The sequence below is a fragment of the Dermacentor silvarum genome, chromosome 6 (genome assembly GCF_013339745.2).
Source record: "Dermacentor silvarum isolate Dsil-2018 chromosome 6, BIME_Dsil_1.4, whole genome shotgun sequence".
Lineage (NCBI taxonomy): Eukaryota > Metazoa > Arthropoda > Arachnida > Ixodida > Ixodidae > Dermacentor > Dermacentor silvarum.
The window spans coordinates 80279272-80393804 of NC_051159.1; the positions used below are offsets into that span (position 1 = coordinate 80279272).

The 114533-nt window shown below is 46.2% G+C and overlaps 2 protein-coding genes across 3 annotated transcripts; both read right to left on the reverse strand.

The window, feature by feature from the left end:
- Positions 1-12774: 12774 nt before the first annotated feature.
- Positions 12775-66885, reverse strand: LOC119455655 (probable mitochondrial glutathione transporter SLC25A40). 2 transcript variants are annotated; one of them, XM_049668929.1, is made up of 9 exons: positions 66592-66885; positions 62984-63212; positions 60897-60964; positions 59779-59906; positions 56984-57058; positions 50570-50668; positions 34290-34387; positions 29913-29994; positions 12775-13130 (listed from the first exon to the last, which is right to left on the reverse strand). In XM_049668929.1, the coding sequence occupies exons 1-9, from the start codon at positions 66756-66758 to the stop codon at positions 12928-12930; spliced, it is 1149 nt and encodes a 382-aa protein (XP_049524886.1). In that variant the 5' UTR covers positions 66759-66885; the 3' UTR covers positions 12775-12927. The 2 variants fall into 2 exon arrangements, with proteins under 2 accessions (XP_049524886.1, XP_037572999.1); XM_037717071.2 differs by having other exon boundaries at positions 62984-63186; positions 66592-66884.
- Positions 66886-91619: 24734 nt separating this feature from the next.
- LOC119456748 (uncharacterized) lies at positions 91620-100922 on the reverse strand. Its single transcript, XM_037718571.2, has 3 exons — positions 100895-100922; positions 100089-100258; positions 91620-92375 (listed from the first exon to the last, which is right to left on the reverse strand). The coding sequence occupies exons 1-3, from the start codon at positions 100920-100922 to the stop codon at positions 91824-91826; spliced, it is 750 nt and encodes a 249-aa protein (XP_037574499.1). The 3' UTR covers positions 91620-91823.
- Positions 100923-114533: the final 13611 nt, after the last annotated feature.

The window sequence follows — 114533 nt, forward strand, 5'->3', positions numbered from 1 at the left end:
CATCTGCCATCCATGAGGCGTGTGGCTTTCGGCAAACTGGAGACGTGACTTCTTGTTCGAAGCAGTGACGACTGGCTTTCGTGCAGCTACAGAATTTCGCAGTCCAGCAATTCGGAAATTCGGAGGCGTCGCCGGACCGTAGCAAGAGAAGCGTCCACATCTAGCTGCTCTCGCACTTGCCTCGCGGACTGGAACGGGTTCTCGACGACAGCAGCTACCATAAGCGCGTCTTCATCCTCCGTCGTTGCCTTTGGTCGACGCCTGTGTGGGGCATCACAGAGTCGGCCTTCCTTGCTGAATGCCTGAATAATCCTGTTGACGGTCTTTAGCGGCCTGTGCACGAGAGCACCGATGGAGCGCTGTGAATATCCCTTGAGCGAATATTGTACGATTTTCCACCTCTCTTCTTCGGGAACGCGGGCCATGCTGAAATTCAATTGCTGCTCTGACAGATGCGGTAACGTGCAAGAATATATATACGCTCCTCAAAGACGGAAGCCGCTTTTTAATACGCCCACAAGTGTCATGAGCATGCGTGGCCTGGCTACAGATCAGCAATGATCTTGAGAACGCCCACAAAACATTACATATATTTTCAAGTTTATTGATGCATCGTGGGGAGCGTAATCAGAAGTTCAACATCGTCACCAATCCCGAACCGTACGGCTACCTTATTGCGGTACGCGCGCAGCAGACGACACGCACTTGCTTGCGTGACGCAATGCGTGCGGCGGGAGAATTCGCGCACGCCGGACACACTGCGCATGAGCAATGCTTCTCGTTGCCGCCGCTGAACCGCGCTGTGAGCTCAGAAGGCCACGCGTTCCCGTGTTCACCCTCAAAAAGATTGCGACTGTACATTCTCGAATACAAGCGAGAGCAACCGAAAGATCAGGAACGCAGCTACTCTTCAGAGAGCACTTTGTGGACGCTTTTGAGTGCTCCTAAGTCGCCCAATGGAATGCGCCATAAGTCAAGCGAAGTGGATGCACGGTCACGCTCCGCTCAATCGGCTCGGTGGTGGAGCCATGAGCCCCGTTCTGCCTTCCGTGCACACTAGTGTAGCGTTCCTGCTGAGCTGCTGAGTGTAGGCACTGGCCTGTGCGGAACGGACAGTAGCGTCAAGCTATAGCGTTATCTAATATAGTAATATTTCACTGAGCGCTGACAAACGTCGAAGGTTTTCCGTCGGTCTCATCTCGCGCACCAGATACTACACCTGCAAAGCCAGTGGCGGCGTTCCTCGTCCCGTCGGCATAAGGTCACTAGATAAAAACTTGTTTTATCTAGGGACCTTACGCCAGCGTAGGTGACGATGGTGATGATTTATTGGCATCCCTTTTGAAACGGGACGGTGACAAATAGTCCCCTAGCCTGCTTGAGCTAATCAGGTATGTTATACATGCTTATCGTTCTAGCATATTGCCTATAAATCTCCGTAGTCTCCTCAAATCTATCCACCTTAAAAGGGCCCTGAACCACTTTTTATCGAAGCAGAGAAAGGCATCTCAAGTGAAAATAGGCTACTTCAGAAATGTTCTGTCGCAAAAAGTACTTCAATGCGTTCAGCAGAAGCGGAGTTATTGGCAGTCAAACACGGTATCCGCTGTGTTCCCGTTCCTTCTTCAACGCCTTGCACTGCGAAGGATACGACGGAGTGGGGCGTGGCCACAACGCTCCACCTTCTAGAGGTCACCAGTGGCGCGCAGTTCAAATTTCATTTTGGATGTTAACGTAGACGCCACGACTTACCGATTTTGGTGCCTACGACGCGCTCAACTACAGTGGCTAAGCGTAAACCAAGCGCGGTTATTATCAGCGAGCCGCAGTGCGCTTAGCCAGTGGACTCGTGGCGGCACCCCACGGCGGCCGCTGGTATCTACGCTGAGAAGCCGACCGCAGTTACCAATAGCAGCCGCGTAGGAATCCGCTTTATTACGAGCTCTGAGAGCAGCAGCCAACCTACGCAAGAGGGAACTCTGTGCGAGTGTCCCGCCAGACCCAGACCCAGTTCCCGCCGGTCTTCCCAGGTCGGGGTAGGGGCTGTTACATAGGCTCCGTTCCGGCTTCGTCCTCACACCGGACGTGCTGGAGCGGTGGCGGCAGTACCGGCCACGCCGGGAGAGACGCCCTCCTTTCCCGTCCCCTGACTCCCTTCCGTCGCAGGAACCTGTCCCTCGACAGCCTCCGACTGACCAATGAGCACCCCAGGAGCCGCACAGGTGCCCCGACTGTGGCGTGGCCATGCGACCATCCGCAGCCCATCTGTTTTGGGAGTGCCAGCGCCACGCTAAGCAGCGGGACCGCCACCTGAGGACGGTGCGGGTGCCGTCCTACGAGGAGTGGATTAGGCGAGCAACTGGATCAGCGGATTCCGACGGGGCCATTCTGGACTCGCTCTTGGTTTCCGCCAAGGCCGCGCAGCTCCTAGGACGGCTCTGAATACTTCTCCCCCTCCCCTTCCTATTCCACATAATAGGCCTTGGAGACATCCCTCAATAAATACATTTTATCATCATCATTTTATCACCTCAGGACTTTCATTAAAATTTTGCATACATCGATTCATCATCATCATTACGAAATATAGCGTCCAGAAAAGAGTGAGGATCATGGCTTTTGTTGAAAAGAGAGCGTTTAAGAGAAAGGTGACTTCGCGCTTCGCTTGCGAGCAGCACGCACCGCGTACGACAGCAAAACATGGCTGAGATGTTCACATCAGCATATGCTACCCGCGGACTATGTTATTTCACCAAACCCGAGGGGTGGTTCAGGGCCGTTTTAAAACTTATACCGGGTGTTTCTACGAAGACTTTAAATAATATTTATAAATAGCCGTCTGGAAATAAAATGGCGGTTCCTTCTGAGATATGCCGTCAGTGGTGGTGACCGCGGGGTGACGGGTGCAACGGGGGAATTAGTCGTTAATTAACAAAAATCAATTCATTAACTGTTAAACTTTTAGTTTCAGCGGGCTCATCGTAATTGGGAAATTGAAGAGAGCTCTCCGTACAAGCCATATCAACTTTTGGATTTTAAAAAATGCGATTACCCACGGAACTGTGGCACGACGAATTTCGGCTATCAGAGCGTGCGCAACCGAAACGGGGAGGCTGCAGCGAGCCCAAAGACGCGCCCCTCAAGGCGACGTTCATCTTACGTCACTCAGCAGCCGGTAGCCAGCCCACTGCGACTTCGTGCTTCTCGCTGTCGCAGCGCTAGGGTACAGTGTACTAGAATACATTCTAGTTCACTGTAGCTAGGGTGTCTAGGTCTAGCCATCCTAGCAGCGTGCTGGCTGCCCGCTTTCCCAATTTCGATGAGCCCCTGAAAAAAAAAAGTTAAGAGGTATTTAACTGACACAGACGTTGCTCGCTGCTGCTGCCACGCCGAGCAGCGTCTGTGTGTTGTCTTGTGTAGGGAGCCTACATGCAACGCGTTGCATGTAGGCTCCCTAGTCTTGTGGTGCAATTGTAGATGCGGTAGTTGCTGACGGCGCCGAGCAGCGTCTGTGTCCTTTCCCAAAGCAAGCAAGACCGTGCAATCGCTCGACAAACTTGGTTTAACCGCGTTCAACCACGGTACATTTTTTTGACTCAATACCATCAAATGGCCCATTGAGCGAAAAAGCCGCCGTCTGCAGCAGCGAAACGGCACCTAAATTTCCATTGGCTGCGACGCCACGTCACGTGCGGGACTCGACGGATCAGAGCGAGCGAAAGAGTACGCCTGCTGCCGCGCTAGGTGTTGCGTGAGGGGACACGGCATCGCCGCCACGCCAAGTCACCCTCGCTCTTGCTCTCGGATGCCTGTGTTATCCGCGAGTTCCTTGACTGCGCAAGCTCTCGCCTGCGTTTTAACTTCGCCTCGGTAATCGCTATAAAGAAATTAACGTATAAAACATTCACCGACGATTACGATATTCCCTAATGCGAATTTTGAGCGCAGCAGTATACGTGTTTTCATTTCGCGATATATTGGCTAGCGTGGGCAATCTGTCTCGTGCGGCACATTGCGAACGGAGCGAAGTATGGCGCGACGGCCTCGCTAATCTGGAGATGTCCAAAGCCAGCGTGTGGGTGATGCGTGGGCGCAATTCACAGCAACCGCCGCCGACAAACCTCCCAGAGGACGCGCGCTACTCTGGAGCTATCTCGTAACTATCGTCGCCACACTACGCTTTTCTTCTCACGCTTTCGCCATACCCTCTTCCGCTTTCCGCCTCATGGTTCCGCTGCACCCTCCTCTCCTGTTTCCTCCTCGCGCCTCGTCGCTCTCGCCGCTTTTTTTCACGCCCCGCTGCGCTCCGCGTTCGCTCTCATCTTTCGCTGTGCTCGTTCGTTCGGTTACGAGGTAGGACGCCGACGCTCGCCGCAGGAACGTCTTCCTAGGGTTTTACGTGCCAAAGCCAGTTCTGATTATGAAGCACGCCGTAGTGAAGGGCTCCGGATTAATTTTGACCGACTGTGGTTCTTTAACGTGCAATACAACGCAAGCGCACGGGCGTTTTTGCATTTCGCCTCCACCGAAATGCGGCCGCCGCGGCCGGGATTCGATCCCGCGATCTCGTGCTCAGCAGCGCAACGCCTTAGCTGACAAAGCCACCGCGGCGGATTTCGGCGCAGGAACGGCGCCTAACATCTGCACTCTAAAAACAGAATAAATTCGAAAGGAGAAACGTTGGCGGTAGTGAGATTCGAAGCTACGACCCCACGCTCAGAAGCCGAGTGTCTTGCCCACTGGGCTAAACAGCAGGCCTGTGCACTCTGCTTTATGACATCATGCTGCTTGGACTGAAATTTCCATTGCCGGAGCCGGCATGACTAAAGCGGTGACGTCAAAATCACTGCGGCTTACTCGGGAACATCTCCATTAGATTCTATGACAGTCGGGCAAGGTACCGTGACGTCACGGATCGAAGTGCCAAGCGTCTCAACGCGCTCCCTTGCCCGCGAGGAACTCATTACTCGAAGGACCGCTCAGCGGCGTTCAATTGGACATTAATGCTTTCGCATTCAGAGTTCATAAGAAGTGCTTAAGTGTGCTCGGTTCTCTTCTGTAAAGGACTGGCAAACACAGGAGGGCCTGAAAAGTGATTTCGCTCCAGAAACGTAGATGCATCATCGGCTATGTCGAGTTGTTACGTCAGACTCACTGTAAATAGCTATCGAAGGATATATTGTGTGCATACAGTCTAATCTCCAAGAACAAACGCATGTAACGTCCCTTCTCGGATGGAAGAGGAGAAACCGCAGTTTCCTACAATTATTTTAGGACTATGGGATTAATGACGACGGCGGCAGCTGAAGAAACATTTCCATACCAAGTAGGGTGGTCACGTCAGCTTGGAGCACTCTATGCCACAAGAAGGAAGGGAAGTTTTAGTTCCTCCATGATCATTAAACCTTTCTTGTCTCTCCAGAGGCAAACGAACAGTAGCTGCGAAGAAGTGCTTCACGAGTTTGTCACATGCCGTACGCTGGCGCTACGCGCGAAAATTTTAAGGGGGTGGTCAGGACACCTGGTCATCCCCTCCTGGATACGCGCATGCGTAAGCCCAACATTTTCTGCCTTCATTATCTTAAATTGATGTGACACTGCAAGATGGGAACTACGGAGCCTGCTCTCGCGTTCTAGATTGTGCAAGAAATTTAGTAGATGGCGGACTGATCTGGTGAGGCTCGTGCATTTGCACGTTATCACTCCTTATTGGCTGACGCCAGCTGTAGAATCCGTTATCGTATAAGTGCGGAATGAAAAATGTAATAAAAATGTGGTTGATCCCTCTTATATAGGAATCGGTATAGAACACGAAAGTGAAACGTGTCTTCACAGAAGTAGTGTAATGTTTATTGCACATTGATATATAATGTCTATTGGTGTTTTGTGGCTAAAGCGCCCTTAGGCGTTGATGCACCCACGCTGACGCCTGGTGGCACGTCTCCTCCATCACGACTACCAACGTCGATGACCATGAGCAACCATCGTGCATATGGAAGCTGCACTACGCTGCACACGCTAGCACAACGCGAAAGACGAAGCACGTAACTGACACACTAATACAACGCGCAAGACAAAGCACGTAACTGAATCGTCACCGAGTCAAATCAGCGCGTACAGCGCGTCGTAATTGCAGCCTCCGCGATCAACTTCAGAAACATTTTCAGAGCTAATTGCGGAGGCCACGCTCCGCTGTGCTGAGTACGGTGAACGCCACCTAGGTGGCGTTGGTAGTGCTTCTTGATGCCAGCGTCCCTTCGAATGCTGGCATCGAGGCGTCGTAGTGCTGAGACCACCGAAGCGTTCACTGTCGGTGCGCGTTAGTGTCATAATGCAGTACTTCTCTTTTCTGCTCGTAGGCGGCGGCACCGCCCCGAGCAAGAGCGCGGGTACACGGAGGAGTGTTAGATATATAAGGCGCGTCTGTGTAGCTCTCTGCAAATGCGTTTGTGGCGCAATGGGTTAAACGCTCGGCGATCTATCGTCGCGGACCGAGAGGTCGTGGGTTTGATTTCCAAATTTTGCATGTTTGTGGAACTTTTTCTTCTGGTTTCTTTCTTTGTATTATGTTCGTGTGACGTATTTCCGTGACGGAAATACGTCAGTGAAGTCTTGGTGGACCCCGGCATAAAACACTTTCGTGTTAAAAATCACCACCCCTTCCACTCCGTGAAGATGGTCGAACAGCGAAGCTGTGTTAGTTGCACCGGGTGTTACATGTGCATGTGTTGCACGTCATGCAATTGCGTAAACACAGATCTACAACAGGAAGTTATATTGAAACGTTGCGAGGCGAGAAGAGGCAGCGACTTCCGACGCTGCTCGACGAGTGTCCAGTTGTCTGGTAGAAACCTGCCGAGCCGCCGCCAGAGGCATCGGCTGCAGTTACAGACACCGCGCGCGTTCAGCGCGAACGGCATCGGCAGCAGCTCTGCGCGTTCGTCAACCGAAAGGGCGCGCCACGCAGACACACCTTTTCTTATACCCATCGCCCCTCCCCCGGCGCTGCTCTCATCCTCTCCTGGTCACGTGACCTGCGTGACACCGGATAGACGGCGGAGGTATGGGGCTTCTGCGTTGCCCAGGGGGCGCTGCAAAAATGGTGCTAAAAAGCGCCCTCAATCCGAAACTGGGCAGTACCAAGCTCGGTCGTCTGCTTCGGAAAGCACATTTACAATATGGACCCGCCACTTTCGGTTGTGTTGTACCATGGCTTGCAGCGAATATCGGGCGCCGAAGATTTTTTCAGGGGTGACACGCTGCGTAAAGGGAAGAAAATATGCAACGCCGAATACATGTACGCCGTTCCAGAAATAAGCGGCGAAGTTTTAGCGCGGTGTCAATCGCAAGTGAGGCGAGTCACGTACGAAGTTGAACTTCAGGTAAGGTTTGCACGCTGCTAGATTCAGGCGCAGAAACGCGAGGAAATGCTTGTTATAAATGAATTCACAGCAGCGATAAGCAGAATTAAATCATGTGTTCGGAACTGCTCGAGCGCACGACGGTACGCGCCGCGACGGCAGCGGTCTTTCAGCTTGCCGCGATGTAGTACGTACTGCTCGAGCGCACGATCGTACGCGCCGCGACGGCACCGCTCCTTCAGCATGCCGCGAAACGGCGGGCCTCCTGCAATATTTGTTGACTGCATGCCGCTAAACAAGTAGTCATGCCTGCGCTGTAGTAACGGCCATCTGTCCCTTTAGCAACTGATAAATAACTGATGCAATGCATACGAGCTCGCAGTAACTTACTACGTGCGAATCGCGCTGCAGCGCGATCGAGCTCGTGCGTTGCTCGCTTGATGTAGCTTTTAATGACAGCGCTCGAACATCGATGTGCTGCAATCAATACTTCCTTGCTGCGCTGCCTCAAAGTGCTGGCTTGAGGTCAAGGATGAGCACATTAAACCCTCAAACCTGTGCTGCTCATAGTGGGGTAATGAAGTTATCCAGCGCGCCCGACGCTCCGGTTCGTGAGGCCTTGAAAGAAAACGGTAGAATCTGATGTTTGGTTTCAGGCCTTCTTGATCGTAGCAGCTCACGACGCAGCAGTAACGACGGTGACGCTTTTTCGCGGCTGAGCTAGGTCTCTCCGGATCGGCGTCGCCGATTCCTTCTGCTTCCAGCAATACGTGCCACGGCACACGGAGAGTCCGTTTTCGTTAAACTAGGCTGCGGCCAGCTTGCAGCGTGGTCTCTGAGAAGTGACAAGCCTTTTCGCACTCGCAACAGGGCCGAAAAAAGTGCGAATCGACGTAAAACTCGGGCTAGAAACGTGCTTCGCCACAGCCAGGGCTCAATAGTACCCAAGCTGGTACTACCCAGATATAACTTCTCTCGCCGCCACCAGGCGCCGCTACTATACCTCAAACTCCAGCGCAAGACGCCCATGGTGGCTGAAAGGAGGAGGCGAGAGAAACGCGGCGGGCGCCGGTTGAAGCAGTAGTTCATGCTAGCGACAGGTGGCGCGCGGGTGGCAACTTAGATGCCTTTTCTCAGCCAGCAGCACTACAAAGAGTGGAAGAATCTTGGTCGTGTGAGTTGTGTCAGCTTGTTCAGAGACGTGTTCTAGGATATCTGCCGTCAGTGTTCTCGAGCGGACTAACGTTTAATTGTCGTCATGACATAAGCGATGATGGTTAAGCCTCTAAAGCGCCAAACACATTGCTTTGCAGCTGGGTGTACGAGCGGGTATGTTTCTGCCAGGAAGAAAGGCAAAATAGCATCAGTTTTCACTGTACCAGACGATGAAGAAAGGTTCAGGGCTTGGCAGCGGAACATTCCACATGCGGACAAGCCTCTTGAGAAAATGTCAATGCTGTCTGAGTTGCACTTTGAGCCAAAATTCATCAAGCGAGATTATACCCATGTTGCATGACAATGTGAAGACTGTTCAAAAGCCCTGCTGTTACCTGCTGGATGTGAGGCACCTAATGAGGCCTGCCTCACAAAGGAAATCGACAAGGTGGACTTCTTTAGCCCTCTGAAGACCTCCAGGCCTTTGTCGCAAAGATTGAAGACGCGTTTACGTTTTGTTTTCGCCACAACAGGCTTGAAACAAATAGTTACCTGCACTTGATCTTGTGCCTCACACGAAACAGCATAAACTGTTGGCTGCTCCCAGCACAGACAAGACGTCACAAACAATCTGATAAAGTATTACAAGTTGACGAGACTGCACTTCCTTGTGAAAGCTCAGAATCGGGCAATGCAGGCAAGGAGGCAGAGGATGCACTTAATGAAGATGCGTCGTGTCACTTAAGCTTTTCATATTACTGCTTATGTGAAAATTCCGCACACGTTTTGCCTCATGGGTGCAGAACTGGAATAAACACCAATTGTTTTCAGCCTGAATGCCATGTGTATTTATTTTTTACCATAAATCTTGGAAGACATAACCTGATGACCATTGCCCTCGATTACTGAGTAGAATCTGCCACCCTACCAGGCAAAGGTTGGCCGTAGTAAGCATGTGCCAAAAGACAGCTAACAGCTTAGTCACATGTTCGATAGAACGATAATTCCGCATTACTCTAGCACGTCTGATCAAAGTAGGCGAATCTGTCGTGGTGAATCAGCGGCTTTGGCGTTCGGCTGCGCATACCAAGGTCGCGAGTTCGATTCAGACCGCCGTGGCCGTGTTTTGGCGCAGACGAAATGCAAGAACGCCCATGTGCTGCGCGATGTCGGCGCACGTTAAGAAACCACAGGTGGTCTAAATTAATGTGGAGTCCTTCACTATGCGGCGTCCCTCAAAGCCCAAAGGTCGCTTCAGGACGTTAAACTGCTCAATTTACAAAGATTGGTGCATGGATATTTTTTAGCAAGTCATGGTCAGCCGCCAGTTCGAACCTTCTGAAGAAATACTCGGCTAAATATGACATATACGCGGTTAAGTTCGCCAATCGTGTCTGCAACCGGAAACTTTACTTCTAATATGAAGTAAAAGTGACGCAGATAAAAATATTGCGGCTTTCGCTGCAAAAACGCAATTTACCAACTGCGACCATGACAGCACTTATAGCAGCCGCGCCGGCGAAGCGATCTAAACGACGATAGCAGCGCCACCGCTGTTAGCATGACTGCCTACTTCGCTCCGCGGCAGCCGATGCTCTCACCTCCCTCCTTGTAGCCACCATAGCGAAGGCTCCAACGAAGAAGACCTCCGCTGTTAAAACTCCATTGTGGGACCTCTCCGATAACGCGCAAGCATTATTTCCAGTCGCTCATAGTGCACTCATGCTACGAATGATTGAGCGTAAGGATGATTGAGAGTAATAAGGATGTTGCATTGTGCTGCAAGCACCTATTTGGTGAACTTAATTAGCCAGAATACAATCGTAATTGATCTTAATTAGGACTAAATTATATTAATTACCCTAATTAATATGCATTACCCTTTATTGAAATTAGGCTTAATCTTAAGCACCCTAATTACTCTTGCCTACGCTAACAAATTATGAGCCTTGTTTACGCTTAATTTCATCGCAATTAATCTTGTTTTATTACTCTTACTCTTAATACCTCTTCAGTACTCACTATATATAGTCAAAATCATAACAGTGGTCATAAGTCATTACTAGAGGCTGGATCTTTAGGCATTAAAAAAGCACATTTTAGGCGCCAAAAATTGGCAGGCAAAACAACGTTTTAGGCCTCCAACATCGTAAATATAGGCACAATAAATTTTTACATAAATGCAAATAATTTCAAACGAAGACGTACTCCACCTATATCTACGATAGGAAAACAAGAAATGTTATTGTCTGTGATGGCACAAAGGCGCCAACAGTTGAACATAGCCGTGCAATTGCCCCATAACACTGCTGTACGAATGACGATCAATTGGCTTAATTCAACAAGCACACTGCTCATATTCATGTTCAACGGCCACTGTACTCGAGCATCACATGTAGTGAAACAGGCATGAAAAAGAATACTTGAAAGTGGGGAATACTGATTAAAAAAAGCACTACTTTATGTCTGCCTGATGCAATTAAAACACAACAAGAAGAGATAAATAATAAATGCAAGAGAGACTACGATTCATTAAGAAATTAACATGTTCTTACTTGAGGACTGTTTGGTACAACTCTGGCAATTTTCTCATATACATTGACAATATCCGAATCGTACAGGCAAAACGTTCCAACACTGCCAAATACACTTACGCCCATTTGAAGTGCACACGTTTGAAGAAATCTGTTTAGAGGGCACGCGGAACGTAGTCTAAGAATCACTGTAAAGATTGTGGAAACAATAGTAAACTACCACCATCTCCAGATTTTTGGATTCAAAGTTGTGTCTCTTGTCACTGAGAATGATCTTGTACGCTTGATGGCTGTGAACACTGTAAAAAGTAAATTACAAACAAAACAAAAGCCGCATGCGCATCACATTTTCTTCCTTCTTTTGCTCTTCACTCTCCTTTCCCCTGACGGCTCTCCGCCGTTTCGCATTAGCCAACCGCTTGCGCCATGTCAGCACGGTGGCATATGCTGGCTGACGCCTCCCATTTCACTGCTGCTAGCGGTTGTTTTCCAGGAGTTGGTTGAACTAGAGGACTAGGTTAAACCCCATAGAGTTCCGAACAGTCAATGTTGCCCAGTGACATGAATAACTGTCTCTAACTGCACTCGAAAGCGAAACTTGAGGGTAAATAGTGTTTATATAGGCACCGATATTGAAAATAGGCATTTATAGGCATTTAGGCACAAATGACAAAATAGGCATTTATAGGCACTATAAAAGCCCTTCTTAACCTCTAATTCATGCTCATATATCAAAGTGGTGCGATAGGAGCGCAAGTAACAAAAAAGCAATTGCCTAAAATCCGGTCTCTAGTCATTACCGTGTATACCCCCACAGGAACTCCATGTGTACCTATGGTGCACATCGTGTCACACGTTACTGATGGACAGATTTTCGAGGGAACTAGCCCTACAATGCATATGCATTAAAAGAGAGTTGTAGCATATAGTATTCCGGTAAACGTGAGCGGACTGGGCGTTCTGCCGGATGGACGGGTACGTAAACGTGAGCTGCCGGAGCGGTGCCAGCCGCCTGATGGAGCAGAGCTCAACCAGACATACACAGAGCTGCTGGTGTAAATTTTCGGCAGCGGTGTAATTGTGAACGTGTTGCCTTTTTAAACGGTTAAAGTGTTTTGCACTTGGTTACTGCAATATAAGCTCAGTATTTATCTGGTTGAGCTTTGCACCACCACTCCGGTAGCTCACATTTACGTTCCCGCCTGTTCGCCCGAATACCGTAGTCTCTAAAACTCTCCAATGGTATCGTACGACTCCATTTATTACAATAAACAGATTTCCTTCTAAATGTTGAAAAAATCATACTTACTGTTGACTGCTCTCATGACACATACTTTACAGAAAAAAAAACAAAAAAAAAACATAGCCACGAAAACATGCACAGCAAGAAAACTAGAACCGGGAACATTCAGAAAAATATTGCATTACATTTTAAATTATAAACTGTTTAACATAAACAGTCCAGAGGATACTGCAATAAACAAATGGAACAAAAGTGATGCTGTGCATTACAGTAAAACAGCCCCAGGAAAATACTTATTTGTCATACAAGCCATTTCACTTATTTTATCGACACTGTGTAAAGAGAAGATGGATCCACAGAATCGCAATGCAACAGTAGTGATAAGAAAAAAATGCCTGTAACAATGAAATCAGTGGTTTTTTTTCCAGGTGCTTCAAGAACTCCCAAGAGGCTATAAACTTGAACCAAACAGAAAGACAAGTATAAAAAGCAGCTTCTTTAATTCACCGAGTAGCCCTGCATGCAGAGCTGCCTTGACAATGCCTCTGGACACACCATAAAGTGCATGCTCTGATAGTACTATGTACACCGTGAGCTCAGCTCAGGACAGAGTGAAGCTCACAAGAATTATCACCTACAGACTCGAGCCAGCACCACCTACGCGGGCTGCATTCTTCTGTCGGAAGAACTTCTTGCCGAACTCGTATGTGCTAATCATTATGGCACATGCAGGGGCCACCTTTGATACACGTGGCACGATACCAGCGAACAGACTGCGTAAGCCCTGGGTTTGATAAAGTTCTCTCATCACAGCCAGTGTGCTTGAAGGCTTCTTATCTGAAGACACAAAAAAGAAGACATCGTACTTATTAGAATTAGTTTTAAAGTAAAAGATGCATGCTTATGTTTGAAAGAGATGTTGCAGTGATCACGAAACAGTATGTATACCTTCGCTACTAATTTTGCGTACTGTGAACTGTTACTCCACACTCCCATTGGCACGACATTATTGTTATTGTCTTTCTTAGTTTGTGCTGGCATGCAGGTTTAGGTTTTGGCACTTGTTTTAAAACAACTTTCCGTGCACAAACACACACACAAAAAAAAAGCAATTTCAATAAGCTTAGCTTTCGCAACACACTCCAGATTAGATATGGAATATTGTGCCTCGAAACACTTTCTCTGCAACCAGTGGGTACCTGTGATTTGCATCCGACAGACAGCAGCAAGGTGTAGCACTCCACTGAAGTGTGAGGTGCAACTCATTTTGCAGATGCTACATCTCAATCCAAAAGGAAGTCACTGGGTCACAGAAGCTAACACAAATAGAAGCAGCACTCTATCTATAGGTTGGAGTTGTCCAAAGTCATTTTGGTGCAATTTCTGGAGCAGGACAACATGCATTTTGGAGCAGTTTGGAGCAGATAAAATAGCATTTTTTAGCAGCTCGGAGCAGACTAAATTTCATTTTGGAGCAATTTGGAGCAGATAAAATTTCATTTTGAACAGTTTTGGGCAGGCCAATCTGAATTTTGGTGGAATAATGGAATACGGCAGTGCACTTCGAATCCATGACGAAACACAGAATAAACCAACTGGAAGCTCATAGTAGAAGCGCACTTCATAGTTATAGCGTAGTTGAATGTGGAAGAGTGGGTTGAGCGGTAGCTCGGCGCAAGCTTTCCTGTAAAGCCGGAAACATTGCTTGGACAACAATCAAACTATATATTCCTGTGCCTACACTCATGACGACAGTGGAAAATGTTCTCGAATTATGTGGTCCAATCGATGCTGTAACATAATTTCTGGGTCACCATATATCACCACAGACCAAGAGAGCTGCAATCATGCAACCCCGGGCTGGTATAATGTAAAACTATTCGAATTTGTTTTTATTATTGCAATAGCAATTATATGAACACTCCAGGCGCATTTTTGGCGTCGCCGTTGTTGTGATGTTCCATACAAAGTCCAGGGGCGATAACATAGTCGCCGGGCGCCGTATACTGTATGTGCGAGTGAAAGCATGAGGATGAACCGGTGAAGGTGAGCCGACGCTGGCGGCTCAATCTTGCGTGCGCAAGGGAGGAAAGCAGGGACGAAGCTCATTGCCTCATGAGAATGCAGGACAACCTCATACTATATATACAATCCAGCTGAGGCTAACTTAGTGATCACATCAAGACTTCATTTTCCAATGTTCCCCAGAAAGGTCTTCGTGCCACCAACACCATGCATAAGACGTCTCCGTACCACCCTCAGACAAAAGGTCTTACTGAAAGCTTCCACAAAAATCTCTCAAACATTTTCTACATATTATACTTACAGAATGAAATGTGACAAGAAAATTTTGAAGAGAACATCAACTAAGCAATTGCTCGAGAGGGCGATGTCACATCAATATGCATCCAATCACTAAATGTGGTAGAAACTCTCATTAAGTGCAAGAGCCAAAATTAAGACAAGCTCGAGAAGACAGAAATAAAGGTATGCACATTTGTTAGCGCTAAATTGATGCATTTCACTGTGCAAGAGTAGCACATAAGCCCCGACTACACTAAACGGGATGTCATTCCTCCCTTCATCACTATCGCTTAAACATTATAATATTGCAGTTCAACGCATCACTGGTTATATTCCGTCCTTTATCTGTGGCAGTGCTCCTTCATCCACCTTTGACACCACCTACCTTACCATTCCCACGCCTCCGACTGCCTGATCTTCCACATCAGTTTGCTTCACGAGTAACCTACTCTCACAAACAAGCTCGGGCCAATAATAATTCAGTACAGGCCTTGATGCTACTATTATGAAGAAAACCGCATTGTTTCATTATGACCTGGTGACCATGTCTATGAACCCCAGCTCACTCCCATGGCTCGTGTGAAAAATGTCTTCCTCGATTTATTCGTCCATATGCTATCGATGACCCAACTTCTCCCATAAACTATCATGTTGCCCCACACTAGCTGCAGCTAAGCCTTCATACTGGCTAAAAAATTTCCAAAAGTGATGCAACATCACCACAGTCATTAGACTGTGCACATACGAGGGCCCCCCAAAAAGGTCTCCCATTTTTGGGGGCATAGAGAAACTGTTAATACGGTTGTTGGCCACACTGTTGTGAGTGGCGCTTCCTCTACTCCCAAATAAGCATGTGTGTGCTTCGCTCATATGCTCAGTCTTGGTTTGGCAGCCATTCAAAACGAAGCTCCTGTTGAACGCTACTGCCAAGTGCGAAGTTGGCGCAGTATTCAACTTTTGAACGCAAAAGGTCGTAAATCAGTTCAAATTCATCGCCAATTAACGGAAGTGCATGGATGTCGAGAATGTTTGCAAGTGGTGCAGAGAGTTTACAGCTGTCGTACCTAAAAATGCAACAAAGAAAGAAGCGGTAGGCCGTCAATTTCCGACGAGACAGTCGCGAAGGTAGAGAAAATCATGCATGAAGATCGGATGATCACTCTGGATGCTCTCTGCGTTTTGGCTCCTGCGGTTTCCCGAATCACCATCCACAGAATTTTAGTTGTAAAGTTGCAATATCAGAAGGTGTGTGCAAGATGGGTACCGCTATACTGACGGAAGACCACAAACGGCAACGAGTTGCTTCTTCCCGCGAATTTCTTCGCCACTATGCAGACAAAAAGGACAACTTCTTGCACTTTATTGCCACGGGTGATGAAACTTGGGCCTTACACTTTACACTTGAGACAAAACCTGAGACAAAATAACCAATTAAGATCTTCCATTTTTATGTAAACCTGAGAGTCAGTCGGGTGTGGTGACGCCTATGTAGAAATGCGCAGTGTAGAGTACATAGAAATTAGCATTAAATCTATTTCTGGTAGTGAGCTAGTAACTTCTTCGAAACTAGCACTGAAGATGTGCTGTCTCTCTTGCCTGAAGGCCTAGTCCATAACCTACAACAAAGCCTACTCTTCTAACAAGGAGGCTTCTGCCTTTACAGCCTATACAGATACCGTATATACTTGTGTAAGGGCTGCACCCTCAACTTGGCAGCCCAAAATTTGGAGAAAAAAAAATTTCCAGCGAAGAAGCAATCGCGTCCGGTGCCCCGATGCTGCGCACACAACGGCATACTTTTGTACGCTGCGTACTTCCGCGTGCCGCTACTAGATGGGTGAGCCATCTAGTAGTGGCATCTAGAGAATGGGTTCTCAAAGTGAGTTCCCTGGTTTTCAGGGAACTCACTTTGAGAACTGGTTCCGCGCTCGCCAAGTGGCTAAAACGGCGAACACGAGGCGAACCTTCATTACCCATGCCCGAGTGTCAAAAAGCAATAGCAACGTGCGAACTGCACAATAAATCCGCAACCAGTTTGTAGCCATCCAACCTCCGAAAAAGGGCAGCGCGCCTAAGCTTTTGCACTTCAATCGCGAAGGCTGCAATTTACCACCATGTGCCTTTCTCCCGTTTGTAGATAGGGTAGGTGCCGACAGTGTGTGCACTGACTTTTGCGTCGGAGGAATAAAAAAAATAAAAAAATAAATGTGCGCAGCACCACCAGTGCGTGCCAAAGAAGAGCAAAAACGGCGCTAGTGTCCAATTGAAACAAAGCGGCGCAATCCGCGTTGCCATGGTCCTCAGCGGCAATCGTATGCGATACGTGACTGACGGCAACGCCGGAACGCTTCATGCCTAATTGTGCCCTTAAAGCCTTTGTTATTGCATTAATCGCCGAGCGTAACACCGCGCTGGCGGCTAGCCATGTGCCTTCATAAGTGCGTAGTCGCCATCCATGATTGCGTCGATAGCGACAGCAGTTTCGTCCGCACTTGTTGCAGCAAACAGTAGTTTCATGTTGACTTGGTACATGCGTCGGCCGCCTGCCTTCTAAACCGCAAGGTCGCCATCCATGATCGCGTCAATAGCGGCTGCGGCTTTGTTCGCAGCGTTTGCGGCAAGCAGCAGTTTCTCTTTGACTCGGTGCAAAGCTGTCGAAGATGAAGAGCTCCGGCTACACAATGATGGACAGACAATCTGTTGGCGACCAGCTCACTGGCAAAAAAATAATCGGAATGTGCGCGCGGTAGTGAACAGCACGTCTCAAATGAAGATGCGCATCGTGGCTGCGCTGTGAAGGTGTCGCGAGGCCTTCGCCGCTGCTAGCGCTAATTCATGAGATAATGAGAATTTCAGCTTCTGCACTGCTCTCTTGCATAAACAAGATTTGCCAATTCATTCAGTAAATAAAAGCATGCTGACATTATAGTACGCATTTGTTTGTTTTCTTGATACACCCTCGATAATTCGACATTTGGTTAGTTATGACATTTTAATTCAGTTAATTGTTGGGGGGGGGGGGGGGGGGCTCCTTCGCACTTCAGGGAGCTTAGCACGGTTCCTGGAACGAACGTGCTTGAGAACCCCTGATTTAGAGCCATCTAGCAGCGGCCCTTGCACGGGATCAAACCGAAAGGTTCAGTCCTGTGTAAGAGCAGCACCTTGCCAAATTGTGAAGAAAGGTGCGGCCCTTACACGAGTGTATACGGTAAGCATTAAAAATGCATGGAGGTGTGGTGGCGGCCTCAGCAAAATAGCAGTCAGTGGTGAGCGCAGCTGTATGACATACAGTGCAGTCCACTTATAACGATACCACATATAACAATATATAGGTTATAACGATGAGTCGACTCAAGAGCATCAACTTATGCATTAGGGCTATGAGAAAAAAAAAACATATAATATATTATTCACCGCATATCGGATATAACGATTGAAATTTTGTTTGTGGGCGGTGTTTTTCATGCAGAATAATCGTGAAATTTGCGTTCCTACGTTGCCCTTAACCGAGACAGGGTGAAAAGTTTGCCTACGCAAGTTCATATCTGCCGCTATTACCGCGCAGCGTATCCTGCCTGCGCGCGTGCCGATTGCGAAAGCCATGGAGAGCATCGCAAGTTGGTGCAGCATGCACAAGATGGCACCAGCTGCTTAGCGCCCGCGTCGCCCACGGTCGTGCGAGACGAGACGGTCATTGGAGGATCGTGCAAGCGTCCGTACATAGCCTCCTATATAGGAGGCTATGGTCCATACAAGAGGAAGGGGCGAAGGGGGTAGAAGAAAGCGATAAGCGAGGGGCGCCTGTGCTCCCTCCCGCTCCCTCTCTCAACGAGCGCAGAAATGCGCCGTGGAAAGAGCGGGAGGTGCGCCGCTTGAGACGGAACTGCAAATTTTGCAAGACTCGAAGAAGTACAGTGCAGTCCACTTATAACAATATCGAGAAAAAGTAAAAATATGATTGTTATAACTGATGATCGCTATATCTGGACTGCTGTCATATAAAAAAAAAGTGCTGAACGTACCTTTGCAGCTACGGACTCTACGGAATTCGCCGCTTGCTCTAAAGAATAGATGATGTAGGAAGTAGGCTGTGAAAAACAAACTTTCTTGCTAGCGCCAATGATCGTGTCAAGCGTTAGGCGCGCCAAAATAGTACGAAATTTGCACTTGTTTTTGTGGCAGCTTCAGCTTGACAACCGCGGTGTGCATGGATTCCAGCTGCTGCGCGAACACTGGCGGTAATCCTTTAGCATGCATAAAATCAATTAAGGAGTCAATCGACGACAGTGCACTTTGCTTGGACATCGAGGTCGGGGTCAAGGAGCCACTGTCAATCTCGTTGTCACTGTCACTGCTTCCATTGCCACCGTCGCACAACTTTGCCGTCTGTCGAGACAGCACATCTTCGGCAATCGCCTTGTCGGTGATCTCATCGCAGAACGAGGCAGCACTGTCTGCAGTCAAAAAGTCCTCCATCGACGCACCACCTGTGTCACCAGTAGGAACGAGCTCCCAGAGCTCGGTTATTTCAGCGTCTTCCACCGTGTTCGTCTCACTATCAGTGGGTTGGGGAAGTTCGTTCTGACGCACAAAGCCCGTCTTTTTGAAGCAGTTGTATATAGTTGACCGCTTTACTTCATACCACGCACCATAAACGAAGCGCACGGCTTTCAAAAGGCTGATCTTCAGGTCAGGGGGCCCGTCTGCATGACCCGACGTGCCAGGAGCTGCGCGGTCAATTACCAAGATTAGCCACTCCAGCATGCGCCGCCGATACAGGGCTTTAAAGTTGGCGATCACGCTGGCGTCCAATGGCTGCAGGCCTGCCGTAGTATTCGGAGGCAGAAACATCAATTCGACAGATGTTAGCTTCGGGCTAACGCTGTGTGCGCTACAGTTGTCCAGTAGCAACACTACTTTTCTTCCTTGGCCTTCAATGATACTGTCGAACTCGAGCAGCCATTCTTCGAATATGTCGCGGGTCATCCACGCCTCCTTATTACTGCGATAGCGGACTGGGATGTGCTGATTCTTAAAGCACGTTGGCTTTTTTGATCGCCCGATCATGAAAGGCTTGAGGCGATGGCTCCCGTCCATGCTAATGCACAGCAGCACGGTCACCCTAAGTTTCGAATGCTTCCCGCCGGGGCATCGATCTCCTTTAAGAGCGTAAGTCTTCGACGGCAACATTTGAAAAAACAGAGCAGTTTCATCGCAATTATATATGTCTTTCTCCGCGTAGCGCTCCAGCACGCCGGGCAGCTTTGTCTGTAGCCACTGCTGTTTTGCCTGTGTGTCCAAAGACGCCGCTTCCCCTACTACGTTTTTGTAAACGATTCCGTGCCGCTCTTTAAAGCGCTGGATCCAGCCTCCCCCTGGCTCAAAATTTGGGTGGCCCAGAAGAAAAGCGAAGTTTTTTTCTTTGGTGGCAAGTATTGGTCCACTAATCGGCACATTATGCGTGCGGGTTGTTATAAACCACTGGTAAAGCGCCTCTTCAACATCGGTGTACAAAGGGTCTCTAACCCTTTTCCGCTGATCAGCATGGCTGCTAATAGCACCTGCCTTCACAATCGCGGTGCTTCCGGTTTTCAAAATGGTTGACACGTATACATGTTTATCTTTCGCCGATGGCCGCTTTCCACCGGCGAACAAATGTTAAACGTTATCGCTCGGCGCAGGACACGCCTGTATCGGAAGTTTCTAGAACGTTATCGATGCTTCTTTCCGTTGCCTGTTTTCACCGACGCTTATGTTATCTGATTGTATGAGTGACGCGAATTGTCTAGAACTTTCTGGAAGACACGCGCATACCAGGGATTATTCTGGAACATTCGATGACTCAGGTATAAAAGCCGACGCGTTTTGCCGCTGATCGGATTTTCGCCGATCACCGACTGTGTTCGCCGCTATCGTTGTGCTTTGAGTGTACCTTGCTTTCGTGGGCACAGGTTCGCCCAATAAACAACCAGTTTCGTCATACACAGTTTTACTACTGTTTACTTCAGCGTCACTACTACGTGACAATATTGTCGACTGGGCGAGCTGATACTTCCTCATGAGGGCACTCATCTTGAAGCCACGTCGAGAATCCTGCAAAATATCCATCTTCGTGTCAAGCGACACAGCTTTGCGCTTTGTCAGCGCCATCTTCGAACTGGGTTGTCCGCTGGTTCCGTGGCTTCAGCGGCGAAGCTGCTATTGGGCGTGCTGAGAGAAAGAGACTGAGTGGGGGACGGGCGCCACTGCGCCGCTTTGCTTGTCGCTTTTTTTTTTTCATACTCTCTCTCTTTCGGAGCGATTGTGGCCAATGCGCGTACGCGCGCGACGCAGCTAGCGCCATTTTGTGGCGCGCTGTGCCAACTCAGGTCAATGCCTCCTTTACTAGATGCCTGCCACGTGGTCTGGTAGACCCGGTTCCATGCCTTCTCCCTTTTCGCGGCGCTTGCAACGAGCAAGCGCAACGAGCAAGGCAACGAGCGCCGCTTGCAGCGCACGTCTGCAACCTAGATCACGTGCTGCGGCCTCTGAGATTACCGTAGCATCTGTTACCATCTCGGAGTCGGCAGGCGCTATCGAAGCGCCAGTGGAAATCTTCGACCACCGCTGCCGCCTGCCGTTCGAAGTTGAAAAGGCAACGAGCGCCGCCTCACGGAATTTATGCTGAACTAAGGGAACTGCCGCCCCAATGGGAAAGGGAGCAACTCGGCGGGCATCTAGTAAAGGAGGCATTGCTCAGTACACTCCGGTACGTGGGCGGGGCGGGCCGCGCGGCGCGGTAATGGCGGCAGATTCGAACTTGCGGAGGTAAACATCGCCCTGTCTCGACATAGTTCGTTTCAGGGAACTAAGCAACGCAAATGTTACGATTATTTGGCACGGAAGAAGCCATCCAGAGGGCAAAATTTTGATCGTTATATCCAATATGCGGTGAATAACCTATCGTTATAGATGTATTTTTTTCTCATAGACCTAATGCATAAAATGACTCTCATGTCGACCCATCGTTATAAGCGATATATCGTTATATGTGGTATTGTTATAAGTGGACTGCACTGTACGAGCTTGTGCAGTCGATTATATCAACGATTATGAAAACCGGGAGCTCCACGATCATGAAGGCTAGAAGCAGTGGCCATGCCGATCAAAGGAAAAGGCGGGCTTTGTGCGCCAAGACTGAAACCCCTATGAGTGAAACTAACATGGTGGAAGCTGCTCACATTAAGATTAAGTTTTAGATTAGGGGGCCCCAATGCTTGCGTCCCCCTAATCTAAAACTACAGTGGAATCTCGATGATACGATCACGGCTAATACGAATTTCCGGATGATACAAATTTTTCTGTGGTCCCGGCCGAGCCCCATTACGTTGCAACGTGTTAGAGAACGGTTGTTACGAATCGATTTTCGACCCGTGTCGGTTGATACGAATAAATGCCGCCCCACCGACGGCCGCGAAAGAGAATAGCGCACAGTCAGGCGCTTTCTCCCTTTCTCTTTTGGTGCGGAGGCCGCGACTGGGCGCGAAGAGTTTGAAGCGGTGGTGCTTTTGTTGCTTATGTGCTTTTCCTCCTTTTCCGCGTGCCATCGGACGGAGTGGCTGCTGTGCTTTGGGCCGCGTTCTTTGTGTTTGTGCCATTTTGCCTAGTCGCAGCGAGCTATTTCTACCGACATATTATCACGGCTGATTCGCGTGGCCGTACGCCGAGGCGCGTGAGCCTCCATTGACGCATCTTCCGTTGACAGCGCTATCGGTGCCGATGGCACAGGGCGATTGTCGGTTTCGCTCCTGGAGTCACACGGTGCAAGATGGCGTGGCACGTAATCTACGGTGCAAGGTAGCGCAGCACGTTCAGTCGGGAGCTCCTCTGCTTCTCCCGCTAATCACCGTATTTTTCTTGCCGTAGGAGGCTTGCGCGTCCATATTTCCGAAGGCGTGCTTCGTCCAAAATTTCTTCTCCAACCAGCAAAGATCCATCACTAACCTGGGAGCTCTCAGTAATCCGAATTCTGTGTGTCAAGTGAAGATGCCGGCATGGTTTACGAAGTAGACAACTGCGGTTGGCATCTTGCCCCTGCCACAGCAGCAACCAATGGAGAGACGCCTTTCAGCACGGCAGCCAATCGGAGGCCCGCTTTCATCGGAGGGCCCGTGCGACTACCTATAGCAGAACTGCGCTTCTTTTGTGTTTGTGCGTTTGTTATAAGATGGCGACGATGTACAAATTGAGAAGCAGAACGGCGAAACTTTTTGAGCTTTCGAATGATAACAAGATGGTGGTGCTCGGTGGCGGGAAATACGAGATATGTCTTCGTGAACTGCGGTGATTTTGCGTGATTTAAAGCTGTTTTCTTGCCCTGCGCACTGACGAATTAATCTTTTTCGGGAAACTTTTAGTGCGTGTTCAGCCAAACCATTTTGATACAGCGTAGATTAGGCATTGCAGATACCGAAACGCGTGGATTTCAAAAATCAATTTTTCTAGTGATTATTGCGATCTGATCCCCGCGTCCTCCCTTAATTTAGCTAGTTTTAATTGTGTTTTGATGATACAAATTTCAGCTAATACGAATATTTTGCGTGACCCCGTGAGATTCGTATCATTGAGATTCCACTGTACCTACAGTTAAACCTGCTTATAACGAACCTCCATATAACGAATTCCTGGATATAACGAAATTTATTTATTCCCCGCCATTACTCCATAGAAGCACATGTATTTGAGACCTCTCCGTAACGAAGTGGCAGCGGGAGACCCTCTCGATATAACGAATTTTCGCCGCCAACAACCTAGAGATTTCGTCCCAAATATTGTCATTTTTGCGCGAGCAGCAACCGGAAGCACCTTCTCCGCCGCGACGGAATGCGATGCGAGAGCACGTATGCGTGTGTGCGAGCGTGTGTGAGGCGGGCCTGCATCCCTCAACCCGGCGATCTTGCCGCCGCAGGCGTGACCTTTCCCCCTCTCTTCATTCAAACCTGATCCTGCCGCTTGCTGCAGCTGGCCTAGCCTGCCAAGCCGGTACTCTCCTTTTCTAGTTGATGTTGCCGACGTGCTGGCAGACGCTGTAACACGTCACACTCGATGAGGGCGGACACGCGCTGTCAAACGCAGGCGGCGTGTGGAAACGCCGCTGCAGAAGCGAGTGAAGTGACCTTCGTGCTGTTTATCGCTTCAACGCAAACTGAGCGCCGAGAACACACAGCACGCACAAAGCTACGAGCTGCCGACGCACCTACTACCTAGACTCTGCCCCAACGCAGATCGCTTTCAAGATATGGCTCGCGCGAACGCGCGCCGCCGCGCAGTACGCAGTTGATGCCAGAGTACAGTACATCGCCGCCCGCTATCCCTCCCCCCTCGCTGGTGCCTCGAGCGCAATGGTAGGAAGGCGCGCTTCCTCCCTGCTTTTCTTTCGTGTGCGTGCGAGATTTAGACGTGGTCGTCGGCTCCCCTCGCACGTTTTCACTCGCACTTACAGCATACGACGCGCGGTGACTGCGTTATCGCCCTTGGACTTTATACGGAACATGTATGAGCCAAAACCAATTTTAGGGCCACAACGCGTCATAGACACCATCTTTAGATAGCAAATACGGATCTCAAGGGCCATACTTCTGCTGGTGGAAACCGAAAATATGTCATAGTTGTCGCCCCCGGCACTTTGGGCGGCCAATGCTATCGTCAAGTCACCAAGCCAAGCGACATGAAAAGCCAAAATGGCTGCTCGGGCCGGCGTGGGGTGGCAGTTCGCAACGTACGATGCGGGAACGGTCCCACAGTTGCGACGCAACAGCGGGTTTACCCGTTGGGGTTACCGATGCATTGGGTTCTATGGGAGCTACGCCGGGACCGGCCGAAAACAATGTAACAGCTCGGAAAACGCAGCACCCGGGAACGTAACAACGGGGTTCTACTGTAACACTATACGACACTACCGACGCCATCGTGACGCTCGCTCTTCGTTTCCGATGCCTCGTGCTTGAACAAAATGACACACGTCCACGCATCCAGTATTTTGTAGCGATGCCTTTAAAGTAATAATGCCTTTTCGCGATTATCGCGCTTTGTCAGTGGTCGGAGCGACGGTCCGCTCGCGTTATCAACGGGATCCGCCGGCCGTGAGCGGTGGATGATAAGACTAGAGTAGACTAAGTCATAATGCCTCGCTACAAAATCGCGGCCCTGGTGTGAGATTCCAAGGATGAGTGCTTCGACGAAAACGGAAAACGGGTGCGCGTTACAATCGAGAGCGCGTTAGAATCGAGTAAATACAGTAAGCGTTTCTTTTTCGAATTTTCGGGCCGAACCTCCATATAACGAAATCCTCTTTATCACGAAGTTTTTTGAGAATTTGTCAATTTCGTTATATCCAGGTTTAAGGGGGGATGATACACTTCAAAAATTTTTTTTTATTTTTTATCCAATTGGGATGAAATTTGCACAGTTAATGTATTTTTACCAGCTGATTCTAAAAATGCAATTATTTTTTCCTTAACATAAATATGTCTCATGATATCCAAAACAGTATGTTCTTCATTTAAACCTTAATTAGCTAATTAACAGCAACTTGCATGGTAAAGTACAGCACACAGAATCGATTCTAAATGTTCATAGTGTGTCGTAAGCCATAAGCCGTTGTTTTAGGCCATTTGGAAGCGAAGTTACAGGTTGTCAAACTTGGTCATAAGAAATGCCCACATTGACACTAGAACAAAAGGTTCATTTCAAAAATTTCCTCGAAAAAGTATTGTAATAAAATTTACTTCTCGACACACCACATCTATCTATCTTACTAGGACAAAAGAAATTATAAGGATAGCCCAAGTAGAACAAAAGATATCACTCCTGTAAACAGGAAGGAGATGAAAATTGTTGTTTTGAGAAATCAAGGAAAAACGTTTCAGCACATCTTTACTGCAGGAAAAACAACTAGACTTCATCAAAATGCACCAGAAGCGTAGTCTGGGTGCATCCTGGTCTCATGCTTCTTCTTTACCAGTTTCCCGAGTTCCAGTGAAGCTGCCCGTTTCTTGCTGGAGCTGATGCTGCGGCGGTGGTCTTTTTCTTGTGCTCTCTTGGAGCCAGTGCCTGTGACAGACATGTCCATCTCCCCCAAGATTGCTGTTGCGGAATGAAGATTTCCAGTGTTAAAGCGCAGTACTGCTTCTCCTACAGCCGCTTCCACTGCAAAGAGCGATGCATGTTTTACTTTTGAGGCCAAACTCCAAATAACTGAATGCAAGCTCTCATTGGAGTTCTGCGTTTTGCCTCGTTGGCACCTTTCAAGCAAAGCTCTTTCCGACAAGCGGGTATAAACAGGCAGCAGTGCTTCCGCGACATCTTTTGGAAGATTGTAGGCATGTCTTGGGTCAGGCTCGCCCTTGGCTTTTGCAGCATTATGCCGGCACCATGAACTTTCACCAGTTGGGCACAAGCTGTGGTCCGGGTATTCAGCCGTGGATGTGACGTGGCGGTAGGTGGCCATCACAGCTCTTTGCATACCTGCCACGTCACTTTCATGAGACTTCAATGCCCGGCCATAGTATGTGCTCAGCCTGGTTATCAGTTCACCTGTCAGCCTGCCTCTTCCACCAAGGCCCCGCTTATTCTCGCACCTGTGCTTCTGCACCAGGTTTCGCAAAGCCGTCCCCATACGTTTTTGCACATGATTTGTGCAATCCTCTTTCTTTACTTCAATGTAGCCATAGACTCTTGCTTCTTGGATGGCAGAAAAAGTTTTGCTGTCACCATCACAAAGCATAGTTGTGTAGCGTAGGCCATGGCGTTCAAATGATCTCTGAAAAAGGATCAGAGCCGCCTCCACTTCCATTTGGCCAGCTTTGCTGTCCGTGTTTTTTTGGCATTTCCCTTTATGGTTTGTACTCCATTCCTCGTAGCCGTCGGTACCAGGTTTTGGGCCCACCTCACATCCTAAGCAAAAGTTCGATAAAACCACGTAATCGATCACATACCCAGTGAATAGTTCTATCACTGTTCCAACGCCGATGTGGGAAGAGTGGCCTCGCGTCATCCACGTGCCGTCGTAGCTAACGGCAATATTGGCTCTGTAGCCGAAACATAGGTCTTCGTAAAGACTTGCGACTTTCGTTGCACATTCGCTCATAGCGGCATCCGCTGCTCGGGCAGAAGCGGGTGCCAACGTGTTTTTCAAATGCCGTTGGTACGTCTTGTGGTGCATGCCGCGATGTGAAATTCCCATTGCTGCAAAAATATCGTTCATTTTCGTCTGCCCGTTGCCAGTTGCCACCATCGCTCTCGCGGCAAGAAGGTTCACCTCGAACGGGTTGCACGTTTTCGTGCTCTGTACCCGGGGCGATGTCCAGTTACTTGCGATCTCGCCGCATGTTTCGCATTTCACTGACAGCTTGACGGCAAGCCCATAATCATGGTCCCCTCTGACGACTGATGCAGGTCCGAGACACACTCGACAGCGTAAAACGCCGAGGAGCTCGTTCAAAACATCGAGATGCACTATTACATACGGAGCGGCGCGGTGCTCCGAGTCGGGTGCTGATGCCTCGCTGGAAGTCTTGAAGGGCTCTATTTTCCGCGCTGTTGCCGGCGTCGACGAAAGCCGCTCGAGCGTCACTTTTTCACGGGCACACTTTTCCTTCACTTCAGCGTCCGTCAACACTCTGGCGTCAATTCTTACACGGCCGGAGTTCACTTCACTGCTGTTTCCGCCGTTATCGCTGCCGGAGGGAACGCGATCAGTCGGCGCCGACGACAGCCGCTCGAGCGTCACCTTTTCGCAGGCACACTTTTCCTTCACTTTGGCGTCAATTCTTGGACGGCCGGAGTTAGCTTCAGTACTGTTGCCGCCGTCATCGCTGCCCGAGGGAGCGTTATCAGTCGCAAAGCTATCGCACAGTCGCGGTGCATCGGCGCTTCGTTCCGGAGAGTCGATCAAGGGCTGTGATAACCGCTCCGGCTTCCTCCCGCGACCTTTCCGTTTTTTTCGACCGAAAGCATGCAGAGTACGATACTTCTTCGTGGTTCCTGGCATGGTAACAAAACGCTTTGCCGAGACGTAGTGCGTACTGCACGTAAGCCTTCCAAAATGGCGCCGGGTAGTACCGATTCCTCCAGACAGCTGCTCCCAGCCAACCGGGAGGCGCCATTTTGGTCACGCACGTCGGCTAGCCAATGGCAGTGAGCGCTGCTCTTCGTCTCTGAGGCCCTGTCTTTCGTCCAGAGAAGACGCTCGGTGTTGCTTACCGAAAAAAAGAAAAAGCTGAAAGCGCGCTCTTTCGAACGACACCAAAATGGCGCTGATCGAGCGCGTAGCTTTCGCGTAATGAAGAACCGAAATCCTCGGTTATTTGTCCTCAATTTAAAGAGCTGCGCGGTCGGTTTTCGTTTTTTAAACTCGGATAACGATGGAAGTTGGTGGTATTTGGCTACGAAAATTTGTAAACAGATGCGAAAAGAAGTTGGGAACATAGATACAAGGTCAGCGAAAATCGGTTTTTTTTGGTCGGTTTTCGGTCCCGAAGTGCCGCGTCCCCCCTTAACTGTATTATTGAACTCTGGGAGCACGTCGCTACTGACGATGAAATAGGTGGTGCTTAGATGGAGGAGTTTGAGTGCAGATAGTGCTGCCTCGTTCTGCGAACAAACAGATCTCCGACGGGGCGATCGTTGTCGCAACAGACGGAGGCGTTGTGCGACGGAGGCGACGACAGCAGCAGCAGTGACAACGCGATTGACAATGGCCGTCTTTGACACTGACCCAGATGTTTACCCAAAGTGCAACATCGTTGATCGAGTCGCTCATTAAATTCATGCACGCTAAATTATAGCCGCCAGTGTTTGCGCAGCAGATAGACGTGATGCACACGGCAGTTGTGAATCTGTAACTTCCGCGAAAGCAAGCGCAGAGTATTTCAGCGCGCCTAATGATTGAGACGCTATTTAGAGGTATAAATAAAAGATTTATTTTTTACAGCCTACTTTCTACAACGTCGATTTTTTAATCGCAAATGGCAGTTTCGTAACTCAAAACAGCCTACTTTCTACAACGTCGATCGTAATCGCAAATGGCAGTTTCGGTTTTGGGACTGCAAAGGTATATTCAGCATTTTTTTTTTCAGCAGTCCAGATATAGCGATGATCTGTTATAACGATCGGATTTCTTGTTTTTCTCGATATCGTTATAAGTGGACTGCACTGTATCACTGCCAACCCTATTGTGATAAGCATCTTCGCTTGTTTGCCTGGCAGTGTGTGTGTGGTGTAGTTCTTAGCAAGTGTTGGAAGTGTACAGATCGGGACCAATCCAAGAGTGCATGGGCTTACAGAAATGAAAGCAGCGCCCCTTTCCTGCATTGGCTCAACAAGCTATGAGCTACATTTGTGTTACTGCATGCATGGGAAAGAGTGGCGTGGGTACAAAGACCGCTAACTGCACAAATGCTTGCATGAAACGCAGGTGCAGTCAGTCGGCAAACACACGCGTACAGCAACTGCGCCGGCAAAAGGAGACCGTACGCTTATTACATGATGTGCACACAAGCTACACAGGATGATTGGCATCGCTAGGCAGTGGGTAACCCATTCGAAGAAGGTGTGCCAGTTCTCGTCGCCCAGTAGGCTGTCATATAAATATGCCTACATAATGGATAAAAATCTCGTATATAATGTGCATTGGGAAAAGCTCGACAAGTTGACACATTGTCCGCCCTGCCACTGTTCTCCCTACGGAAGTTTCGAAATGCTTGTCACCTGACCTCTGTTCACCTCTGGGAAAGAGCTGGAATTGTTTTACACAGCTTAGGAAGAACAAGACCTCCTAGTGAGAATTTTACACAATGTTTACTGTGGCGTTGCATTATTTTTTTGGGGTGCTGTGGCACACAGTTTTGGCATCGACACACGCAAAGACAAGCAAATTGGTACTCGCCAGTTAGTGCATTTAGTACCTAGTTATGTTACATTCCTGCAAGGTATGCAACAAGATGGTTCTACTTCAAGGAAGGAATGAAATATCAGATCTAAATAAATTAACTTGCGTAAAAGTAAAGTAAATATGGTATTCATGTGAAGAAATGACGACAGTGCATCTACTTGATTTTCAAAATTAAACAAATGAACTTTTTCAATGATTACTCTAGGGCAGATGCTGCAACTAAAGAATTTAAGACTATCACTGCTTAAGGCATGCCTGTTTAGTAGAAATCATGAGACTAGCACAAGTTTTTAGAGATTTTCCTCCAAACTGCACTATGAAATACATTGGCATTCCAGACAGTTTTGTTCAGCTATACAAGAAAAGCTTAAGGAGAAGCTCACCTTTCAATATTTCCATTTCACCAAGCTCTATCTGCCTGTGAGTCTTGACAACATCAAATGGTAAGGTGACTACAGCAGCAGCCTGGAGGAAATGAGAGGAGGAAGAAGAGAGGTAAGTTGGAATAAAAAATATGTTATTGTACACAATGAGTTTGACCCCACAAGTCGCTTCCCTATGTGCTGGGCTGTTTTATTACTGCAAATAATACAGTTAAATTCTTCCAATTTCCAATAACCAAAGTAAATCTGCAGAGAACCAAAAAGAAATACTGATACAGGAGGCAGCAGGATTTTAACACATCTCTCCTTAACAAAAGTTGCTTACAAGCAATGTCTGTTTAATATTTTCAAGCAGAGCGAAAACATTTAATGTCCATACTCACAAATACAGTTCGAGCCAAGTATGACAAATTCACAAAATTGCAGAACGGGTCAACACAAAAATAAATTCATATACAAATACAAATGCTTATAACATAACCGCTTATAGTCCAAGACCGGATATAATACGGTCTTTTAAGACTTCTGTTAATTTTCCCATAGGACTCTATACATACGTGTATCGCTTACAGTGCAGTTGGGGGAGGCGAAATACCGGTTACAGTGCGGCTGCCTGGAAGTTCGGCAGTCAACCAAGACGGCGAACACTAACGACACGACGCAACCGACGTGTCTGGCGCCGTCGAGCGCATTCCAATGCTGCTGGCGCGTGATTAGACAGCTTTAGTAACGTGTTTGCAACAACTCTGCGCACGTAGGAAACCCGCGGAAGCCACAGTGCACATGCACAGTACGCAGGAGCACGTACGGTATCTTGCGTACGCCCACAGCTTTTCAAAAGCTGCACAGCGTCCGCTGCAGGCTGCGGGCATTGCGGGACGCTTTCGCGTGTCCACGAGAGTGCGGTTTTCGATATTGCTCCGGCCTTGATTGCATTGCAATTCTCAAAACGTGCGACTCAACGAGATTTTCGTGGCAGATAGGCAATCGTGGCTTCACTTGCTTGTGGTTTGATTTCGTGGTGGCTGATGTTGGCTACACAGTTTCAGAAGCTGGCGTATGGTGGCCCTGAGTAGCACACCGTGCAAGCCAGCCCCCCCAATCATACTATAAAATCTCCGATTGATTATGCCACCCTTAACGATTCCTTCGCTGACGTCTGTGACTGGTCCTAACTCATGGGAAATGAATATCAACTTTTCCAAGACCGTCATCATGTCATTTTCCCGACGTTCATGTCCCTTGTCCTTTGACCATGCTTTTAACAATGTTACGTTACACCGAGTGTTTGAATTAAAATATCTTGGTATCCTTGTAACACACAATTTGTCATGGACCAAACACATTGATCTCACTTGTAACAAGGCCCTAAAAGACTAGGTTATTTACATCGTATGCTCCATCTTGCTCCTCAAGAAACCAAACTTCTTGCTTATAAAACTCTCATTCGTCCCATTCTGGAATATGGTTGCATTTTTTGGAACCCCTATAAAAAAAGCTATATTAAAAAACTAGAGTCCGTTCAAAAAAGGGCAGTGCGCTTTGTCTGCAGAAGATATGACAAGAATTTTTCACCGGCCAGTTTTCTTCCCCAGCTTGGTTCACTACACTTGCAATGCGTCGCCATCTTGAATGCCTGAAATTCCTTTACACTTTAATCAATTCTCCCCAATTCGATACTCTAGATAACTATATTACTTTTTCCAGATCTTTATCTACGAGGAGCAACCACACCCTTAACATTTCAACCTTTTTCGCTCGCACCGACCTCTTCAAATATAGCTTTTTTCCGTTAGCGATTGAAGCCTGGAACTCGTTGCCGGGAAGCATCCGTTCACTACCATTCAAAGAATTCTTGGATGCCTGTCCGCGTTCATGAATGTTCATATGTTTGTTCATCCCACTTCTGTATGTATCCCACGATGTATGTATAAATATAAGAAAATAAAAAAATAAAAATCCACTTCTGAACTATTGCGTCCAGCCAACTATTGCCGTTTCGAGTACGCGTACTTCGCTACGTTCACACGACCTTGGGCGCTGTGTACATGGGTGGTTGCGGACGGCCCAAATAAAACTATCTGATAGCTCCGTTACTATTTTTCGCCCACCGCGCCAGCCACGCATCTCAGCATTTCTCGCGTGGATCGGACACAATGATGCAATGATGGGAGCACGCGAAAGTGCCTTCGCCGTGGCGGCTCTCTGTGCATTAACAAGCATGGTTACACGCGTGCACAAGCAAACATGAACACATCTTACTCGATGACCGCAGAAACTTGCTGTCAAAACACTGTAGTGAGGAAGCGTGGCAGCAGAAACGAGTGAATTGACCTTCATGCTGCATCTTGCATCAACGCGAACTAAGCCGCGTAAAAATACAGCGCACGGCAGATTGTGCCCCCATTGCAGATGGCTTTCAAGATACAGCAGAAGCCCAGGAGCCTTGCACGCGACAAAAGACGGCGCGCATCTTTTCCGCTTTCCTCCCTTGCGTGCGTGAGATTGAGCTGCAATCGCTGGCTCACCCCCGGACGCTTTCACTCACACATACAGCATACATCGCACAGCAACGGCAGAAATGCGCCTGGAACGTCCATATAATTGATATCACAATAAAATTGTCGTTTTGGTTATAATGTGGTACCACTTATAGGGCGTATATTTGCGACTCCGGCGGCTTACGTTATAAGCGGTCTACACTGTACAGTAAAATCCTGCATATCATGCGACGGTTCTTTCCTGATTTTTGTAACGTCAGACTTGTACCTCATACTATATTTGTTTAGCCATGTCGCTTACGGAACTTATCGTTTGAAGATGCTTTCATAATCAGGCTGAAAGCGAAGTATCACAGTTGTCATGCTATGCATGGACTCACTCTGTCGCCATCAACAGTCACCATCTTGTTTTGGCAATGGTGATGACCCTGGCTTGGCAGGCTCTGACAGTAGGCTGTTGCAAGTGCAATTTTGGTTGTGTACTGAATTGCACCATGCAAGCAATTTTTCTGACTCATCTTAGTGGAAAAAAAGGCACTTGCATAAATTGGGTAAATACTGCAATACAGTTGAACCTGTTTATGACGAACTTGATGGTTCGCAAAAAAATGGTCGCTGTATCAGTAGTTTATTATATATGGACTCACCCTTAAAATGATAAAAAAATTAACTGCCCTGAAGCTGGCATCAGCAGTTACAATTCGGCGGCATTTTAGTCCGAAAACTAGACTTTCAGTCTCATTTTTGTTCCTGGTACGTTCCTGCGCCTAGCTGCAAATTTCAGTTAAAAACATAAATCTAAAAAACGAAATGTGGTGTCGTATAGCTGTTTGAAAATGACGCCCAGTTCCGATCACCCGTAATTTTGGAACTCTAAGCACAGCAGCCATTTTTTTATTTAAGAGCTTGTGATGTATTTTACTACGATATATTTTCATCATGGGTTTAGACACCTCAGGGATGTCACAGTTGTGTCGTGCGATAGTAAAATGATCTTTCTTGGTACTTGTGAGGTGGCTTCGCTCGTGAATTTCTTCACACTTTTTTTAGTCTTCTTCGTTTCTGTTCTTAACATGCATCCTCATATCGCATCACATCATGCCACTCGCTGCACCTGCACTAAGCTGCCGCTCCTGCCGAAGCTCAGCAGTGGCACCCAGTGGAGGTTACAAGCCCCAGTGTCCCCTTTAATATTGGACCATAGTTACATGTGAGAGCCCCCTCAACCGACTGCACGACGTGGATAAATATTTTCCTTGCGAAAATGTTAAATAAATTAGCACATGAAAGCAAACAAGCAAGACTTACTTGACTCTGCAAACAACAGCTGTGGTGCATGCTTGTCTTGTCTCTTTTTTGAACGACATGCCCAGAAATATGTTGAATATTATGGGCGGGCGTTGGCCATTCGTGTTTTCTAGGCTGTTCTGGCACCGAATGGCAGGCTTGTGCGGACAAATGCACAGGAGACAATCTCGCAGCTCTTACTTCCGTACACAGCATGCTTACACAACCGCACTACCTGGCGACTTTTTAATTTGTTCTCACAAGTGGCGCTGCTCAGCAGTGTCCGTAGCGCCACCATGTATAGGTTGGGAAGTCCATAATAAAGTATCTACTTATGATGCATCGGTCACCAGAATGTGCCTGCTTTTGACACTTGTGCTACTGTGAATGTTTAAAAAAGGTACGAAAGAGTTCATCCACACATAAGAGCTTTGCATCTGACTATGCAGCCTACTGTCAACACCATTTTTTAGACGTGCCAAAGTCCCTTTGGTGTACACAAGTTGTGTCAACTATTTCTACAACTGTTTACTGTTGCAGACAGTTGACAAAGAACTGAATGAAGCTGTGGGAAATGTGGAATACTCACAGTCCCTGCAGCCGCACCAGCTGTGAAGCTAAACAAGAAGGTTGGCTCCTCCTGGTTGCATCGCAGCTTCAAGTTCTCATAGCAGGTCCAGTAGAAACCTAGCACAAAAGGCACAACAGGCTGTGAGCATATCATCATAAGCAGGTGGCAAAAGAATTGCCCGATTGTTCAGGACCATAAAATTGCACTTAAGCACAAAACCTGCACAATATCTCCAACAGGAATCAACCGAAGTTCTGCCCCTTCTGTAATAATCTCTCTACATGAAGAAGGGGCTCACTTCATCTTGTTTCATACTTGCAACAATGACAGGAAAATAAAAAAAACCTGCAGTAGACTGTTGTTACATCAACTCCAGCTAATTCAATTTTTAGGTTAATTTGATCCTTACTGGAGGTCCTGCATGTGGCACATAAATGTTTCTATGGGGCTTTCAAGCAAGGATGGCAGCTCACAATACATTAGTACTGTATTTAGCCATTTCTAATGCTCACATTGATGATGGACAATGATCAGTGACAATGGAAGAGCAAACAAATTTCCATTTTGTGAAGGTAAACGTTGCTCGTAAATTTTTTTTTTTTTTTGTTTTGGCAGAACTGTAGGCTTGCTAAATTATTTTTGTGAATAAATTGGGTTGAAGAGAGAGAGAGAAAGAAAGGGAAAGAAAGACAAGGAGGTTAGCCAGTCTAAATACCGGCTTGCTACCCTGTACTGGGGAAAGGGGTGAAGGGAATAAAAGGTGATAGAAGAAACAAATAAAAAAAATTGAAGTAAGAAAATTCGCGCAACAACGCCACCCTACGCGCTACAACGTTCAAAGCCGGTCGCACAATTCACAAGCCCATAAGAACTTCAGCAAAGCCCTTAAGGCCTTGAGTGCCGAAGCCCGTCTAGACCAGTGTCCTAAAACTTTTTCCTCTGTGAGGGGGCGATTGTCCAGTTTTTCAAGCGCAGTTGCGAGCACTTTTCTTGCCACATTGTAGCGGGGACAGTCACAGAGGAGGTGCTTGATTATCTCCTTGCAGCCACAGTTGTCGCAAGCAGGGCTGTCAGCCATTCCAATGCGGAAGGAATAGGTGTTCGTGAATGCCACGCCAAGCCACAGGCGGCACAGAAGTGCTGCTTCAGCTCGTGGTAACCCTGGTGGAAGACGGAGTTGCAGACGTGGATCCAATCTGTGGAGGCGTGCGTTGCTGAAATCACTGGTGTTCCACAGTCTGCGTAAACTCGCGTGCGAGGGAACGAAGTTTTGTGGCTGCGTCTGTTCTCGACAGTGGTATCGATACAATAGGGGCACCATCGTGGGCCGATCGGGCAGCGTCATCAGCACTGTGATTTTCCGAAATTCCGCAGTGACCCGGTGTCCACTGGTAGATGATGTTATGCTCCTTGTCGGTTGCGTGAAGGTGAAGTAGTCGGATGTCTGTGACTAATTGTGCGTTAGGTCCGTAGTTTTTACTGTGTTTAGGAGCTCTGATGTCATTTCTATGTTATTTTTCAACATTGAACACGTGAAAACTGAATTCGTGTCAGATTTGGGGGAATGTTAGGATTGGGCAAGTGCTACCAAATTATGCAACGGTGTGTTGGAGTGTTTTTCTTTTTGCCTCTTCATGAATTCAATTATTCGCTGGATAAGAATTGGAATTATAATTTCGTCATTCCTATTACGGTCAAATTAAATGAAGCACCGGCACCTACCCGGAGTTGGAGAGGGCACTGCTGATTTGTAGGGATGGGCAAATATTCAGTATTGTCGAATATTTGATCGAATAATTCTATATTCGTTATTCACTTCAATTCAAATTCAGGTATTCAATATTGTCGAATTATTCGGCACTCCTGAATAGGCAGCCAGAAGCCACAGACGGCCGGTACACATCTCGAAGGCTATGCTTCACGTCATGGTTGCCATACATCAATCATAAATCTTGGAAGGCTATACATTTTTGCATTAAAGAGCTGGAAATGTGGAACGCAAAAGAGCAGAAACGGCGCTAGCGTACAACCGAAACGAAGCGGCAGAGTCCGCATCACCATAGTCTTCAGCGGAAATCGTACGTGAGTGATAGCAACGACGGAACCCTTCGCGCCTATTTGCGCCTTTATTGCGTTTACCACCACACATAACAATGCGTTGGCCGCGGGATTTCATAGTCGCCACCCATGATCGCGTCAATAGCTGCCGCAGTTTCTTCCGCAGCGGTTCTGGCAAAAAGTAGTTTCGTTTTGACTCAATACGCACGTCGACCGCGTGCCTAAAAAGCTGCGTAGTGGCCATCCATGATCGCATAGATAGTGACCGTGATTTCGTCTGCAGTTGTTGCAGCGAACGGTAGTTTCGTTCTGACTCGGTGCGTGTGTCGGCCACGTGCCTTAAACACCACAAAGTCGCCGTTCATAATCGCGTCGATAGCGGCCGCGGTTGCGACAAACAGTTGTTTCGGTTTGGCTCGGCGCAAAGATGTCAAGAATGAAGAGCACCGGCTACATCGCGATGGACGTGCTATCTGTTGGCGGTCAGCTTACTGGCGAAAAAATCGGGATGTGCGCGCGGTAGTGCAAAGCATGTCGCAAATGATGGCGCGCCGCGGCTGTGCTGCGAAGGAAGTCGTGAGGCCTCGATTGCCGCTGCGAGAGCCAATCAGTCACGAGATGACGAGAATTGCAGCTTCCGCACTGCTTTTGTGCAAAATAGCAAAAAGATTTGCTCATCCATTACACTAATAAAATCGTGCTGACGTAGTAAGCATTTGCTTATTGTTTTCTGGATAGCCTGATAATTCGGCATTCGGTTAACTCGGACAATTTTTTTTTCGGTCCGTGAAATTCGAATTAACTATGTTTTACTGTAATATGCGATATATAGTATTCGAACTATTCGATTCGAAATTATTCGACCAAATCACTATTCGCCCATCCCTACTGAGTTAGATCAAAGAAGCTCGAAATAACAAACTTCCTCTCAGTGATGAGGTCGTTGCGGTGAAAGCCTTATCGCTTGCAGCAATGTTGGTATCAACGACTTCGCTTCTTCGGATGGATGGCTGACTGCTTCAAACATCACATGACCTGATTTTCAAGAGCGTGTGTGGAGAAAAGGCATTAGTCAACCAGGAAACATGCGCGGCAGGGAAAGCTGAAAAGCTTCGCAAGTACCTAAGCGAATATCAGCCAGTAGACATCTTTAACGCAGATGAGACTGCGCTTTTTTTACCGGCTGCTACCAGACAAAACCCTGACATTCAAAGACTGTGCTGGAAGCAAGCGGAGTAAAGAAAGGGTGTCAGTTCTGATCGCGGCAAACATGACTGGCACCGAACGATGTCGCCTCTTTGTGATCGGGAAGGCCGCAAAGCCTAGGTGTTTTAAAGGCGTGAAGAAGCTTCTTGTGGACTATGCCTCAAACAGGAAGGCATGGATGACGTGCGTCATTTTAAGAGATTGAGTGCCAAACTTGATCGCAAGTTCGCGTCATTGAACTGCAAGGTGTTGTTCCTTGTAGACCAATGCAGTGCCCACATGAACATAGCAACCTTCAATTCTATCCGGCTTGCATACTTGCCTGCAAACACGATGTCGGTGTTGCAGCCGATGGACCAAGGCATAACAAAAAAATGTAAAGTTCCTGTACAGGCAGCATCTCGTCGAGCGCATCATTTTGTGCATGGATAACTCCTCCAAATACAAAGTAAGTTTACTTAGTGCCATCCACATGCTAGTGCGAGCTTGGGGCCGCGTGAAAGATGAAGCCATCGCCAACTGCTTTCGGGCTTGTCATTTATTTTTATTTATTTATTTACAAATTACTGCAGGCCCAAGCTAGGGCCCATGCAGGAGGGGTATCAAAAGGTTTACACAAGCAAAAAACATCAAGCAGAATTCAATGCAGATCATGAAGAGTAGAAAAAATATATATATATACATAAACGTTACACACCAATGAGCACCCTATGGCCGTGAAAACAATTATAAACATTGCAACTTTAGGGAAAACAGTCCTAGGGTTCACGACAAGAAAGAAAAAGTTAAAAAAAAGCAAGAAGAAAACAAAAGGAAAGCGCTTCACATTATGACGTTAATGCGTCGAATAAGTCACTGTTCTGTAACATACATAGCGGCAAAGCGTTCCAGTCTGTAATTGTTTGCGGAAAAAAATGAAAACTTGAATGTGTTAGTACGTGTTCTAAATGGTGTTAGCGATTCAGCATGATGATTTCAAGTCAGTCGTGAAATCAGAGGTTGCATGTACGGAGCAGGGTCTATTGCGAGATGGTTGTTTTTCAAGTGAAAAATAAACTTTAATCTTAGAATTTTGCAACGGAGCTTAAGTTGCTGGATATTATTTTGTTGCATCGTAAGAGTTGGAAACTTCATCTCGTGGAAACTTCAGGGAATGCTTCTTGTCCACCGGGGGAAGGGCAAATAAGTGAGCTCGACAACGGCAGCTTTGGCGTCTCTCTCGGTGACATTTGTTTTGAAGAGTATGTCACCCTGGACAGCACTGTGGAAACATGCGCTCTCCTGACAGACAGCCAAATTGTGCAGATCGTTCGGCCCCATGAATGCATTCATGAAAGCGACGTTGACACTGACGACGACATCAAAAACGAGCCACAACCAAGAGCTGCCAATGTAGCTGCGGGTCTTGCTCTCGCGCAGCAATTTTTTGTTGGAGAAAAAAACGCCGAAGAAGCACTTTGACACGTCTACTGCTTGCAAGATATGTGTGCCGCAGCTAGATTCGGCAAGCAGACAAAGATGAAAGACTATCCTAAAACACTTTCGGCTGAAATTAATAAAGGTGCCATTTTTGTGCTTTTTTAAAATTGGAAGTTAGTTTTTTCGAAGTTTTTTGCGGTTCCCGTGAACTTCGTATTAGCGGGAGTCAACTGTAAAAGGATTGTACACGCGAAGTTCTGAAGAACTGAAGTGCGACCGACTGGGTGCATAGCAGCATGCCCGCCACTCCAGTCCAACAGTGACGAAGATACGACCGCTGAGATAAGTAAGCTCCGCGCGTGGATTTCAGAAGTCATGAGGAAAGTCGCTCACTTTTGACCATGCTAGGGTAACCATGCTTTCTAGGCACATCTCTAGCGTGCTTCAGGGCGGTAAGGTGTTGTAAGCCACGATGGCGGCTCTCTAGTTAGTGCGCAGATCTCTGCGCAACACCATGTGCACTACGCTATTTGGACAATTTGAACCAATTTGGACTAATGGCCGCTCAAATGTTACTCTGGATATTTACATGACATGACAAGCCCAGACGCACTACTGCCACACAAAGTTGCAAATAGTCGGCAGTTACGGTCGGCTGATGCTACATTTACGTTGTGGTGTTTACGTTGTGGCATTTACGTAGCGTTCGTTTAGGTTGCGTTCCCTTCGAACTTCGTACTTTTTCTGCCGAAGCGACATAAAAAACGTAACTCCACGGCTCTCGGTGCGCATGCGGCCAATGCTGCAGCCGTAATAGCCGAACATTTGCAAAATGCAGACATGCCATAGTAGTTTCTGCTTCGAGCTAACTAGTACGCTTCGCTAACGTATGTAGAATCCACTTATGTCCCACTAGTAATAAGATATATCACAAGCTCTCGAAAAAGAATGGCAGTGGATGCACTCGTAGTTTCGAAATGGCAGGTGATCAGAACCTGCCAGGCTCTGTTTTGAAAGAGCTGCGATGCCGCATTTCGTTCTTTAGATGATGTCTTTAATGGAAACTTGCAGTTACGTGTGGGAAAGTGCACGGAACAAAAATGAAGGTACTAAAAATCCAATTTTTGGAACAAAGTGACGTCGAATCACCAACTGCTGACACAAGCTTCAGTGTCGTTAATTTTTGCACCTTTTGAAGGGTGAGTTCACATAAAATGGATTACTTATACAACAACCACTTTTCACGGAACTATCGAGTTCATTATAACAGGTTCGACTGTAAATGCAACTTTTTTCCTTCTTTATGTTGTTTGCAGTTTTCTTGATCGCCACTGTCTCAATAGATGGCAGCATTGCACTTTGTGCAGCAAAGTACAGTAAACTCCCCTAAACTTGAAGCTGTAGAAAGAGGATCAAATTTCTAGACAAGTGGAATTTCGAGAGAAACGAAAACACAAAAATAGAAACCCACTGGCCGTACATAGACCACATTTGTCAAAATGCCGCCAGTAATATTCTAGGTCACTTTCACATGCGTCGGTTTCTACGGGCAACGACGTTATAGCACGGCACTGTGCCAAGACAGCGTGCTTGGCACAGAATCAAGCCAATTGACCCTAATGTAATATTTGAAGCTCGTCATGCGAGCATAACCAGTTTCAGTCATCTAAAAAGCCAAAGCTGTTAATTTCTGCATCATAATGACTTGCAGACAACTTCCCTTCAAAAACTGAAACTGAACTGCAGAAGAGTGGAATTGTCATGCCTTAAGCAGACGTGACGCATTTACGCTTCACTGTTGTATCTCGCTGAAACACTTTGGGCTCGCGATGTTGATTACTGTCAACACATTGGGATGGCCCTTACTTTCATCAAGGCATAAATATCTCAGATTATGTCTCTTCTATAACATATTACACGACAAAACGGGGATCAATAAAGATAATTACATAAAGTCACCTAGCTACATTTCATCACGAAGGGACCATCCTTTGAAAGTACGCGAATATATGTGCTGAACAAACGCTTTTGGAAATGCATTTTTCGCTAGAACAATACATGAGTGGAATAGCCTTCCGGGGTGGATTGTTACGTCCCCACTAACTGTCTTTCCTGAACTTTTAAAAGAGCATGTGTTGACATAGTGTTTTTTTTTTTCTCGCTGTTTTCTGGTAGGGGTGTGCAAATACCGAATAATAGATTTCAAATTAAATATAGAATATCAGAAAATGTTTCACAAAACTTAATGCTTACAAATTATGATCAAGGATACAGTGCGGCAGATGCTCGGGAGTCTCCTAGCATTGCACAAGAATGTAGCAACCTATCAGGAACTTTACTTAGGTACAGGTCGGCCCACTGTTAGCGTGAACACGCGAGCGCATGGCTCATACCTACCCAGCGCAGCGCCAGGCACAGGAAGTGGTGAAAAGCGAGTGCATGTGCGAAACGCTGGAAAGGCGGCGCATCCATGCGCTGTCTATTATCGAACCACCCTTCGCACTGCTCATGCGATCGCCCGGTCGTGCACACGTTTATCATGTGTGACTTATAGGGAAATCATTTTATTTCGCGCACTTCCACCCATGAGACGTAGAAAACATATAAGAACACTTACTTCTATGACTGTGGTGTAGAGTGCAAAAAACAGCAACAAAACAATTTTTTACGCTATTTTCTTTTCTTATTATCAGTGGCAGCTTTACACAACAGATAAGTCATTTAACTGACAGACCCCGACATAGCCATGCGTCACCAATCATGCCACGCATGACAGAGCCAAAAACAAGCCGGTCGTGGTACGACTCAATGGTGGTGGGTTGTGAGATGCTCCATTCGCAAAATGAATGCATTTTGGTCTATTGTGCCATAATGCCTGAATGCAAAGCTTGCATCAAATAATGAGAGCTTGATGTGGCCAAGACTGTTCTAGAAACTCATTCCTTTCCATGTTCATAGTGTCCAGATGATGGGTGGCTAGTAAAGCGCAATATTCCCTCTCTAAATCACGCTCATCTCAAAAGCAGCACATGATGTGCGCGGGCGAAGCCACGGGGTGGTTCGGTAGTAGAGGACACTCGGAATGCACTGCCTTTTCAGCGTTCTGCGCACGCGCAGGTTTTTGCGGCTACTTGCATCTGATACTGCACTGAGCATGAGCTACGGGCTCGCATGTTCCTGCTAACAGTAGACGCACCTGTACATATAAATCAAGATATACAGTATGGTCTACTCTCAGTAAAGGTAACACCAAATTAGTATGCCAGCACTGATTACAGCTCGGTTCTAGTATACGAAGGTCTGGAAAATCTTCTTATCAATAGAATTTTTGTTCAATAAATCAAGTGCTTTTCTTCCTCTGAAACTAATGAATCAGTGAAATTCCGTTGTATTGAATAACAATGAGGTTCTGTTTTATAAGTGAACCTTTGTTTTACAAAGTCCGCTGCCGCATCAGCCAAGGCAGCCCTTCCATGGCACACTCTACACTCGTTCTGTGCCAAGAACAAAGTGAAACGCTCGCTTGGGCAGCATCGAGCACGAGGGAGTCCGTGGCGCTTGCAACATGTGGAACTGCACGGGTCTCTATACAAAAATATTGACTATTCGAAAAATCGAATACAGTCGAGCCTACTTATAACAGGGTTCGTACAGGTTTCCAAGGCAAAAATTCAATAATATTCCAGGACTTTCCAAGACCTGCCTCAGGTTTTTCAAGGACTCAAAGCGGCATTCAAAGTAGGATTTCTTTACTCTAACATTTCCAAAGATGACTAGCTTTATTGCACTTACAATAAATAAATGTATATCATAATTAGAATAAAAATGTCTAGCCTTGATAACTTCTCAAGATCACAACACAAAATAAACGCTTACAATAGCAACTGAAATTTCTCCAGTATAGGCTGGGTAAAGTTTACCAAAAATATTCAGAACATTCAGCATAGGGCTATTGCACTAAAACAAAAAGAAATAAATGTACCATAAAAACCCGCGTATAATACGAGGTTTTTTTCCAAATTTTACCATGTAAAATTTCTGCCTCGTATTATATGCGGATCCCAATGTCTTCAGCGTAAAATTTGCAGTTTCGGGTTCGTTTTTGCTCACTACTATCATCATCAAGACTCGTAGCGGAGTATGCGTCATCTTGCAGTGGCGTCGGTAGGCTGCTGCTGCTTTCAATGGGCGCCATTTTGACCACGCTAAGAATCGGCACGTTCGGTAGTCTATCTCGCACAATGTCGGGACCGCGAAAGTAGTATCCAGCAGCCTTTAAAAGGAAAGTTATTTTAGCTGCCGAGGCCATTGGAAATTGCGCCGCAGGGCGCCACTTCGGCGTCACCGGGGGCAGCGTTCACGGCTGGGATGACATCCCAGTTGCAATGCCGTCGCTTCGGTGGCAGTGGCTCCGCTCGCCATCCCTCTCAACTCCCTCGTAGCTCCCCCCACTTTCGACTGGCTCCGTGCGCGCCCGCCGCCACTCCCGTCGGCGCGGCGCCAACTTAGCCCTTTCCCTGAAGTTTCGTTTTCTGCCGTTGTCAGGAGGTTGGCCGAGACGTCGGCTCGTACAAGCGTGTTCCGGCGCGACGGTGAAACGGCGACCTTGCTATTTGAGAGTGAAATTGCCGCCGCGCTTTTTTTTTTTTTTCGTTTTCTTTTTCTCCGCGTGGCGTTGAGGGCATCCAACGCTGTTGCTCTATGGCGGTGTCGGAGCAATGCCGGTCGGAGGCGCCGCCGCGTGATTTGGAGCGCTGCTGAGGGCATTGTCGGTGCGCCGTATGTTCGAATTAACCGTCGCAAATGCTTTCGCGTTCGAATTACCGGGCGTTTTCGCCCATAGCAATACATATAACTTTGATGGGACCACAGCGTCAGCTCGAATTCAGCGTGTTCGAGTTAACGAGATTAGATTCTCAATGCTTTCTGTGGGTTTTCCTCGCTCGCATTATATGCAGGTGAAAACTTTTTTTTTCATTGCTATCCCCAAATAACACCTCGTATTATATGCGGGTCCGTATTATACGCGGGTTTTTACGGTATATCCCAATGATGCTAATAATGTCTTGCCTTGATAACTTTGCAAGTTCACAACAATACCGAAAAAAAAAAAAGTTCACAAAACACAATGAGTGCTCCCAACAGCTACTCTGACTTCACCAGTATTAACTGGGCAAGTTTACTCAACATTTCGAAACCATTCAGTGTAGTCTTGATACACACCCATTATCAGTAGAACCCCGCTGTTACGTTCCCGGGTACTGCGTTCTCTCGGCTATTACGCCGTTTTCTGCCAGTCCCGGTATAGCTCCCATAGGACCCAATGCATTGGACTCCGCTGTTGTGTCGCAACTGTGGGACCGTTCCCGCATCATGCGTTGCGCACTGCCGGCCCGATCGGCCATGTTGACTTTTCATGTCGCTTGGCTGGGTGGCTTAACGATAGGACTGGCCGCCCAAAGTGGCTGGGACGACACCTATGACGTATTTTCGGTTTCCGCCAGTAAAAGCATGGCCTTTGAGATCCGTATTTGATATCTAAGGATGGCGTCTATGACGCGTTGAGGCGCCAAAATTAGTTTTGGCGCATAAATGTTGCATATAAACATCAAAATTGAGAGCTGGGCCAGTTGATGTGGTGCCATCTTAAGAAGAAACTAGTGCAAAAAAAAATGTGGACGAGCAAGAAACAACAAACAGTGCCCGTGTTCGTCGTTTCTTGCTCGTCCCCGTTTTTTTCACGCTAGTTTTCCGTAGTAAGTCCAAGGGCGATAACGCCGTCGCCGCGCGCCGTATGTGCGAGTCAAAGCGTGTGAGGGAAGCCGACGACCGCGGCTAAATCTCGTGCACACAAGAAAGAAAAGCAAGGGAGGAAGCGCACCTTCTTCTGTCGCGCTCTAGGCACTGGGGGGAGGGGGAGGGAGGGATTGCGGGCAGCGTTGTACTTTGGCATCAACTGCGTACTGCGAGCCGGCACGCGGTCGTGCGGGTCGTATCTTGAAAGCGATCTGCGTTGGGGGCAGACTCTACGCAGTGTAGGTGCGTCGGCGACTCGTAGCTTTGCGCGTGCTGTGTGTTCTCAACACTCCGTTTGCGTTGAAGTGACACACAGTACGCAGATCACATCGCTCCTGCCAGCGTTTCGACAGAGAGTGCCAGCGCTCATCGAGTGTGATGTGTTCATGCGTGCCTTTGCACTCTGACACCGTGCTTGTTTACAAGTTTACACGGACGATAAAACTACTATCCTTACTTCGTATAGTTGTCTACTAATTTGCTATCGCAATCGATGCTTCGGCTTTCGGGCGAAACTGCGACTTTTTTTCAAATGTAAGAATTAAAATAAAATTGTGTGCAGTTCACCACTACTCTCATTTTGCAATTTTTCCGATTTCTCAGGTCTTGCGTTTCCCGGCTCTTCCGTTTATTTTTACGGTCCCGTGAAAAACGTATCAGCGGGGTTCTACTGTATTCTAACAAATAGATGTATATTGCAATTTTGTAAAACATGTCTTGACATTTCTCAAGTCCACAATATTAAAAGTTAACACAACGAACACTCACAACAGCTTCTCAGGCTTCTGCTGTATTAGGTGGGTTGGTTCATCAAACATTTCCAAAACATTCAGCATAATGTTATTGCACTTATACCATATTATCATAAGTAATATTATAACAAACCTCCACCCAAAGGCACAACGGCACTGAGCATCAGTGGTAAAGTTGCTCCACTATAGCTCTCTTTAGCTTCACCTCACACGCAGGAGGGAAAGTGGGACATGGCAGACCGACGGGCGAGGAGTGAAACGAACAATAGGGTGAGGAAAGCAGCGTAAACACTGCCAGCCGAGCCAGCACTGAAGCGCGGCACGGGTCTCTCGCTCCATTCGCGGTTTGATGCGGTGAAGCCTTTTATTTTTTCCGCGCAGTTCTGCAAAACGAAGCCATGTGTGCTCGCGCCGGCATATTGTTTCTGAAATGGGGAGTTTGTCAGATTGACGCTGATCTACCACAGAAAGGAGGTCGCAATACCGATATCAGAGTGCATTGCTCACGAAATTCAAGGATTTTCAAGGAAGGAAAAAAAATTCCAGGACTTTCAAGGGCCTTCAAAATGCACTTTTCAATTTCAAGGATTTTCAAGGATTTCAAGGAGACCCGCCGTGGTTGCTCAGTGGCTATGGTGTTGGGCTGCTGAGCACGAGGTCGCGGGATCGAATCCCGGCCACGGCGGCTGCATTTCGATGGGGGCGAAATGCGAAAACACCCGTGTACTTAGATTTAGGTGCACGTTAAAGAACCCCAGGTGGTCCAAATTTCCGGAGTCCCCCACTACGGCGTGCCTCATAATCAGAACTGGTTTTGGCACGTAAAACCCCATAATTTAATTTTTTTTTTAAGGATTTCAAGGACCTTTACGCACCACCCCGTTATAATGATCCCAGATATAACGATCCATCGGTTATAATGACCACATTCCAGTGCATTTACGGTTTTCCGACCCTTCCTATGGAAACTGCTTCCAGATATAACAAATGTTTTTTAAGTCACTGTACTGCTACAACGAAGGGGCAGCACGCGCCCCACGCCAGTCCGATCGCAACAATGATACCACCTTTGAGATGAGCGAGCGAACGCCTCGTGCGGCCTTGTGCGCCTCGTGCGGCCTCGTGCGCCTCCTCCCTGTACGCCTCCAGGGAGGAGGCGTACAGCATAAACAGCATGGCGCGGGGCGTGCACAGGCCCGTGTGCCGGTGCGATACTGGATGCCACGATGGTGTCACTCTCCATTTTGCGCAATTGTCTGTGCGGCACCATGTGAATTACGCCTGTTTCAACGATTTCGAACGACAATCTATGTCTTTCCACCATGGGAACAATGGCCGCTCAAGCGTTCCTGTCGACGGGACCCGACTCAACGCTGTACCATGCAATGTTGCAAAGGGTCGGCAGTTACTATGCCGTTATCAGGAGATCACGGTTTGGCGGCGCTTCTTTACGAGTTGCCGATTGCTCGTAACGGTTCGCAGTGATCTTTCACCTTTCGATCATCGGATTTTTTTTCACCCAAAGCGACATAGATAACGTAATTTTACGGCTCTTGTGTGGTTCAAGCCCAGTTGTAATGCCGAGACCATGATCATGTCCAAGACTTTCGCAGAATGGTGGCATGCCGCAGTAGTTTCCGAAGTTTACGCTTCCGGCCTACTAGAATGCTTCGCTCTAGTGTGCAGAATACAGTGCAGTCCACTTATAACGATATCGAGAAAAACGAGAAATCCGATCGTTATAACCGATCATCGCTATATCTGGACTGCCGAAAAAAAAAAATGACGAATATACCTTTGCAGCCCCGAAACCGAAACTGCAACTTGCGATAAAAAAATCGACGTTAAAGGAAGTAGGCCGTGAAAAATTAAGCTTTTATTTATACCTCTAAATAGCATCTCAATCGTTAGGCAGGCTGAAATAGAAATCTGCGCTTGCTTTCGCGGAAGTTTCGGATTCACAACCGCCTTGTGCATCGCGTCCATCTGCTGCGCGAACACTGGCGGCTATAATTTAGCGTGCATGATTTCAATGAGCGATTCGATCGACGACGCTGCACTTTGGTTGAACTTCGGGGTCGCTGTCAAAGACGGGCCATTGTCAATCTCGTTGTCACTGCTGCTGCTGTTGTCGCCTCCGTCGCACAACGCCGCCGTCTGTCGTGACAAAGATCGCCCCGTCGGAGTTCTTTTCGCAGAACGAAGCAGCACTATTTGCACTCAGAAGCTCCTCCATCGAAGCACCACCTATTACATCGTCAGTAGCGACGTGCTCCCAGAGTTCGGCCACCACCGTGTTTGTTTCGCCCATGGGGGTTTTGTCGTGGCGCACGAAGCCTGCCTTTTCCGTTGATCGGCATGGACACTGCTTTTAGCCTTCATGATCGTGGCGCTCCCGGTTTTCATAATCGTCGATATCATCCACTGCGCGAGCTCATACTTCGAGTCTTACAAAATTTGCAGCTTCGTCTCGAGAGATGCATTTGTCGGCGCACCTCCCGCTGCTTCCACGGTGCATTTCCCCGCTCGCTGAGAAGGAGATTGTAAAGGGACTACTAAGTGGTTCGTTTGGAAAAGGAAAGGTTGGTGCTATCTTCTGCAGCCCTTGAGGGAGCACGGCTCAGTGCCAAGTAAAGGGAGCGTAGGCAGCGCAGGCGCCGCTTGCTTATCGCTTTCTCCCCCCTCTTGCAAAATCAGTTTCGTGGCGCACCTGCCGCTGCTTCCGTTGAGAGAGAGCGCGGCAGGGAGCACAGGCGCCCCTCGCCAGAAGAGGCGTTGCCTTCGCTCATCGCCTTTCTTCCGCTGATATAATCTCGACCGGGTGAGGTGGGTCGTCACCGCAGGAATCAGGAGACGACGATGAAGGCGGGCATCGTGATGATGAAAAATAGAAAAGATTGTATTCACTTCATTAGTACATGGTTTCGACTCTATCCGAGTCTCGAGCGGTTCTGTCTAACACGGGGGCCAGGATGGCCTTAAATCCTCTTGTGGTGGCCGATGTTTCCTTCGGGGAAGTCCTCTCTCCGGTGGTCAAGTTGACGACCTCCTCTCCCTCGGGTCCTCCTTCTTGGTAGCTCGCCGTTTTCGTCTGCTGCGGTCGTAGAGGTGAGACGCTTTCTCAGGAATGAAGGGGATTATCTCGTCACGGGAAAAGCGCTCGGGCTTGCTTCCCACATTTGAGAGATACAGATTCCAGGAAGATCATAACCTGCTGGTGTCTCCTTCGGGGAACTTGTGGAAGTGTCAGTCCTCTGTCGGGCGGTCAAGTTGACGACCTCCTCCCCCTCAGGTCCTCTTCTTTGGTAGCTCGCCCTTTGCGTCTACTCAGGTCGTAGAGGTGTGACGCTTTCTCGGAGATGAAACAGGATTATCTCGTCATGGGAACGTGCGCGGGTTTGGTTTCCCACAACTGAGATGCGGAGTTCCAAGCCGATCATAACACCGCCCTCTCCTCGCGCGACCGCCGGTGACGCGGGGGCAAAGCAACTGGCACCATCTTGTGCACGCTGCAGTAACTTGCGATGCTCTCCGTGGCTTTCGCAATTGGCGCGCGGGCGGGATGCGCTGCGCGGTAAGGCGGCAGATACGAACTCGCGTAGGCAAACTTTTCGCCCCGCCTCGGTTAAGGGCAACGTAGGAATGCAATTTTCACGATTATTCTGCATGAAAAGCGCCGCCCAGAAGCAAAATTTCAATCGTTACATCCGGTATGCGGTGAATAACATATCGTTATATATGGGTTTTTTTCTCATAGCCCTAATGCATAAGTTGATACTCTTAGCTCGACTCATCGTTATAACCGATATATTGTTATATGTGGTATCGTTATATGTGGACTGCACTGTACAGTCATGTCCCGCTGGTAGTAAAATGTATCGCAGGCTCTCGAGTTAAAAATGGTGGCTGCACTTGCAATTTCAAAATGACAGGTGATTGGAACCAGGCCCCGTTTTGAAAGAGCTACACGATGCCGCATATCATTCTTCAGATGAACGTTTTTAACGGAAGTTTGCAGCTAACCTAATGCATCGGGAACAGAAATCACACTAAAAATGTGGTTTGCGGACCAAAGTACTGCTGAATTATAACTGCTGATGCCAGCTTCAGTGCAGTTAATTTTTGAGCATTTCTAAGTGAGAGTCCATATATAACGAACTACTGATATAACAAGCACTTTTTGCGGAACTATCGAGTTCGTTATAAACGGGACCGGCTGTAGTAGATATTCAATTTGCAAATCGAATCATGCGAGTGTTCATTATTCGAAATTAATTCAGTGATATTCAAGTATTCACACATCTATAGTTTCTGGCGCCCACAGCTAAGGTGCAGCGTATACATACTAGTTACACAAAAAGAGAGAGCGCACAATCTGGCATCCTACAACAGGTGTGAGATGAAAAACAGTGATTACACAGACACAAACGACACACAACCGCAGATATGCGCACACATTCAAACTATTTGTAAAGTCCTCATGACGTTCTACAGTTTTCAAAAATATTAAATGTTCTATCATTGCGTGCAATTGCAAAGAAGTGTTTCTCCCCAGGTCAGAAATGTCTCGCAAATTCAAGCTTGAGTTGCACTACAATAGCAGCATAGCATTCACAGATTGTCTGTCTGATGGGAGATGAGTAACAACTGTAGTTACATAACATCCTGCGAGCCCACAGGAACATTACACACTAAACACATCGGTGGGTCTAAGAACTGGTTTTCATTTGAAGTAGTTTGTGTGAGCCTCGTTGAGCCTGATGTGGTTAAGATATGCTTGGGCCTTGCCTAGTGAAGCCTTGTGGCATGTTAAACTCATAAGGAGGATAAATTTTATAAAGGGGGTCAATATGGAAGAATCGCATCGCACCTCACAGAACATCGTGAACACCATGCAACAGTAGAGACCAAAGTTGCAGCATCTTTCTTTGAAAATGATGTAAACTGACTACATTTAATAGCCATGCGCGGCTCTGGCTAAGCAGTCAGCATGAACAATGCCTTGCATGTGAAAGGACGATAGAAGAGAGAATTATTTGTCATGCACATTCCTTATCTAGCACTTACAAGAGAAAGGAACATCCCTCAGAAGTGTCGGTCCAAGGCCTACGTAGAGTGATAATAAACCTCTGGTCTTGACGAGGTTCTTCACAGCTTGTCCTATTTCTGCAGAAAACAGTGAAATACAAATAAGAAAGTGACAAACTGCCATCCCCAACAAATACTTAATTTGCTCAAAAAATCAATGAGAGAGTGCCTTGAACCACCCTGAAACCTGCACTGTACTGTGTTACAGAGCCCTTGCTCACTACTGAGCAGTTACAACCTTACAAAATTTTCCACTAGGTCTGGTGGACTTAAAGCATGTTCAGTGGCAAAGATGCATGCTGTTAGATACGGACCCTTTCCCGGAATCACCCAAGTTTCCCCACCACCTTAAAAAGGTCTTCGCATTCCAATTATGGTGCACCGAGGCGCGTCAACCCCGCTACCGGACCCGTCAGACAGGTTGGCGACTCCTACCTCACGCACCGCACGTGAGAGCTATTGTCTCTCCTCCTGCTTGACTCTTCCCAAAAGTGGAACGGGAGGCTGGCACGGTTCCAGGAAGGGAGCCTTGGTCGAGTGAAAAGCGGTTTTGCAGCTCTGGAGGGCCGTTCCGAGAACATCCCGTCTCCTTCATACGAGCGCTTCCAGGCGCGGAGGCAAAGCCGGAGGTAAACCAGCCATCGGACAATGAAGCCCTCGGAGCGTCCCCATTGGCTGAATATGACGGCACTTGCACGGGCCAATACCAGGGGAGGAAAATGACGACACCTGAGCTGGCTCGACGATTGGCCAAAAATGAAGAGACCCCGAGAGACCGAAGGGGTTAAAAGAGCGACAAATCGAGGAGAAGGGAGCTCTTCTTGCCACGGGCCGCAGCGTCCGAGATGCTGCCGGCCGTCGATCACTTTATGACTGTTCAGTATTTTGTATTTTAATCACTGTACATAATGTAAATAAATCCCTCCTGTTTCTCCCAAGTCCGCCTCAACGTCCCCCAACTCCCGCAACCAACGCCTACCAGATCTAATAACTGGTGTCAGCGATAAGGATGAACCTTCGACCGAAGCAGAGATCCAATAACTGGTGGCAGCGGTGGGATGAACCTTCGACCGAAGCAGATCCAATAACTGGTGGCAGCGATAGGGATGAACCTTCGACCGAAGAAGAATGAGCCTTCGACAAACGGAGTCCTGAGAGCGAACAGCGAAGGAACTGGGAGCAACGACAGCGACGAACCTTCAACCAAAGTCCGGAGAAACTGGGAACATCGAAGAAGAATGAGCCTTCGACCCAGGGAGTCCCGAGGAATGGGGAACAGCGGACGGATGAACGAGATGGCGTGGTGCTGCATCCATGGGTGTGCGCGTGGTTTTTTCCTTTGATTCGCCAGACTTCAAATTTTGTGTGTTTATTTTGATTGTTCTGGGAATCGGGCATTTGTAGCATATTTTGAGTTTGCACAAATTAAGGAAACAGTTCTAACCACCAGTCGGGGCAGCTACCATGGATCTCATTAGAAGGTTGACGAGGGCAGACTTGCTGTTGGTGTGCGAGGATTTGGGAGTTGAGGCGGAAGAAACAATGGAAAGGCCAGCTATCGAGCAGGCAATAATAGATAGTGGCTTTGATGATGAAAGCATTGAGATTGCTTGGGAGGTAGTACAGCGCGAGAACCAGGAACGCGAGCGTGAGCGTCAAATACGAGAGCGCGACAGGGAACGCGAGCGGGAACGTGAGCGAGAACGGCAAGAGCACGAAAAAGTAATGGCAGCCTTGAACAAAGAGATTCAAGCGTTGATCGAACAAAGACAACAGCAGCCAAAAAAATCTGTAGGTAGTAATGAGCGAAAGTGTGAGGAACTCGCTAGCATATTTTCGTCAAAAGCCGAAGAGAAGAGTAGCTCATATGAGATTAGCAGCACGTTCATAAGTGAACAGAAAGTGTTATATGCTAACGATGCCTAAGTGGCAACAAAGGCCGTTGAAGGCCGTAGTAAGAGCGACGAGGTGCTGTGCCATCAGAGCACTGTAGAGACAGCTAGGCCAGCTGTGAATGAATTGGCACAGTCACCGTGTGTGTATGTCGCAAGTAATGTTAACAAGGTCGTTAACGAAATAGTGAATGCTGCTGACTCAACAGTCACGAGCACCCATGTCGAGTCAGGACTGAGTGCCGTAGCGCAGTGCAGGATGGACGATGTAGTTGAGGGTAGACCGCAAGAGTGCGAGCTGAGTAGCTCAAGGTCAGACAACTGCATTGTTCAGGGATCAGTTAAGCTGTCCGCCAGTCCAGATAGCCAAATGAGCGAGAATCGTTCAGACTGTGCGAGTGAGGCAGCGATCGAGACCGCAGTATTGTGTGTCGATGCACAGCGGGAACTGGACAGTGTAGTAGCGCGCAGTTCGCAGGAGTGCGAGTTGTGTAGCTCGAGTAAAGCCTGCTGCATTGTTACAGAGTCGGTCGAGCTGTCCGCCAGTCAAGGCAAAGAGAGAGATGATTTAATGGATAATCACTCTGACTGTGCGGATGAGACAGTGATCCGGGCCGACGAGATGTGTAACGGCCAGCACGAGGCGCGAGCAGATGGCTCAGAAAAGAGCACTAGGAAAAGGCGCCGTAGAAAGAAGCCTTGTAAATATCGGAATGCGGCGAAGAGTGTGACGCCGCCTAAGAAAGTGACAAGAGTCGAACAGCATCAGCGGGGCGCAAATAAAAGAAGGGTGCGATCGCCGTTGAAAACGTTTTCCATTAAAGCGCGTCCGGGCCACCGCAGAAAACGAGACAGAGAAGCGTGTTCGGTGCGGAAAAAGGGCAAGGGGCAAGTAGTGTCCCAGTCATTCCGTCGATCTTTTCGGGGTGCAGCACGCATTCCAAGAAAGCGCAAAGTGGCAGGACGAGAGGAGGTTGCAAGGAGACGCGACGCGGTCGGACGAGGTCTTGGCCAAAGCGTGTCGCTGGGACGCAAATTGACAGGGGACCGTGACGTCTCTAAAGAGCTGATGGGCGGTCAGGCCTTTTGTTGTCACTGGTTAGCTAGACTAGCTTTCAGCGCGCGACCACCTCGAGTTAGGCTCAAAAATAGTTTTTGGTGTGAGATTCCCGGAACGCCAGGAAAAAGAAAGGTTCCGTAGAAGCAAACATTCTGTTTTGCTTGTTTGTTTTTGAGCTTTGACAAATTTCGCGATTTGAGTTAGAGTTTCTTTCAAAATGTAAGTTAGGAGCTTTGTTTATTTTTTAGTTTGAAAAGCTCCGTAGTTTGAAAGATGCACTTTGAGTTAAGCGTTAGTTTCGCGAAATAATCATTCAATTAGTGTTTAGGCTTTTTTTGTGTGTGAGCGACCTGAAGCGTCTAGGTCATTTGTTAAAAGCCGATAGTAACGCGCGTGTGTATCAATTAACCTTGGTTAAAAGTATAAGTTTCTATCTTTTAAGGTTAAGCGCGTTAGTTTTCCGTAATTGAGAAGCGTTGGTACGATACCACTTAGCACGTGTCCTGTGCGGACAGAAGGAACCAGAACTTTTGTGACTGGGTCGCTCGTGTGTGTTGAGGGCGGCAGTGTTCTGAGTTTTCTATAAAGCGTGCGTGGAATTAGTTAATAGCAGACGCGGTTTCTTTTAAAGGTTTTTGTGAGTGCGTAAATTACGCAAGTTTAATTTTTGTTGTTCACTTAAGATATGTCCTGTGTGGACGAAAGAAAGAAACCTGCCTGAGCGCTATAAAACGTCTGCTTGAGACGAAAGAAGGAATTAAGAATAGTGCCCGCAAAATTCGAGCGCTTTTAATTATGCATCCTTAGGTTGGCGAGGCTGTTCATGGTCATCAGTACGTGCGAAACGTCGCCCATCGTGACAGTTTATGAGCAGGCTGTTCGTAAAGTGAGGCCGCCTAAGATGTTCTGAAGCATTGGTTGTTCCGTTTCCTCACGATTCTTTTGCGACGACAATAGCATTCTGGGCTTGTCGGCATTCGGAGAGGTATGGAAAGCTGTTTAGAAAGGTGGTTGGGACTGCTGTATCAAAATTGGGTAAGAAAAGAAAAGCACAGGGTTGATTTTGATGGAGTAATAGCCTGGCGAGTCGGGGGTGAAGAGCCTGCGCTTGCACGTGGTGCCGCGCTATGTTGTTTCGTTTGTTTGACGTACGTTCTCCAGGGCCCGGGATCCAGAAATTCGTCACACGAGGCTCGTCGCCAGTACTAGAGGCTTCATCAACGTTCTTCATTGCCAGCGAATTGAGTTCACCGGCCATTCCGAACTTCCGGGGCGAGGAGGAGCTGTTAGATACGGACCCTTTCCCGGAATCACCCAAGTTTCCCCACCACCTTAAAAAGGTCTTCGCATTCCAATTATGGTGCACCGAGGCGCGTCAACCCCGCTACCGGACCCGTCAGACAGGTTGGCGACTCCTACCTCACGCACCGCACGTGAGAGCTATTGTCTCTCCTCCTGCTTGACTCTTCCCAAAAGTGGAACGGGAGGCTGGCACGGTTCCAGGAAGGGAGCCTTGGTCGAGTGAAAAGCGGTTTTGCAGCTCTGGAGGGCCGTTCCGAGAACATCCCGTCTCCTTCAGCCGAGCGCTTCCAGGCGCGGAGGCAAAGCCGGAGGTAAACCAGCCATCGGACAATGAAGCCCTCGAGCGTCCCCATTGGCCGAATATGACGGCACTTGCACGGGCCAATACCAGGGGAGGAAAATGACGACACCTGAGCTGGCTCGACGATTGGCCAAAAATGAAGAGACCCCGAGAGACCGAAGGGGTTAAAAGAGCGACAAATCGAGGAGAAGGGAGCTCTTCTTGCCACGGGCCGCAGCGTCCGAGATGCTGCCGGCCGTCGATCACTTTATGACTGTTCAGTATTTTGTATTTTAATCACTGTACATAATGTAAATAAATCCCTCCTGTTTCTCCCAAGTCCGCCTCAACGTCACCCAACTCCCGCAACCAACGCCTACCAGATCTAATAACTGGTGTCAGCGATAAGGATGAACCTTCGGCCGAAGCAGAGATCCAATAACTTGCATGCTTAGCAGATAGCTGAATTCAAATAAAAGCTTTTTTGGCCACAGTTGTAAAGCTATTGAGCAAACTCTAATGGATTCTGAACCCTCCTTTGTCCAATATCTTTGCAATTCAACATGGCAATGGTAATTTTCAGAGTTCATCCCTGTTCGTAGGATATTTTTGGTTTGTGAATGTAAACACATGCCACATCATAATGTCTTGGATATATACCTTTATTGTATCCTGCATTGTCTTGCCCACTTGCACTAATTAGAAGTGCCTGTAGCCTTTAATTGACCACATCGCTCATCAAAAGCATTGGAAGCAGATTTTTTAATCATAAAATTAATAGATTGATTCACAAAAAGCATTTGCCCAAACCTAGAACATTTCTCTAGTGCAACCTTTACAAAAAAAAAAAATTGCAACGCTGCTTTCTATAAACCCTGCTTTTTTCTGCTCCTGCCCAAGCCCTGTGTCATATGGGGCTGCTGTCTTGATGTTGCATACTATTAGTAATATTAATTTTTGGTTTATAGGCACAAACATTTTCTCCGATATATCTTGCAGCTTGTTTTAAGGCAAACCTCCTTTCCTGTGCTAGCAATAATCTTTAACGCCAAGAAAGTGTGGAATTATGATTTCTTGAAAACAGTGCATTGGCATCTTCAGCCTTTAAAATTATATCTTTCAAAAATGCTTAAGTATGATGGCAAAGCACATAAAAAATTCAGCCATTTAACAATGCACGAATGGTTTCAACATGCAAAAGCGGTGAACTTGCGACTGTTACATGGAGCCAGCCCCCTTAATTTCTGCTATCTTGACCTTCTTGGAAAGCTGCCTTTAAATGCGAATTGATAAAGTCTTACATTCTAAAGTTGCTCAAGGGATCATGAGCAAAGCTGCTGCAGTTGGCTCTGGGTTGTTTTATCACTAGTGGTTCTTTAACCACCAGAATAATCTAAGGTACACCAGTGCTTTTGCATTCTGTTACCGCTGCAATGCGGTCATCATAACCAGGAATTGGTTTTACCAACCCATATCCTGCCCTGGGTTCTGTGCTTTCTCTATTTTTTAAAGCACGGTTTCAGAATGTGATTGGACAGTCAGCACATGTGAACCATGACAGACCAAAATGTGCATTCTGCATTGTGACATGACAGCACTTTCTGCTAAGACATTTTGTTCTAAGTGGTTCACCTGAATTTTTACTTAGAAACCCCTCAGGAACTGCTACTCAGGAACATGCACTCACAGCATGCAAGCCAACAAGGCTCATATGAGAACATTATTTGCACTACTGAGTCATAGGAGCCTCTGTTTAATGAAATGATTTCCAGCTTTGTTAAACTAAGGTCCCTTGAGATCCCTATCACTTAATGCTTGTCCTCCAATTAAATAAGGGAACAGAAAAACAATGTACAAACCCATATAGCTCAGCCTCTTGGATTGCATTTTTGTACGAATCATCTCCAGGGGACTAATCACAGTGGCAGAAAAAACTGTAATGAGAAAAGAAAACACAGCTGTTAAAACCACCTCGAACTTGTGAAACAAATTAACAGTGCTATAATGTACAAAAATCTTGTACAAAGAACACCAAGTACACATGACAAATGCCCGTTCGGGGTACTCCAGGGTATTGTCTTGTTATTTGAGTCCTGTGAATAGGCATGTTCCACCACTCCAGTCCCCGATTCAACCGGCTTCCAGCAAGAACACCTAGGAAAAACAGCACACGTGTACTGCTGCTGTGAATCCAACCCTTATGATAGCAGCCACCCCGCTTGAGCTGGATCCACCCAGCAGACAAAATCGCTGTTCTGGAGAAGTCACCAGGTGGCAAGCACAGATTTCTGGTTTTCTTTAATTTCTGTACAAGGCGAATGACTGAATAAGCAGAAAATACAGATGGATGGGAAAGGTGGTTGGTTTAAAGATGCTTACACCTGAAAGTGATTGGACACCTCTGCGACCCGCTGGACAACGAAATGTGGACAACGGCAAGGACATCGTGTGGCATGTGCATACACAGATGGAGAAAAACAACTAGCAACGAGTCTCGCAAGCCGGCATGCGCGGCATAGTTTTGTGAAATCACAGGAACAGCTGTGCTTACAAAACAGCCCATGAAGTGAAGCCCTTCTCATTGCTCTCTGAAATCAAAACTTGGACTGGTGGCTATAAACAAGGCTCAAGATAACTATCGCACGCTGAAGCAGACAAGGTTTCGTACCACGATTCACATTGCAACAGAAAAGACAAGATCCAAAATATTTGTGTCAGTACTTCTTCAACATAATGCCTACAATTTTTCACCTCATCGCTGATTGCACAATCCTTAGTTTCTTCTCAACCTTCTTTGTTATCCTTAATGTCTCTAATGAGCCCTATAGGTGAGCACTAAGTGCGATATGTCCCACCCAATAAATTTTGTCTGTTGTAGTGTGTAATCTATTATATAGAAAATCCATTAAGTCCAAAATTGTTTTTATTGTTAATACCACCTACCAATCAAATCATCAAATTTAGTCCATTACATCCAAAAGTCTGTTGTAAACAGAAAAAAAAAAATCAGCCGGTTTCACAGTCAATAAATTTGGTTTATCACAAAATGTGCCCTGCTTCCTTCATACCTATAAATGTAACCTTTTGCAGGCCAGAACAATGGGTAAAACTGCCGAGGTAGTACCTACGTTCGGTTGCTAAAGCACAGCACTACGCACATAAGAGCTGCACAGAGGCACCGGAAAAGAAATTTTTTGCCAGCTGCTATTCTGCGCTCAGATCTATTTAAACATGCGGCTATGCCATCTGCTGATAATCACTGTTGCTATCGGCAAGAGAACAAGCATGCGCAGCAGAAACCTGACATGTTCTCAGAGTGCTTCCATCTTGTGAAGGACATCCTGCAATGACCCGAATATAATATGAGGGATAATTTTAGAATGGCAAAACAGCAAACAAAAAAAAAAAAAAAGGGGAAGGACTTCTCTGTATACTAATATGTATTACTAACATTTAGTGCACTTCAATGCCATTCCTTGTTAAGGCCCCTCTGCCTGCTGATTCACTTTCCTCAGATGAAGCATTGTTACAGAGGCCCACCCAGAGTTCACCTATGTTCAAAGCATTTGATATTCTACCCTATAAAGCACACACAAATGAGAAGCCAGCACGGCTCATAAAATGGGTAATGCAGTGCCTATTGGCCTTAGGCACGCATCGCAATGCTGTGATGCTCTCAACAAATGAGCACAAAAAGTGCGTTAAATGACATGGAAGTACGTACGTGTTTCATACCATAAGTACTGGAAAAGTGCTCGAAGTAGCTCGCTTCCGTTGAATGAAAGGAAAGCACAAACGGCAGGTAGTGACGATAGATGCGGCTATGTGTCATTGTGTATACAGCATTATTATATGCATGTTGTGCGAAATGCAGCCAGTGTCGATCTATGTGGTGTGTATTTACAAATCATTATGATCACCACTCTTCCTGAATAGCCAGCTCCATAAAATTGGGCTGCAGTAGCTTGACGTCCACTACAGGGTGCAGAGAGCACTGACGCTTTATGTAGGCGTAGGCTGCCAAGTCTGCCTCAATCTTTGTAAAGGCTCCTTTCTTGGGACTTCAGAAACTCACTCGCTTCCAACAGCATGCAAAAAATGCTTGTTTTTTGCTTCCACCAGACCAAGCTGCTTCCTTTTGTCACTCTGAACTGTCGAGTAACAGTTTTGGCAGCCTAAACTACTCTCCACCTGTTGCCTTTGTGGAGCTTGGCAACAGGAAAATGAAACGATGGTGGGCATGGTCACTGGCATGGCATGCAGACCTAGGCAAATGTTTCGGCTCGACGGGCACTGGCGTTCGTGGTTTCGGTTGAGAGGGAAATTATGCACACACAATTTAAGAAAAAAAAATTTATTATACGGGTTTTTTTATGGTAAGTTGCAATAATTGCAATCAAGTGGCTTGATCCCAGAGTGGAGGCCGATAATGATCCAAATCCAGCGAGAGATGACCAAGAGCTTCCTGTGAATACTTCATCTGCAACTGCTGACCAACCTGGGTGCCCCAGGTGTCCAATGCAAAGGTTGGTGCCCGAGGTGGGCCATTTTCGACTATTCGGCAATGTCAATAACAAGTAGCAGCAACAGCAAAACAAAATATTTAGCTGGCCAAAGAGCCAACAGCTATCAAGCAAACATTAAAAAGCCATACCTCGAGCAAGGCCACCTGACAGGGCAGGGGCCCAAATAGTCTTGCGTCCGGAGAGATGGTTACTGAAGAACTCACGGATCTGGTCATAGACTGTGAAGTAGATAACAGTGGCAGGCACAGCCATCACCCTGTATAAAAGAGTGTTATACACTATAAGCCACAATCATACAATCATTAAAACAGATAATGTTGGCTGCGTCAAAGCATCTGAGTACAAGACTTCAAATGCCAGCACTAAGCACATTTGCATAGCTGTGGTTTAGTGCTTGCATGCAACACACAAGCAAATGCAAGCTGAATACGCTCAAAGCAGACAGTGCACTAGATGTAGCAGTAGCTAAACTCTAAACTTAATTCACTTTTAATTGGGCGTGAAAACATCACCGCTTGTTAATGGAGGAGAAAGCGAAAAAATGTAAAATTAACATTTCTGCTTTTCTACATAAAAGCAAGCGTAAACACTCCTGGTGGCATCAAACAGCTCAGTTCCGCCAAAATGGGTAAAATGTGGACATAGCTCTGCAACTCTGCTGCGAGTTCAAGAAGTTGAATATGCCATAGAGAACCGTACAAAACTTCCTGTCCCAGCATATATTATTTTTAACCACAGAAAGTATACAAGTAAGGGTGCACACATCAAGGAACTTCTCTCAAGAGTTTGCAAGGTAAATACAGATAAATGTGATCAAAAAAAAGTATAAAGAACACATTTGTCATTGCCTATGATTACAAGATAAGGAAGTTTGCTGAACTGAAAGTACATTTAGCATTTATTACAGAGAACTGGCACAATTAAAAATTAAATATCTTGCAGTATGGTACTTGCAATGACTAAAGCTGACATATAGTAAAGCTAGTCAGTATGAACTTATATTCCTAAGTGCTGCCTAACTAAATCACATACAGTATGCATGAAACATAATTTGCAAGCTCTAACCAAGAGCACACTTTTATTGATTATTACAACATTACAAATGCTCATTAACATTCTCATAATTGTAGCAAGAAATGAAAAAAAAAAGATGTATCAGTAACTAAACTTTCTACTCAGACAATAGGAGCCTAGGCATTAGCTTGATCAGATAGTTACAAAAGACCTGCATCAACTAATAACTCACAAGGTTGGAGGCAAGCCACTCCATAGAGAGGTGACACCTTCGTTTCTTGCTATCTTTATGAATGCATCCTGCAAGTTAGGGACACATTGGCAACAGCTCTCTACAGCTTACATAGTACATTCCTAACCCACGTTAACCAAGATGGTTAAGGCGATCCAGACCTGCAAGAAACTGCATGACATGAAGGACAGTTTCAAAAGATAGTGAAAAAAAGGCAAGGAGTGCACGTTAGAAAATACAAGTGCTTAATAAAAAAAAAAAAGCCGAACATAGAAAAAACTGGTCATATGCCATCCTAAGCAATGAATGAGACTGAGTAGAAAAGAAGGAAGTGTTACTCTTAACCTATTCATTCACTCCTTAATTATGGTGACCAAGAGATTTACCGACCGTGTCAGATCAAAAGGCATCACACTGGTAATAGCGCTCTGTGTAGTGCCCAAGTCAAGCCCAACGGTATAGAGAATGCTTAGGAAGGAATTTTAAATGTGCAGGGAAGCTGACTTGGGCCTTTTACACAAGTGCCTTGTGACCAATATGATGCCATCTGATCAGCACAGCAGGGTAAATCTGCAATTTCATCCTTTAGAAGGACAGATGACAAGGAAATTGACGGCTCCATAAAGTGAGTGCAAACTTTCATTTGAAATTTCTGCTGTTCTTTTTCTGGTAGTTATACTAGGTGTAATATCTTCACAGTTGTATATATCTTCACAGTGGTAACAATGCACCAGCATTCATTGTTTGCAAGGTCCTAAAGTGATAAGGAGCCCTTCAACAAGGATTTATCCTACTAGAAGCAGATAGTGCATGCTTATTTCTTTGTTCTTTATAAATGGCCTATGGCAGAAACAAATCGTTTTTGTGTATCATGGCAACATGCAAAAACCGACAAAAGAGAAGTCAGCTGAACCTAAAGAAATCCTCCAGGAATGCAAATAAGTTTTGTCTAAAGACTGTCGTGTTACATTTACTGTATTCAAGAAAACTAGTACTCATTGAGGTACATAAATATAGCACTCAGGGGCATTTCCAGAATATTCCCGATGTGGGCGCAGAAAATGATACTCCATTTTCGTAAGGGGTGCACGAGGGTACTCCATCATTTAGCACTACATGGTGGAAAGCCGGGGGTGATAGGAGAGGGGGGGGAGAGAAGGAAACATTGGGTGTTCCGATGTCCCCTTCTAACCCACATTTAGCGCTGCATCTCTGGATAGTAGTCCATGCTTATGCACCTGCTTGAAACCACATGAGTGAGCCAAAATTTTTACAATGCAAGCGAGATAGCAATGCCTTCTTTTTTTTTTTTTCAACGACATTACTAGAGGCAGCCCACATTAGTAAATGTGTGATGATTAGTGTGACATTTCGTTACACCTTTTTATTATTTGCTTCATGGCACATGTTGCAACAGTGACATTCAAGCACCAGTTTTTGGATATTCATCCTCAGCCTCTGTTACAAGATGTAAAGATGTTCCACGTAAGTTTTTCTTGCAATGGGCGAGGGAGGCTTCTGGAGAAGTACTAACTGGAATGTCAACACATTACTCTGCAAGTCTGGGGAGAGATATAACATGGAATTGGTGCTAATCTGAGGATTCCTATTAAGTCAGGATGCTTTAAGTCCTCGCTGGTTTTGATTCTACAATAGCAACTTGTGCCATAAAGTAACAAATTAAAAGTTAACAAATTTTGAATATTCATTTACTGAATCAGTAGTTTTCACCTCCACTGACCAAACCAAAATTCTTGCTGTTCTCATTTAAAGCACACGATTGAAGCAAGCAAATGAAAACAAAGTCCAGACAACTTGTCCTCTTAGAAGCTGTGCATTCCAGGCTTCGAAAGTTGAAATATTACTAGAGTTGTCAAAAAACACCAATGAGAATGAATTAATAATGAAGTTTTACATTTTGACTTCAAATTCCTCCAGATCTCGCCAAATTAAGTAGTTGGCCAATTTGTTTGTATAACCCCCATACATAATTGACAAAAAGGAAAAAAGCGAACAGTAAACTTCTTATGCATTTAAAACATTAGAAATTGACAGAAAAAGAAGAAGGCAGGAATTTTAATACTAACCAATGTGCCATTAAAGTGTCCAGGTCTTTTGTACCACTGACTTGGTGGTCCCATGGTGTGGTGTCCATTCTGGCCATTGCCATTTCCATTTAGACAGTAGCACATGTGCTCCATCAGGCCATTACAGTACAGGAAGCACTTGTTTCTAACAAGCTGCTTCCGCTGTGCTTGAAGCCGTATCTTGACCACGTCCAAAGGTGTGACTATTGAGTGCACCAAGAGAAAGGAGCTTAAGAAACACAATTGTGACAGTAGTTTTCCTAAGTAACTTGCGCCTGTTTTACTTATTTCCAGACACTTCAGGCCAGGCCCCCGGCCTTGCAGGAGTGGATGGAAATGTAACACATAACATAGGATTAAAGAATAACCAAACCAATTTCTATAACTATTCCCTCTTTCAGCAATGCTCCAACGTAAGGGGCTTGTGCTGTAATAGTAAATAAATACCTAAGTAAACAGAATTCAGAGCGGATCAAGAACACTGCTACACAACCTTAGCATGGGCTGTTCAGTTCAGTGCTCTAATGAACACACAAACGGCAGGCAAAAAGACAAGGACATGGATATAAAAACATATAATGCACATGACTTCTGTATGGCTTTTTTTTTAATGTTCGTTATACTCTTCTATACAGCTTTTATCACAGTGTATACACATTTATTATAGCTACAGAGAATGACTATACGAACTAATGTTTAAGTGTTCGTTTAACATGATAGAAGTGGTATTAAACATGTACTGAAACGAAACATTAGACCGATAAAGACCCACATGTTGCTCTGTTAAAGCTCTCTCAATGTATCTACAAGAATACCCCCTCTTATGCAGAAGATGTCGCTCGCTAGTATTCAGGTGGCAACAGGGGCTTAAAATATGGATGCATGTAGACTGGTTTTTCCCGAGCTGATATCTGTGTGGCACGTAATATTGGCCTTTCTGTTTTCCTCTAATGTGGAAAAAAATGGTGAAGTTACACAGGACTGAATACTAATGTGGTGTTTCTCCTAATCGTGGATGACCTTGAACAGTTAAAAAAGAATATTTTACCACAATAAAATTGCAACTGAATGACATGTGTCATGTATATGTGCACTGCTGTAATGATGACATCATTGCTACGGTGTTCAGTATTTTGCTGCTCGAAAAAGCAGTGTTCCATGTATGAATATCAGAGGGTTACACAAACTGCATTATGCTTCTGCACGACAACGGTTGCTGCGATAGACCTCACTCACGCTACCACCAGCACAGCAATAATGCACAATTCAGCTATTTGCACCAAACAGAAGCGAGATGCAGCACCACAGTCATTTACGGGCCACACAAAAGAAAGCCATGTCAAATTAAACCACCTAGGTTGTCTAAAGATGAGGCTTCTTCTAACTCCCTGCAATGTTTACTATTTTTGCGGATTTTTTTTTTTTTATCATCCTGCATGCATATGAATGGGTAGTAAGCTTATAGCAAAAGCACTTTAATGCAGTCTGCCTGAACTCTATTCTAATTTTTACAGCGCTGAATTGGTTGTTCCAATGAACAACCATTCAACTTGCCTTGGCAAGTCCTTGCCAGGACCTGTGAAGCCAGAGGTTTGGAAATATTTAATGAAATGAAGGAGCAGGTTTGCAAACGTAAATGTGGCACTGCAACCAGTCTCACACTTTTATATTTTCATGTTTGACAATCCTCCAATCAGTATATGCGAGTGCAACATGTGCTATTTCAGAAATCTAATCTGCCAAAACTGCCCGACTTAACATTTTCCTTCAGTGGCCTTCAATGCCACATCCGAAACCAAATGCACAGAGGAGAGAGCAGCAATAGTGCACGGCTGAGCACACAATTTGTTGACGCAAAATGTATTTGATGAGTGTGATAAACATAAAGGACTAGGAAGTGTGCTAGAGCAGATTTATTAACTGTATGGCAAAATATTCCTGTAGAGGTTTGTGCACACCAAGTGACTGTACCATACAAACCATCTATGTCATTTTATGTTTTTTTTTTCACTTCAGCCGGCATTAGAAATAAAAATTAACTAATGAATCACAAGAATGTGAAGAGAGACAACATGTTAAAAAATAATAATAATGTAGCCATTAGCATGTGTCCATGGTATTCGACAAAGAAATAAGCTAGCTACGAGAGAAAACAAAAGGCTGCACGGCAATAGTGGCATTTTTTCAGCCATCAGCAAGGATACGATTTCCACAACCTCACTAAGCATGGCTAGAAGATGCAAGAACTATCCACGAGAAATTACTGAGGCAAAGGTGTTCACGGCTTGCTACACCATGCTGATGAAAGTAACAGCTGACTGCAATACGTTCAGTGGATGCTTTATACATCTCATGGTATTTTCGTTCTTATAGAAAAGCTTGCCCTGCTTGTGATGATGACAGAGTGCGCTTAGCAGCAAGCCTTTTCTTCTTTTTGACCTGCTAGCTGAATGGGCATTAAGATAATCTCTGCACCTGCTCGCCATACAGCCTGATATGGCATGTGCACTGATGAGCAAAAGGTAAATGGTCAGAGGGAAAGTAAAGCCAACGACACACACTGAACGAGTGGCATTGTTCCTGACTGCGAGCACATCCGACTGAATTTTTAGACTTTTCCTTGAAATACTGACTTCATTGCGGACATTCCCTTCGATGAAACAGTGTGAAAAATACAAATATAATGCAGAATAAAGAGCCGTAAAATCTGTTCGTTCAATGTAACAGGGCTGCTTCAATTATTCAGCTCTGCCCTTGAGGGCCGAACACGTCGCCTTGAGTTAGTCTCGAGGAGCCGTGCCAAAGAGAATACGTATGAGGTGCCAAACTGCGTCGCCTTTCACGTTCCTTTCCTCGTAGCAGGCATCCGTGTTTGAAGTGCACTGTAAACAACCGCAGAGAACGACGGCCTCTAGCCTATCTTGTCGACTATGCCCAAACATCCTCTCAGGGCGTGCAAGTTTCGCTTTCGTACACAAAGCAACGCACGCGGTACGCACATTGCAGGCAGCAGGCGCTTGGCTGAGACATGACACTCTCGCGAAACACTACCACCCATCAATGAGGTACTTGTAATTACTCTTGAGAGCGAGCAGAGCCTTCACGGCACCTAAGCGGGTCCCGTAACATGAAACCCGCGTAAAACGCAAGACAACACAAGCAATCGCCAACGTCGATGACGGCTGACGTTATACATCGGTTCTACTATCGTTTACTGTGATTTGACAGAAATGACAACAAACAAGGGGAAAAGCCGCTTAGTGCAATTAGTTAAGTGCTGTACTTCGTAGTGATCACTGCAGTGGTTTCGCGCAACGCGCAAGGTAAGCTGAATACATTCAAAGCATACAAAGCAAGCTAGTGCGGCGGCATCTAAATTTTATGAGCTTTGAAGGTTATTAACACCGTGAGTGCGGCGCGAAAGTTTCGGCAGGGACGACGGAACGAACGGGCAATTGCATGTCGAAGGAAACCCAATGTAAGCAGTTGTGGCCTCTCAGCGGCGCTGTGACTCTACCAACGGTGCTGTTTTTAGCGTGTGTTCACGCATCCCGACAGCACTTCTTATTCTGTTTACGACCAATAAACTTTTGGGGCAAAATACTCACCGAAAAATGACGTCGTCAATGCGCCCGTGCATGAACAGATCATGCGCTGCGATGCCGTGATGTTTTCGTGCGGTGCCATCGCTGCTTCTCGAAAGGTGTGAGACTGAACAAGTGAAGCACTCCTCTAGTACTACCACAGGCAGGTAGATCATAAGGAAAAAGTACATGAACCTGAATAGAAACGGCAAACAGTTTCACCAGAGCAACACGAGCAACACATGGCTTATGCAAATGGCACTCCAAGGAGAGACAAGACGTCGCACGCTCATCACGCTTTGCCGACAATCTATGTTGCCAGCGTCAACTTCTTGAGCCGCCAATTGTAGCCATTGCTGTGCGTAAGGTAACGAGTTTCGGTTTCCAGCATGGAGTTTCGGTTTCCAGCCAATGATACCGTGTACTGTGCTAAGACGTTATGACTGTGTAAGCCACTTTCGCGTCTTAAGCATGAGGTTGCGTTTTGTTTCGTTGTGGATTAGTAAAGTTATTAGATGGCAAATCACGATTAATGAATAATCTAAGAAAAGTACAACAATGATGACTGATCTTCTGAGCATATTTTCTTGTGTGAAGATGGCAAATGAACGCATCATCACGCTGTATTTGCTGATTTGTTCCTGAGTAAATATTCCCGAGTGCAATGTGTGTATGCTCCGAAAAACGAGAAAGCATATTTCGTAAGTCGGTCACCGACAAACGCCGGTCATTCATAATACACCCATGAATACATCCACGTTTGCAGTCATGGATATACCCAAGAAAGCAGCCACAGGCAGCGCTTCAGCCATGAGAAGTCTATAACATGTGGTCAAAGCGCGCTTACGATGAACCATAGGCCATTATCAGATGGTGTTATTTTAAACTTTTATTTCATTTATTTTAGTTGACATTTATTTAAATATAACCAAGACAGTTATATATGGGCTTGCTGAGGCGTTGAATGCCATTGTGCATTTTATTCACTTATAATTTATTTTGCTTGACAGTGACTTCTAGTATAAATCAGTTTTCGCAGGGTTTCATTATCGTGGGAGAATCATGCCTTATAATTTTGATTTCTATCGTAATGTTTCTTGTCAACGCCTCTTAGCCCCAGGCAGCTGGCTATAAGTGAACTGGAGTGCACTCAGGAGTAGCATAGTTCTGATCTCTTTAGCCGTCTCGTCCGTTTATGGGTGTTAAGTCACATTCACTACTCAATGACACGAATGAAATATTGTCACGGACGGCGATCCTGTGGTCGGTGCTTGAACGATGACTATATGCGACGACGGTTGGGGCTGTCTGGTGTGTGCGCGCTAGCCCTACCACTGCTGCAGCGTTGTACGCCTTTTCTTGTAAATATGTAAAGACTCTGTATATAGATTCTCCCCGTAAAATTCTTGGTGGAGGTGCTGGGTAAACTCGCTACAATACGGGAACTGGATCTTCGCAGCGGACGGCGCGTTGCTGCCCCCACAGTGACCGACAAAGCGACCCAGTGTGAGCACGGCCCGTCACCGGTAATTCGCTTGCACTCTCGTGATCCCGGGATATTCAACGGCACAAGCGGCGTAACGTCGATAAGTGGCTGGCTATGTATTAGCGCGTCAGCAACAATAAGAAGTGGGACCTGACGATAATGCTTGCGAATGTCATCTTCTATTGGCGGGACACTGCTCGACTCTCGTTCGAGGCGCATGAGGGTGATTTGACAAGTTGGGAAGTCTGTAAGCAGAAATTACGCGATCTATTCGGGAAACCTATCGCATGACAAGCCACCAAGAAAGAACTCGCAATTCGCGCCCAAACGTCCACAGAGCCGTACATCTATATTCAGGACATGTTGGCTGTGTGCCGTAAGGTCGACAAGGACATGTCTGAAGCGGACAAAGTCGGACACGTACTGAAAGACATAGCCGATGACACCTTCAATCTGCTAGTGTGTAAAAATTGCCCTACATTGGAGGTCGGTCATTACAGAATGTCGTCGTTTTAAGCAGGCAACAAGTCAGCGTATCGCTCACCGATTCGATCGACTGCCCAATACGGCTGCCACGTCCTCATGTGAAGGTTTACCCCCGCTTTGTCAAGCGCCAGCTCCAGACAACGTTACCAGAATCGCCCGTCGAGAACTCGAGGCCCTGGCATCTGTTACGACGGCATGCAAGATAACAACCTGGCCACTATTTTCCTAACTCAGGCCGTGTTTCGTCAGGAGGTCGTTAATATGGGCACTTTGCCCACCTTTCGTAATGGTAATGCTGCTCCCAACCTGATCAATACCAGGAATCAGGGACATCGCCGAACAGCGCCTCTAGCGGCCGCCTCTGAAAACATGCGCATTTTCTATGGGAGAGCGTCATTTTTCCCAAATAACTAATCATAGAAGCCATCTTTCAAAATATTACCGTGGAAATAGGCTCTAGGAGCTTAGCCCGACATCTCATGCAAGCGGTACCATTACTTACGACAGAAAACCCGTTCCAAATTGCGGGCGAAGTTCGAAGTATGGGAGTCTATGGAAAAGGCCAAATTTGGGAGGCTTGTTTGGCCAGTAAAAAGCAATTTGCGATGAGCCTATTGCATCGATTGACGTATTATTGGGGATTTATCAACTTCAATGACTCGGCTTTCAGCTAGTTGCAGCAGCAACTCTTGAAATGGCAAAAAAAGTCGTTCCAAAAGCACAGTTTCATAACAAGGTCGCAGAATTTATTGTGGTACGTATATAAACCTAGTTTTTGCCTCCAGCAGCACTCATACCGGTAGCCGAGCGTTCTGCGCGACCGTCGATTAGGATCACTGATACCACGATCGTCAGTTCGCAGGTTCGAAGCCAGCGGCGCCGCTATTTTTTTTTAGGCCGGCGCTGGTGACACGCGCGTGGCACCAGCGAAGTCCAAGTGGAGAGCGCTGCTGCCACGCAATGACGTCACCAAAAAGAAAGCAGTTTAACAGAAGACATGAAATGCTAGTATTATCGTTTTGTTGTTAAATATACTTCGTCGAAATATATAGAGCATTTGATTTAATGCCGCGTTTTAAAATCGAAAATGACTGTGGGCGCCTACACATGCGTGCACGCAGCGGGGGAGGGGATCGCACGAGACGGTCTTTTCGTCGCTGTGGCTACTTGTGGCCGTGTGGTGTGTACTGTGTAGTATCAGTGAGTGCGAATAACGTTTCCCTTACGAAGATAATAGTGAAGCTTCGAAGGAACTGCATTGCATCCACAAAACGGCACCACATGTCGCCTGCTATGGATTGGCGGTTTCGAAGAGTCGTGTGGTGACACTGCGCCGCCGACTGCATGGTGCCGACAGAGATAATTCGTGTGTTGTAGCATGTGTCGTAGACTGTTGCTAGTTTTAGTTGTGACTGCGTCTTCCAATATAGCCGGATGCCTGTTTAGCCTTCGACACCACGTTACGGTGGCTAGATGGGTAACACGTCGAGACACTGCTCACGAGCTCGAAAACGCAGAATTGATGCGCGCCGCCGTTGGACGATCGATGTAGGGTGCATAGATATTTCCAATTATCACTTTGCAAGATAGGAGTGCCTTTTGTCGATAAACAAATTGTATTCACGCATTTCGCCTGCCTTTGCGCACGCAGAAGCCTAGTCAGTCTAATGACGCGAAAGTCTTAACGTGAAACGTGAATCTAACAGAAAGGCATGTCCCCGCCTGAAGGCAGTCAGCAAGTGTCTGTGACGAGTTTTAAGTGACTTACACGAGGCTGGGGATTGAACAGTGTGTGTAACGCTTCTGCTTTAGTCTGGCGAGTGCCCATCCCGCTTTCATGAACCAATTGAAATGTCCAATGTATTGGTTGCTGTAGCGAGACAGCAATTCCATAGCAGCAGTGAAAAGCTGAAGTCGCACAAGCCTTCTACACCTTAGTTAGAGAAGCTTGGCTTTCCTTGCAGAGCGAAGACAATTGCAAAAAGAAGGCACATAAAAGTAGAGAGGTTTTGTTATAGCCTGTACAGTAAGAGATCCACTGAAGATAATTACAACACCAGCTAGCTGCTGTCCCATAATCTCGGGAGATAAACCATTTATCTACACACATGCACAGGGTGGAAATGATTGTATTCCCATGCATATGCTACATAATGACAATCACCGCAAAATAGTAATGCGATGGGGTTTTGCGGTGATTGTCATTATGTAGCGTATGCATGGGAATACAATCATTTCCACCCTGTGCATGTGTGTAGATAAATGGTTTATCTCCCGAGATTATGGGACAGCAGCTAGCTGGTGTTGTAATTATCTTCAGTGGATCTCTTACTGTACAGGCTATAACAAAACCTCTCTACTTTTATGTGCCTTCTTTTTGCAATTGTCTTCGCTCTGCAAGGAAAGCCAAGCTTCTCTAACTAAGGTGTAGAAGGCTTGTGCGACTTCAGCTGAACTTGAAGCAATCGGCAGGAGTCAAGCACATGTGTAGAGTTTTACTGGTGCATGCACCCTTAGGGGCTCATTTCTTATTGAAAACACTACCATAGCATTTTTTTTCTTTCTGTTTTTAATGTTGTATGCCTTAATAACATGGTTAGAATATAGAAGTACTTCTGTGAATTTAGGAAATGTTGTTCAATGAACGCCCATCTAAGAAATGTGGGGTCCCTGACGTAATTCCTAATGCATTTTCGTACATTATTCCCAGTGGGCTCCTCAGCATTGCTATTATTTTTCAGTGTTCTCTCACAACAGGTATTGTTCCTTCATCTTGAAAACAAACGAAAGTCCTCCCCCTTTCTAAATCTGGTAAAAGCGTGCTTTTGTAACTATATATAGATTGATCTTTTTTACACCTTAATCTAGTAAAATGTAATACATAGCTTATAAGCATATTGTTGAATTCGTTGAATCACATAATGCCTATCTAAGTTTTAACAGGTACATTCGATTCGCCTGCACCATCTGAACCAGTTCATGAGGTGCTGCACCCTGCCATTCGTTTCAGCGGTGAAGCAATGGTGACCGCTGAACCACGCCGTTTGTTTCAAAAGGTGCAGGGCTGGTTCACGATTTTGCTGCACCCACTCCATTGTCGGTGCTGCCTTGGTGCAGGCGTACAGGCGCGAGGCAGCAGCGCAGCAAACCACACAGCACAGGGGCGTGAGCGCCATTAAAACCCCGCTTATGCACATCTGATGTATCTATACAAGTGTGGTGTGTGTATTTATGCCCAAGAATTCGATCATATCTGCAGTTCAGGACCTCTCAAACTTGCGCACTCTGTGCACATTATTCGGACATAACGCCTGCACCACCTCTGCACCTTGGCATTTGTTTCGAGTGTCGCACTGTGCCTGCACCACAATTTCTGAACTTTGCGTGAACCACTGTGAACTGGTTCACAGTGGTGCAGGCGAATCGAACAGACCTAACATGGCATTTTGCATGGATTTAGTACCATCTTGCCATTTATGGAATTCACTCACGGCCTCACTTGTGCTTTGACATTAGAATCCAGTTAGATGCCATTTTTGTTATTTTTGTTCCGTTATTGTTCTAACTGCTGAACAAGCTGAGCATTATCCTTAAAACTCTATATTACTTGACTGCATTTCTAACTTTCTCTTAAATTGTTTGCAGTTTGTTAGTTTCAACTCGTTTGATTCTGCCATACTAGGTGCCATCAGGTGTACTTTAGGCGTCTGTGCTTGCCAACTTACTATTTTTACTTTACATAAGTGACCTTCCCAGTAACACAGAAAGTAGCGTTTGATTGTATGCTGGCGATTGTTTTCTATATCCCGAAATTACTTATGACTGTCAATGCCAGAATTATTCATTTTCCCTATTTTGTGCCTTGTGTGAGGCTTGGCAGGCAGTGAATGATTTCAACAAAATTGTGATATAGTCCTTCGTAAAACATACATCACCAATTATTTCTATCTATTCAAATAACAGGCTAACTTTAGACAGGGTTTTTCAATACAAGTGCTTAGGCTTCATCTTGCCTTATCATTTATCCTTGTCAAAGCATGTTGATATTATTTGTGTTAACGCTTTTCATGAACTACTATAGCTGCAGCGAATGCTAAAATCATCTACCAACAATGTTAAACTTCTCATATAAATTGGGCTAATATGACCTTTTCGAGAATATGGTGGAGTTGTAGATGGAATGTGCACAAGCTACCAACATTAACAAACTGGAAGCCGTCCAGAAGAATGCCATTTGCCTTGTTTACAGACAGCTCGACCGTTACTTTCCCCATCCAGTCACATTTTCCTTGAATTATCAATGTCTGTTAAACTTGCACTATCGGGGTTTGAAAGCCGGTATTGTTTGTTATGGGGGGCTTCACTAGCTTTGAAAGGTTAAATTAAAGCTACGTTTAGACAAATACAAGAAAAGAGATAAATGTTGAGGCTATGTTTGTCAGCTTTTATTTGTTTGCTTTGCTTGAAATATTTATAATTGCATTCCAAGGCCAACTATTTTGAAAGTGAGCGCTCATTAAAGATGCCATGGGGGGGGCTGCGAAGAAAGATTTTTAAAAATTATAGTGCCATTCGACTGAGAATTTGTGCTGTCAAATCGAGAAAGACAAAAGAGAGTTTTATGTGTAAAACTGTCTTTCTCAACATAATTAAAACATTGAATTTAGATTGCAAATTAATTGCATCATAATTATTGTATACAACCAAGTCTTCATTGCAGACCTTCCTGCACATATTTACTGTTGTGACGTAAGCTATCACAATTGGTCCGTTCGATTCACCTGCACCACTATGAACCAGTTCACAGCGGGGCACAAGAAGTTATAAAAATTGTGCAGCTCAATTAATTTCATCGGTACAGGCACAACGCGACGCTCTAAACAAATGCCGAGGTGTAGACACAATGCAGGCATTATGTTTTGCCCGCCTGAAGAGTGCCATTTATGTCATTTTGAGAGGTCCTAAACTGCAGGTATGGTCGGCTACTGAGGCGTAAGCACACCTCGCGTAGCTTAGGTACGGCAGACATGTGTAAGCATGGTTTCAGTGGTGCTTACGTCCGTGTGCTTCATTGTCTGCTGCTTTGCACCAGCACGCCTGCACTATGTTTTGCCACCGTCTGTAGGGAACGTGCAGAAAAATTGTGAACCAGCCCTGCACCTTTTGTGATTCTTTTGAAATTAATGGCATGGTTCATAGGGCACCATTACTGTACCTCGTGAACTGGTTCAGATGGTGCGAATCGAACAGACCTAGTGTCATGGCTACTTGGGACAATGCATGCACATTGGATACAAAGTTTGGGCTATTGCACAGCAGCAAACATGGATTGTGACCTGTGACACCATTATGTAACACATTTTATTTATACTTCAAGAATATGTAATCACTATTAAGCACAAAATAAATGTATAAGATACACATGGCCCTTCTAGATATCTTAAATGGCCACTCAATTTGTTCCATGTTTCAGCATTGTTTACCAGCGACCACAAGTGCAAATGCAAATACACAGTGCAAATGCAGCATTGTGTTTATACCAGATTAAGTGAGCATTAAGACGTTGCTTAGTGAAAACGTCCCTTTACACTTCTTGCCTGCAATGTGGTCAGTGTGGGTGCAGGCCTATCTTCGAAAAAACAAGAGTCTGCACTGGAGTAAGCGTGTAGGCATGCATGGCACTCCATTGAAGCGTACCTTATAAAAAATAATGCAGACATGAGGATCAGTAGAATGTCAATCATGATTAATAGCCTTCACTTCATTTGCTTGATTTTTTTTCACATTGCTTGATGTGTGCGTATTGTTCTTGTATATATAATTGAATAAAAAATTCAGTTGCAAGTCAATGCTCATTTTGTGTTTTCACTGGCCTTCATACTTTGTGCACTGTTTCTAGTCTTTCAATAATGCAACAACTCGCCCCGCTCTCAATTCTCCTGGCCTCAGTATGGAAGTTTAAAGTCACGCAATAGAGAAAAAACACAATGTAGCGTATCATTGGATACGGGGCCATTGCGCTATCTACGGAAATGACTGTGCAGATAAGGCCGCCCGATCTGCTCATGATGGTCTCCACTGTGCTGCTATACCTTTATCCAGAACTGACGCAGCTGCAAGGCTTCGTTCACACGCACGTGAACTTGCACTTGCACAGTGGAATTCGACATAATTTACTAACGTTCGCCTCCACAGCTTGGATCAGACTCTACTGCTCCATCTTCCGTCAGGAATATCTGGAGCTGAGGAGACGCTTCTGTGCCACTTGTGGCTTGGCAGGGCCTTCACGAAGGCTTACTCATTTCGGATCGGAATGGCCAACAGCACTACATGCGATAACTGTAGCTGCGAGGAAGCTATCGCCCACCTTCTCTGTGAGTGTCCTCGCTTCAGTGCGCCCAGGAAAGAACTTTCAAGAGCGTTAGATAGACCTGACAAACGCCCTTTGTCGGAGGAAAGGATCCTGAGACACTGGCCGAGACCGTCCTCAGCACAAAAGGCTTTGAAAGCATTGTTGTGCTTCTTACGGCCTTAGAGACAGACTTTAAGCACTGCCATATTCTTTTTTTGTGTGCTTTTCTTTTCCCCCCCTTTTTTGTAACATCTCTTTTCTATTACCTTTTATTCTCCTTACCCCTTTTCCCCAGCACAGAGTAGCCAGCCGGTCAGAACTGGCTAGCCTACCTGTCTTTCCACCTATTCTTCCTTCCTTCCTTTTTAAAGTCATTTGTTAAAATGAGAATCCAATAAACATGAAAACTGTTTGTATTACAATAACAAAGCTTTTACTGTTTGAAGCATGCAGTTTACACCTGTTGGCACAGGAAGATTTGAAAGAGATGCACAGTGTTACAGTGTACATCGCAACGTTGAACGGTCCTGTCTCACCCATGAATACTGCAATGTCATCATAGGCATGTAGGGGTCTTGCACTGCAAGTCAGAGACACCTTCTCCAGGGCTTTCTTCATTCTATTAACTGTCAGCCTCTTGCATTCATACTTGGTTATAAATTCCTTACCTGTTTTCCCATCTAAGTTCCTGCATTTCATTCTGCTGTGTGTACCGAATTTTTTAAGCACCTTTCTTTGAATGAAAAGGGTTACATTCATTTTGTCTCAAGGTGTTTTCTAATGTGCAAGATTAAACATTCTGCCATGTTTTCAAACGGATCCAATGGCAAAAATATAATTTCGGCTATAAATGTGCTCATTGAGATATGAGGCACCATGTCCCACGAAACATCAATCAGTTTATTTTTAGATAAAAGCACATCAGTTCTTGCTTGCCAAGCTACATCTTTACACCAGTAAGCACCACATGGTCTTCCAGAAAAGGTTGCACAAATATTAAATACACGCACTCAAACTTTTTTTCTCAAGACCTATGTTTCTTTTCTTTTTTCAGTTGCAAAATGCAAAGTAGGTAGCAAGAGCTATAGTGCATCTGCTGTTGACAGAGCTGAGCTGACATGAAGGTGAAAAGCATACCTACACATATCAACACAATGTAAAGATATGGCTTTTTAAAGACATGTTACACTGGAAAGGTGAATTAAAGGTCGGCAGGATTCTCTGGTAATGTGGCACACACAACACAGCTAGGATACAATGCAGATTACATTGCATTTACTCGATTTCTTTCTTGGTGTTGCATGGCAGAAAAGAAAGCTGCAGCATAAGTCTGCATGCCTAGTGTTACATTTGTATAATATCATCAAAACTGATTTAACTACAATTTAGTGCTCCACCAGAGGCACCATCAGACAGCTAAGCCATTCTCGTGAGATAAGGCTTCTCGGCTTGGTCTGTACATATGTTAGCTTTGGAAATGTCCTTTCGCACAAACTTGTTACATGAACTGTGGTCAAGAAGGCAACAGAAATTTTTGGGAACTGATTTGTCCAGCCCAGTATTTTTTTTTATGGTGCTGGCTTTCTTGATGCTAGTTTGAGACTTAGGAAGTTATATCTCAGCACGCAAGCTGTCAAATTACATGTAGTTCAGAGGAGCTAGACATAAAAATCCATTTCATTATTCCCCACATAAAGGTCCAAAAGGCTATACATGAAAACTACGAGATAAAATTGTGTAAATCCCATGCAGCATGGAAATTGATGTTATGCAAGGTACTTTGCAGGCTACTTTGCAGGCTATGCAAAGGTGGAGCATTGCTGTCGGGCATTTCGAAATCAACACTCATGTGAAACTTGCTTTTGAATCGCTGGTCATACGGAGGCAACCAACAACCGGTGGGTGTGCTGCTGCTGGGACACCCAGATCTTTTCATGTGAACCACCTGGTTTGAGCGCAGATAGTGTGAGATTTGGATGACAATGCAACGACCACGATGGCATCACAAACACAACCACATGTCTATTGGCATTAGCTAGGTAATATACAACTTGGGCCACTGGTTTGGCATAAAAACATAAGAGTACAACCTCCATTGTTCAAATCTTGCAATACTAACTATAACAAAAAATTTAGTGCTTTGTTGCATCTATAAAACTACATAAAAAATCACATACTAGCATAAGCATGCAAATCTACACAATAAAAGCAGTAAATCAAGCCTGCACAAATGATGGTTGAATATTCTGGAGTCTTCCAAAGAGCCAGCATGATGTCATTAGCAATTCATCGAAGTTCTCTGACTGTCCATTCTATATAGCGGGATCGTGTGGGATCATATGGCACCTTCATCAGTAAGAGGCTTCCCAAAAATGCTGCAATGACCAGGCATCCACTGGATAATAACATCACATCTTTTTCCAATTATTGTGATCCTAGATTTCTGGTATGTTTGAAATAAACTGTTCATAATTCCCATGGGTGCAGTGTCATCTTGCAGGCTTTCAACAGCTGTTTTGGAATTAGTGCACTCTGTACGTTTACATGGGGGGTTTCCGTTCAATATATTCAATAGTGGCATGAAGAGCGGCAAGTTCTGACGTTGTAGATGTGGTCATATGCAACCTTCAGAATATAGCTTTGATCGGGCCACAACAATGACAGTGACCGTTAACTCAGTGGTGTTTCAATTCTTGTGATTTCACTGAAAGCAAAACCCCATTGATGTTGCAGTAAAACACCACTTTTCAAAATGCTAAACATCTCGTAATGGTCATGCGCTCAACAGGGTTTTATTTAGAATTATTTGTCCAGCATGCCATATATGTATTCTCCTGTTGTATTGACCAGGACAAGACAATTTATTTGTATATGCAGATGCTTTGTAATAGCGAGGCCTGTCCTTGGAAATTCAGTAGCCAGTACAAAACACATGACTTGTGTTGCAATTAAAAAAGACGTGTTCTCGGACCATATGCCTACCACAAAGGAATGAGAAAATAACTTTGTGGTAGTGCATTTCGCACGCGTGTATGTGTATGTTGGTGTGCTGTTTCTTTTTTTCTCACTTCCTTGCCATCTCACATTGAGCAGCAAATTTGCGAAGCCTGTGGCTGGGACTTCTCCAGATGCAATTAAACTTCCTCTCTGGAGAGAGAGGGAGTGGAGCTAAATTTCAAATATGTCACAGCCACCGACAGTCCACCGTAGTCATAGCTCATATACATGCACACGTGGGCAAGAGTCTTGTACGTGTTTCAGAATGATCGACGAATGTTCATTAATTAGCTTCCCCGCAATGCAGACATGTCATGCGGTGAAGCATATTTGCCGTGCAGTGAAGCATACCGAGATTCAAAGGGCGCACTGTTCAACTGTCACGGGGCCTATAGTAATAGTTCCTTCATTACAAACGCACATAAATGTAGTCTCCGGTCATAGTACGAGCACTGAGCCATCTAATAAGTGTACCGGCATCCATTGAGAGGTGTTTCTTGCGTGGTTGTGGTGTTTTAAGCCGTACGTTGTTTCGCCCTCATGATTCCTCTCTGTTCGTGCCCTCTTTACACACCCAGGCCTTTTTACACACCCATTCGCAGACAACAATAAACCGACTAATAAGCCCAGCTATTTGCTGTAATGCATAATTGTTGTCTGCAAATTGGCTTTACTGTGTTCAAAATGTGCGATAAACATGCATTTTGAATGTGGCTTCGGTTATATGTGAAAAGGCAGGAACTGCTTTCTGGTTATGTTCTTGGTCGGAGTGAAGGCTACATAAATATAGCCGATTGTGTAATAGCTTCACGATATCTCTGTGCTGCAGTTCTTTGATAGCGCAGTGCCAAGCATTAAAAATGCACTATATAGGAACGTCTTTTTTGCATTCAACATCTACCATTTTGACGGGGTGTTTACACCGGCCGTGAAATTCAGCAGCCGTTGTGTTTTGGCTGCCCATTTTACGTGTCCGACACTTAAGGCATGTTCGCTAGTATAGGAAATAAAGGTGGCAGTCAAGAACTACTCTGCTTTCTTTTTGAATGATCATGTCAACTGTGTTCTGACGCATGTTCTATGTTTTAGGTATACTCAGAGTTGTCAATCAGTTTATAGTTCTTTGCCTAGCTGTCATCGAAAGCTTCATAGTTCGCCCTTGTTTAATATGAAATTGACGATTTATTTATTTGCAGCGTGAAACAATGATTCAATACAAACGAGTGATTCATGCATATGGAGCGAAAAATGTTAGGCCTAACGTTAAGAGACAGGAAGAGCTAGAGGGGTGTGGATCAGAGAACAAACGGGGATAGCCGATATTCTAGTCATTAAGCGGAAAAAATGGAACTGGGCAGGCCATCTAATGCGTAGGATGGATAACCGGTGGACCATTAGAGTTACAGAATGGATACCAAGAGAAGGGAAGCGCAGTCGAGGATGGCAGAAAGCTAGGTGGGGTGATGAAGTTAGGAAATTTGCAGGCACAAGTTGGAATCAGTTAGCGCAAGACAGGGGTAATTGGAGATCACAGGGAGAGGCCTTCATCTTGCAGTGAACATATAGGCTTATGATGATGATGATCCATGCGTGTCCGCTTTTCCAACCCAGCGAGCCCACTAAGGCAGCCCTGTCGGAATAACTTATTCTTAGTTGAGAATGAACAAATGTAATTGGCGAAATGTTTTCTTTTATACTCATTTTAAAGACTCTGAGATGCCCCTTCTACTTATGGCTTAGCCAGTATGTGATATAGCTATTTGGTCAGCACAATTGGTCAGGTAATATGGCCTGGCCAACATTGGTATTACCACTTAGCCAGAAATTAATTGTGGTTTTAAATTACACCTTACTGTACAAGGTTTTGTGTAGAGCAAGTTATTACAAACATAGAAAGACCTATAATTGCATCCCTTTACAATTTTGTTATTTTTTTAATCAATACAATACTTTAACGAAATACAGTACCACACAATTAAGTGATCGACAGTGACTGAACAAGAGAATCCTTTGCCTGGAGTCAACCTTTGGACAAAGGGACTTGCCTTCATTAGGGCAACAACTGATTTCCACATAGCTGAACCACTGCATGCAAGTAGGCATCAACCTATTGTGGCAGCCCTTTAGGAAAACCTGCTAAGGTAAGGCTTGCCCTGTCACCTCTGTGGACAGCTGAAAGTATGTCATTATTGTTGCCCGTAATGTCTTGGCCATGACCAAATATTATCTGGAGGTTCTACTGTTCCACTTGCCTTTTGTATTTACTATGATACAGTGTTACCTGAAAACACATCTGCCTTGATGGACAGCTTTTACACTCGCAAAGCCTTGCTCACCTTAACATACTCAGGCTTTTTAAGCACTATGTCAATTTTATGAGCTTCTTGTCGATGAGTAACTGTTCTAAGATCTGTTATATGTAAAATTCACTTATCTTTTTACGGTGTTTACTTGTGCGACATCTCCCGATATTACACAGTATCTAATATTTAAGACAATAGCATAGCTGCAGTTATAGTGGACTAAGGATGAATGTATACTGACTGACGAAACTAGCCACATGAAGATATTTCACTTTTAGTACTCCCTTCATACTTTCATTTCATATTTAAGTGCTCAATGAGAGGGTTCAACATTTGAATTGATGAAACGTTAAATATGGTCAAATACATTGGGTTATAATTATTATTGGATTGTGCCTGCATTGGAAAGAAAAGAATGAAACTGCTGCAGTATAGTAGATGGAACACCTGCCTCATAAATGAACAGTCACGAACTCAAACCCTTCCTTTTTTTTTCTACAACAAAGGTTCTTTTGTAAGATCATTTCTGATGACTAACTCAGCCACGCTAGCACCTATGAGTGATATATATGACGGCTAAATTAGTGTGTGGTACGTTTGGATATTTTAAGCTTGTGGTTTTTTAAATATATGCATTTGAACAGACTTAAAAACTTATGGCTGTGCAGCTTTGCTAAGGTTCACTTTAAAAAGTTATTCCATTTCAAGGGTTCATGGCAACTCTTATTTTTAATAATCGGTATGTTGTGGCAAGATAAATGTATCAACGACCATCATCTTGCACTCATTTCTCTGCTTCCAAGTTGAAAAAGACAAAAAAAAAGAAAGAACCATGCTGACTAATAAAAATGCTTTACTTTTAGTGTGTATAACTAAACCTGTCTTCTAAACATAGTAATATCACTAAAGACTATTACAGCAAGGAGCCCTTCTGGTTGCCTGAAATTTCCGAGAACCATATCAATATGAGTGACCTTTCTTTTGTATATGTTCTAAGTGATACTTAATGAACAGAATTGTGGAAATTATTAGGCCATTGCCGATGCCATTAAGCTAATAAATTTGTCAAAAAAATATTGCTACCTGATTTGTGTGAAGCCAGTCTGCAACTACTTTTTATAAATTTAGATGTATAAGAAAGGGTAATGTTATGAACCTGATAAAGGAGTCATTCTAGAAAGAATCTGGTTCATATTTGTTTGATGTTCCGAACAGGAGCCAGAAATTTCAACCATGTCATTTGCCATAGTTAATAGTGTGTGGGCATGTCCTACATACATTATTAATCTGCAACTGGCACCTTTAAATCTTCCTTCAAACATTAAAGATGCAGGTGGTTGTGTTAAGTTGTTCATTATTGCCTTTCATTGAAACCTATGGCCTAAACTCTTAAAAGTATACTTTTGTCTTAGCAAGTGACTTTGCATCGAGTTGAATTATTAAACTAGTCTACCAAAGACTTTTTTATTGTATTCTACTAAATTATCCATTGTTTCTTTTCAAAAACTACCCAAAATTTTGCACTCCATGCCTTGCATTCTTCGACTTTTGTCCTTACTGTCTAGTTTTGGAATTGCTGGCATACATTATTTCAGGGGTGCTTTCTAGGAAGATTGGTAAACTTAGTTTTCCTTCAGTTGTACAAACAATACTTACCAGGTGTGCAGCTTGTGTTCTCCTACTTGATTCTGAATTGAAATAGTTGCACATTTTGTGTGGGGTGTTTAACCCTTTCTGTGCCTTCAACAAGTTGGGTTCATCCATGCCTTTTTCGTAAAAATTGCCAAAGACGAGCTCAGCTTATAAGCAGTACTTTGCATTTTCTAGCAATACCATGAATAAGCCACGATTTGTATCAGTGCCTAATCAGGCTTTTGATTGATGGCAACGCTTCATCCATGGGACAGCAGAAGCAGAAGCAAATTTATTCTTTCTGAGAAGGTAAAACATGTTGGCAACTGGGGTTACTAAAAATTTTATACTTTGGTCACTTTTGATCATAATCAAGACATTCTCGGGTTTTACATGCCAAAACCACGTCAAGATTATGAGGCACACCATAATATGGTACTCCGGCTTAACTTTGACCACCTGGGTTTATTTAATGTGCACCAAATGCAAAGTACACTGGTGTTTTTGCATTTCACCCCATCGAAGGTCAGAATTTGGGGTAATAGCATGGCATGGAAGGGGTTAAAAAGCACTTACTGCATGAGTGTGCACATACTGCATGAGCACATACTGCATGAGTGTGCCGAATTGGGCTGGTTAGTGCATGTTTAGAAGGGGATTAGGGATAATAAATTATTACTCTTTGTCATGTAAGAAAAATAAGAAAAAACTCATGATAAGGTTGAAAGTTCATAGTTCAAATTACGGCTATTACGGTGCCTCTAGCGGGATATAGTGTGCTCATGACGAAATATTATGAAGTGGAGATATCATGGTTGTTTCCTTAGCAGCTATGTGGTAAAGCTTCACCGAAAATTGACCGCAGGGTAATGCCCTACCTTTTCCAGGGCCTTTAGCCAGCGGTCGATTTTCTCGCCCTTTGTGGCGATTTTGTAGGTATAAACTTGGTGTGCAAAGTGTTCTGTGTTTGCCGATTGCTCAGTACCAGTCATTTCCCAGTGACAATCCTAGGGATGTGTCGAATAAGTCATGCAGACGCCCCTCACGTGACCGTTTTGCCGCTTCTTTCCGTGTCCCGAGGACATCCCTCGCGGACATTATGGTGACATGCTGCATACATTTTACGTAAATATGGCAGGGGCTTTCGTACAGCATTTCCCATAATGTCACTTACAGTCACAGTACACGCTGTGTGACAGATGCGTACGGGCAGAGCGCCCACACTTCAAGAACAGAGACGTTACGTACGCAAGCACGTGCGCGGAAAGGCAGCATACTCCTCATTCTAGGCCTTCCACAAAGTGCAAGTGGATTTTATTGCGATAGCAATTACATGGACACTCCAAGCGCATTTCTGCCGTCAGCGTCACCGTGAGGTTCCGTATAAGTCCAACGGCGATAAAATCGTCGCCGCATGCTGTGTGTACGAGTGAAAACGTACGAGGTTGGGCCGGCAATCCCGGCACAATGTAGCGCACGCTAGGGAGGAAGGCAGGCCGGAAGCACGCATTGTTTCGTGCGTGAGGAGGTGGCGTTGGCGAGGGGCAGGGACAGGGGGGGGGGGGGGGTTCTGCTCCATTGGCTGTGGAGTACCTGTAGTTGGCTGCTGCTTACACGGGCACCGTTATCTTCAAAGCGATCTGCGAGGGGGAGAAAGAACATGCGCCGAGTGCCAGTAGCTTCGTATGCGATGCGCTTTCGACATTTAGTTTGCGTTGAAACGAGCAAAGAGACAGCGCAAAGGTCAGCGCGCTTTCTCACTCCGGCGTTTTCACAGCGAGTTTCCACGGTAATCGAGCGAGATGTGTTCATGTTTACCTGTGCGTGCGAGACAGTCCTTGTGTATTTAGCTAGTAAGCGAACTTTTACAACTTATACGGCCTAAACTACTGTCCTTGCTTCGTATAGCTATCTACTAATTTGCTATCGCAATCAATGCTTCGCCTTCCAGGCAAAACTGTGACTTTTAACAGCGGAGTTGTTTAAGCTTTTGATGGCGCCGCGTAGTGCAGAAAAAAATGTCGTTGATCCCTCTTATATAGGAATCGGTATAGAACACGAAAGTGAAACGTGTCTTCACAGAAGTAGTGTAATGTTTATTGCACATTGATATATAATGTCTATTGGTGTTTTGTGGCTAAAGCGCCCTTAGGCGTTGATGCACCCACGCTGACGCCTGGTGGCACGTCTCCTCCATCACGACTACCAACGTCGATGACCATGAGCAACCGTCGTGCATATGGAAGCTGCACTACGCTGCACACGCTATCACAACGCGAAAGACGAAGCACGTAACTGACACACTAATACAACGCGCAAGACAAAGCACGTAACTGAATCGTCACCGAGTCAAATCAGCGCGTACAGCGCGTCGTAATTGCAGCCTCCGCGATCAACTTCAGAAACATTTTCAGAGCTAATTGCGGAGGCCACGCTCCGCTGTGCTGAGTACGGTGAACGCCACCTAGGTGGCGTTGGTAGTGCTTCTTGATGCCAGCGTCCCTTCGAATGCTGGCATCGAGGCGTCGTAGTGCTGAGACCACCGAAGCGTTCACTAGCAGCGTTTACATGAATGCGACAGAATGCGACAGTAGCGCATCACATTTCCTAGCGCATCACGTGTAATGCGATGCGCTAGCGTTTACATGTAGCGCATCACCCCTGGTGCGATGGTGGCGGCACACGCACATTGAACGCAAAGCAGCGCTTGCAGACGCTTCCGGCGTCACGCCACGAAGCAGCTCGGCGAGCGCCCAGCAGATCCACAGCAAATTGTATTTCCTATAATTCCTAATGCGCTGTAATCGCGTTTACATGCATTGCGAAAGTCGACTTACGCGTCTCAATCCACCCCTGCCGGACGCATTAATGCGACGCGCTTTCCTAGCGCATTATCCCCGTTTACATGGATGCGATGCACTAGAAAATTAATGTGATGCGATGCGATGCGCCAGTTGTCGCGTTCATGTAAACGCGGCTACTGTCGGTGCGCGTTAGTGTCATAATGCAGTACTTCTCTTTTCTGCTCGTAGGCGGCGGCACCGCCCCGAGCAAGAGCGCGGGTACACGGAGGAGTGTTAGATATATAAGGCGCGTCTGTGTAGCTCTCTGCAAATGCGTTTGTGGCGCAATGGGTTAAACGCTCGGCGATCTATCGTCGCGGACCGAGAGGTCGTGGGTTCGATTTCCAAATTTTGCATGTTTGTGGAACTTTTTCTTCTGGTTTCTTTCTTTGTATTATGTTCGTGTATATTCGTGTGACGTATTTCCGTGACGGAAATACGTCAGTGAAGTCTTGGTGGACCCCGGCATAAAACACTTTCGTGTTAAAAAGCTGCTCCTGGTGATGACGTCACTGCGCGTTGCCTAGCAACCACCTCGGGAAGCGGCGTGTGCTTCGCCTCCTCTCCGTGCCGTGCACATGTTGCCTTGACACGGGACATTAAGGAGAGGGAAGGAGAGCATGCGCACGCTATATATGCTCGGGAAAGAGAAACAGAAATTCAGAGCGAGAGAGAGAGAAATTGTAGCAGCACCAACAAGGCAACGCGCAGAGCTGTTGCCGACGCCGTTCGCATTTTGCCGCGTTTGCGCCGAACGCGCGCAGTGTCTGTGACTGCAGCAGGCTCTCTGGCAGCAGCTCGGCAGGTTCGATCAGCCACACCCCAGCAAGTGTGGAGGCGCAGCTTGGCCGTGACGTCACCGGGGAGATAAAGCTCAGAGCCACCTCGACGACAGCGGAACTCTTGTTGACTCTGAGGCGAGTACATGTAGCCTTGACATGGGACGACCAAAAAAGATCCAGACACCCGAAGAAGAAGCCGCTCATCTTGAAGTCCGTTGCGCAGCCAAGCGAGAATATGCACATCGGCAGCGAGCCAGTTCGGAATACCGTGCCCAGCAGCACTTAGCATTTCCTAGCAAAACTTAGCCAAGCCTAGTAAAACATGGAAGATGCTAGGTCGATCACCAGCTCCACTGTTTGCTCCAGCCTTGCACCGCTAGTGCAAGCTGCCCACATTTTTTTAACTGAAGTTTTCAAATTAAGTTGCGTATGAAAATTCGTAAATTACAACGCACATGAGCTGCAGACATAACAGCATTGAGTTTTCCTTCGAACATGCGAGAAAACATAATTCTGTTACGAGGAAACTCGGACAAAGCCTCAATTGGACGTCAAGTATTCATGTGTATGTCAAAAAACGTCCGTGTGGGATAACTTTGAGGCATGCATCGTAAAATATCTAAGCGGAGGACAAAAGCGTGAGAAGCGTAGTGCGGCGACAATGGCTACGAGATGGCGCTAGAGTATCGCGCGTCGTCTGGGGGGTTTCCCAGCGGCAGCTTCAGTGAATCGCACCCACGCGTCACTCACGCGCTAGCTTTCGCGACCTCCAGATTAGCAAGGCAGTCGCGCCACACTTGGCTCCGTTTGCAACGTGCCGCACGAGAGCTATTGTCCGCGCCAGCCAATATACCGCGAAATGTAAGCACATATGCTGCGCTCAAATTTCGCATGAAGAGAATCGTAATCGTTGGCGAAATTTTGAGTTGGTACTAACCAAATTCCCCGTTTTGAAGGCACTTGCAGAAATCTGTTGAAGGGCGCACGTGCAGTGGTTTGAGCGCTGGCAACCAAACTATGAGTGCGCCGTGTCATCCCTCATGCCACATCAGGGATGCACTGCTGGAAGATGGCGCCCTCGTATTTCCTTGCACCCTGGTGGGCGCGAAGTAAGGTGCTTTTTAATTGCTAATGAAGACAAAGTGCAGTCTGCTGTGATTGGACAAGTAGACAAATCAAGCCAAACAAGCCCTAATATATATTCTAAAGAAATATGTGTGGAAGCATGGGAGTACTCAGAGTTGGCATACTAACTCGAAAAGCTGGGCAAACAAGTGGCAACTGCAGAGGTGCCGCCATGAGAATACTCCTTGTGGCCAGCGCAATTATCTCCATATTGGCTAAAATTAATTTTATATAACTGTAAAATATACTCTAAATATATAATGCAAAAATAAGCACTTGCAACTAGCACGTACGTTAAGAATAGCGTGCGAAGTTCATTCCATATTTCTTGAGAAAGATGCAATGGTTAAGATTTACTGTGCAGGAGAGAGTGCATTTGCGGCCACTTCAACTAGGTGGGGCCACAGTATTCACAGCAAGGCTCTGGATCGTGTCGGATTGTGCTTTTCATCCGAATGGGATCTCGTTGCGTCAGCGTTTGCTGTTGAATCGTACTGAGAACTAAGCTTTGCCCATGCTAAAAATGACAACACAGCTTTGTTAAATACAATGAACCTGTATTGTTCCACCTCCCTATACAATCAGCTCTTCCAGTCTTTAAATCAAACACCGCTTTATCATGGCAGCGCCCACGCGCTTACCTGTTTCAATGCATGAGCGCTATGGACAGCTTTTCTTCTAGAGTTGGTTATAGGAACTCTATGTGGGAATGGACACTAGGCAGCAACACCCACGTATGCAAGATTCTTCCAGCTAAACTGCTGGCAATTTCACACAGAGGGGGCATGTTGCACTGGGTTGTTTAATACCCCATACGACGTCTGCACGCAAGGATTCCTTTCGTGTTTAGTTCACAATAAAGTTGGAAGTATGCGTCGTCTACGGCAACGAAAAGGTCAAAGTGGCACACCTGTCACCGTTATGATGGATACAAATGTCGCCACTGTTGTATTGCAGTGAAATCTACAGGCTTACATGCCGTGTAATGAAAGCCACGAAGTGCCAACTGCAATAAGCACCTTAATTTTACTTATAGCTGCTTAGATGCTGTCAATAAATAACACAATCACATGAATATTGTGTTGTCACTAGTGCCAGTCGAGGTCTCTGGGTCACCTGGCCTTATTAGAGATGAAGACATTGCTAAATGCAAATGCTGCAATAGGAGAAATGGAATAAACCAGCGGGCAATACAAATAGGACGTGGTAGCGAGTTACGAGGTGGCAAAAGAAAAAAAAAGGGTAACCTTGAAGTAATGCAGAAAGGCCGACCATCTTGCACACAAAATTAACCAAGGCTGTGGGGGAAAGCCACACGTTACATTTTCAAGAACCAAGCTCGTTGTGGCATACAGAGACGTGGGCAAATTCCCTTATTTCTTGTTTTCTTCCATCGCCTTCTACACACGAACTTTTCCTCAACTCGCCTTGTAAACTTTTTCGTTCTCATTCACCCCAGCCTCACTGCATGATTTTCCTTGTGCCCTCCCTCATCCTCTCACACTCAGCCAGCAAGAATGTTTTGTCTGCCGCTACACTAAATTTTCTGCACTTAAATAATAGTGTGCATGGAGCAAACAATCGCCGAGTTCATACAATAACCAAATATTTTACATTACGCAAGCAGCAAAACTGAAAGAATCTGCATACTTGTGCAATTTATCAACGACAACAATGGAACAATTTATGGGTAGAGTAGCTCGTAGGTGGTTCGATGATGTACGAACATTTACAAAAGTAAACGAACAAAGATCAATCTCCCTCCCTTACCACCACTCTCACAGATTTTCAGACTAGGATCCCCACGTCAACATATTTTTTTTCTAACCACGTTTAAACCATTCTATTAATTCTAGTTCTGGGATGATTGCTATACCTGCCTGTCCTTATTGCCTTTAATTGCTCAACTAGATTTCTTTTTTTTCCTCACACCTGGATTGTGCTTTTCTTTTTAATGTGGTGAACATTATTATTCACTTTGGTGGCGGTTATACAAGGCGTTTTATTTTAATCACTCAGAATTTTTTTAAATCACCTGTGGCAGATGGCATAAATCTAATCACAGAGCTGTATTACTCAGATGCTGACATTACTTGCACGAGAAACCGAAATGCATAATCAACTAAATAAAAAAATTAATTTTTTATTATTTTTTGGCACACATTGCAATTTACAAATTGTAGCCACTGATTTCGCAAGGGGTACTCACATGAAACAAATTTTCAGCATGACACCAGTCTTGTGCTATTAATTGCAGAGTGGGGACAAAATACATTGGCTCGCAGTTACATTAAAAGAAAACAATGTTTCCAAGGCAGAAATTCAAGGATATTCCAGGACTTTCCAGGACCTGTCACAGGTTTTTCAAGGACTCAAAGCAGCATCCAAAGTCGGATTTCTTTACTTTAACATTTCCAAAAATGACTAGTTTTATTGCACTTACAATAAATAAATGTATATCACAATTATAATAAAAATGTCTAGCCTAGTTGATAACTTCTCAAGATCACAACACAAAATGAACGCTTACAACAGCGGCTGAGATTTCTCCAGTATAGGCTGGGTAAAGTTCACCACAAATATTAAAAATATTCAGTATATCACTATTGCACTAAAATAAAAAGAAATAAATGTATATCCCAATGATGTTAATAATTTCCAGCCTTGATCCCCTTGCAAGTTCACAACAATACCAAAAAAAGTTCACAAAACACAATGAATGCTCCCAACAGCTCTGTTCTCCAGTATTAACTGGGTAAGTTTACCGAACATTTCCAAACCATTCAGTGTAGTCTTGCTACACATCCATTATATTATAACAAATAGATGTATATTGCAACGTTGTAAAACATGTCTTCTCTTGATCATTTCTCAAGTCCACAATGAACATTCACAACAGCTGCTCAGGCTTCTGCAGTATTAGCTGGGTTGGTTCATCAAACATTTCCAAAACATTTAGCATATCGTATTTTCCAGTGTATAAGACGGGTCTTTTTCTGAATTTTTCGTAAGTGCGTCTTATATAGAACGGTGTGACCTATGTGTGTTTCTAACAGCGAAGCTGTTTAAGCCAGCTGTAATTTATGGTTAGTGTTTCGTATCAAGAAACTAGGAAGAAAACAAAATAAACTTTCTTGCCACAGCGGGATTCAAACCTACGTACCGCCGGTCTCAAGGCGTGCTTCGTAACCACTAGGCTATACAGCCACGTTTGCAGAACATGCATTTATGTGAACCATATGATTGCGTTCGAGCGTCGTCGTCTTTGTCCACAGCTTGCGTGTTTGCATGCTCATGCTCTGCGAGGTGAAGAGGTTTTGCGCACTATGAAAGAAACGCATTCACGAAGTGGGTCTGCTGGAACACATTGTCGGCATAGCAACACAGTGTCAGTGTTGCAAGCTGCGCTATGCAACGCGCAGTGACGGCCGTTAAGTCCGAGACGCGCGAAGAGAAATTATCATCATGAGTAATAAGATGAAAAGTTCGCGCGTACTTCTGGAAAATATTGGGCTACGATCGCCCAGCTTCGCTGTTTCAAGCGTTGCGCGACCGAGTGCAAGGTTAAGCGTTTTTTTTACATTTTTTTTTCTGAAAAGCTGCCGTCAAAATCGGATCCGATGTTATGGCCACGCGAAGCGCACTGGTTGACTTAATTGCTACGGGTTCTGTGCGCGCTATCGAGGTGCCGGGTTCTCGTGATTAAGTTCTCGAGTGCCATGCAAGAAAGATGGAGCAGCAACGCAAGCTCGCTGTCAAGATACGGTGCGCGCCGCTAGCAAACTACGCAGTTGCTACGAGAGTACAGGCAGCTCCCCCCCCACCCTGCATCCTGGACTGCCTTCCCACGTTCCTCCCTTGGGCGCGATTCTGCTCACCGTCGCACGCTTTCACTCGCGGGGACGATGTTGTCGACCTTGGACTTTATATGGAACATCGCGGCAATCACGACGGCAGAAATGCGCCTGGAGTGGAAATATATGGCACCCATACACTTGCGCGTGACCCGCGTTCACGGAGCGAAACGTCAATGTAACTTTTTTAAATCGCTTGCGAAATAACCAGGTGCGTCTTTATAACTTTTTTTTTTCGGAAAAACTGCCGTTTTGAGGGGGTGCGTCTTATACTAAGGTGCGAATTATACACTGGGAAATACGGTAACGTTATTGCACTTATGTTATGATAAATAATATTAACAAACCCCCCCCCCCCCCCAAAGGCACTGAGCATCAGTGGTAAAGTTGCTCTCCACTATAGCTCTCTTTAGCTTCACTAGCTACAGCTCGCGCGCAAGAGTGAAAGTGGGACAAGGCAGACCGACGGGTGAGGAAAGCAGCGTAAACACAGCCAGCTGAGCAAGCACCGAAGCACGGCACGGGTCTCTCAATCCGTTCGCAGTTTGACGTGGTGAAGCCTTTTATTTTTTCCGTGCAGTTCTGCAAAACAGAACCATGTGTGCTCGTGTCAGCATATTGTTTCTGAAATGGGGAGTTTGTAAGATCGACGGCGCTCTACCACAGAAAGGAGGTTGCGATGTCGATATCAGAGTGCATTGCTCACGAAATTTAAGGATTGTCAAGGAAGGAAAAAAATTCCAGGACTTTCAAGAACCTGTACGCACCCTGTAAGAGGAAGAACAGTGCATTTTCTCAGAAGTGTTGATGGCTGTAAATATGTGCAGTGATGTAGTTAATTAGGAAGCTAACTACAATATTTGTTAATTAGTCAATTATGCATTTCGATTTTTTTGCGTGAGTAATGTCTGCTGCTTAAAGTAATGTAGCTCAAGGACTACAATGATGATATGTGCCACAGGCAACTTTTTAAAAAGCTATATGGTCTAAAAAATTGGCCCTTATGGAGACATACATTTACTAGTCTTAAAGTCAGCATTTCACTTTTATTAGATGATGGTTATACCTGTTAGCTGTTTTGCCAATATGGTCTTTTCGACCTGTTCAATATTGTACTCTGCACCTGAAAGTGTCTGCGTATCTTTGTATGACAAATTGTCTATGTATTTTCTTAACTGCTGTGCACTGATATATATGAAGATATACTGTGTTCCCAACTGCCACATTCCCGAACTAGAGTTGCAGTACTTAAAGAAACAATTTACAAGTTTTGATTGCCATGAATAAAATAAATCAATAATTTTAAATTTATTGCCATCTACTTACATGGTAATATTGGTATGCCTAAAATACAGAGGCACAAAACAAAAAAAGCAGCTGGTGCATGCAAGTCAGCCTATGCATCCACGGCAGAGTGGGATGCACTAGAGGCCAGCTCAGTGTCGGCCTCCTCTGCACTGCCATCCCCTTGCTCCGATATGGCACCAGACACAGCTGCCGCTGCAGCCCGTTGCTTGCGCTCCTTCCACATCTCCCTCACCCATGGCTTATTCAGCTTGGACTTTGCACGGTAGTACTTCTTGCGTTTCTTTTGTGGGTATGGGGGGAGCTCCACTGTCTTGGGAACGTTCAGAGTGTCCATCAGTGCAGGCCAGAAAAAGTACGAAATGAAACGTGCCTGCAGCACGTCGTAGTTCTTTCGGGTGGCTCGCAGCTCCTCACACCGACTGCATGACTGCTGCAAAGCTCTGTTGCCGACAGACAGGAGGTCATCTTCCAGAAGGCTCCTGGACGTGCACTCAGTACAGCGGATGTCGTCAACGCTGTCTGCATCGAGAGCTGCCGACAGCTCGGGAAACGACGAGTTATCCTGCAGCGCTGGCAAGGAATCGGCGAGGTTGCCATTGGCATAGCGATCTAAAAGTCGCCCAAATGTGGCCACTGTGGTCTGCAAAAAAGTAAAGGTGGACAAAAAAGCTTTCTTAATGCTTCTTTAAACTTGCAATGGGCATACCTGGCACTGCCAGATGATCTCACCTAGAAATGAACCATGTCACAGAGCTTGATAGGTTGGACTAAAGTTTCACAAAAAAAAGCTTTCCCACGAAATATTTCATTTACTTCGCTGTATCCAATAATTCGTTATATCCGTGTTCATTATACTGAGGTTCGACTGTACTTATTGTGCATTGTCATCACTCAGACATCACTTTATTGCATTCTATGAAGAACCATAACATGTCGTCCTTCGTACAGTACATACCGTGCTTCATATTAAGCATTTATCAAACAACTCCACAACAATCGCCAAGGGTATCTGGTCCTCTCTGGTTCTGTTGCCATCATGAAGGAAGGAAAAATCTGAGGAGAGGCCCTACCCAATCCGTGCGCTAGGAGAAAAGTGTGGAAGAAGTGACGTAGTCATGGTATTTTTCTATTTTCTCAAGATTTTTCTCAAGAGGTTCAAGAGGCTAGCGCTTTTTTTCAACAAATGGTGACGGAAAAGCTGCTAATGAGCAGATGTATACTAATTAACCTTCTAAGCAAGCATATTAAACCACATGTTACAAGGCATTTCGTCCTTGTTGTTGCATGTAGAGCTGATGTTGCCATTGAGACCATTGAAGGTGAGGGAGGAGGGCGGCAGGAAAGCGGATTTGGCCTCAGCAACTCCGCCGCCTCGGTGGCAGTGGCTTCAGTGGCTCCCCTCACCCTCTCTCTCTCTCTCAACTCCCTCACCTTCGACTGCCTTCGTGCGCGCCCGCCGCCAGTACAGCCGGCTTGGTGCAGATTAGCCTGCTCCTTTTTCGTTTTCTGCCTTTATCGGGAAGCGAGCGTTTGCCGGCGCGGGTGCCAACGCCGCTGGTCCAGCTGGCCCGGCGCCAGCTTAGGCCGCGCCCTGAAGTTTCGTTTTCTGTTATCGGGAAGCGAGCGTTTGCCGGCGTGGGCAGTTTGTTGGCCGGACTGGGCCTGATGCATGAAGGGGTCTCTTCTAAGCTTTTGCTTTATGGCGGTGTTGGAGCAATGCCGGCCAAAGGCTCCGCTGCGTTATTGGCGCGCTGCTGAGAGCATTGTCGATCTGTGGTATGTTCGAATTAACCGTCGCAAATGCTTTCACGTTCGAATTACCGATTGTTTTCGCCCATTGAAATACACATAACTTTGACGGGACCAGAGCGTCCGTTCGAATTAACAAGATTCGACTGTATAAGAATTTCTGAACACAACTTAGGACGACTTATTAGCATAAGTATAATGTGATTCCATTACGTAATAGTTTCATTACTTGTCAAAGCATGCCTTATGCCACTGGTTTCGTTTTTTTTCTGGAGGCAGAATAAAGGATTATGGAGTAAAAGTCATCAGGTGCCTAAAATAAATAAACATATTAACAAATAAATAAATAAGACAGCGATATCTCAAAAGCACGAAAGGACTCGATCGCAAATATAGGAACAGCATGGATTGTGTTATTGAGCGGCAAATGCAGCATACAACAAATAAAAATTAATAAGGAAAATGCACAGATAGACTAGGGAGTTTCACAAATAGCGCAACCACGCGTCTTTTCTTACCCATATGCCCTCACTCTGCTTTTTGCGTTGTTTTTTTGCGTTGTTTTTTAAGCCAGGTGGTTTGCTTTGGCTTGTAAGTTGGTGCCTTTCTCTCTCCTATTAAGGACATCAGTTCGTTGTCTGATGCGATGATTACACTATCGTGCATTGATGATTTCATGTTGTGCGTTGCACGATGTTTATTTTAATTAGTCAGTAAATGTTACAATTGATATAGGCGATATAACCAGCATACAGACTCGTGTGAGGGCCGCACTTTTTTGCCACAATTCTAATGAGCCTTACATGGGACCGGGCTATTTTATCTCATTTTTCCAACTACAAGTATGAAATCCGCCTTAAACCCCCGTGATCACCTCCTCTCGCCATCTATAGTCATGTACAACTGTAGAAGGCAGCGACATTTGCGCCTCAAAGGCGGATGCACACGAGCATCCACCAATGAGCGCGCACTCTAGACTGACGTCATGAGCCAGACGGCCGCCGACCCCGCCGACAGAGGACATGGTAGCCCGCGCTTCGAGCTGGGCCGAGTCACGTCAGTGGGACTATTTAGTCGCAGTGGCAATCGGCTGCTGTGCTTCATTGATCAGGGCAGGGCGCGCCTCTCCTATCTTGTTAAGTTGTAACCGACTTCTTTTTTTTATAGTGGCGACGGGCGAAAGTACGCTGCGAGGGAAACTTTGCAATGGAGCGCGATCTGAATCAGCGGTGAACGTGATTCCTTCTCGGTTGGATTTTAAAAAGAACATTTCCTTTCAAGTTTGGGGGTGCAGCTCTTAGATGAATTTATATGCGAAGAATCTTCCTTCGTGTAATTGTCTTATGCTTTGCTATCACTAATACTGCTTCGCCTTTGCGGCGTAACTGCAGCCAGTTTTTTTTTTTTATTCCAAGTCCTAGTAAAAGCTCTGCTGCGCATGACTGCTATTGATTCTGATTTCGAGTGAATCCGGCTTGGCATCACTTCTGTTACTACGTTAATTATATATATTTATGACCTCTGCATACACGTTGCGATGTTTCCATCCCCAGTAAATGTTGTAAGTTATTATAAGTTTTTTTTCTTTTTTTCATTAGTTGCTAGCATTACCTACTGGAAAGAGAAGCAATGCTGAGACTCATATATATCATTCATGTGCATTTCACACACTGTTGATAAAAGACTCTGCCAAAAAGGGTCACTAAAGTCTGAAGGTCTTTTTCAGTGTCAAAAAAGTGCGCAAAGCAATTTGTAGCGAGTTGAACATACAGCAACATATTCATTCTCTAGACATAGGCTATCCATATCATTAGAAATAATTTTTAGTTGGCTACCTCTCTCTCTCTTTAAAAATATAATAAACTTTGTCCTGTGTATGTCTTGAAATATAATGTGTCTATGCATGGGTGTTCACACTAGAAATTAGAATAACATAGTTGAAGGGTGAAAAAATAAGAAAGAGGTAGCCGCCGTTGCTGCTTCTAATAAGCTTGTTTTCCTATTGTCAGGATTTTCAGAAATAAAGCGAAAGTATGAATAAAAGCCGTGCATGCCTGTATCAATAATGAAGCAGTTAGCTTTTAACCAATAACACTTTAAGGGAAAAGGTAGAGGCAACTCAAAAGAAACCATAAATGATTTAGGTAACAGGAATCTGGTAATGAGATTTTAGCAGTGGGGGGGGGGGGGCTTCGGCATCGTTTGGGGGAGTGTGGAGGGCTCGAGCCCCCCCCCCCCCGTAGTTGGCGCCTATGTATGCGCATCGTGTCCGCTGCAATTACGTGCATACAATATCCAAAGAAACTACTCGACCAACCGTGGCTGCCACATTAACAAAATAATAAACAAGAAAAGCTGGGACTACACAATTGCACGTGTCACCCCGCACAATACCTGACGTGGTTTGTTTGTTCACATCATCCCACTACGGGGGACTGGCCATGAATTGGGCAACAGTGGTAGAAAAGGGAAGAATAATTAAATAGGATTTTCTTATTTAAGAATGAGATACGAGTATGAAATGAATTCTAATCGGTAATATCAATTTTCATGGCATAGTATCTGAAAATTTCAAGTTAATATTTTTGTTTTCATGTAGGCTTGGCCCACAAACTGCAAATATTGATCCTTTTCATCGTCTGTTGCGTTCCTAATATTGGGGATACTTGGAGCTTCGATAGAAATTTTCACCAGCACGTTGACATGGGCGGGTGTTATGTGACATCTATCTGATGTTAAGAGCCTGTTCATGGTGGAAAAGCTCTTTGAATGGCAGCAATTCCTACGGGAAGAAGCGGTACCTTCATTGCAGCTGCTCACAAAGCAGGGGACATTCTTTTTCTCTCGACCTCGCACGCAAGCATTAGCAGTGCTTACTGTGAAGCCAGCTCTCCAGGATACTGTCTGTAAATTCTACTGGTTCTCCAGTCTAGTCGTTCGGAGTTTAACAATAACGAGAACAATGTGCCACATTGTAAATTTTACGACTAAGCATAGGGGTAGTGCTCGTACTGTACGTATTGTGCATACGAGTACGTTGACTTTAAAATGGTAAAACAGAAAGACCAAACGTGAATATTGCATCTCATTCACGCGCAAGCATTTAGCGCGACCTCAAGGATTCTCCGTTCCCTGCGAGTTGCAGTGTAGCACTGTCGTCTGCACCCTGAACATAAACTTAAAACTCAAAATTAAGGCCACGTAGCGTCCACCTCCGGAAAGAGTAAATGTTTCTTAAAGTGATTACCACAGTGCATGGGTTCAGCGTAATTTTTTTTCCAGGAGGAGTCCCTGCCTGTAAGAAGGGAGGGGGGTTGTTTATAAATCCCTGGCACCATTCACGAAAGCACGTGGGTCAAATTAATCTTTTTTAAACTAAATAACATTAGTACTGCACAAAAATATTGCAAAGGCATTCATGACATGTACAAGTGGAAGCGAAATTGCAAAGTACACCAGGAGCAAGAAATGAACAATTCACACGCCAGTTTGCACGATAAATTTGTCCAGCAGTTTCTCCAAATTGCATCACTAATACGATTTGAACATAGAGAAAAACATTATTTTAATTCAGTCACCTTTTCCATAAACACTTGTGACTGGCAACTGTAAGAGTTTGCACACCCTTTGTCTCAAGTCCAGAAAAAGTTTATCTGCAAGCCTTGTGCAGGAGGGCTTAAATATTTCCATTTGTAAGAGTATCATTTAAAGTGAGCATGCGTAGACTTTTTTCGTAGTGCCGGGCGTCTAGATTGCAAATCCGTCTGAGAACCCCACGAAGTCCAAGCAGAGAAAAACAAGCAGAAGCGAGCGATGAAGGTGATCGTTTTAAACAGAAGCAAGAACTGGGCAGTGGCCGGTACCAGCTGTTGGTGAGAACAGTTCAGTTGGCTGGGCTGACAAAGCATCTTAATTTTCATAAAAGCCGGTAAAATCAGCGAATTCGACCGCATGGTCGAATTTGCGAAGTTCATCATGAACATCTTTCAACGTGACATCGACAATGGTAATGACATGATACATCGCAATTACAGTGCAGTCCACATATGACGATACCACATATAATGATATATCGGTTATAACGATGATAACGCCTGCGCTCCCTGCCGCGCTCTCAACGGAAGCAGCGGCAGGTGCGCCCCTTGAGACGAAACTGAAAGAGGGGGGAGAAAGCGATAAGCAAGCGGCGCCTGAGCGGCCTAGGCTCCCTTTACAGTCTCCCTCTCTCAGCGAGCGCGGAAATTCACCGTGGAAGCAGCGGGAGGTGCGCCGACAAAGCGCAAAGCTACGTCTCTCGAGACGAAGCTGCAAATCTTGCAAGACTCGAAGTACGAGCTCGCGCAGTGGATGATATCGACGATTATGAAAACAGGGAGCGCCACGATCATGAAGGCTAGAAGCAGTGTCCATGCCGATCAACGGAAAAGGCAGGCTTCGTGCGCCATGACGAAACCCCCATGGGCGAAACCAACAAGGTGGTGTCCGAACTCTGGGAGCACGTTGCTACTGACGATGAAATAGGTGGTGCTTCAATGGAGTAGCTTCTGAGTGCAAATAGTGCTGCCTCGTTCTGGCACAGAGGCGACGACAGCAGCAACAGTGACGACGAGATTGACAATGGCCCGTCTTTGACACCGACCCCGAGGTTCAACCAAAGTGCAACGTCGTCGATCGAGTTGCTCATTGAATTTACGCACGCTAAATTATACCCGCCAGTGTTCGCGCAGCAGATGGACGTCCATGGCGGTTGTGAATCCGAAACTTCCGCGAAAGCAAGTGCAGATTTCTATTTCAGCGTGCTTAACGATTGAGACGCTATTTAGAGGTATTAATAAAAGTTTTATTTTTCACGGCCTACTTTCTACAACGTAAATTTTTAAAACGAAAGTGGCAGTTTCGGTTTCGGGACTGCAAAGGTATGTTCGGCATTTTTTTTTTCGGCAGTCCAGATACTATAGAGATGATCAGTTATAACGATCGGATTTCTCGTTTTTCTCTATCGTTATAAGTGGACTGCACTGTAGATCTTTCGGTTTAGGATCGCCGCGGAGCACGTGCGCCCGAGCGAGAAATGTGAACAAGAGAGAAGAATCTGTCACGACAAGATGGCGGAATAACGCAAACTTCCGGCGTCACTTGGCGTCACAAAGAGTGACGTCAGGGCCCCTCCTCAGTATTTTCCTTCCTTCATGGTCGCCATTCATTGTCGCCATCTTGTGATGGCAATGGTGATGACATTAGCTAGGCTGGTTCTGACGGTAGGCTGTAGAAAATGCGGTTTTGGATTCATATCGGACTGCACCGCTCGAGAAATTTTAGGAAGAATTTCCTTGGAAAAAAAAGGTATGTGTTATAAGCAAATAATTACTGTAATAATTAATTGTTAACTACTTGTGTAAATACCACTTTCCCTTTAACATCATCTTTGGGCAGGCCAAAACTAGGCATCTCTTGAGAGGAGAGGATGTGTGTTCGATGCATTGACTGTCTCCCAAATGTCACCAATACGGACACTGCCGCTATTGGAATGACCATAGTGGTGACCAGCCAAGTTTGAACTATCTAGCGAAGGCTAATTTCGGCCAGAACCTTCAGTTGGGATTGAACTAGCCAAAAAAACAGAATTACCCACAGTCAAATTAAGCAAGTCTACTGTATTAGGTTTCGCAAGCTTTCACACTGTTGGAATGCACTTCACAAATTCAAAATTTTCCTTTACCATCTCCTCACTTTTCGCAAAATACACTTTTGACAAGGTCCACTTGCTGCCCCAAAGACTTCGTTTTAGTGGAGGTTTAGCATGTGGAACTAGACCTCTGCCTGCCAGTCTGTACTGACAAAAAATTGCAAATAAGCTTTACAAGAGGGAAGCACCTTTTAACAGGAGGGTTCTTTTTTTATTTTGCTCTCTTTTTAAAGATCAAACAGCTTCAATGCGTTCTGCTTCTCTGCACACCTCACCATCTATTCACTTCAAAATTATGAGACATTAAGAGACTTGGACAGGCTAGTTGGCTTCGGATGCTGGCTTGGTTGAACATGAATATAACGGCACGCATGAGGACGGGACACAGAAAGAATGAAAGAAAGAGGACTCAACGATTGTCCTCTGCGCATTTCTTCTGTATCCGTCCTCATATGCGCTGTTATAACCATGTTCCATCAATATCAGACATTAACTGATAGCTTTCTCTGTGTGCCCAAACCTACACATTACAAATTTTATGTTGTAAGTTTACACCACGAAAAGCTAAGCACACAACATAAAGGGTGACAGTAAAGGAGCCCCGTGACATTTTCTAAACAGCATACAGTCATGCAATGCGGTCATGAATATATGATCCAAAACTATAGTTCTTGCAGAGGAAATTTAGAGCCAGACTCACTGTTGCTCAACTGATAACCATGGGCAACAAACGTAGTGGCTTGTTCCATGACATGTGTACTGATAAGATAGACATGTGTGGGTCTTGTCTTTCAGAGAAGCGTTGTAAAAATTACTTCATTTCAAAATAGTGCAACAGAGCCTGCAAGGAACTTTTCGATCTGTCTTTCTTCTGCCACCCATTGTTTCAAGCAAGTAATGAGGGTTCAACAAACGTACCTCATTGGGTGGCAGCAGGGGCAGCACGAGGTTGGCATTGCTGGGCTGGAATTCGTCTGGCACACCAAGCACCTCCTTGTGGAAGAACTCTTCGAAGATGGGCACGGTGCCCACTTGTTGAATATCGGGATCCACAGGTGGCCTCGGCAAGCCATGCAGATCATGCAGCACTGTCAGGAAAGAAGAGCCACAGCACTGTTCAGAATGTGCCAGTGCTGACAAATATGACTTCACTGATACATAATTCCAGTTCTTTCAAAGAGCTTGTTTTAATAGTGCATTCAATTAAATATCAATTCAGTGAAATAATTCGTAACAAGTGCCAGCATCCTGCAGTCTAGTCTCCGTTTGGCCTAGCATACACACCGTGGAAAGCACACTAGGCGAGATGGGACTAAACTGTTCGGCGGCAAAATCGGAGCTTTTGGTCCTAAAACATCGAGGCAGGGGTTGAAGGGCTACGTCCCCAGGGAGGAACCCAAGATTATCTTACGCTGTCACGACGGATCCGCGATCAAGCAGGTCAAAAAGATTAGATAGAGTTTTAGGCTTCCACATAGCAGCGGGAGGTACCAACCTCAATGCCATTCAACACATTTCAAACAAAACGGACCAAGTCATCAGGTTACTAAGGAGAATCACCAACAGACACAGGGGCCTGGGTGAGGACAGCGCTCTAAGGCTAGTGCACGCCTTCGCTCTCTGTCACTTCACCTACGTGGCAGGTCTACTCAAATGGTCGCAGGCCGAGCTGAACAAGCTCAACACTATGATCAGGAAGTTAGTCAAGGCTACCCTAGGTATACCCAACAGCACCTCGAACGTGACGCTCATGAACCTAGGCGTACACAATACGATAGAAGAGATGGCGGAAGCGCAACAGATGGCGCAGCAGGAAAGACTGACGAAAACGCGAGCGGGCAGGCTTATACTCAAAGCAATAGGGACAGACCCCAATAGATCGAGGAACCTGAAGGAGGCCGAGGTAGAGTTGAGCGCGAACCTTAGAGACGGGATCAGAACCACCCCCCTCCCGAGAAACATACACCCAGAACACAATGTTAGCAGGAGAAAAGCGAGAGCGAAAGCTTTGTTGAAAGAAATTGAACAGCTAGGACAACAGGCGGCCCTCGTAGACGCTGCCTGGGTCAAAGGCAAAGAGGCCTACACGGCCGTGGTGGTCGACAGCCAGGGAGAGGTACGGGACGCCGTCATCTTCACTAAGGATTCCACGGTAGCGGAGCAAGCCGCGATTGCTCTAGCCATCAGGAACCGTAAATGGTCTTTCATTTATAGCGATTCAAAAGCAGCAATTAAGAGCTTTGACAAAGGCTATGTCGCTGGGACTGCGGCTAAAATTATCGACAAGATAGAAACTATCAAAACTGAAATCCGCTGGTTTCCTGCACATATGGGACAAGTGGACGAGGCTTGGCTCAACCTCAACGAGGTGACGAATGACCTGGCACGAGGACTTGCTTGCCGTGCCGGTCAGAACCGAACCGACGCCCACTACCATTACGGGGATCATAAAGATCATTTACTAACTTACAACGACATAACTAAGTACTACTACTTGGGGCGTAGGCAATTCCCACTGCCACACGTAAAGTTGAACAGGGCTCAGGCAGTCACGCTACGTTTACTGCAAACCGGGACGTACCCAACTCCCTATTTCGTAAATAAAATTCACCCCGAAAGAGAAATTAGGAAAGAATGTAACGTGTGCGAAGGCATCATTAAAATCAGACACATGCTGGCGGGCTGTCCCGCGACTCTCGCCGACCCCGACGAAAAATGGCTTTACTGGCACAAGACGATGTCAAGCTCAACTACGGGCTGTCCAGAGGGTCCACGATTGCGCCATAAGGCTCGGCCTGACAGTGCCGACGTGGACGCGGCCCGCCTCGGTCTGAGAAAACCGAGCTTCAGGACTCTAATAAAGTTTTGTGAATGAATGAATGAGTGCCAGCATCAGTGTTTTAGCATGACATACAACAGGACATCCAGATGGAAAAAGAGCCACTGGTGAAGGGACTCCGGACCGGGGAGGCAGGGGGAGAGCTCAAGCCCCTCCGGGAGTTTCCTTTAAGGTGCTCAGCCCCCCTATCCCTCCATCTTTCATCCCCACTCCCTCATACCCTCATTTGGTCGGCATGTCAAATAAACAAAAAGTTGGTCATCAATTCATCCCTCCCCATATCTCTCGTGTTATTTTTGCGCCTTCTCTGCAATGTGGTGTTTGATCTAACCTCAGACACGTCGGGGACAAAATTTGGCAAGGACCCCACATGCGCAGCTGCCCAACTTGAAGCCCAAGTTTTCAGTGAGCAGCACCTTGTCGGTTCATTAAACTTTTCTTCAAACAACTTTCTTCTCGCTGTGTCTGGGCTGTCGAGAACATGTGCGACATGGTTGTAGGGGTATCGCTAAACTGAGATGCAAACAAGTAACAAGCAGAGCACTTTGCAACCTCCACATCGCACCCAACTTCGCAAAGTTCACTTGAGTATAATACTGGCCGGCATGCAAAGAGTCTTAAGGCCCGCATCTGGCATGCACTACCGACAACATGCGCAAATAACTAAAGTAGATGTGCAGAATGAAAGTATCCATTTGCTTGGCAGAGTATGTAACACAAGACTACGGTGTCGATGCGACTGTCTACTTGATCAAACCTCCACCACAACGAGCAACCTCAATTACTGTAAAGAAATGCGATGTCATGACAATTATCTTCTTTCTTTTATTTTATTCCCACTCTTCCGTGATTGCAAACGCATACTAAACATTTATGCACACCCTGTTCTCTGTGAAGGAATGTGCCTATTCACGCCAATTGCATCATGACTGGCGTGATGCAATTGCGTGTTGAGAATGGTTTTTAATAACTGAAAAAAAAAAGCTATAAACAGGTTCCGATGGCATGAAAAAAGACAGTTCCACTTGCAGTGCCAAGGCAGAGGGGTATCCATGTGTCACAAAAAGCGCTTAATCCAAGCGCGCGCCGCTTGTCACGCAAGCCAGCGAAAGAACACGCCGGCCCTGCGGCAACTTCAACAGAGGGGGAGAGCACATACGCCTCAAACAACAACGTGAACAACCGTGCCGAAACGTCTAGAAGAACCTCGACGAAGCGACGTTAACCTGAGAGAGAGAGAGAGCCCACGCGCGCGCCGAGAAACCTTCTCACCCTGCGAGTCGAGAGAGATAACTACAGCGTGAGCGTGCGCCAACAGCATGAGTCATCAACTCCTCCCCCCTCGACAAAGCTCCGACAGCAGCGGTCGAAGGTGCGAGAAAAGACTCGACGGTTCCCAAACTTTGGCCATGCTACGAGATCACGACTCCGATAGGAAGGTTTGAGAACGCCTGTGGAAGCTATATAACCGCCGTGCGAGAATCACTGTGGAATTCAGGGAGTTCGAGAGTTCAGTCCGCACCAGTGAAGTGATGTAACGTGATGACCGAGCGTCTGCGGAAGAAGGGGATTCATTGGCAAGCTAGTCGACGGGTTCATCGAGCGTCTGCATTTCCGGAAGACGTTCTTTCTTCGAGATTTGCCCCGAGTTACGCCGAGATCGTCTGACTTCAAGACCAACACTGGTGAATACGATTGGACACTTAGTGTTCCTTTTTATTTTGTGTTTTACGTGTTGGACTCTTAGTGCTTGTCGTTATTTTCTTGTGGTTGTTAATACCCATCTGATTTGTATTGTGTTGTGTGTGTGTAACTGCCTTGTGTGAAGAATATATTTTGTTGTGTTTTGACAACTCTGGGCTCTGACTCGGTCTTTGGACAGCAACCGGCGTTCGCTGGCGTACCAGAGGGCCCACTCTTTAATTGTCCTTGCTTTCGTGGGATTATTTTCGGAAGCTGATAAGTCAGCTTTGGAATTTGGTCCGGCGTCTGCACCTCGTTCACGGGGTCTGTGACACCATGTAACACAGCTCCTAACACAGCAGTGTAGCAAGCAGCAGGAGGAAGCCAGGACAACACTACGTGTCATTGTAAGCTCCATCCGCCACCTATGTCGCATGGGCCAAGCTCTGATTGGGCACACTAAATACGACGACAATCTACTCGATTCGCTTTATGAAAGGTCAGGGGATGTTCCAGCATTGAGGAAATGGATGGCAAAGAAGGACAAATGGATAAGCAGTGATGTACAGAACGAGTTAAGTGAGTCCATAATTACTTGTTTAGCGCAACGACAACGGACACGTGAAAGACGACAGGACAAGGCGCTACTCTCAACTGACATCATTTTATTGCATCCCTCCTTTATATAGAGCTGAAACAAGAACATGCGCAGTGAGCACCATGCGCGGCAACCACCACAACATCTGATTGCCAGAGTGCACTCATGACACTCACAATAAATGACAAATGACATCAATAAAATGATGTTAGTTGAGAGTTGCGCCTTGTCCTGTCGTCTTTCACGTGTCCGTTGTTTTTGCGCTAAACAAGTAATTATGGATTCGCACCAACTAGCCCGCCAACACATTGTGCTGAGTTAAGTGAGATAATGGCCCACACAATACAGTGGGAAATTGTTAGAGATGTAGTTTGCAGCCCGTTATGCGGCATAATAGCTGACAAAACAACTGATGTGACAGTCGAAGAGCTGTTTGCCACCTGCGTGCGTTGGCTGAAAGGGCACTCAATGTCCACGAGAACTACCGTATTTATTCGAATCTACGCCGATAGTTTTTTTCAGATAATCATATTCCAAACTCTAGGGTCGGCTTAGATTCGAGGATTTTAAAAAACACGCCAGTTTTTTATTGAAACTGCTAAATACAGTACATAGCTAGCGCCATCTAGAAAAGTCGGTATTGCAGCCGCTACTAGCCATGCCAGTAGCCAACCGTACACAAGCGAGGTCACCATTTTGACCTGTGTCGTATCGGTGTGCGGAGTGGTGTTATCGCGATGGCACCAAGCAGGAGATGCCACTATAGTGCTGCTTTCAAGCGAAAAGTTTTGATAGCCGCAGAGGCATCGTCGAACCTTCAAGCCGGGCGGGACTTTGGCGTCGATGAGAAAAACGTCTGTCGTTGGAGGGGACAACGACAGAAGCTTTTTGCGTGCGCCGCAACGAGGATGGCATTTACCGGACCAAAGAAAGGCCGTCACCACGAAGTGGAGACAGTTTTGCCAGACTTCGTTTGGACGCAGAGAGCAGCTGCCCTTCCAGTAACAACAGAAGTGCTCCAAGCGAAAGCGAGGGAACTTTCAAGGAAGCGAGGCCTAACACCAACGAATTTCAAAGCCAGCCGGGGCTGGCTTCAGAAATTCATGAAGCGCTTAGGCTTCAGCCTCCGACGTCGCACTTCAATCACCCAGCAGCTGCCAAGCGATTCTGAAGAAATGCTGATAGCTGTTCAGAGCGACATGCTGCGAAAGAGAGAAGCGGCAGGCTACAACCTTGGGCAAATCGGCAACGCCGACCAGACGGCTGTTTACTTTGACATGCCAGTGAATGAAAAGGGTGTCAAGGAGGTGAAGGTGCGCTCTGCGGGCTACGAGAAGCGGCGCGCAACTGTGATGCTGTGCTGCACGGCGCAGCCGAAGGAAGAGGAAGTAGAAGTGTGTGCGAGGAGCTGGCCGCTGTGATGGGCTTGGATGACCGTCCTGTCCCTTGTGCTACGCTAACCTTCCATCATTCTTGTAAATAAATCCATCCCATCCGTTACAATTTGGTGGAAGGTGGTGGGTACATCACACTGGACGCCCGAGCTCTACTACCCCTTCGACGCAGCAAACGATTCACCGGGCTACCACCGGGAGACGTCGACATGAGCGATTCGGACGGAGGCGACGTTCGCGTGCGGCAGAAGCATTTGCTCGAGGCAAGCCGGTTACCGGACACCTCATCCTTGTTTGTCCTTTTCTTGTTTCTGTCTTTTATATTGCGCTGAGTTACTTGTTCAGTTACCTCATCGAGAAGCACGCACATTCTCAGGCAAAGCGAATGAGGACGTTGAGGACTGGTTGAGACGCTACGAGACGGTGAGCCGCCACAATGAATGGAGCGCGTTGGCGCAGCTCTCTAACATTGTCTTTTTCCTTGCGGGAACTGCCCTCATGTGGTTCGACAAGGGCTCGCTCACAACTTGGGGCAGATTCGTCAAAGAGATAAAGAAATGCTTTGGCGATTCGCTTTCGAAAAAGAAAAAGGCCGAGCAGACACTTTCCCAATGAGTGCAGTTACCGGGAGAGACGTGTACCACTTATATTGAAGAAATCCTGAAGCTTTGCGGAATTGTGAACGCAAACATGTCGGACGAGGACAAGGTTGGACACCTACTCAAAGGAATTGCCGAAGATGTCTACAATTTTTTTATCTCTAAGGAAGACCTCACTACCCTGTCCGACTTAAAGTGTCACTGTCGTACGTTCGAGGCTCTGAAGACACGCCGCATTCTTCCGAAGTTTGGTCGGCTGGACGTGACCAACATAGCAAGTGTGGACGTATCTCCCTCTAACGACCTGGCTGCTTTGGTACGGCAAGTTATTAGAGATGAACTGGCTCATTTTCAAGGCCCAGATTCCAACTGCGTGTACCATCAATGCTCCGTTGACGAGAGCTACTTGGAGGCGCCGGCGGCCTGGCTGCGACCTGCCTGCAGTGACCGGCCCCATTTCCGACAACACCCATGCCCAGAGCACCATGATTCAGCCACGAGCAACGAGTTTTGAACGTCGACATGACAGACAGCCTCGACATGGGTCGTCTCCCGTCTACAATGCGCCTTGGAGGCTTGTACCCAACATCAAAGAAAATCGCAGCCCACCTGCGTGCTACAGCTGCGGGGCTCAGGGACACATCGCGAGGTATTGCCGCCGTCGCCCACAGCGTGCTCCGCGAGATCGCGCATATCCGCCTCGCATGTAAGAAGCTACATCCTGGCAACCATTTGTCCCTTTCCGCCAGCCACATAGAGACTACACGTACATGCCAAGGAATGACTCCCCCGTGTCCGACCGCAGCCTGACTCCACCGCCGACTCGGACACGTCGATTGCCATCTCCACGTCGCCACTCTCCTACGCCGCCCCAGCTGGGAAACTAGCCGGTGCGACCGATGAAGGCGAGGTCGCGGGACGGTCACTTTTTCAAATGCCTCCGTTTGTCGTCATGGTAAAGAACAAAGTGTGTGTTTGTGTCGATGGCTTTAATACTGTGGCTTTAGTAGATACTGGTGCTTCTGTGTCTGTGATGTGTCTTGCGTTCAAGAATCTCCTCGGACCGAAAGTGATGTTTGCTTGGGATGGAAATACCACGTTTCGCGGAGTTGGCAGTGAATTGTTGCATCCTGTAGGAGTATGTTCCGTCGTGATAACCGTTGGTGGAAAGGCATTCTGTCGATCTGCGCTCAGGATACTGGCAAATACCGATGCACCCGCCAGACAAGCAAAAGACTGCCTTTGTAACGCCGGACGAACTCTTCGAGTTTAACGTAATGCCTTTCGGTTTGTGTAATGCTCCGGCAACATTCGAGCGATTCATGGACACCATCCTGCGGGGACTTCGATGGGAAATCTGTATGTTAACTGGACGACGTTGTCATTTACAGCAAGAGATTTCACGAGCACAAGTAACGACTCCAAGTTGTGCTTGACTGCATACGGCGAGCTGGACTGACACTAAAGTCCAAAAAGTGCCACTTTGGCGAATGTCGAAACGCATTTTTTGAGCCGTTCGTGGCTTCAACAAGCCGAATACGGTGAAAGACCTCCGCAGCTTCCTGGGACTGTTTGTACTTTCGCCGTTTTATTAAGGACTGTGCACTCCTAGCTCATCCGCTCACGTCACTCCTTCACAAGGGCTCACCGTTTATATGGACTACTGAATGTGAGTCCGCATTCTGTCAACTAAAATTTCTACTCACCTCAGCTCCAATTTTGCGCCACTTTGACCCAGCAACCCCAACTGAGCTTCACACCGATGCTAGTGGTCTGGGTGTTGGAGCTGTACTCGTACAGATACATAGCGGACGCCAACAAGTCATCGCCTACGCAAGCCGTACTCTTACCAAGGCTGAGCGGAATTACACCGTAACAGAAATGGAATGCCTCGCGGTAGTCTTTGCCACCTACAAGTTTCGACCATACTTGTACGGCCGCCACTTCACGACATTAACAGACCACCATTCTCTTTGTTGGTTGGTTGGACTACGCGATCCATCTAGCCGATTAGCTCGGTGGTCATTACGGCTTCAAGAATACAACTTTTCTATCACTTACAAGAGTGGTCGCTGTCACACCGATGCTGACTGTTTATCTCGCCTTCCGTCAGCAAGCACGCGAGATATGGACGATGACTTAGATGAATACCTCCTTGCCATCTCTGCCTGAGTTCCCTGATGCCACCGCCTTCAAGTCTGAGCAACAGCATGACCCTTCTATTCGAGCTATTCTTGACGCCGCTCGGTCACCTGCACACGGATCACCTTTCATTATTTTTGAAGATTTATTGTATAACAAGAATTACTCTGATAAAGGCGCTCCACTTCTGCTTGTGGTTCCCCATACGTTGAGGTCTATGATACTTCACGCCATGCACGATGACATCACGTCAGGCCACCTTGGCTTTGCTCGGACACTTCACCGACTGCGCCAGTGTTTCTATTGGCCCAAGCTCTGGAAGATGGTGAAGCAGTACGTTTCCAGCTGTGCCATTTGCCAACGCCATAAGCAGCCAACGACGCCTCCTGCGGGTGCCTTGCAGCCAGTTAAACCGCCAACCGTGCCATTTGAAAAAGTTGGTGTCGACTTGCTAGGTCCCTTCCCCAAGTCTACTTCCGGTTGTCGCTAGATTATTGTGTGTGTGAACTATTTGACCCGGTACAGTGAGACAGTGGAGCTCGCTTCGGCTACAGCAGCAGACGTTTAATCGTTCCTGCTGTACTCCGTCATTCTCCGCCATGGTGCTCCAAGCGTTGTGATTAGTGATTGTGGGCGGCAGTTTAGTGCGGACGTTGTTGAAGAACTACTACGTCTTTGTGGATCTGATTACCGGCACTCGACCCCCTTACCATCCGCAAACAAACGGACTCACTGAACGCACGAATCGTACACTGACCAACATGCTTGCCATGTATGTCTCCACCAATCACAAAAACTGGGATTCAATCTTACCATTTGTTACGTACGCTTACAATACTGCCAAGCACGACACCGGCTATGCGCCTTTCTTTCTTCTCTACGCTCGCAACACCCAAAGCTTTATCGACAACATCCTTCCCTGGTCCCCACATGATGACTACTCATTAGGCCAGACTTTATGCCGTGCCAAAGAAGCGCGTCGACTGGCCCGCCTCAGGACTCTCTCAAGATCGTGCCAAGACTTGTTATGACGCTCGACATGTGCTCGTCACATATGCTCCTGGGGACTTTGGCTTTCAAAACCTGTGTGGAAAAAGGGGTTGTGCACGAAGTTTCTGTCTCGATACACTGGCCCATACGTCATACTGAAACGACTGAGTGACGTGACCTACGTCATCACAAGAGTGACTTCACACAACCGGCGGTCACGTAACACGCAAGTCGCGCACGTCGCCCGACTCAAGCTGTACCACCATCGGGCTATGTAGCTCGCTCGGAGAACTTCGTCTGCCCCCGAAGAAATTGTCACAGCTGGATGACGGGGGCGATGGTGGAACAGTGGGTTAAGATTGTGTGGCGACGGCGTCCAGGAGCCCTTTTGACGAAGAACTTTCTCCTTGTCCTCGACTCTTACCGTGGGCACTTGACCGACGACGCGAAGGCTGCGTTCGCCCAAGCGAACACGGACCTCGCTGTCATACCGGGCGGCATGACAGGCCAGTTGCAGCCACTTGATGTCTGCATCAACAAACCTTTCAAGGATCATCTGCGGAAATAGTACACGGACTGGTTCACTGACAAAGACCACATGCTAACGGCAACGGGCCGCATTCAACGTGCATCGCTATTGCTGCTGGTGGGCTGGGTAGCTGCAGCGTGGGACGACATCCCAGGTACTTTGATTGTGCGTTCCTTTAAAAAGTGCAGCATATCTAACGCTCTTGACGGTACCGAAGATAGTGCACTGTTTGAAGGTGACAGTGACAAGGAACATAGCGACAAGTCTAGCAGTGACGACGACGTTGAATGAGCTCTGCACGCTCAGATTCAATAAATGCTGTTTTCATTTTGTGAACGCTGTCCTTGCTTTTTTTGTTCAGCTTACATTCGAGGTTCGGACTTTCTGGGGTCGGCTTAGAATCAGGGTCGGCCTAGATTCGAGTAAATACGGTATATTGGCCTGTACAACACGTCAGATGGCAGAGCCTGATACACTGTACATGGTTATCAAAGATATGATTTTGCACCTTGGCCTTGATTTCCACAACACTCATGGCCACTGCTATGACGGGGCAGCTAACATGTCCCGACCGATTTGCAGGAGTCCAGAAAAATATGAGTGATTCAGAGCCGAGACCTCTGTATGTACATTGTAGTAATCATTGCCTAGATCTTGTATTGCAGGAGTCTAGTAAAAGCTGCGATATCATTGCCGAAGCTTTGAGTACCGTAAAAGATCTTTCCAAAGTCATTCTTGAATCAAAAGAGTGCAAAAGTGTTTATTCGTCTATTCTTCCCTCAGTAGGGGATCGATTGGATGAGCCATAGTCAATTCTAAATAGCCTTCTGCCACTGTGCCCAACAAAATGGACAGTCAGGGTAAAGTCGATGAAAAGGTTCACATGAGAACTACGCCAGGGCTCAAAAAACACTCAGTGAGATGCTCCAAGGAACAGGCTTGATGGCAGACAGCAGCAAAGCCGTTTTGAAGGTATACCAAATACTCCTGGGAAAGTTTGATACGTTGTTGGGAATAAATATCTCCATAGCTCTGTTTGGTCCGTGTGAGGAAATAGCAAGAGTTGTCCAATGCTAAACGTTTCATGCTGCAAGTGTGAAAGAACCTGCAGAGACTCTGCAAGGCAATGTCCCGCCTGAGGTCTCAAACCGCGTTTCAGCAGTTGTGGGACCACATGAGCACTGTTGCAACTCACCTAGGTCTGAAGCAGCCTCACAGTGGGAGGCCTACGTTCAGTGCAGCGAACACCCGCCCATGTGCACAGCTGTGTCTTGAAAGCCATCTGCGGTGGGGGCAGAGCCCGCCCTCACTGTGTTTTCGCGGCTAAGATTGTGTTGATGCGAGCGCCGGCACAAAGCTCAATTTGCTCGCTGCTGCTGCTGCGCTGACTTACTCCAGCGTTCTGCCAGCCAGTTTCCGTGGTCATCGAGTGGGATGCATTCATGTTTGCTTGTGCACGCATGTCACCATGCTTGTTAATTTAGTTAGTATGTGTATGTTTACAAGTTTATACGGCCGATCAAACTACTACCCTTACTTTGTATAGCTATCCACTAATTTGCTATCCCACTCTATGCTTCACCTTTCGGGCAAAACTGCGACTTTTTCTTTCTACTTTGCTCCATGTTGAGTCTTTATCACTTCAAAGCATTCCGAAGACTGCAGGCAAAATCTGCAAACAAGTCCATGAGCTGCTAGACCAACTCGCCAAATACATGCAACTTCTTTTCTGTAGCTTCGGCAGAATGCTCACTCAACACTTTTTTGCCGAGTGAGAACTTATTTGCGGAAATGTATGATGCAGAGGAGGCTAACACATCTCACTTTGCATGCTCAAAGGAAAGGACCGCCCAACTTAGAAGATGCAATCAAAGAATTTGTCACCAGCACTGCTGAGCGAACAGCCTCTTTTGGTCTTTGACGTGGTCAGTAAGGTGCGCATCTGACACTTTGAAATCTGGAGCAGACTGCGTGTACTAAGAAGGTATGTGCAGCTATCCATCTCTCTCTGCTTTCTACCTCTGCCTTGAAGTATCAGACGCGAGTCCATAGGTGGGCCATTTAGAGCTGTATGATGAAGCGGAAATGCCTTCAATAAGCTTGTGCACTTAAAATCTCCTCTGCGAGCAATGCATACCATATTGTTCCCCGTCCCCCTTCGAGCGGTTCGTTTGCATGCTCAAAGCACATCGGAATGCGAGTTGTAAGCGCGCTCTCGAGCAGAAAATAAAAAGACAAGTAGATGCCTCAATGACAAATTAAGGGAGCATATTCAAAACTTGAACTGTTATCGAGACGGGCATGTCTGAGTGCATTGTGACCATTGTGCGTGTGAATCACTGTTTAAGGATTATTCCGTGATGTATAGAAATATGGATAAGGATATGTGGGAAATTGTCGAAGCAAGCCATTAAGCCATCAGTTCCACAGACATCCACCCTTTCTCTTGGGCACAATGTGGATACCAGCCGGAAGAGTGCCCTTAAATACAACGAATGGCGGCAGCTTCCTGCCATCCGCCATTATCGTCAACACCACATGCACACTTCGGGCACCTTTCATCTCCACTGTGCGGCTTCCTGGCATGTCAAAGCTCAGAGCGGTTTTGTCCGTGTTGCCAATTTTCGAGAACAAGAACTTCTCTTCTCAGATCCGAATGACAAAGCAATGAAAAGATTTTGTCCTCGCAGTCTGCCGGTAGCTGTTGGCATAACCTTGTACACATTCTGAGGCACAGTCCATTCCGGCGCATGAAACAGGTTGTTCAACTGCTGCTGGCCTTAAATTCACCCGAGGGCAAGCTGATGAGAATCAAGAGAACAAGATGAGGGCAGCAGCCAACGTTTCGACAAGTGGACTTGTCATTTTTAAGGCGACATATGCTCTCCTCGGCACAGTATTATAGGTACGGTTCTTCTAAAAGGGAGAGAGGGTAAGGCAGGTGGACGAGGATTGGCGCTGAGCCGTGCTCCCTCAAGGGCTGCAGAAGATAGCGCCAACCTTTCCCTTTCCCTCAAGAACCACTTATCATCAGGTAATGAGCGAGGGTGTGTTAGCAGGGAGGATGCAGAACTGAAAAGAAAGATAATGCGCAACTGATCGTTGGTGGAGGAAGTTGAGGCAGTGCCCTGTGTTAGCATGTTGCCCTGTCATTGTAGGTTCCTCTTTCGTGGAAGGGGGCTGGACAATGGAAAGGGGGGGGGGGTGTCTGCTCCGCTGGAGGTCAGTGAACTATCATGTCTAGGAAAGAGAGAATAAAAGTAGCAGCAGCAAAATGGTGCTCTTGTAAAAAACGGGTAAATATATAAATATAAGAATGAAGGAATGGGAGGTTGGAATATTATTGACAAGCGAATTAAAAAAAAAAGAAGAGCAACCCAATGAAAAATAACTAAGTGCTGTTACCTAAAGTTTAGCATAGCAAATAGATTCTAAAGCTCTCTTTGTAACATTCATGCCTATTGGTTTCAATGTCTTGAACTTATGGATGAAGTATGATGAGGGCATGCTGTGACTTCTTGCAGTGGCCCGCGCATGGTTCTGGATCAGCTGAGAGGACACTGCACACCCTTCACTGCGGAACCTCTTCATATAGTTGACAACTTCTTCCTCCACACGGTGAACTTGCCTTGCTTAAGTACTTGAAATGCGCGGTGATTCTTCTTTGTAACTCTACGCTCGTTCCTTGTTTTTTCGAGTTCTGCACTACACTGGGGTGACACAGAAATTTCAATCCAGCAGCACAGCTTCCATGCTGTATGGCAGTGGGTTCTCAAGTGGGGTTCCGCCAAACCACTGATAAATTTTCCTGGTTCCGCGGCTCGCCATGTGGCTAAGACAGCGAGAGCACGAGGTGCGCTTGAGCCAAAGAAACCTCCATTCCCCTGCCCGAGTGTCCAAAAAGCATACCACAGTGCGTAACAGCAATGCGCAAACTGCGCAATAAATCTCCCAGCAGCTAGCAGCCACCCAACCTCCGAAAACAGGCAGCGCGCCTAAGCTTTCGCACTCGTGAATCTCGGAAGCCGTAACTTACGACCATGCGCATTTCTCCCGTTCTTGGATAGGGTAGGTGCGATAGCGTGCACAATCACATGTACATCGGAACATTAAAAAAAAAAAATGCACGGAGCACCGCAAATGCGCGACACAAAAGAGCAAAAACGGCCCTAGCGCCCAACCGAAAACGAAGCGGCGCGGTCTGCATCGCCGTGGTCCTTAACGAAAATCGTACGTGATACGTGACTGACAGCAAAGCCAGAACGCTTCGGGTGTAATTGTGCCCTTAAAAGCTATATTCTTGCACTTATCACCGTGCGTAGCACCGCGTTGGCGGTTTGCCGCGAGCCTTCATAAGTGCGTAGTCGTCTTGCTCCGATAACAGCACATTGATAACCATCATTGATCGTATTGATAACCACACGGTTTCGTCCGGAGCGGTTGTAGTTTCGTTTTGACTGTGTGCACGTCCGTTGCGTGGCTTCACAACTGCGTAGTCCCATCCATGATCGCGTTGATGGCGACGGCGGTTTCGTCCGCACTTGTTGCAGCAAATGGTAGTTTCGTTTTGACTTGGTGTGTGCGTGGGG

Bases quoted from the DNA above. Each gene is read 5' to 3' on its own strand.
- LOC119456748 (XM_037718571.2), bottom strand. From the start codon at position 100,922: ATGAGCGTCACGTTCGAGGTGCTGTTGG. The intron at 100,259-100,894 runs GTATACCTAGGG...CTTTCCTGACAG, and splicing joins CACGTTCGAGGTGCTGTTGG to TGCTGCATGATCTGCATGGC. The intron at 92,376-100,088 runs GTACGTTTGTTG...ACTTTTTTGCAG, and splicing joins CCCTGCTGCCACCCAATGAG to ACCACAGTGGCCACATTTGG.
- LOC119455655 (XM_049668929.1), bottom strand. From the start codon at position 66,758: ATGTACTTTTTCCTTATGATCTACCTGCCTGTGGTAGTACTAGAGGAG. The intron at 50,669-56,983 runs GTTTGTACATTG...TGTTTTCTGCAG, and splicing joins CAAGAGGCTGAGCTATATGG to AAATAGGACAAGCTGTGAAG. The intron at 13,131-29,912 runs GTGAGCTTCTCC...TTGTGTCTTCAG, and splicing joins TGAAATGGAAATATTGAAAG to ATAAGAAGCCTTCAAGCACA.